This window comes from Lingula anatina, chromosome 9 (genome assembly GCF_051362555.1).
Source record: "Lingula anatina isolate TDL-2025a chromosome 9, LinAna3.0, whole genome shotgun sequence".
NCBI classification, from domain to species: Eukaryota; Metazoa; Brachiopoda; class Lingulata; order Lingulida; family Lingulidae; genus Lingula; species Lingula anatina.
In genome coordinates this window covers 16,889,404-17,010,168 of record NC_141775.1, presented here as the reverse complement: position 1 = coordinate 17,010,168, position 120,765 = coordinate 16,889,404, and the positions used below count along the sequence as shown (strand labels likewise).

General features: G+C 36.5%; 6 protein-coding genes and 1 long non-coding RNA gene across 14 annotated transcripts; 4 read left to right on the top strand and 3 right to left on the bottom strand.

The window, feature by feature from the left end:
• Positions 1-423: 423 nt before the first annotated feature.
• Positions 424-49,402, top strand: LOC106155814 (chloride channel protein 2). 8 transcript variants are annotated; one of them, XM_086995947.1, is made up of 26 exons: positions 424-562; positions 27,419-27,578; positions 28,443-28,574; positions 30,409-30,537; positions 30,824-30,957; positions 31,380-31,454; positions 32,315-32,393; positions 32,773-32,898; positions 33,237-33,321; positions 33,744-33,845; positions 34,225-34,309; positions 35,025-35,183; positions 35,717-35,786; positions 36,283-36,393; positions 36,837-36,934; positions 37,184-37,299; positions 38,109-38,242; positions 38,798-39,126; positions 39,490-39,691; positions 40,355-40,449; positions 41,847-41,924; positions 44,572-44,661; positions 46,218-46,253; positions 47,592-47,696; positions 48,060-48,146; positions 48,518-49,402. In XM_086995947.1, exons 1-26 carry the CDS (start codon positions 518-520, stop codon positions 48,635-48,637), a joined length of 2,982 nt encoding a protein of 993 aa, XP_086852073.1. In that variant the 5' UTR covers positions 424-517; the 3' UTR covers positions 48,638-49,402. The 8 variants fall into 8 exon arrangements, with proteins under 8 accessions (XP_086852073.1, XP_086852075.1, XP_086852076.1 ...); XM_086995949.1 differs by lacking the exon at positions 41,847-41,924; XM_086995950.1 differs by lacking the exon at positions 44,572-44,661.
• Positions 15,164-26,433, top strand: LOC147760011 (uncharacterized). The gene is made up of 2 exons (XM_086995955.1): positions 15,164-17,391; positions 24,574-26,433. Exon 2 carries the CDS (start codon positions 25,245-25,247, stop codon positions 26,409-26,411), a length of 1,167 nt encoding a protein of 388 aa, XP_086852081.1. The 5' UTR covers positions 15,164-17,391; positions 24,574-25,244; the 3' UTR covers positions 26,412-26,433.
• A 2,802-nt stretch (positions 49,403-52,204) lies between the features above and the next one.
• On the bottom strand, positions 52,205-54,757 carry LOC147760010 (uncharacterized). Its single transcript, XR_015331135.1, has 2 exons — positions 54,711-54,757; positions 52,205-52,985 (listed from the first exon to the last, which is right to left on the bottom strand). It is a non-coding gene; the product is annotated as an uncharacterized LOC147760010 (long non-coding RNA).
• A 616-nt stretch (positions 54,758-55,373) lies between these two features.
• LOC147760009 (hydroxysteroid 11-beta-dehydrogenase 1-like protein) lies at positions 55,374-56,912 on the bottom strand. The gene is made up of 3 exons (XM_086996302.1): positions 56,822-56,912; positions 56,297-56,620; positions 55,374-55,528 (listed from the first exon to the last, which is right to left on the bottom strand). Exons 1-3 carry the CDS (start codon positions 56,910-56,912, stop codon positions 55,374-55,376), a joined length of 570 nt encoding a protein of 189 aa, XP_086852428.1.
• Positions 56,913-63,149: 6,237 nt separating this feature from the next.
• LOC147760008 (uncharacterized) lies at positions 63,150-67,248 on the bottom strand. The gene is made up of 2 exons (XM_086995670.1): positions 64,347-67,248; positions 63,150-63,839 (listed from the first exon to the last, which is right to left on the bottom strand). Exons 1-2 carry the CDS (start codon positions 67,246-67,248, stop codon positions 63,322-63,324), a joined length of 3,420 nt encoding a protein of 1,139 aa, XP_086851796.1. The 3' UTR covers positions 63,150-63,321.
• A 4,018-nt stretch (positions 67,249-71,266) lies between these two features.
• Positions 71,267-72,208, top strand: LOC147760007 (E3 ubiquitin-protein ligase TRIM32-like). The gene has a single exon (XM_086995669.1). It carries the CDS (start codon positions 71,267-71,269, stop codon positions 72,206-72,208), a length of 942 nt encoding a protein of 313 aa, XP_086851795.1.
• Positions 72,209-75,446: 3,238 nt separating this feature from the next.
• LOC106164607 (uncharacterized) lies at positions 75,447-115,059 on the top strand. Its single transcript, XM_086995668.1, has 10 exons — positions 75,447-78,059; positions 80,542-80,697; positions 80,863-80,913; positions 81,505-81,555; positions 82,389-82,634; positions 83,029-83,153; positions 83,538-84,717; positions 111,497-111,529; positions 111,850-112,520; positions 113,937-115,059. The coding sequence occupies exons 2-10, from the start codon at positions 80,571-80,573 to the stop codon at positions 113,973-113,975; spliced, it is 2,523 nt and encodes an 840-aa protein (XP_086851794.1). The 5' UTR covers positions 75,447-78,059; positions 80,542-80,570; the 3' UTR covers positions 113,976-115,059.
• Positions 115,060-120,765: the final 5,706 nt, after the last annotated feature.

The window sequence follows — 120,765 nt, the reverse complement described above, 5'->3', positions numbered from 1 at the left end:
GCAGTAGTGCTACTAACACAATCATAGAAATGACAGGAAATATTTGTAGGTATTAAAAATCAAAGATGGAAACCTCTCAAAAGGTCTTATTGAAAACTGGTGATTTACATAAACTACTTGTAAAATCATAATGAAAGAAAAAGGCGTTTAAAAGCAACAAAAATTGAAGGTCTTGTTACCACACACACACACACACACACAAAAAAAAAAAAAAAAAATAATAAAAATAAAAAATAGGGCACAGGAATTGATTTTGTTGAACTGGTTATGATCTGTTGTGTTCGCTCGATCGTATACTTTTTCATTTTTTTTTTTTTTTTGGGGGGGGGGGGGTACCTCGGAGGGTTACTTCAGGGACTAAGTGATAGATGAGTTCCAGCTGCTCCCTGCCATGTTATTATGCATCACTTATGCAGTGTTAACATTGCGTAATTGCTATTCATTCCCCGCAGCAACATGGAGTTGGTTTCGTCTTGGCTGTAACCCGGGTGCGGTGGATAGTAATTACCCTTTCAAGATGGCGGAGGAACGGAAGCAGGAATTTGGCTACGAGCAGACTTTGGTATGTAATTATGTTTTCAATGTTTAGTTTATAATAATAATCGCCGCGAATTTAGCCCAAACGCTCATTCTATCCGAACGGTAGTTCACTTCCCCATCTACGTCGGTATGACTGAATATTGCACGCACGAAAAACGACTGCGCTGTGTTGTGATTGTGAACCAGTATGTTAAGGTTGTGGGCTGTCTTGAAGAAGCGCCATCCAGGTGTCGACACACGCTGAAGAAGCGCGTGATATGAATTGACTAACACTCGACTACGAGACACCGGACAGAACACACCTTGGGCGTCAAATCCACAATCTGCGAGTATTCCTTGACCAATACCATACCTACTTAATTATACCACTATAGCTGACATTCAGCAATAGTGCCATAGTGGATATTGATCATGGAGCGGTTGTGAGACCGTACCAGGATTCCTATAAGTGGAATATAAGGTAAGCGGTCTACGCCCCTGATCAGGGCGTGACAGCCGCCTTTATGTGTATCACTGCTAGTTAGACTGTAGTTATCACAAGAATAAGTGACTTTAGCCACTCGGGTTCACTTCATTTGGCGACAAGGAAAACCGATCCCGTTTCCTGTTCTTTGATCAATTTTTGGTGTAAGAAATTTTTAAATTCCTTTGTCTGCCGCCAATTTTGGATAGGTGGGGGGAGTGAAAGTTTATTTAACTCCACGATCCGTGTGCAGGGGTGGCAATACTTTTTATTGTCCAACGTACGTCCATTTGGTGGTATATGAAAGTAATGATTTTGGTTACTAAATTTAAAGATTAAAAGGAAATTCTTTCATCTAAATTTGATTATAAAGTAATCTCACTTATTCTTGGGGATAACATGAGGCCCCCCAGACTAATTGGTAGTGATCCCCTAATATATACTGCTAGCATCTGTTTTTTAAAGGTAAGGGTTTATTTTTATAAAATTTATCTTAGAATTTACCATATTTGGAGATTTATTCAGGGTAAAGTTTCTTATTTCTTTGGTTAGGGTGAAGTTTTTCGGGGAAATTTGAATAAATTTTTGAGGGAAGGTATTTTTGGGTTTACATTTATTTTCAATTTTTACCTAGTTTTAAGGTCAAAAGTGAACCTTTGACTTCATTTATTGTATTTCCGGCTACATTTAGCCCAAGAACAGACAGCAGTATATATTCACATTGCCCATTCCATTGTCTTTTACAAAATACCCCTCAGCCCTATTTTTGACTTTCCCCCTGACCTTCTCAGTGAATCTGAAAGTTCCGGATCACAAGAAGACAGGTCTTCTGATTAACTCGCACACTAATTGGGGACAGGAAGTGCCTCTTTTACAGAAATATGCTGGGTTAGTGTGACCTTTGACTTGTCAAGTTATAACAATGTCAATGGGATCTAAGGTAGATCTTACCTACCTATGATGAGCTAATTAGAGTGCCTGGTATAGGTCAAAAGCATGCAGAAGCTCTTTTAGATTTCAGGAGTAATAATAAGGTATCTTCTTGGATGAGCACAAAAATTTTGGTCAAAACTAAATCTAAAATGTTGCCCTATTTTTATTCTTCGAAATTTTATCAATATTTTAAAGAGGGCAAAACCCAAAATACATTATTTCTCCCCAACCTCTTCCATTTATGATGCCTAAACCTGTCCACAAAGAGCTAATGCAATTCCCCACATCTATTGATTTCTCATTATCTGATGTTATAAGTAATGAACAAACAGCTGAAATTTAACAATTATTAAAGTATAGTGAACAACTCAAAATAACAAAGTTATAAATTTTTTTTGTTTATAAAACAAAATTAAAATTCTAGTGTAAAGTTTAAGTAAAAGTTTAAAGTAAGCCACCCAAATACAAGTGTAATACTCAATCAAAAATATATATTTAAAAACAGCATATCATTACTGGACATTCAGGAGTTTGAGAAAGATATGGATGAAATTACATACTGTAGTCTTTGCCAATTAATTTCTGCACTTTCCCCCAGCCCAATGTTATTGGAATAGTGAACATTTTGGGAAGGGAAAAAACATCAGCTGTTACCTTCTTTTAAAATTCATAATTTATTTACCCTTTAGGATATTTAACATCAACAAATCCCTTAATTCAAGCAGGTTTTTGGTGACAGTTTCCCAACCCTGATCTTGATGATTTGCTACCAAACTTGAGAAATCCAACCCAAAATTTACCCCCACTTTACAACCCATCCCTTTCAAACATCAGGCACTAATCCCAACATGCTTATTCTGGTGCCTGGTAGCCCCCAATATTTGGACAAATTTCTAAAAATCTTTAAACCCAAACCAATTTAATACACAGGGTGCTGAACCTGGTGGGGGAATAAACCTGCTCCAGGTGATGTGCCCAGTGTCCCCCATCCAACTATTAGTGGATTCTCAAAACCATTGGGTACAGCAGCTCTGACTGAAGAAAATCCTGTTGAGAATTCTCATCCACTTTTCCTACTCTTAAACGTTATTGAGTCAGAAAGGGCAATAAAAATTAAACCATCTTATTTGCCTAAGGATGAAGAAAGTTCTCAAAATATACAGGGCTTTCCAAAGTCAGTGAAAAACCTCCACCTTTCTCCAAGCCGAGGTTACACATCCCCATGTATATATATATAAAAAAAGGGGAAGTTCTTTAGATCTTCTTAAAAATCCTTTAAAAATGAGGAGGACTGAGAAGACTTAAGATGAGTGTTCCAAAGCTACAGGGAGGTAAATGGGTGGATGGAAAAATTAGTGCAAAGATTACCAGTATATACATTGGAGCTCAAGATGTAACATCATTAACTTATACACCAAATCACTGTGCTCCAATTCTTTTTACTGCCTTGATCAGTGAGCTTAACACTGTTTCAAAGGGGAAATCTCCCAGAAATTTCACATACAAAGTTCTATCAAGCAGTAAAAATCCCCAAACTAATCTTTAAATGAGTGGACATGCTACATGTAGGTTTTCTTTCTGGCCACAGACGTGTTCCTAGATCTACCTGAATCATTCACCTTAAAGGAATGTATTACAAAATTCTTTTGGGGGTGTTTGGATCGGGAGATGGGAAAATATGCACGTTTGTCTCACTTTACATCAATAGAGGATGCTATGAACAATGTCAGTTTTTCCAACAAGCCCTAGAGGCAACGTTGGGAATAATTAAACTGACTGGGGCCAGGGTAAGCAACTGCATCCTTGTAAACCCTGTTCATAGTAGTTGGTCAGTAAGATAAAAACCAATTTGCATTGTCTTTGGGAAGTAATGATGGTTAACAATGATCTTTTAATCACAGATGTTCCTCGGTCCGGTGCTGGGCATATGAAGCTAGTCTCATGGTGGTCCAACGGAGGGTTCCTTACTGGCTATATCAGCTATCGGATGCTTCGTTGGGGGCTGTCCTATCAAATGTTCCGAACTCTGCTGGTTCTTGTGGGCAAAAGCTTAAAAATTAAAATCTCTCTAACAACTCTGCTGGTCAGAGAAGGAAGGGAGAAATAATAATATAATACAGCTTGTCCATTTGAATTTGGTGGAGGGAGGAAATGGGGACAACCTATCCTCTTGTGTAGCAGTGGCTGAGTGTGTCTAGGCTTGGCTGTAGGTGCTGTGAGTTTATAAAAAGGGAGAGTTAACATCACTGAACAAAGACCGTAGACAAGAGCAGTCATCTCTCAGAGCAAAACCTGAACAGAATCTCGTTAATCATGCCTTTATCTATTTTCCATGCCATGTTAAAAAATCATGTCATTATCATTAATATTCTTCTCCTTATCATCATCCTTTCTGAATTTCACCTTTTCTTTTCTTTTTCTTTTCTTCTTTCTTTTCCTTTCCTTTTCCTGCTGTTATTAGACCAAAATCTTTCATAATTTGTATTTAGTCTGTATCTTTTTCTTTGTCCTCTAACTCTTTATTTGTAATTTCCTGTTTTGTATCTCTTATAATTTTTTCAAGTAAGGAGGCTCTTAGTTAGCCTGTGATTTGTCAGGCATTGTTTTGCTTTGCTTTGGTTACTTTTACTTTACCCAAGTCAAGCAAGGAACAAATATATTAATTCTTTCTATAACCCTATCCGTATAATAGAATCAATAAATGGATTTCTAAACAATTAACCACACTACAGCTGGTTGGCCACAAGTGTGATGTTTTCATCTATTTTTACATTTGACAATTTTTGAGACAGGGAATAATTTATATGGGTAATTTAGATTTCAGTTTGGTTTAAAGGTGATATTTGATAAAATTTCTACCCAAATAATGTAAAAGTCAAAAGTAGTTTTTGTAATAAAAACCATTGGCTTTGTAGTTTCACCAGCTGGCATGTTAATTGTCTCCAAAATAAATAAGGAAAATGCACATATGTACAGTACTTCCAGTTTGGAAATAAATAATTTTTGGTCATAGTATTGTATAACCTAAAGGGGTAGAATTCAGTTTAAAATTATTTGAGATCTGTCTCAGAGGTTCTGTTTCTGTAAATTTTAGACTGGCCATTACAAAAGATGTGTGCTCTTTGGAAGGAATTATTTGGCCTAAGGGGTATATGTAAGCATAGCAGCATTACTCCTAAAATATGGGCTAAATTTCCTGATGTACCATCTCATCTAGACCTTAAGTGGAGAACAGTTAGTAGATTAAGGTAAATGTACCAGTGACATAACCTAAAGAGATCCTACTGTCTTTCCCACATATTTGGCCAGGCCATTCCCAAACAGTGACAACCATGTGATAGGATTCAGATATTTGATGAGACTTCTCTCGCATCTGATCAATGCGACTGACTCTGATTCAATTATTCTGATCCAACCCGATTTATACCAACTAGCATAACCAGTTGTTCCTGTTGGGGTATGTGTTAGTGTGTATACATGTACTCTATCTCAGGGGAATTGACGATGCTAATATTACCCGATTGTGAAGGTTACACGCCAAAAATATGGGTATAAGTCTCATGTATTTGGGAGTCTGTCCCATGGATTGTGTATACCAAATTACCCGATTCATTCCCATTCCCAATGGTCAATATGATTCAAATAATGTTGGCTCAATTGGATGTTGAAAACTCAAAACTTTTTATATATATATTTAGTGACACAATTAAAACAACTCGTGTCACATACCAGCCTATTTTATTAGACAATAATTTAAAAAATAATTGAAAAGTAGCCCATTTTATTCACACAATAATTTAAATAAAAATAATAACAACAACAAAATAGTGCAAGGGCTCAAAGGTTGGTGCAGTAAAAGTCAACATCTGATTGGGATTCGGCTTTATTTTTGATCAGAAAATGTGACAGTAGTGCGTGGTGGTGTTATTATCATCGTGTACTACCTAATTATGTGATGGTGAATGACATTTCCTCTTCCCCTTATGGAAGATTGCCTAAATACATTAGCAGGAAAACTTGAGTTTCTAAAATTGACGGCAATTCTGTTTTTAGACAGAAGATGTCAATAGGAAACCAGTTAATAACTGCTTTTGTGGCAAAATAAGGACTAGAAAAGGGGTTAAGGGCTCACTAATACCCCGCTATCTCTAGATTTGTAAGTCTGTTACAGAGGGGTTCCATATGGAAGACAGAATTTGCATACCTAGATGATATTCTGGTCAAAGGAAAGTCTTATTTCACTTATCATGTCACTGATCTGAAGGAGGTTTTAGAGAGATACACAAAATACACAATAATAATTATTTATAAAATTTATTTCTTCCAGTACAGTATCAAGGTTCAAGTTTTGCAGTAAATGTATAGGTCCTCATTTGTAAATTTATATTTATATTTGTGTGTTTGTGCATATTAAAGATATATTGCACATCAAATATTTAATAAATTCAGACTTCAAAACAGTTTGGAATTAAAACTGGAGTTTATCAATAACCAAATCATTGAAAAAGTAGCAAAATAACTTTCTATAAAAAATTTCTTTTTTTTTTTGTTTTTGGGGAGGAAATCCCTTATCTTATTTTTTTATAAAATCTCTCAACCTCTGTATACACATCATTTGACCGGGAAGTAACTTTTTATCTGAGACTTGGACTGTGAGGGTGCAATTGTCATATTGAAAAGGTTTTGGCTGAACCATCAGAGTTGGCCATACCTGCAATTGGTACAGTATTAACCCCCAAGAACTACTGAACATAGTGAGGTTTACTCACCAATCTAAATGCTACCTGTTTGGGGAGAATAGACTTACAATCAGAAAAGATTGCTAACATCTGAATTCTGGTAGTTCTGGTGAGGAATACTTCATTTGGTAGTTTTAACAGTTCAATGCCTCAGAGGGAGAATCACCAAAATAAGTTAGCATTTTCCAAATTTTGCTCAGTTTCATTTACAATTTGGATGAATACCTGCATAAAAAAATGTATATATGTATGTATGTATATATGTATATATTTGTGTATATGTAATATATATATTTTATTTATATGTTTATTGCACAATTGCACTTTTCCTTTGCATAAATCAAAATCTGGGTATTCTCCGAATTGGATGAATTAGGTATAAGTCCTGATACAGGGGATCTAGTCCAGTATGCCCATGGAGAGGTTCCCTTGACTGAGAATTGGTAAGAAATGCAAGATAACTGTGGTGAATAAATAAAAAATGCCATTTATTTTCATTTATTCAGCCAAAGGTGATGATCCGAAATCTGGTTGATACTCTGCTTGGAGATTGTAGTTAAATTGACTCTCTCCAAAAACATACAGAGTTAAACCAGAGACCATTTTATTATATATCCCCAAAGACTATAACATTTAAATTAATGGGCTGGTCCCATTTGTTTAAACATATAATAGGCTGGTCCTATTGTTTTTAAAAGGAATTCGGGGATATTGTTTTAAAAGGAATTTGGGGAATCTTTTTATAACAATCTTTTAAATTAAAATTTTTATAAGTTCAAGCATTTCAAGGCTGGTCCTTCAATTTTTAAACGTGTATATTCCCCATTTTAGAAAATATGCAAAATTGGGATGGTCCCTTTTTTAAAAAAAAAATTATTATAAAATGGGGGGGAATGTTGTGATTGTGAACCAGTATGTTAAGGTTGTGGGCTGTCTTGAAGAAGCGCCATCCAGGTGTCGACACACGCTGAAGAAGCGCGTGATATGAATTGACTAACACTCGACTACGAGACACCGGACAGAACACACCTTGGGCGTCAAATCCACAATCTGCGAGTATTCCTTGACCAATACCATACCTACTTAATTATACCACTATAGCTGACATTCAGCAATAGTGCCATAGTGGATATTGATCATGGAGCGGTTGTGAGACCGTACCAGGATTCCTATAAGTGGAATATAAGGTAAGCGGTCTACGCCCCTGATCAGGGCGTGACAGCCGCCTTTATGTGTATCACTGCTAGTTAGACTGTAGTTATCACAAGAATAAGTGACTTTAGCCACTCGGGTTCACTTCAGCTGTGTACAGTATGTGATTCTGACGATTTATTCCAGCAACGATAACGAAAGGATCGTTACTTTGTCATTATATGACGTTGTATTCAAGACAGGGTAACATTACATGTGTTTTATCATAAGACATTGAATTCCAGCAACGAAAACAATAACATTGATGTTTTGGTTCCTATACGACGTTGTATTTCAGGCATTGTCATTAATTACGTGTTCCTGTGCTGAGCCTGTCATATTGCTTATTTTGCTTTACTGATGATAATGCATTGGTTGATAATAATATCAACGTTGAAGTGTAATAATCCAGTGTCAGCTAAGTTCTTCTGCTTGGAAAGTATTAATGTATGTAGCTGATGAATGATATATTGAAAAAATAAAATGAAAAATGTTTTTTATGTCAATAACACCACCTGTCCTCTGATTTTATTTTTCTATTTTTTGATAAAGAGTATGGCTGAATCATTTATTTATTCATCCACCCATTTATTTATGCAGTGATTTATCCATTCATCATTTCATTCATTAATCCATTTGTTATTCATTCATTCATTTAATCATTCATCTGTTTTATTCATTCATTCATTCATTTTCACAAAATTGTGTTGATACTTTCTCTCATGGTAAACCAATGAATTCCAGGCATTTTAGGATGTGATGTATAGCAGGCTGTTTTTTTTTTTTTTTTTTTTTTTTTTTTTTCGTTTTGTTTAGACAAATCTTAATTGATTACCATGCAGTTTACAGCCTTTCTTGCTTAGAATAAGGCTTAAAAACAGAAATCATGCTGGGGTAGTGCTAGCAATTTTTTTGCTTAGCCACATCAACACGTTTTTGTCAATTTGTTATGAAAATGGTTATAATTTGGCTAAAACAAGTCAAATCAAGCCCTTTTTCTTTAGCCAATTTGTCAGTTTTAGCATTTGGCTAAATTGGGGAGTGTTAGCGCTACCCCAGTCATGTATTTTAAGATTTTTTATAATATTAAAATGATTATGTTATGCAGAAAAGATATGCATGGCTAGTTATAGAGCCTTCCCCCTAAATTGTTTCTGGTGTAAGTAGTATGGTAGAGTACGCTGAGAAAACTCTGAATTAATTGTTGTCGAGGTTTGCATTGACATGGTGAATTTCAGCTTAACGCTAGAGGTCATATATACCCTGAAATATACCAATAGGTTAGTTTGCTTTGAATTATTGAGTTATATGCAAAATATAAGATTTTTCCTCTTTTAGGAATGTTATGGGGTTCTTTACTTTACAGGCATATATTAAGCAACTATGCTGATCAAAATATTGTAAACATTTAGCGCTGGCAGCATCTTCAGGTGTCAGTTTTACCTGTTGAAGTCCCTGGAAGCACGTTATGTTACTTACAGATCTGTAGATAGTATTAGATAGCAATCAATGTGAGGGATTACTTTTAATCTCTTAAGATTAATCACCTAAGTTGATATTTATACTTATTGACACAGGACAAACAATCCAGTGCCATAAATTTGATAACATCAGATCTTTTAAATACATGTTAGGCAGTCTTGTTTATTTAAGTCTGTTGACAATTGCTGTAATATAATGTGATATAATCTAAATGGGAGATTTTAAGCAAGTACAGTAGGTTTCACTGAGCTGTAGTACTTATATATATGTGCAGCTGTTTTTTGCTGTTGAGGTTTTGAAATGAACCCAGGTAATACATGGCATCTAGAAATTTGCACTTTCATCTTTTAAAACACTACAGTACTGATATTACCCCATCATCAAAATGGCCATACTAGTACTTTACCTGGCGGCAAATAGCATCTATGGGCATTACTGTATAAAAATACTATTTGATAACATGATAATAACAACCAGTTTTATATAAAGACCATATGTTACCTCAAGACAGAGTCATTGAATATTATGTGATGTTATATAACAACTAGTATAATTATATACTTTAAGAGCTGTGACTTCACTGTTGGAGAACTAATGTACAAATACAACACAGCTGTAGACTGCTGGTGAACAGACACCATTCATTTATCATCTGGTGAAGATGGTACTTAGAAAACTAAAGTGGTCAGATAAATATTTATGAGAGTGATAATGGAGGTCCTGAGGATTGTTAGTCATTGCATAGAAAAAATTGCTGAAGGAATTCAGTTTTTTATAGTACAGTGAGATCATCAGTCAGTCAGTTATAAAACAGATCATCAGTCAGTCAGTTATAATACAGTTAGATCAGTAGTCAGATCGACATTCTGTCAGCTAGATGGATGTGAAGGCATCCAGTGTATGGTATTGAGCAGACAAACATGAGATCACTTGTTACATTGTGTAGTCTGACTGCATCATTTGAATACAAAGATGTTTACAAGCATGATATTTTTAGCTCAGAGTTGCAGCAACTGCCTGGGTTGGGGGGGGGGGGGGATTTTAATGACATTTTCTAGAAGAACAATTGCACCAGTGAACATTTGACAAGCCAACCCCAGTAGGTCATAGAGATCAGAGGTCTCTTTGTACAGTTAAAGGAACATGGATGTTCTACATTTTTTTCTCCTGCCTTTATGTCCATGTTAAAACAGTTCACTGCTGATGTTGCCCCATTAGTCAATATATTTTAAAACTTTAGGCTGTATGTGGCTGCACAGATATTCTACTACTACTACTACTACAAAAAAAAAAAAATAAAATAAAATAAAAAAAATAAATAAATAAATAAATAAATAGATAAATAAAATAAGACTGATTGATAAAAAAATCATTTGTCTCAGTTCAGACTGAACAATTAGTAGTTCAGCAAGTGTAGGAATAGATTTGAATATAAAGAATATGTTACTAGTATTTAGAGATGCCGTCCTTGATTAAGCACTGTAGTGGCCCAGTGCTAGGACATTAACAGGTGATCTATTCTGCAGGCAGTGCGGTGATGTCACCTTCAGGTGTTTATTACACCTGTCATTGTGCTCTGTTCCAGGTTAGCCAAACAAATAGATTGACATCTTCCCCTGTAGGGTGTTATATACCTCTGTGTCTGATTGTATCAGTTGGCATCTTATAGTACTTGAAAACTGTGTCACAGGTGTGTATGTGTGTGTGTGTATGTGTGTGTGTGTATGTGTGTGTGTGTGTGTGTGTCTATGTGTGTGTGTATGTGTGTGTGTGTATGTGTGTGTGTGTGTGTGTGTGTGTATGTGTGTGTGTGTGTGTGTGTGTGTTTATGTGTGTGTATGTGTGTGTATGTGTGTGTGTGTTTATGTATGTGCGTGTGTTTGTGTTTGTGTGTTGAGGATCTTTGTTATGGATCAAGGATCTCAGTTGTTTGCTTTAGGATAACACAACTATTTATCAACACAATAAGTCAGTGTTATTTGCCTATAAAGCAATATAATTTTACAAGTCAAAGACCATCATAAAATTGTTAACCTTAACATATGTGAGCTAAGCCCTAAGTTTTAATTAACTTGACATGAATTGCATCATTTCTGAAGTCATCCAACCATCCACCCTAGGAGAAATGTAGTGGGTTATCTTAGACCCCATTCCCACAGATTTTAGATCGATCTATCCCTGTGGGGAGTATCACTAGATTACTGTCAGCTTAGCCAGCATAAGCGTCTGTCCCGCCTACTAAAAGCTGTAAGGGGGTAATTAACTACTGTGCGCGGTCGGCTGACAGCAATCTAGCATGAACCCCCAGGGAGTTAGGTCGATCCAGATGGATCGATCTAAATCTATGGGCATGCAGTCTTACAGTGTAGTTACTGAACAAAGGCAGTAATCCAGCCATGGCAGTAGATGTTCTTTATTATATGTTTATATTTACCAACACTTCAACACCATGTTTAGTCTGCAGATTCAGTTTAACAGCCAGGTTTATTTTTACTGAGGATAAAAGGAGGAAATAGATGCCTGTAGCCTTGGAAAAAGGTTTCTCTCACAATTCTCCTGATGCTCTTCAATAATGAGGATAGTATTGACATTCAATGGACTCAATATTTTGTCACAGCAATTTACATAACTATGGATGTCTTACAACCGAGGAAGTGGAGGGGGGAGAGGGATGAAGGGGAGGGGGGGGGGGGGTGGATGACACTGCATTTCACTAGATTGTGGTTCACATGTAGCACAATGTGTCAGTAGAAGAAAGAACACCTAACACACTCAATATTTTACAGCAGGTTGTGGTTCACATGTAGCACAATGTGTCAGTAGAAGAAAGAACACCTAACACACTCAATATTTTACAGCAGGTTGTAGTTCACATGTAGCACAATGTGTCAGTAGAAGAAAGAACACCTAACACACTCAATATTTTACAGCAGGTTGTAGTTCACATGTAGCACAATGTGTCAGTAGAAGAAAGAACACCTAACACACTCAATATTTTACAGCAGGTTGTAGTTCACATGTAGCACAATGTGTAAGTAGAAGAAAGAACACCTAACACACTCAATATTTTACAGCAGGTTGTGGTTCACATGTAGCACAATGTGTCAGTAGAAGAAAGAACACCTAACACACTCAATATTTTACAGCAGGTTGTAGTTCACATGTAGCACAATGTGTCAGTAGAAGAAAGAACACCTAACACACTCAATATTTTACAGCAGGTTGTAGTTCACATGTAGCACAATGTGTAAGTAGAAGAAAGAACACCTAACACACTCAATATTTTACAGCAGGTTGTAGTTCACATGTAGCACAATGTGTAAGTAGAAGAAAGAACACCTAACACACTCAATATTTTACAGCAGGTTGTGGTTCACATGTAGCACAATGTGTCAGTAGAAGAAAGAACACCTAACACACTCAATATTTTACAGCAGGTTGTAGTTCACATGTAGCACAATGTGTCAGTAGAAGAAAGAACACCTAACACACTCAATATTTTACAGCAGGTTGTGGTTCACATGTAGCACAATGTGTCAGTAGAAGAAAGAACACCTAACACACTCAATATTTTACAGCAGGTTGTAGTTCACATGTAGCACAATGTGTCAGTAGAAGAAAGAACACCTAACACACTCAATATTTTACAGCAGGTTGTAGTTCACATGTAGCACAATGTGTCAGTAGAAGAAAGAACACCTAACACGCTCAATATTTTACAGCAGGTTGTGGTTCACATGTAGCACAATGTGTCAGTAGAAGAAAGAACACCTAACACGCTCAATATTTTACAGCAGGTTGTGGTTCACATGTAGCACAATGTGTCAGTAGAAGAAAGAACACCTAACACACTCAATATTTTACAGCAGGTTGTAGTTCACATGTAGCACAATGTGTCAGTAGAAGGAAGAACACCTAACACACTCAATATTTTACAGCAGGTTGTAGTTCACATGTAGCACAATGTGTCAGTAGAAGGAAGAACACCTAACACACTCAATATTTTACAGCAGGTTGTAGTTCACATGTAGCACAATGTGTCAGTAGAAGAAAGAACACCTAACACACTCAATATTTTACAGCAGGTTGTAGTTCACATGTAGCACAATGTGTCAGTAGAAGAAAGAACACCTAACACACTCAATATTTTACAGCAGGTTGTAGTTCACATGTAGCACAATGTGTCAGTAGAAGGAAGAACACCTAACACACTCAATATTTTACAGCAGGTTGTAGTTCACATGTAGCACAATGTGTCAGTAGAAGGAAGAACACCTAACACACTCAATATTTTACAGCAGGTTGTAGTTCACATGTAGCACAATGTGTCAGTAGAAGGAAGAACACCTAACACACTCAATATTTTACAGCAGGTTGTAGTTCACATGTAGCACAATGTGTCAGTAGAAGGAAGAACACCTAACACACTCAATATTTTACAGCAGGTTGTAGTTCACATGTAGCACAATGTGTCAGTAGAAGGAAGAACACCTAACACACTCAATATTTTACAGCAGGTTGTAGTTCACATGTAGCACAATGTGTCAGTAGAAGAAAGAACACCTAACACACTCAATATTTTACAGCAGGTTGTAGTTCACATGTAGCACAATGTGTCAGTAGAAGGAAGTACACCTAACACGCTCAATATTTTACAGCAGGTTGTAGTTCACATGTAGCACAATGTGTAAGTAGAAGAAAGAACACCTAACACGCTCAATATTTTACAGCAGGTTGTAGTTCACATGTAGCAGAATGTGTCAGTAGAAGAAAGAACACCTAACACGCTCAATATTTTACAGCAGGTTGTAGTTCACATGTAGCACAATGTGTCAGTAGAAGGAAGAACACCTTACACACTCAATATTTTACAGCAGGTTGTAGTTCACATGTAGCACAAAGTGTCAGTAGAAGGAAGAACACCTTACACACTCAATATTTCAGGTTTACATACTGAGCAACAACTGTTCATTCCAGTGCTGTTCATTTCAGCCAAAAATGAATTTTCCTGGGGTAAACAATTTTCCCATACTAACCAATGGTTAATGAATCCATTTCTACATTCAAAGTTATTCCCTGTTTTTTTTTCTATGTTTTCTCAAACGTTTAGTTTTGTGTAATAATCTCTCTAGAGATTCTTACAATATATAGCCATCTGTAGAGGTCACATGGTTCGATGAAAACCATACATTTCAGAATAATTATTACAACTGCCTTTTTTGTGGTAAAATGAAATACATTACTAGTATATTTCTATGAGTTGCTCACAATGTATTTATTGTGAAATATAGATCGCATACAAAGAGTTGTTATCCCTTTAACTGAAGTCTTTTTCTTTTTAATGTCTTAATGAAGGAGGACCTGATGTATAACCACTCCCCCCCCCTCCCAATCCCCCCCTCCCCTGTCACAGGGTTTGGTACCTTGTGGAGACCTTGCACACCAAGATATTCCATGTCAGCATATTACACTAAATAAAAGCACGGATAACCGATAATGTCTCTGGATAATTTTGAAATCTGGATGACCTCCCTGATTTTCAAGTCAAAACATTTTGTCAGGTGCCTGCTATATTTGTCTGTAATAATAAACTTGAGAGAGAGACGGTATGTGGTATTTTGGTGACCCTTATGCGCCCAGCCTAAGACTGGGTTCCCATACCTAGATCGATCTCCTAGATCGATCTAACAGGAATGGTCCATCTCCAAGGGTTTTTAATTGAGCTAAATTGTTTTTAGCTTAAGTGGCTTAGATGTCTGGCATGCCTGCTAAATCTGCTTTTAAAACAATAATTACCCCCTAGCAGCCTCAGTAGGCATGACAGACATCTAAGCTGCTGAAGTACATTTCAATTTAGTGAGAATCCCCTGGGAGATAGATCGATCCAAAGTTACTCGGTAGTACGATAGGGTCTGGAAATGGTCCCTAAGCCTTGGTTTATATGAGTTGCAGGTATAACAACAGGTAGAAACTTAAGGTTACATAAGAGCACAGCATGTGAAGGGAGAACACATGGCAGGGATGCACTGCCCAGGTTGTTTTAGGGGAACTTTACCAGCTCAAAGTTAACAGAGATAATTATATAAACACAGGTTATTTGAAATGGCAACTGCCATGATAGCCAGTGCTTAAGATCAGGAATATTTCTTTTTCAAAATTCTTTCAAATAAATAGTGATTGATTTAAAGTTTTGAATAAAGCTTGGCAAAGCTTATGATAAAATGGACTACATTTCTTGGTCTAGTGTCTAGTAAATGAATCAAGGGACCTTTCCCTTCATGGAGCTGTGTAATTGGTAGTATTTGCATTTATATTTGTTCAGTGGAGTTCAGTGAAATACTGTAAGTGTTTTTCATAGTCTCTTGCACAATGATGATAAAAGTCCATTTTTGAAGAAAGATCATGCATTTAAGAAACACATACTGTGATTGACTTTTTATTAAAACTAGAATTATTAAAACTGTTTATTCAATATTGTCAATTTTTTGTCAAGTTGGTGAAATAACAATACAAGTAAAAAAAGGAAAATTAAACAGCTTAATGCTCCACATATATTTTAGGAATCAACTTGCACTGGTTTATTAGTGGCTGATGTCAGTTTATTTTAGACTGACCTTGGTCAATAACCTCGGCGAGGTTGGCAAATCACAGCTGTACTTATAACATTAAATTAAACATGAAAGACTGGCTGGGATTGATATATGATTGATTTTGATTATTTTTTTTATTTCACAACAATGCACCATTGCCAAGTGTTTTTTCCTGTGTAGATTATTGATTTTTGTACCCAGTGGAGGAACAGTTCTAACTCCATGCCATGGGTCATTAGCTTCAGGTTAAGTAATATACTTGCCTTCTTAACTCTAGTGGTCCTGTCTCTAGATGCAGTAAGTGTCATTAAAAATCACAGTTTTGACAGAAAAGCCTTTCAAGTCTACTGGGAACTCCAGTTCTGTTTTCACATCTAGTTATTGATTCCCTTGGTCTTTTTGCAAGGCTCGGAGAGGTCTTGCACAGGTAATTACACTTCTTGTTGGATATTGAACTAAAAACATCACACAACACTCACCAGACGTTCACCCCCAACCAGGGTCAGGGCTAACGTAGATTAATTGATACAAGTAAAAGAAAATTGATTGGATTACTTCAAACAGAGAGCAAACCGGTCTGTTTCTGTAGTGGTGCAATCATATATTATGACGGATTGCAATCAGCTGAGTCTTGCCATGTTGTGGTGTATTCTAGAGCTCAGAGGAGGGGTATCCTAGGTTTATATCACCTGGACATCAGTTACTGATAATTTGGTCAACCAAAAGTCAAAAAGACACTGCAAATAATAGATATTGACTTAGTACCCACTCAGAATCGATTGGTTTATTAAGGGATCGCAGGATATTTGTTATCCCAGTCTTTTTTTCTTGCTTTATTTTTATCCAAAACTTCAGTCCGGATGCTCCTTGAAGAACACTTCACTGATCAAGATGATCACTTACAGTGAAGTGGCAGCAATTAAATGGAATTCTCTCGTACATATGTACCAGACAGGAAGAAGCTGGCAGTGGTAGAACACACTGAGAATCACGGCTGATAATACAGGTAGTAAATGACAGGACACCTTGTAACTTGCTAACAGAAACCTTCAAATCACAGAGAGAGAGAGAGAGAGAGAGAGAGAGAGAGAGAGAGAGAGAGAGAGAGATGGATCACTGTGAGGCAGAATCTCCAGATTACATCAAAGCAGAGCTCTCCAGTGCCACATCTGACTCCTGACTTGAAAGGAAGCAGCAGTTGCCCCCTCTCATCTCTCAGCTGAGAGTATATTATACTAGAGGGGGGGGAGTCATTGAACTGAAGAAACATGTTGGTAAAGAACATAACTTTGAAGTGAAACTGTCTATATAGGCACTGTACACTTTAGGTAACATTGGCAGGAAAAAAAACTGGATTTTATGTTGTGATGAAATGCATGGCTATCACTGGAGGATTGACTGCTATGGAGCGGCATTTCAGTTATAAGAAGTAAATGTAATGGAAAAGTGAAAGGTATTTAATTATTTGGGTATACTTATTTATTTTGGTATGGGAAGCAGCTTTATTTTATTATATAATTTATATTTTAAGTTCACATACATATATATAGAATCAGGTCTCTAACGTAGAAAAGATAAGTAAGAAATGCTTGGTGGGATTTAAAATAATTCAAAAAGATACATTTATGTTTTGCTGTTTTTAACTTTGGTCAACATATCGTAATGTTTTTTTTTTTTTTTTTTTTTTTTTTTTTTTTTTTTTTTTTTTCGAAAATTATTTATCAGTTAAAAGCACAAAACTTTTCCAGGTTGAATTCATAGATGTAAGCAAACTTTACTGATTGACTTATTCTTGGTAACTACACGGTAACTCAAAATTTTGTGTGAAGAAAATCAATGGGAGGGTTTCATGATTTTGTAAAGTATTCTTGAACTAATATATCTTAGATTGCCCTTAAGGGTAGTTTGCCAAAAGCTGTAGGCTAATATATTGTCACATATAATTTTATTAGAACTCCTGTAAATATTGGAAAGGATCATTTTACAAAATTCAGCCCTCGGTGCTGTTGGATTGAATTAAGAAACCAGGTAAAAAAAGCAAAGAAGAAATGGTATTTATTATTAGACGTAAGCGTGTTTCCATCTGGGTGTAGCCAAACATGTGGCGGGTGTTTTAGTTTACTAAGAGACTTGATGAAAACCTGCTTCACTCATTGCTGTGGTGGTAGTAGGGGCAGGTAACGGCTCAGGTAAGATGTGTGAGAAGATGGCTTTCAGTGTGAAGACTTTATAAGACTTTATGAAACAGCTTGCGATCTGAAGCTATGTAAAACTGCCCAAAACTCCATCACAAGACAGCAAAGCTTTGTATGTTGACTTGTACGTGTATATAGTCTTTCTGGTTGTATTTAGGGCATTCTCCAGTGGGTCACCAGTGGGTTACCTTTGGGTTACCCGTGGGTCTTCAGTGGGTCACCAGTGGGTTACCTGATTCTCCAGTGAGTTACCAGTGGGTTAATTAAATGGATTCTCCAGTGGGTTACCAGTGGGTCACTAGTGGGTTAACAGATTCTCCAGTGGGTTAATGGATTCTCCAGTGGGTTACTAGTGGGTTAACAGATTCTCCAGTGGGTTACCTGATTCTCCAGTGGGTTAACAGATTCTCCAGTGGCTTTGTAATATGACTTAAACTTATATATATATATATATATATATATATATATAAAGTCTTTCCGGCTGGCTTTCTTTACGGCTGTCTCCAATGGGTCTTCAGCGGGTTACCTGTGGGTCTATAGTGGGTCACCAGTGGGTTACTTGTGGGTCACTGTAGGTTATCTGTGTCTCTTGTAGTCGGTTTCCTGTGGGTCTGTAGTGGCTTACCTATAGGTTACCTATGGGGTCACCTGTGGGTTACCTGTAGGTTAACTATGGGTTACCTGTGGGTCTATAGTGAGTTACCTGTAGGTTACCTGTGGGTTACCTATAGGTTACCTATGGGTTACCTGTGGGTCTAAAGTGGGTTACCTGTAGGTTACCAGTGGGTCACCTGTGGATCACCTATGGGTTACCTGTAGTTTACCTGTGGGTCTAGGTGGGTCACCTGTGTGTTATCTATGGGATTCCAGTAGATTACATTGGGAATAAACCGATGATTTATAATTAACTATGAATTTATGTTCAGGTTTGTCCTATTCTAGAATGCAGCTTGTGATGATGCATTGTGAAGGTTGAAGTCAGTTTGTTGTAATGGCAGGCCAGGATGTCTTTACTTTTGTCACTAAAATGGTGGACACAGTTGTAACACAGCATTATAGAAATTTATGGGCGGCCAAAAGGGCAAATATTCATGTCGTCGATTCAGTTATGTTTCGTCGATTCACTGCCTTCCCATCGATTCAGTTTCAAGTTTCAACAATCCTGTCATAAATTCAACAACTACTTTCGTCAATTCAATTGTCAAACATTTCTCATCTACGATGTATTAAAACCAATGCTGTCACTATTTTCGTCGATCGTGTAACTATTCTCATCGATCGTCACACTAATTTCGTCGATCGTGTAACTATTCTCGTAGATCGTCAAACTATTCTCGTCAATCGTCTAACTGTTCTCGTCGATCCTGTAACGTCACCTCATCATTCATCGATCGATCACCAGAGGGCGCTGCGGTAGTACATTGGCCTATCACATGACTATCAAAATGGCAGACAACAAAATGATTGCTAGTGAAAAAGGAACATTTTCTCAACAATTTCAATTTTAATTGTTCATAATTAAAATCTATTCGGTTGTAGGGACATTATTTTCTAGTTGTTTTCAACTCTGACCATGGCTGGCCGAGTTAAAAATTACCGCGTGATTGACAGACAGAAGCACGTGTTGCTACTGCAGCGCCCTCTGGCGATCGATCGATGAGACGATCGACGAGAATAGTTACACGATTGACGAGATTAGTTACACGATCGACGAAAATAGTGACAGCATTGGTTTTAATACATCGTAGATGAGAAATGTTTGACAATTGAATTGACGAAAGTAGATGATGAATTTATGACAGGATCGTTGAAACTTGAAACTGAATCGATGGGAAGGCAGTGAATCGACGAAACATAACTGAATCGACGACATGAATTTTTGCCCTTTTGGCCACCCATAGAAATTGTCCCATAATGTGTGGCGCAGATAGAATATGTCTCCTCTTTTGTCACTTAATAAATTAAACGAGGAGTGTACACTTAATATCTTTAAATACTAGTAGCTGATAGTGGTATTTTAAATGAATGCACACCCCTGCAAACCCTAAGAAGAGGTGAAAAGTTGTCAGAATTGAAGACAATCCCGAGAGGCAGTCACAGTTAAAGACTGGATCATAGATTTATTACATTTGACTCTCAAAACAGCATCCTCTTGGGAAACTTCTCCTCCTAATATCTGGTTTATTGCAATCAAATGCAAATCACTAAACCCTGGCTGGGTGAATGGCTTAGAAGTGACAGCTGAGTTCTAATGATTTCTCTGTCCGTAAAGTGTTTTGTCTGGTCAGACCCAGTAGACATCTCCCATAATGAAAGGCTTCAGATATTGACAGAAATATGTTACAAAGAGTTAGACAAATTTGTGATATTGGATTCCAAACTTTCTTAAAGATGTGTGCAGTACAGCTGCTTCAAAACTTAGGACACATTCCCAATAAGGCTATCATTTTACATAGATCAATCCAATTCTGCAGGGACTCTTGCTGAGTGCAATCCAGTTAACAGATTTTAAATGCTGCCTCTTGTTTCCTACATAGGAAAGTAATCACCAGCTTTTCTGTGTTCTACTCAATGCTATGAAGAGGCGTGTTAATCTTGAAATCTGATCACATTCAGCAAGAGTCCCCATTGAGTTGAATTGATCTATGTAGAACAATAGTTCCATTGGGAGTGAGCCCTTGGTTGTAGTTAGTGCCCTGATGGTCAGTGTTATATAGGGAGTTCTGTTGTCTGCCAGTGAGCTATGTGTATGGCTGAAGTGCTGATAGACTGGGATTGATATCTCTACAAATTATGTTGCCCGGTTTCTTATAAACCTTACTTATGGATAATTGTACCACCAGCGTTAGCGCTGGCGGTACACATGGTTTCGGTCCCGTCCGGATCGTTCCGCCGGCTCCGCCGGCTCCGCCGGCTCCGTTGGCTCCGCCGGCTCCGCCGGATGGCTACCGTTACCGCTTCTCCTCCTAGACGGTAAGGGCCCCCGTACCCATCTCATGGATTTAGGTCACCTATAATCTCAACTCGTTCCACGTAAAATTTGGGCTTTGTCGGTATTGGGGTCTGGGTGTGGCACTCATTGCAATGCACCCTTGTCTAAAAATGGCAAAATTAAATGCTAATTATCTACCCTACGGAAGGAGTTATGGGAAAAATTTCTATAGACGGCTTTCCAAAAGTCATATGTGTAGATTTCAAATATACCCTTGGATTTGACCTTTGACCTTTACTTCAAGGTCAAATGGGCCAAAATTTTCAAAAAAATGAAATTTTTTACGAAAAAAATTTTTTTTGCCCTGTTATTCAGACACCACACAGACTTAACCAATAATATTATTGGAAGGTGTTACCCTTCAGGTCATCTTTCATCTCCATGAATTTGGGGTCAATCGGTGCATTTTCACGGGAGTAGCGGCCATAAGATACCGAAACTGAAAACTGTCTCTAATTCGGGAACCGTTAATGCTAGAGACCCATTCTTTTTTGCATTTTGTAGAGCATGTAAAGCCCAACACTGGAGGTGGTCTCGGTTTTTTTGTATTCCATACGGTTTTCGAGTTACGCTGTATCAAAAAGTACATATTGGTGGTAAAAGCAAAATGTGCAGTACGGTAATGGATAATAAATTTTGAACTCTGGAAAAATAAAACATAAGGCTTGGCAAAGCAGACAACTTGTGTTCAAAAATGACATTATTTCATCAAATTTGAACTTCTGAAACTTCAGAGCACCTCCTATTTCAAGAATTTTGACCAAAATGACATTTTCTTTATTTTAATTAATTTTTTCTGTACAAAATTTAAGGCACATTATGGTAACTCCAAAATTATAACATTTAGTCCCTTATATCTCCAAAACTGGCAGAGATAGGTCCATAGTTACTATTGAAGTTGAATAGGAAGTCATATACTGGCAATCTTACTATGACCTTGAAAGTGACCTTTGACCTACTTTTCACCATGAACTAAACTTTGCAAATTTTTCTTCCCTTTTATCTCCAAAACTGGCAGAGATAGGTCCATAGTTACTATTGAAGTTGAATAGGAAGTCATATACTGGCAATCTTACTATGACCTTGAAAGTGACCTTTGACCTACTTTTCACCATGAACTGAACTTTGCAAATTTTTCTTCCCTTTTATCTCCAAAACTGGCAGAGATAGGTCCATAGTTACTATTGAACTTGAATAGGAAGTCATATACTGGCAATCTAAATGTGACCTTAAAATTGACCTTTGACCTACTTTTCACCATAAACTGAACTTTGCAAAATTTGCTTCCCTTTTATCTCCAAAACTGGCAGAGATAGGTCCATAGTTACTATTGAACTTGAATAGGAAGTCATATACTGGCAATCTAAATGTGACCTTAAAATTGACCTTTGACCTACTTTTCACCATGAACTGAATTTTGCAAATTTTGCTTTCCTTTTATCTCCAAAACTGGCTGAGATAGGTCCGTAGTTACTATTGAACTTGAATAGGAAGTCATATACTGGCAATCTAAATGTGACCTCAAAATTGACCTTTGACCTACTTTTCACCATAAACTGAACTTTGCAAATTTTGCTTCCCTTTTATCTCCAAAACTGGCAGAGATAGGTCCATAGTTACTATTGAACTTGAATAGGAAGTCATATACTGGCAATCTAAATGTGACCTTGAAATTGACCTTTGACCTACTTTTCACCATGAACTGAATTTTGCAAATTTTGCTTCCCTTTTATCTCCAAAACTGGCTGAGATAGGTCCATAGTTACTATTGAACTTGAATAGGAAGTCATATACTGGCAATCTAAATGTGACCTTGAAATTGACCTTTGACCTACTTTTCACCATGAACTGAATTTTGCAAATTTTGCTTTCCTTTTATCTCCAAAACTGGCAGAGATAGGTCCGTAGTTACTATTGAACTTGAATAGGAAGTCATATACTGGCAATCTAAATGTGACCTCAAAATTGACCTTTGACCTACTTTTCACCATAAACTGAACTTTGCAAATTTTGCTTCCCTTTTATCTCCAAAACTGGCAGAGATAGGTCCATAGTTACTATTGAACTTGAATAGGAAGTCATATACTGGCAATCTAAATGTGACCTTGAAATTGACCTTTGACCTACTTTTCACCATGAACTGAATTTTGCAAATTTTGCTTCCCTTTTATCTCCAAAACTGGCTGAGATAGGTCCATAGTTACTATTGAACTTGAATAGGAAGTCATATACTGGCAATCTAAATGTGACCTTGAAATTGACCTTTGACCTACTTTTCACCATGAACTGAACTTTGCAAATTTTGCTTTCCTTTTATCTCCAAAACTGGCAGAGATAGGTCCATAGTTACTATTGAACTTGAAAAGGAAGTCATATACTGGCAATCTAAATGTGACCTTAAAATTGACCTTTGACCTACTTTACACCATAAACTGAATTTTGCAAATTTTGCTTTCCTTTTATCTCCAAAACTGGCTGAGATAGGTCCGTAGTTACTATTGAACTTGAATAGGAAGTCATATACTGGCATTATAAATGTGACATTAAAATTGACCTTTGTCCTACTTTTCACCATAAACTGAACTTTGCAAATTTTGCTTCCCTTTTATCTCCAAAACTGGCAGAGATAGGTCCATAGTTACTATTGAACTTGAATAGAAAGTCATATACTGGCAATCTAAATGTGACCTTGAAATTGACCTTTGACCTACTTTTTATCATGAACTGAACTCTGCTAATTTCTTTCTCTTTTAACTTCAAACTTGACAGAGATAGGTCCATAGTTACTCTTGAACTTGAATAGGAAGTCATATACTGGCAATTTACTGTGACCTTGAAATTTTCCCTTGACCTACCTTACGAAGAACTTAAATTTGATTGTACCATATATATTTTTTGCAATAGTTTAAAAATTCTTGTTGATTGCATTTTTACAGCTTGTCAAGCACAAAACTGGTGGCTATGTCCCTTATTTTGTGTATGTGGGGGTCTATACGAATGCGCTTGCTCCAGCTGGTGGTACAATATTCGGAGGCGGTATCGCCTCTCTGATCCTCTAGTGTTAAGATGTTTTTAACAGTTAAACTTGGTTTTCCTGTTGGAGTTAGTTTGTATCTGATGTGTATCTGCAGTGTTGGTAAACAACATATGGGCTGAAGTTGAAGTTGTCAGTCAGACAAATTATGCTGTAGAGGTGTTATTTAGGTGTAAAGGATTGCTTAAAAGATTGCTTTAAAACTGGTGATAAACACAGCACTGACTTTTTTGGAACAGTTTGTTTAGGGATCTGTAACAGTTGTTTTAACAGTCATTTTTGTTTGAAAAGATGATACAAAGACGATATATGAAGATTTTGAGCTTATCAGTAATTGAAATATTTAAATATGCACAGTGTTGATGGAGAAATCTTTAGAACTGTGACAGTTATTGTATTGTTATTGTGTTGTAGGATCTCGAAGTTGATGATATCATTAATCTACAGTTGAACATCTTATTTATACTGGTATACATACCAATGACAGCAAGACTAATGGTTCAGCAGGGATACCATGAAAATGTCAGTGTGCCATGGGGGGATCATCTACATATACTGACTTACAACTTAGTAGAATCTATATCTAGAACATCCAAGGCCAGAGTGGAACTGGCTGCTTGCATCAACTGATCACAGACAGGCCATGGATTGCAGTGCCTCTTTCTCTGGCTGTTCCTGGCAAGGCAATGGCAGTCTGCAGTTAGATCAGTAGAAAGTGGTGGTTGGTCTTTTTATTAAGATCTCCAAGGCTTTGCTTCAACAGCTGGAAAAGACAGGGAAAGAAAAACATTAGCACTATGAAGTGTAGTAGGTATAGGAGGAGAGAAAAAGAGGACAAACTTTGCTTATTTGTTTTCAGAAAACAGAACATAGATAAAAGATTTTACAAACACTCTGTCTTTCATATGATAAAACAATAGTTAGCGGCAGGCAGAGTATTGCTGGTGATAAAGTAGCAGGCTAAAATGTATTACAGTTCCTGAATCGAAAATCATGATAGAAGGAGTATACCACTGCAGTTAGCAGAAGAAAACAATGGAAACAAATTGCATAATGTTAGTATCAGACCAAGTGACAGCATTGTAATGGAGGAACATCCAGAAAACATGTCTTCTCCGCCGCCATGCAGTGAGGCTGTTCTGGAAGAGGCAGGCGAACCGTTGGCCCAACATGAAGCAGAAGTCTCACAACAAGGGATGATAGTGGACAGCGACAGTACTTGTGATAAGACACTAACTGATGGTAACAGCACTGTTTTGTCTAAGGTGACACCTCCCAAGGCTGTTGATGAGCCAGTGGACTGTGTGTCTACTAGTAATGATATGGTATCAGGTGGAGGGTTATCACCCAGGTGCTCAGAAACTGGGGCAGGTTGTCACCTCTACCCTCCGCCCAAGATTGCTCCCAAGAAAAAGAAACCATTTTTATCACTTGGTTCCTCTGGAGAGTCAAAAGACAGTAGAAGAGATACAAATTTGTCTCTGCAGATTCCCCAAGATACATTGTCTATGTTAGATAAAGACAAAAAAGAATCACCGAGATTGGTGAACTCCCCAGTATTGCTGTCCCCAACTTTAACTTTCCCTGCTGAATCTCCAGTCCAGACAGATCCAGTCATGACAGGAGAAATATCTGAGGGGAGTACAAGTAAACAGAGTTGTTCGGTCCCAGGGGGAGGGATACTACAGACTAAACTGCCATCTGGTGGAGAAAATTACCCCTTTTCACCAACCTGTATTCGTAGATCTCCTACCCGAGAAATAGTTCCTCTGACACGGAGAAGATCAGGGTCCCCGTTTCTCTGTATGGGTGATAACATCCCTGATATACCAGAGGATTCACCACTGGTGACGGTGCATGGTGGTGAAATGAACACGGCACTGTCAAGATCTCCATCGCCATCACCACTTGGACTTACACCATTTTCACCACTGAGGAGGGTGTCTTTACCGTGTGCACCGCCGCTGAGACGTACCATGTCTCCAACATCGCGGTCACCATCACCTGATATGTGGCTATCTGGACAACCTGTTTACCCAGACAGTAGAAGGTCTTCTTTTTCTACACTGCCGCCATCTTTGCCATCTGTGAAATCTCCCACAGGCTGCACCATGGGTATTAACAGACTAATGCCCCCTGGTGGACGGGACCTGAAGTCATCAGGAATACGGAGGAACTCTTCATCTATATTTGAATATGTTTCATCTTTGGTAAGACCTGTTTGTGGTTTTCTTTTTCTTTTAATTATTTGATTTCTTTTGTTTTCAGACTTTGGCTTTAGCCACTCACCCCAAGCTAAATACCAATGGTATTAAAACTGTCCTGGTAAAAATGTCTTTCTGTTACTGGCTAAGGTTTCTGCCTTGGTCAGTAAATTATTAGGGCTTGGGTGTCATGGAGCAACAGTTGGATTAAAGTGGGACTGTTTTTCATTATATTTATAATCAAATATGGGTCAACATTTGTTAAAGAAATATAAAAATATCAAATGAAAATTAATAGTAAGGCAGTGGTCTCTGGGCTGTTGCTTGGACATATTAAACTGGCCTATTGAAGAAAAACAAAAGAAAGACATGGCAGAAAGAAATGTAACATCAGCAGAACTTGTCCCTTGCACTTTGCAATATTCAGTCATATCTGATGGGTCCAGCCTGTTGCTGTAAGTATCAGTATTACCTATGTTAGTATGATGTAATAAAAAGACCCTGGGCTCTCTTATAGTTCCGTAGTTACTGCTCTTCCAGTCTAATATAGTAACTTATTTGATCTGATAATTTGGATGAAATATTAATTATTTTGTCAGTTTTAGAATTTTTGCTTGAATGAGCCCAGAGTTGATCTTTTTTAAATATTATTTTTTTTTATTTTTGTTCATTATGAAATGATGATCTAAGCTTGATTTACTGTAGAAATAGTTAACAATATGTCTAATCAGAGACTGGATGCCACAAGCCAAACATCTTTTTGACTCATGCTGAAAAGTTCTTCCCGAAAAAAAAAAGATCTACATTTCCACCTGTAAATATCTTCCCATAATTCACAGCAAGCTATTCTTGTTGGTGACATTTAATGGGCCCATTAGGAAAATGTGTAACTACATATATACAGTTTAAGGCATCCAGAAGGGCAACCAGTCTCTTGGACTTGGTAACCTGTAGGAACTTTTTATTGAATAAACTAGCTCATATCTCAACCTTGAGACACGCTGTACTGGCATGAAAACGTTGAATGAAATTTTAATGGCAACTGTTCCTTGTAGATGTATGGCCGCTACACCCAAGACCTGGGGGAGTACGCCAAACACGAGGCCGTCAGGATCAAAAGGCTACAAGAACACAGGCGGAAGGCAGAGGAGAGGCTACAGGCACCCAAAGGCTTCTATATTTATACTGATAATATATGCTTCCACAAGTGTAGAGGTAGGGCATTTTATTTAGCTTCTATGATATTTGAATGAAAGGGTTTGGGTTTTCGTGCATGGAGGATTGGGGGGGGGGGGGGGGGAGAGAGCAGTTCGTTCAAAGACAAGCAACCAAACACATCATATTCTCTAAGTAATGATTCTCTAAATAAAGTCCTGTATTTCAGCCACATTAAAACGCCCATGTGAGATTGTTCAATAGTTCTTTGTGTTCTGTGCCGTGATATACCTGATGTTGTAGGACAAAGCTTGTGGAAAATCTTCAGCAACTATCACAAAGATTGCTATTTATGGTGTGCCAGAGTAGACAGCTCAGCAAACAAATTGATCTTGTCATAATCCATAACTTTGTTGACTTTTTCAGCTGTTTTTGATTTTCTTCATCTGAAAAGTTGTAAAAGAAGTGCTCCCTTCAGGCTTTGTGCATCCTCTGGCAGTTGTAGCAGCCATGTCTATTTCTGTTTCAATAAAATGAAGATGATGGTGGGGTGCACACCCTGGGGAGGAGGATCCATTGGCCTCTTAACCCCCCCCCCCTGAGATTCAGAGTTTACTGGCAACTTACCTGTCAGTTTATTATCAGCATATCTCTGCCTCTGAAACTCAGGGTTTTATATCAGTAACATTACTCTCACTTCCAGAATTTAAAATGCTACAGTCTATAATTCTCAGGGTTAGAACTATAACAGTAATGTTGCCCCTACCACTACCAGATATATAAAGAAATCCAGTTTTTGCTTTAAAACTTTTCTTTACTTGCCTGTGTGTTTTGTGCCTTGTCTCTGACACACATTTTTACACATACTAGTCACAAGCACAGTGTTTTCAGAAATATATCACGTACATTGTGTATATCTTTCAGGTTTTTGTCTATGGTTCAGAAGCACTGTTATCCAGAGACTTGGAGAAGACTGGGTTTTCTTGGCATTACTGGGGGTTGTCATGGCGATACTGAGCTTTGCCATGGACTGGGTCATAGAAAGGTGCCAACATGGTAAGAAACTGATTGTAGTTGAACTGAGTTGCTTGCTTTTTACAGGGATATGATTTTTTTCACATCGCTGGTGGTTAAACTTTTTAAAAAACTTTTTTTTGGGATAATTACACTACATTAATTTTCAGTCCCCCACTCCCCCAAATCACATCACTGTTTTTTATGTTTGTACATGAGTTTTTTTGTGTGTGATTTACATGTGCTTGCACCTACAAAAGGCTGTAAATGTTTGCATGTTTAAGTGTGTGGGGTTTTGAATAGTTTATAAGGAATTGAAGTTGCTATGTAAAAAAAATACATCTATAAACAAAAAATGTCAATTCTTGTCTGCATTTGTCTTGAAGCGAATGGGTATATGAATAGTTTATCCAGTATTGTAGGTCTTAACAAACAAACAAAGCCATAAACAATAAAAATGCAAACAGGAATATGGATTTTTCTTTCTTTTTGTCAGAAGAAATTGAATGGTTGTGTAAGTGTATGAGATATTAGATGAATATATTGACTTGATTGCTCCTTTGGGATAGGCTAATCACACTTTAGAGGTTTCTTAGACTGGATTGAGTAAGAATTATTCTCTAAACTTTGCCAGTTAATGTCTGGGAGAGCAGTTGATGTAAGTTAATGGTAAAACCAGAGGCCTGGGTCTCAGTTTGAAATGTACACACATTTATTGATTCACCAAGGAACAAAACTCTTCAATTTCTATTTATCTTCATTAGTTCACTTCTAAACTTGGTTTAAAATGACTTTGAAAATTTAGAATAATGTGAGGGTTTATATTTTGCAGACTTTTAAGTTGCTTTTATGTTAAACTTTTGGTAACTTGATATATTTCTCAGTTTGAAATGTACACACATTTATTGATTCACCCAGCAACAAAACTCTTCAATTTCTCTTCATCTTCATTAGTTAACTAAATCGGTTTAAAATGACTTTGAAAATTAATGATAATGCAAGATCTTGACAGGAAAATGAAGGTTTATATTTTATTGCCCACTTTAAAGTTGCTTTTAATTAACTTGTTTTATCTTAACCCTCTGATAACGTGGCAGCTGGATACATACAATGGACAAAGCAATAGGAGAGAAAAACAGTTCATTTGCAAGCCTCCATACAAAGCTGCCCAGGGTACCAGTCAAAACTCTTCAAACCAAAAACTTTGTTACCTACTCCATACTAATAGTATACTGTAAGTTCACTTGCATTGACTTAGACCCCATTTCCATAGATTTAAGATCGATCTGTCCCTGTGGGGAGTCTCACTAGATAACTGTCAGCTTAGCCGGCTTAAGCGTCTGTCCCGCCTACTGAAAGCTGTAAGGGGGTAATTAACTATGGTGCGCGCTCGATTGACTGCAATTTAGCGTGAACCCCCAGGGAGTTAGATCGATCTAATTCTTAATCCCTGGATTGATCTAAATCTCTGGGAATACACCCTTAGACTGGGTTCCCATTCCTAGATCGATACAGCAGGATAGGTTTATCTCCAAGGGGATTCATGCTAAATTGCTGTCAACTTAAGCAGCTGTCATGCCTACGGAATCAGCTAGGGGGTAATTAACTTTCTAGCTCGCCCAGCGTCCCATAGTTTATTACCCCCTAACAGCTTTAATAGGCATGACGGACATGAAAGCAGTTTAAGTTGATTGCAATTTAGTGATAATCAGCTTGGAGATAGATCGATCCAAAATTAATACAATAGTCTCTGGGAGTGGTCTCCTAGATGTGATACTTAGTTTTCCTGTATTCATTTCTATCCCAGTCACACCCCTCCCGGAGGGGGTTAAATATATTATAATTATATAAATACATCTACTGTTTCTTATTTCAGCTCACATCTGGTTGTATAAAGAACTTGGGGAGTATCCGCCCTTGCAGTTCTTTGCCTGGGTTCTGTACCCCATAACATTTATCCTCTTCTCCACAGGGTTTGTACATATTGTGGCTCCCAATGCAATAGGTAGGTGCACTATCCGTGGATTACTGAGATAATAATCAGTTCCATATAGATTTAAAAGTAAATTTAGAGCATTATCTTTGAATTGATACTTCAAGTACTTTTAGGTACTATATTTTATATTGCCAGCTACTAATCCAAGTATTTCATAAAAAACTTTATTGAAAAGTGCAGTGAATCACCTCCCCATGATGATGAAGTAACCTTTTTTTTTTTTTTTTTTGAAATTTACCCATGCCAGCCTAAGCTCTGCATTCCATTTATAAATGACACATTTGTATATTTTTAGGTTCAGGAATTCCAGAAATGAAAACTATTCTTCGCGGGGTTGTGCTTAAAGAATACTTGACATTGAAGACTTTGGTGTCGAAAGTGGTCGGCTTGTGTTCCTCACTGGGCAGTAGACTTCCCATAGGGAAAGAGGTTTGTATTCTGTAAAGTTCCCTGGTTTGTATTCCTTAGTGGGCAGTCAGTCTCACCTGAAATTGTACATGGTCAGTCCAGAGGACCGACAAGAGATTTAAGAACAGCAATTTTGAATTTACAGTCATCATTCGACATACTTCACTAATAAAATTATATAAAACCCAAAGCGTTTTTCCCCTTCCATTTCTAACCAATCACATTCACAAACAAAGTAAGCTACCTTTGATCATAGTATCCATCTCAAATGCATAGGGTAATTTTCGGACTGGCAAAAATGCATATGGTCCAGCAAATTTTTCATTAGTTTCGGCCCAAATGTACTGCCATTCTGAATAGTTTTCAGCATGTCTGGTTAAAATTCCATATAATGCTGTACGTCACTGTTATGATATGTAAGTGGGTTGATTATCCCTTTTCAGGGCCCCTTTGTCCATGTAGCCAGTATTGTGGCCACTTTGTTATCCAAGTTAATGGCCTTCAGAGGGATTTATGATGTAAGTATAGTGTGTTAAAGCCATAGTAACTCTTCCTTTGAGATTCAAAATTCCGCATGAAATACATTGTAAACAACGCATGGAAATATATTCTATTGTATTTTACCACTAAAACGGCCGTTATTGTAGTAAAACTAAAATCTGTGCTTGTCAATAGGGCTTACGATGCTTTTCTTCCTGGTCATCAAGGCATTCGTTGCTAATGACGTAATGGTGTCACGCGGATTCTCGCGTTCATTCGAGACCAAAATAACATATGGCGGCAAACGCATTAATGCAGACGCAGACGTAAGTTGCGAGTTTTTGTACAGTGCGTCGGATAACGAAAAGCCCAGAATGGCACACATTGTGGATATTAATGTATTTTTAACAAAAAGACGAATATATCTCATGAATCTTATATAGTGTTGTTGTTGTCTGCTTTTCCCGCGGTTTTAAGTAGGTCAACAGTGACTATGCGATGTCAGAGAGAGCTCCGTCAGTTAAAATCTCTTAAGAGATTTTAACAAAAAATCGTACGTTTAGGAAAAAAACCCTGGATTAACTTTGAATGCAAGAATGGGGTCGCTGACCATTGGTAAGTACGGGAAAATTGCCGTTTACTCCAGGAAAATCCAATTTTTGGCCAAAATGAAGAGTTATTATGACTTTAACATTAATATTTATGTCCTATATATATATATATATATATATTTATTTATTTTTTGAGGGGGATGGCATTTGTAGTGTGCTGTCAGTTTGTTGAAATTGTTTAGATGCACAAGTAATAAAATGAAATATTATGTTACAACTTTACAGTATTATGACAATTTATTTTATATTATAAAGATATTATTATTACATTAGACATGTATTTCCAGAATGAATCCCGTAACTATGAGATGCTGGCTGCTGCCTGTGCTGTGGGGGTGGCATGTACTTTTGCTGCTCCTATCGGAGGTATGCTGCTATCTACTGCTGTAACAATAAGAAATTTGCTCAAGGAAGAGATTTTTTTCTGACTATGGGCAGATTTAGAACTTTTAGGGAGCCAAAAATATCATTGGTCTAGGCAGCCCCTTAGGTCCCACGCCATATTTTCTTACTTATTTCACTGAATGGCAGTCTCATCCCTGTTTAAAACTTAATGTTCAGAACAGATGTAGTGCAGGGCTCTAACACTAAAACATCTTTCTCATATTAGAAATCTGGACTCATCTTAAATTGAAATATGTCCTCTTAAAAAAAAAGTATTTCATTCAACTTTGACCTTGGTTAATGAGTTGCTGTATGCTTCAGTAACTTCATGAAATTGTTAATTTGTCTTTTTTCTCTTCAGGAGTGTTATTTAGTATAGAAGTCACATCAGTATATTTTGCTGTCAGGAACTACTGGAGAGGGTTCTTCTCTGCAGTGTGTGGGGCTGCAGTATTTCGCTTACTGGCAATATGGGTGCAGGAAGAAGGTAACTAAAGAACAGAATTTTCCATTTTTTTCATCAATCATCATAGTTAAGTGTTATTAAATATTGAAATGTCAGATTTCAGTTAATTTTGCTTGTTTTAACTGATTACAATGATAGGTTAAGAGCTTAATTTTGCCTGAGTTAATCACTGGTTTAGAGCTAAGTTAAAACTAGGGGCCAGCTTTGACCACCTGGAGCACCAGAGACACTCATTTGACCACTTCAGCTGGTTGTCATACAGGCCTGTCATAGGGATCTTGGAGGAAATAAAATTATTCTGATACCTTGTTGCTTTTTATTGAATTATGTTAACCATCCATCTTTCTTTGCCTCCATAGAAACCATCACTGCCCTGTTTAAGACTAGTCTAAGACAAGAGTTTCCATTTGATGCTGTGGAGCTGTTGGCATTTGGCACCATAGGGTGAGTGGCTGGGGAAGGTGGAGCCAATTTGAAGGCTAGTCACTGGGAGGGTGATTTAGTAAAAAGGGCAAGTCACTGGGAAAGGGTCAGTCACTTAAGAAAGCAATTCACAGGAAGGATGAGGTGATTGCACATTTAGTTTTCATCATGCATTTGTCTGTTTTATTATTGTGACATTCAATTTAGCCGATCCTACAGTTTCTGAGCTGTAGAACATGTCATTTGCTTGATATGTTAACACTGTGTCACTGTGATTGAATTATATGAGGAATCACAAGTTTTGAATAATTTCAAAGCAGTTCTTAACAAATAAGAACTATGCTTGCAGTGCAGTTTATATAATAGGGAGTGTGTTTTCTATTGGTAAATGATGCATCAGGTCAAAATTATTGTCCGATGGAACCTTTTCTTTCCTTTTACAGATTGGTGTGTGGGTTTGGCGGTGCTCTGTTCATTTATTTCCACAGGAAAATTATCCACTTTATACGAAAACAGAGGAAATTGTCCTCCTTTCTCCAGAAGAAGTAAGTACCAGTTTCAACAGGAGTCATCCACTGTATGTGATGTACAAGAGGGTAATTATATGGATGTGCAACTGATTTGCATATATGTATGTCACATAAAGTAGATCACAAGTGGTTATATAGCTGCTTCAAGCATTTATAGGACAATTACACTAGTTTTTCGCTCACAACACAGTGAAGCATTTTAATATAGATTATAATATAATTATCCCATTGTTGCTAACAATAAATGTTTTTATAATTGTTATCACATAGGGAAATGTTTGGGATAATTATGTAAAAAGGACATGGTGAAGATACCTTTTATTAGCATTCAGTTTATTCCCATTTTTTGTGTGATATAATGTGTAGTAAATATAACATGTTTTATTTATTTCAGTCGATTCATCTATCCTACTGTGATAACATTTTTGATATCCACTCTATCCTTTCCCTTGGGGCTGGGGCAGTATACAGCTGGAATGGTACGTTTCTGGAAACATTTTTCACAAGACAAGGGCTATCTCAATTGAAACAAACAAATGATTAGTTTGTCCGATTTTTCCAACACAACTTACCAAACCTTTTCTGCATTAGTAATAGATACCTCAAAATGTACTGAGATTATACTGGAGAAAACTGCAGTGGTATCAAAGCATAAATTACTTTCCACACACTTTCAGTTACATCATGGAGAAGTTCAGTGTACTTTCACTTCATACACCAAGAAGACCACTGTTCTTTTATTTGACTTACTTGAGAAGTCCACTGTACCTTCACTTAAATCACTGAGAAGTGCACTGCTTTTAATTTGGCTTACTGAGAGTCCAGTGTATTTTCAGCTAACTCACTAAAAAGCCCACTGTTCATTTTATTTGACTGACTTACTGAGAAGTTTAGTGTACTTTCAGTTTTCTCACTAAAAAGTCCACTGTACTTTCACAGGCCTACCCAGCTACCAGACTAGGCACCAAATGTACACATTTCACAGTATGATACCCGGAACAAATTTTGAGATGAGATGCACCATTTTCCAACCCCGATGCACACCTTGAAAACAGGTATTGTGGTCCAATCTACCGGTGAATTAGGGATCATTGGGTGCTGAGTCTGGTAGTTTGGTAGGCCTGTTTCAGTTAACTCACTGAAAAGTTCAATGTACTTTCAGTTAACTCACCAAGAGGTTCAATATTCTTTCAGTTAACTCACCGAGAAGCTGTGAATGAGTTGTTCAGTAACTTCACATGGTCCACGGGGAAAGCAGAGAACTTAGATCTGGACCAACTAGAGGTCCTCAGTCACTGGAATCACCCGGACACCAGCGTCTACGTCACACTGACTTTGTTTATTATTATACAGGTCAGATTTACTCTCTGTATGAAAAAAACAGATATCAACCCCAGTCTAATTGTATGAAGATTTTAAGAGTTCCCAATTTGAAAATATATCAGTTTTAACTTAACTTTAAAATATGCCGTGTGTCAATGTAAGGTTTAAATATAAATATGGATATTTTAGATATATATCATTTTAAATCTTTGTGCACTGATTTTTATGGTGTGGTATGATCTTTCAGGTTCAGTAAGGTACAGTGTAATAATGGAGTGTTGTACAGAGTGATCTCACACAAACAGTTTACTTATAATAATAATGGATTACATTTGTTTCTAGTTTATGTGATCTTTCAGGTTCAGTAAGGTACAGTGTAATAATGGAGTGTTGTATAGAGTGATCTCACACAAACAGTCTTATAATAATAATGGATTACATTTGTTTCTAGTTTATGTGATCTTTCAGGTTCAGTAAGGTGCAGTGTAATAATGGAACGTTGTATAGAGTGATCTCACACAAACAGTTTACTTGTGATAATAATGGATTACATTTGTTTCCAGTTTGTGACAGCTGCTTTGGCTGGTTCTCTCCCCATTCCTGCTGGAGTGTTCATTCCTGTCTTCACTATAGGTAAGTTGTGTCATCATTTCACCACTTACTGTTGCCTTGTCAACTATTCCCTATGCTGCAGACTGCGCAATTACATATTAAAGGAAAGCTTTTTTAATAACATTTCATTTTGTTTTGTTGTGTTTGTTAAAATTGATAACATGACTGTTCAGCAGTAGGTATGAGCAGTTTGAGTTCAGGTACATTGATAATTCTTTATTCATTTGAATAATTTTCATCATCCTTGAATAATAATCTACTAATTAATTATATATGGGTGGAAACTGAATTTAAAAATGATGCAAATGAAAGAGAATTTTAATAATTATGCTGTTCCATGAAAAGTTGAACTTGGAAAGCACTGACCTTGACCTACAGTGACCTGTCCACTCTGGTCTCACAGTGTCACACCTGAAGATCGTGACAGCTGTTGTTGTGGCTGAATGCCCATTTTCCTTCACTATGCTGCCATCTTCAGGTTAAAATTAGCTAAGAGAATGTTCTTTATTATTCCCAGGTGCTGCCTTTGGTCGTCTTGTAGGAGAGTGTTTGGCTACGTGGTTCCCCAGTGGAGTGAGGATGGGGGATCAGGTGTCTCCTATAGTCCCTGGAGGATATGCTGTAGTAGGTAAGTGTATGACTATATGGTATCCCAGTGAAGTCAGGATGGGAGAGCAGGTGTCTCCTATAGTACCTGGAGGATATGCTGTAGTAGGTAATATCATGTAACTCAGCAGTACTCTCTATCACTGTTAAGATTCATATTAGAGTCCTCTACAAACCCATGATAGTAACTACAGGTATGAAAGTTGATCACTTATCACTTCAATTATTCTTGGTCTAGTGTGTCAGTTATTTTAAATATTTGAAAAAAAAAATGAATATTATTATTCCAAACTGAGTTGTTCAGTACATTATTTATTAATAAGCCAGCTGTACATGTATCTTAATGCAGCAGCTATTGCTCTTAAAGCTGGCTGATATCGCATTGGAAAAAAATGTCAGTGGCATGTTCGTTTCAGTGTTTTTTTGTTTTCATAATCATAAAGTGTGTGTTTATCATTTGTGTAGGAGCTGCTGCTTTGGCAGGAAGCGTAACCCACACCATTTCCACCTCTGTGATAGTGTTTGAACTAACGGGACAGATATCCCACATTCTACCTGCTGTGGTAAGACAACTGATTGTTTGATAAATGTGATAGTGTTTGAGCTGACGGGACAAATATACCACATTCTACCTGCTGTGGTAAGACAACTGATTGTTTGATAAATGTGATAGTGTTTGAATTAATGGGACAGATGTCCATATTCTATTGGCTGACAGCATTGTTGGTCTTTGTAAAATTTAAATATATTAAATAAATTTTATAAAACCAACACTTATTTTTCATTATCTGTATATCATTTGTATACTCCAGATAGCAGTGTTGATAGCCAATGCAGTCGCCCACAGCCTTCAGCCGTCCATTTATGACAGCATCATCCAGATCAAGAGGCTACCTTACCTGCCTGATATCATCCCCACAAAGTCCAGGTAATATGTGACATCATCCCCACAAAGTCCAGGTAATATGTGATATCACCCCCACCAAGTCCAGGTAATATGTGATATCACCCCCAGCAAGTCCAGGTAATATGTGATATCACCCCCACCAAGTCCAGGTAATATGTGATATCATCCCCACCAAGTCCAGGTAATATGTGACATCATCCCCACCAAGTCTAGGTAATATGTGATATCATCCTCACCAAGTCTAGGTAATATGTGATATCATCCCCACCAAGGCTAGGTAATATGTGATATCATCCCCACCAAGTCTGGGTAATATGTGATATCATCCCCACCAAGTCCAGGTAATATGTGATATCATCCCCACCAAGTCCAGGTAATATGTGATATCACCCCCACCAAGTCCAGGTAATATGTGATATCACCCCCACCAAGTCCAGGTAATATGTGATATCATCCCCACCAAGTCCAGGTAATATGTGATATCATCCCCACCAAGTCCAGGTAATATGTGATATCATCCACACCAAGTGCAGGTAATATGTGATATCATCCCTACTAAGTCCAGGTAATATGTGATATCATCCCTACTAAGTCCAGGTAATATGTGATATCATCCTCTCCAAGTCTAGATAATATGTGATATCAACGCCACCAAGTCTAGATAATATGTGATATCATCCCCTCCAAGTCCAGGTAATACTTTCAGTACAAAACATTTTTCTGTACGTGAAATATTCCATGTCAAATGTGTTATCATATCCTTCTTGCAGCCCATATTATGTACTTGAGAAGGACTTCATGCCATATATATATGTCTGGTGTCTTTGCAGCACTTACAATGTGTTTGTGGAGGACTTCATGATCCGTGACATCAGGTTTATCAGCTATATCGCCACATACCAGGATGTGAAGAATCTGTTGGAGACATCCAAGTTAAGAACATTCCCATTGGTGGATGCCCCAGGTAGGGTAAACACACACATGTGTAATGGCACTGGAGAAAGTTTGATTTTCTTCCTTTAAATCAAACAGAAGCATGTCTAAATTTCTGATCAGGAATCTCTAATATGTTTTTAACCAGGAATGAAACCATGATTTATGGAAGCAGTGTTGAACCAGTCAGACTTTTTTAAAATCATTTTTTATGAAGCTCCATCTCCCCCCCCCCCCCCCCCCCCCCCCTTGTTATGTTGTGTTATACCTAGAACATAGCACTGGCATATCAGGAACTCTGTGAGATTCCAAGACATGGGATTTAATTACTGAACATTATCCACTGTTCTGTAGTCTTCTTACTTAGTGTTATATTCTAGTATGTCAGTTTTACATGATATTATCAGGTTTGAAAGCACCTTTCCTCTGATATTCCGATAAACTTTTTCATCAAACAGTTTATTACAGGTATACATAAGACATTTATTTTTAGTATTTAGACCACTAACATATTGTTATATGTATACAGTATAATGCTATGACATTCAGAAGACAATCATATCCATTATGTTGTGTATATTTCCAGAGTCCATGATTCTCCTTGGGTCTGTACAGAGACTGGAGCTGGAACTGTTACTGGAGGCTCAGCTTGGACGACAGCGCCGCCTGGCAGCAGTGGAAGAAGCATTACATAAACGGCAACAGGAAGAGGAGGAGAGGAAGAGAGCCAAGGAACAACTGGAGAAGAGGGCGTCCCAAGGCGATACCGAGGGGACGCGACCAATGGCGGCCTGCAGTGGAGATATGTTGAACGCTGTGAAGGTCCACCGCCAGCCGTCTGCCAGGTTTACAGTGACCCCTGCAGCCAGCAAAGTGGACAGTGGCGGACATGTCCAGTTGAAGCTGGACTCCACGGTAAACAGTGTGTGTGTTTGTGGATTTGAATGATAATCATAGGGACCATTCCACAGATGTTTGGAGCAATCTATCTCCCAGGGGAGCCTCACTAAATTACTATCAACTTAACCGGCTTTAGTGTCTTTCAGGCCTAGTAAAGCTGTTAGGGGGTAATTATCTTTACCCCCTAGCTTATTTGGTGGCTGTGACAGACATTTAAGCCAGTTATTTTAAAGCAATTTATTGAGACTTCCCAGGGAGTTAGACCAATCCAGATGGATCGATCTAGGCATGAGAACCCAGTCTTAATCTTTATTATCCAGAGAGGTGTGATAATATATGTGAGATGATATTACTACATTATCTCTGCCATCATTCCAGCCACCAGATCAAACAGCTAATGGAGACACGCTGAAACCACACAAGTACACCAAGGCACCACAGAGAGGGATATTAAAGAAGAGTCCCCGTCCCAGCCCCCGAGCTAGTCCCAGGGCCAGTCCTAAAGGAAGTCCTCAGTCTTCACCTCGCTCTAGTCCACCAGGGTCTGCCAAGACAAGCCCAACACCCAGTCCACAGTTAGGTTAGTCAGCTCTGTGATACTACATTGTTCTCAGAGTAAACTTTTGATGGAACGCAGTCTTGTATATGTGTGTGTTATAAGTGTAGTTATTTTACCTAGGTAATTATGTATCATCTACCTAGCTACACCCCAACCATTAATAATATATTATATAAGTAAAAAAAAATAAAAGTTGCAATAATATTGTTTTTGGTTTCAACACAGTACATACACCCTGATAGATAATATGGTTAATTTAAGGGCCAAAATTGTCTTGAAAATATTTAAATTCTCAATAAAATTACACTGCAGTTTCTCGAAAATAATAATGATAATAAATAAATAAATAAATAAAAATAAATTTAAAAAAAAATGAAGGGTATGGTGTATGCAATTTTGTATTGAGTAACGAAATTTGAATGATGTGAATAACTATTTAAAATGACTAAATTAGAGTATTGTGATTATTAAGTAATCCTTCCATTAGATTACTTGATGCAGAGTGCTGATGCTGCAACATGAGGTTAAAAATTGCTCACATTTAAGAAGATAATTTTATCTCTCTATAACAGGTACCTATATAGTATATTCACCTTTAGGTTTATTTACCATCACACTATTGTTTTCCATGTACCTTTCTCTGTTTATTTTGATAATGAAGTTTAATTGATTTTGATTTTACAGAAAAGAAATTCAGCATAGGATTAGCAAAGATTTTCAAATCTCGAAGTAAAGAAAGTATCGCGGACAGTACGGCTTCTGAAGATGATGAAGCTCAGGTAACTATGGCAACAAACTGATAAACAGCATGGGATGTTTTAGTTTAATAGTCAATATTTACAGGGTTCTGTATTCTACTTATGAAGGATTAGCAGTGTGAGGACTCAAGTATATCTACATTATATTATATTATATTATATTATATTATATTATATTATATTATATTATATTATATTATATTATATATAGCATCGTGAGTATCATAAGAGTCATATATATCTATATCATATTATATCTACATCATATTATATATATAGCATCGTGAGGGTAGTGGCTAAGTTTACATTTATCTATTTATCTGTGTTTAATGTTATATTTTATTTATTTATATCTTTTGCATGTGCTGTAAGTCTCTTCATACATGAAGTACCAGTTTGAAGTTAATAGTTAATACTTGAAGATATATAATATCTATATAGTAATAGAGTGACCATGATGTAAGGTTTAAGAGTGTGATACTGATACGTGAAGGTCAACATACCTGTATCTACCCAGGCTTGTCAACATTTTGCCCTCTGAGCCAGTACAACAGTTAGTGTGTGGTATTACACCATTAAACTACCTGAAGGTCAACATACCTGTATCTACCCAGGCTTGTCAACATTTTGCCCTCTGAGCCAGTACAACAGTTAGTGTGTGGTATTACACCATTAAACTACCTGAAGGTCAACATACCTGTATCTACCCAGGCTTGTCAACTGTTTGCCCTCTGAGTCAGTACAACAGTTAGTGTGTGGTATTACACCATTAAACTACCTGAAGGTCAACATACCTGTATCTACCCAGGCTTGTCAACTGTTTGCCCTCTGAGTCAGTACAACAGTTAGTGTGTGGTATTACACCATTAAACTGCCTGAAGGTCAACATACCTGTATCTACCCAGGCTTGTCAACTGTTTGCCCTCTGAGTCAGTACAACAGTTAGTGTGTGGTATTACACCATTAAACTACCTGAAGGTCAACATACCTGTATCTACCCAGGCTTGTCAACTGTTTGCCCTCTGAGTCAGTACAACAGTTAGTGTGTGGTATTACACCATTAAACTACCTGAAGGTCAACATACCTGTATCTACCCAGGCTTGTCAACTGTTTGCCCTCTGAGTCAGTACAACAGTTAGTGTGTGGTATTACACCATTAAACTACCTGAAGGTCAACATACCTGTATCTACCCAGGCTTGTCAACTGTTTGCCCTCTGAGCCAGTACCGCAGTTAGTGGTATTACACCCGTGCTAACAGCCAACTGCCGTATGCACTGTACACTTAGTGTTATATACAGCATATAGTTTCATTCTCATGGTCTGTCTGATTTGGTGAAATGTAGATATTAACTGTAAGTGAAATGGTCTGGGTATTATTTGAATGTCTGCTTTTATATTATATTTCACTATTGACAGGATTCCTCCCTATATGAGTTGGACCCCGAGTCTGACAGGTTCTTACACAGGCGTGGAAAACATGCCCATGTAAAGCTGGTAAGAAGATGGCTGCTGCTTTACAAACCACGTTTTATTTGATCATGTGACTTGTTATCTAGTCATGTGACCACAGCTTTTGACCACATGTTTTGCCATTGTTTCACAACTTTTGACTGCAGTGTGTAGGTGATTTAATTTTTGTAGCAGATTGCTGTGAGTGTGTTTTATCATAACCCATTTTTTGTTAGTAATTCCTAGCAAGACTGTTGGTTGCCGTTGTGTGGCTTGATTTTAGTTTTCTTATATGGTAAAATTTTCAGAGCTGTCCTTGTGTCTGTAAGTATAGCTTGATGATTGCAGTTGTCAAAGTGTGCAGGTTTTTACCAATTTTCTGTTTAGATTTTGCTAAAAATACTATCTGAATGCTGTAGTTTTGCTGTGGTCATTTTTGAGGATGAGACAGAAAGGCATGACTACAGGTAATGTTATAATAGATAGACTTAGGAAACTATAGAGAAATATACTTATATTGCTGATTGAAAAGAACAGAACCAAATTGTCAAAATGTAATGAAAAGTATATTCTGATCATTTTGTAGGGGTGTTCTAACTAAAACAGCATCTGCACCAAAAGCTGCTTCTGTTTTGATATTTTTTTCTGCTTGCAGTGAAAACCAATATGTTTTGTCTACAAAATCATTTTCATTTGGATTGAAGCATATATTCTTGAGACTCTGACTGCTTGGATTGATATAAAGTTTTATTTTATAAAAAATTGTATTATTATTTTCTTTCTTGTAATCAATTAATAGTCTTCACATCCAAAAGAACTTCAGAGCAACCCAAGATGAGACACTATAAAAACCTGGACTGGTTTTCTGACTGTTCATGTAGTTCGAATCCCATAAATATGTCTGGCATTTAATAAATGACACATGCAGATATCAAAGAATCATCACAAGTTAGAGCACATTTACTCTCCCTGTAGGTTGCCACCTTGGTGCAGAGGATCGATTTGTGAGATCATGTCCTCAGTTGTTGTTCAGTGATGGTGGTAATAGTATAGGGGTGGTGTTATCATGTAAACTGTTATGAGGGGAATTATCCAATGGCTGCTGCCCAATTGAATTCAATGGATGAACACTGATTTATAACATTCTTAACAGATGATATTGTGCAAACAATTCTGTTGGGAAGTATAAAATGGCATATGAACAAAAACCAGTTGAAAATGAAGATGAACATGCACTGACGTTGACAGGGGTCAGCTGCTATCTGCTTTCTCTGTGCACCAGCTTATAACTACTAGTTGTACATATTTGGGGAAGTTCCTTAACTGACTGCCACTCCCCCCCCCCCCCCCCCCACTCCTGCACAATGGTTATCTTCATCTGACATCTACTAATGTGACTATCATGTTTCTTCCTACTGTCTATACTTTCCTGTGTACAGCATAAATACCTTGCATGCTTAGGCCTGGTGGCCTAAAATCTTATGATTTATGGTGTTTCATCCATTGGCATGCTTTAAAAATATGTCTTTATGTATACTAACACCTTTATTATTTGATTTCAGTTGTCAAGAAATACCCTTCCTCCTTACTTTCTCTTTAAATTTTATAGTACAGGGATGGCAGCATCCTCCTTCAAATTTTGAATTACAGGGATGGACATTTCCCAAATTTTAAGCAGAAAAGACAACTACATTACGTTAGAAATACTAGAAGAGTAGGAGACGTCAGCGTTGATAGGTAGGGGCAGGTGCCTTCCTCTCCTAACATTGTTTGTTCCCATCCCTGTACATGATATGTAGCAGTTAAAACACCATTAAACCAGCACTTTGATGTGCAGCATATTTAAGACACCATTCCCAGAGCCTATCACACTAACTTTGGATCGGTCCAGGGGGATTCCCACTAAATTGCTATCAAATTAAGCAGTTAGATGTCTCGCACACCCACTGAAGCTGTCAGGGGGTAATTAACTCATTAAGCAGCTTTAGCAGGTGTGCCAGACATCTAAGCTGCTTAAACTGAAAGCAATTTAGGGAGAAACCCCTTGGAGGTAAATAGATCCTCTAAGATCAATCTAGGCATGGTAACCCAGTCAACCTTATTAGTCAACTCTGTTATGTGCATGTGCAGCATATTTAATACCTTATCAGTCAACAATTTACCTTTATAACGTGTGCATGATATCCATACCCTTATATTTGCATATCAAATTATTGTCAAATACACAATTTTCCAAATATTTATTTTAAAGCAAGGCTTCAAGTGATGGATTGTCATATGCACATATTTATTGTTGATGTTTAAGGATGCCCAGTATGTAGAACATTATTATTAACAGTGGATTTCTATTAATATTGGGTTGAAAGTTACATTGCACTTGCTGTTTCTTAGATAGTTTAATTTGCAGTCAATAAATTTAGGTATTACACTCTCATGGATGTAATCAACATTGATAAAACTTATTTATTCGTCAGAAAATTATTTATTATTTATTTATTTTATTATATATATATATATATATATATATATATATATATATATTTATTTATTTATTTATTTATTTTTTTGCTCAGAATGTTCGATTTCTTGGCTTGTACTGAAATGTGAGTGTAAACCTAGTATTTGTTGTCATGGTAATTCTTTCTGTTGCATGTTTTTCTTCATTTTCCTTTCCCTGCATTTTCTCCACTAGAGGTCTCTTCTAGACGGTTTCCCTGAGCAATATACTGACTCTGTGCGAAGTGGCAAAAGTGTTCAATTTAATGTCATGGACTTACAAGAGGTAAGTTTGATGTCATGGGTTTACTAGAGAAAATGTTAAAGTGATGAACATGCAGGTAAGTCCTGAACCATGCTTTCATAAACAAAATAAACAGAGGCTGGCAGATCTGCTGCACTGTATAAATTATACGTTGGAAATACTGCCACTACCCATGTCAGTAATTATCAGTGATGTTTTTAAAAGTAATAAATATTGTTATGTGTCAGTCACTGCATCCCAGAGCTAATAATATGATATCATGGAGGATACTGGGGTCTAGTCAGGGTCGGGGGAGGTCAGGGGTGAAGTAAAGATCAGGGAGGAGCAAGAGTGAAAATAGAGTTCAGGGGAGGTCAGAGGTGAAGTGAAGGTCAGGGCAAGGTCAGAGGTGAAGTGAAGGTCAGGGAGGGGTCAGAGGTGAAGTGATGGTCAGGGAGGGGTCAGAGGTGAAGTGAAGGTCAGGGAGGGGTCAGAGGTGAAGTGAAGGTCAGGGAGGGGTCAGATGTAAAGGTCAGGAAATTGTCATTTGTCCATCACAAGGTCAGTCTTGGATGAAGAGACCAAGAAATGTGCCAAAATAAGTTATATTGAGACAGTCATTTGACAATTGGGATGTAAAGCAGTTATTTCTTTATGTATAATAATATTTATTAATAATGATTTTATAGATATAAATATTATTTCTTTTTTTTTTTTAATTTCCTAGGCTTACCTAATATTTCATAGTTAAAGGCTAATTTTAAGGTTGCTTTTTAGAAGTGACTTAGTAAAAATGCTTTTCTTGCTAGCTTATAAATGTATAATTATATTTTAGATGTTTAGCTTTCCTGTGGAATATTGCATCACTTGTGATGATACTCTAGTAATATTATACCCCAGACACTGGTTAAGGGGTGTATAGACTACAGGTTGGCTGTCTGTTAAGTTTGGCCATTAAAATTGCTTGACTTGGTGAAAACATCACATAACAGGTCAGCAGATTGTATAACTGAAAATTTTCAGACTTTTTTAAGATGAAGAAAAGGTAAATGATGTTAGTGAATTTTATGGATATTAATGTGTTTTACGGTAAGTTGATTTCAGGAATGCCTCTATTAAGGTGTGATATGTGGTATGTTTGATCTGTTTGTCATATGTTTGTTGTGTTTGGAATTATTTTATGATTGTAGAACTTGCAGTGATGAGAGCCACAGTGTCTTCACTAGAGCAGCTTGCAGTGAACTGACACATGGTTACATACTATATTGACTTTAGAGAGTATCTAGAACCAGTTTCAGAAAATGGACTTGACTTAAATTTTGCTTCAACTTTAAGTCTAAATGACATACAACAGAAATTCTTAATTTAAGACAAGACTGACTTTTAACTTAACTGAAATTGACCTACTTGGTTAACAACAGAATGTTCTTTTAAAACCTTGTTTTATTTGCAAGGTATAGGTGTTGAGATCTATAGCCTTTATAAAGATTTTGTGCATTTTATTTATATATTAAAACAGCACATTTCTATATTTCAAACATTAACTGATTTCAAAAAGTTATCATTCTGTCATTGGATTATTTCTCTTCATTTGCAAGCCTCCACAGAGAGTGATAGATTTAAGTGAAGAAGAGGTAAAGTACCAGTAGCATGATGTGTGCTGTGTTCAGAGAAAAATTTCAGCAGTGTTATGTTAGAAAAATTAATTAATTTTTCTTCAATCAACAGATAACATTTGGCGGTTAATATTGTCCCATTCCCTCATGTATATATGCTTGAGACACAATGAAATATTGGAGGTTATAATTAGCTGCCAATATTTGCTGTTGATTGAAGAAAAATAACTTATTGTTAAAACTGATATCAGTTTTGAACCCATGGTTAATGTTTTTAGTTGAATCAAACCTAACCTAGAATTCCAAACCAAGTTTAGACTAGAAAAGCACTCCGAGAGTGCAGACCTCTGCCGAGTTTTGATTATTATTGAATATTGATTGATCATTGATCCAGATCACCACCAAAAACTAATTATCTCCTCCTTGGCCCACTTCTGACAGTTCCTGAAAATGTCATCAAAATCGGTCCATAACTTTTTGAGTTATATTGATGACAAACAAACAGACAAACAGGGGTGAAAACATAACATCCTTGGCAGAGGTAAAAAGGAAGAGGAAGTTGGTTATTTTCACAGAAGCTTTAAATCCTGAAAGAAAGTGACCAGATTATATTATGCTAATTTTTGTGCTACTTGTTAATTTTTTTCCCTTATTGATGTCAGGGACAAATAAAAAGGGTTGAAGTGTCAAAAAATAGACATTAAAGGCATGTGACTCAGAAAATTTAAGATTCGAAGTGGTGTTATTTTAGGGTCCTGTGCAATCCCATCCCTTGGCACTCATTGTATTTAAAGTTTGAGAGTGTTACCCTAGATAGTCAGTATGAGTATTTGAACCTAGCTGAAACTTTCATGTCGACAGCCTAGTGTCACTCCAAATACTGTAAATAGAATTGTACAAATATTTTTAACTTTCACTGTGAACGATAATCATAGTTTTTCTCCAACAACAAAAATTAGGTTAAAGATTAGCTTGTTGAAAGCGTCAAATATATAGGCTTAGAATTCAGGGGCAGCTTCAGTTTCTGACAGTCTTATGATAATGTTAGTATTGATCTGCTCACTGCCAAAATTAAACTGGATTGTTGAATTTTTTTTTACCTTGTTTTGACAGTGGTGTGACATTATTTTGATAGTGTTATGACATTATGTTGACAGTGACATTGTTTTGACAGTGCTGTAATATTGATTTGACAGTGGTGTGACATTGTTTTGTCAGTATCATTGTTTTGACAGTGGTTTGGCATTGTTTTGACAGTGACGTTGTTTTTTTAGTGGTGTGACATTGTTTTGATAGTGGGTTGACATTGTTTTGACATGGTGTGACATTGTTTTGACACTGATGTTTATTCTGTAGCAAAGACAGTGGGAGGAAGAGCAGTTGAAATGTCAGGTGAAGTTTGAAGAGGCTCAGATAGACCCCGCCCCCTTCCAGCTAGTGGAGAGGACTTCCTTACAGAAAGTAAGATGTAAAAAAAAAAAAAAAAAAAAAAAAAAAAAAAAAAACAGAACATTTAGAAAATGCATGGTTGGTTTTAAAGAATGTTCATTTTATCTGCATCTCTGTCTTTTACATAAATAAAACTGTTTCCAAAATTCAATAATGACTGGGGAATTGAAAAAAGAGAGGGTCATTCAATCAAAATAAATTTTAGCATCAATGCAGAGGAATCTGACAAAGTGTTTCAGCTTATTCTTGGATGAAATTGATCTGTCATAATGGCATGGAAGAACTGAATTGTACATGCATTCTTTACAGTACCTAAGTAGTTAAGACTTCACTGTTTCACTTCTTTCTCACTATGTGGTTGTGGCTGTGTTCCAGGTTCATTCTCTGTTCTCACTGCTAGGCCTGAACCATGCCTATGTCACCAATACAGGGAGGTTGGTAGGAGTGGTTGCACTTAAAGAGGTAAACACACATACATCAACATGTTACTATCATAACTATATAATACTGTAAACTTGAACCATGTCTATATCACCAATACAGGGAGGTTGGTAGGAGTGGTTACACTTAAAGAGGTAAACACACAACAAAATATTACTATCATAACTATATAACACTGTAAACATCAGAATTGCTGCTATTTGGCACTAGAAAAGTAAATGCTTAATGTGTTTAAAAGTTGTTACAGTATTACTCAGCCTTTGTTAAATCTTGTGTGACCCAAGTCTTGTGTAAGGTGTTACACTCTCAAAGTATAGGTCAGAGAATGATGGAACAAGTTTAACAAATCACAGCATGGGGTAATGCAATCAACCTGTGTTTTGTGCTTGCAGGTAAGGAGGGCCATTGAGGGCCAGGTAGAAGAAGACCATGAACTGATGCGGACACACAAGCATGGCAATACTGTGGAACTGGAGATGGAAGTGAGGGAACGGTCGGATAGTGAGGCGTGAACTACATCAACTCATCAGATAGTGAGGCGTTAATAATAATTGCACATGGTCAGTTTGGGGCAGAAAGGAAAGTGAAGCACATGGAAACTGAAATATTTTATCAGGACATGAAATATGCCAGAAGACAGTGAAGAGAACATTACTAGGAGCTGTGTACCAGTAGAGAGAGAGGAGAGCATGAACTCTTAACATTGGTGCTGTGGTCAGAATACTTGGTGTTTACCATGTACCCCCCTCTCACTGCTGACATTATGCATTTAGAGAGTTATCAAAATAAAGAACAAAGAGATATGGCATGTCATGATAGTCCATGACTTGACAGTCAGTGTCATGGTAACCATTGCCATGACAATATGCCATGACAGTGCATGACCTGACATTCAGTATATGGTAATTGTTGCCATGACAATATGCCATGGCAGTCCATGGCCTGACATTCAGTATATGGTAATTGTTGCCATGACAGTCCATGACCTGACATTCAGTACCATGGTAACCATTGCTGTGACAATATGGCATGACCGTCCATGGCCAGACATTCAGTATCATGGTAACCGTTGCCATGGCAACATGGCATGACAGTCCATGACCTGACATTCAGTACCATGGTAACTGTTGCCATGAAAACATGCCATGACAGACTATGTAGTCATATACAGTTACACAGTAACCATTGTTTCAGTTCATAATAATGCCAATATCATTTTATCCATGTTAAATTTATTTGGGTCCTTAAGTAAATAAATACATTGTAACTACTGGTGTATGGGGTGGGGGGGGGGGGGGGGGTTCATGCCAAGGCAGTCCTTTTGTACCCAGAGTTTAAGAGTCTACTGTAGACTGACCTGTGTAATCATCATGTCTTCCAGAAAGGGAGGGGAGACATGATGATAATACAGCTTACTGGTAGTTTACTGTAGACTGACCTGTGTAATCATCATGCCTTCCAGAAAGGGAGGGGAGACATGATGATGATAATAGAGCTTACTGGCAGTTTACTGTAGACTGACCTGTGTAATCACCATGCCTTCCAGAAAGGGAGGGGAGACAAGCTGATAATAGAGCTTACTGGCAGTCTACTGGAAACTCCAAAACTCTGGATGCCATTTTAGTCATATATTTGTATATATATATACATAAACATTACCATATTTTTTATATCTCTTTTTGTACAGACTGCATTATGATTTAAATTAGCTTTTTGAATGGTCAAATGACCCCTTGTTTTTCTTGTTCTGTTTATTTCAGTCATTGGCATATTATCATTATTCATAAATTTCAATTATCACGAAACAGATACAACTGTAACAGTGAATTTCCCTCTTAGTCTGGATGACTGGTGCTATATTTTGGCCAAATTGCTCAAAATGTGGAAAAAGCATGAAACTTGGCACAAATGTCCTTTGGTCTATACTGATCATTTTCAAGGGCAGTGCCCAAAATTTCAAAGCGTTGCTTAGCAACCGTTGCTATGGAAGTGAATTTCCTTAGTAACAAGCTAATTAGACCTTTCTTGTCCAGTTTAAATGGTTTAGAAATGCTAATAACTATGTTACAGGGCATCAGAACTATCACTAGACTATTGAAAAGTAATTAAAACCCAAATTAACCTAAGCCATGATTGCTAGGCAGTATATTACCCTAGCAACAAGCATTTAAAGTTGCGTTAGTCTATTAAGTAAGGCAAATCTATAATACTAGCTAAGAACTATACTTTTGAGCAAGATATTCATACTTTTAATATACTTACATGCACACTAAACTTTACATGTCTTAAAAGACTTCTTTATGAAGAAAATAAGAGTAAGTGGAGAACCTTTTTTCTCGGCGAAATGTCAGGAATTGGTAGTAACAAAAGGTGGATTAAAAATACTAAAAGCAGCTTCTTATCACTTTTGGCAAAGATTAATGGTTCTTTGAGTGAAGTTCAGGAAAATTGCATTTTAACCCCAGACGAAATCCTATCACAACCATTATGTCAAAACTCAAAAATTGAAAGAAATTGAAAAACTGTTTTCCATAAAAGATGGTGTAAAAATGTTTTCTTTTTTTACACCAATGATATCATAAATGACATTTGAAATCCCCTTTGTCTAGAGGAACTCGACAAAAAATTAACCTTAACACCAACTTTCTGGGCTAATTCAGCATCCAAAAGAGCTTACCATCTGAATGGCTATCTCTTCCCATGGAAGGAAATTGAGCATAGCAATCCAAGAAATAATTGACTCAATTAAACAAGTTACCAAACCATCCAGATATTTTTTCGCAAAAATCCTCCAAAGCCATATAATATCACTAGATAAAGGTGTAGGTGAATGGCAGACATATTTTTTAAAAAAACCTTAAGTACTGATAATTGGGAACTAACATTTAGGAAACAGATCACAAGAAAATGAAGTTTCTCCAATTCAGAATAAATCATAGAATATTCAATACTTATGCTTATCTTATGAATTTGAGAATTTTGCAATACTGCTAGGGAAAATATTCAGTTTCTGTTCGTTTTTTTGGGATTGTCCACATGTAAAAAATGTTTGGATGTGCATCATTTGCCCAGCTAAAGATAATTTAGGTGTGGTCATTGATAGATCTCCAGAGATATTTGTATTTGGGTTTGTGCAAGCATACACTTTTTATGTACCTATCTTAATAACTAAGAAACATGTGAGTATATGAAGAATGAGAACAGAAGGATGGGAAGGAACTGGAGGGTATGTAAAATGCTACAGAGATACCTGTATATATATTATTAAATATATATTATTAAATAAATAATGTTTAATACTTGTTGCTAGGGTAATATGCTGCATAGCAACTGTTGCAATGGTTTACTTGGGTTTTTAATGTCTTAAAATAGTATAGTGATAGTTCTGATGGCTTGAAACATTATTAAAAGCCTTTTTAAATAATTTAAACTGAACAAGAAAGGTCCAATTAGCTTGTTACTAAGGTAAATCACTTCCTTAGCACCGGTTGCTAAGCAACGCTTTGAAATTTTTGGCACTACCCTTGAAAATGATCAGCATAGTCCAAAGAACATTTATGCCAAGTTTCATGCTTTTTCCACCTTTTGAGCAATTTTTGCACCAGTCATCTAGACTATCTGGGTTTTAACTGTTGTTTATATTTAACAAAAAGAAACAGCACTATGCTGTCAAGTGCAAGGAGCCAAGTTGTTTTAAAATAGGTTGTTCTGTTAAAATAGACCGAACTGTTTTTATACGCTGTGGTATACAGTGTTTGTCCACATAAATAGAATTCCTCTCTCTTCTCTAGAATGTCAATTTAATACTTTTGATTTACTGAACAGCTGTGGCCAACAAACATATGTTATCTCTATCTTATAAAGTATAAGGGTGTGTGTATGTGTGTGATCATTTGTGGATATGTAACAGTATAAGAAACGTTGTGCAGCATAAAATTTGTTAAAACTACATAGTCATAGATAGCCTTGTGTATAAAGTTGGAGCCATGATATGTAAAAAATGAAGTCCTCCTTTTCAGATATTCTAGTCTTACATACAGTATGTACATGTAGTATTGGGCCAGAATATCACTTGGTTGTTGTGGGATTTTGTACTTTTTATTATTCAGTCAGAAAAATTTCATCAGCATGGTGGGCCTCATATAATATGCTTACAAACTTCAGCATTGGTCGATCAAACATTTACATTGTTTATGCATCAATTATGTGCATATGTTATTGTTTATACAGAATGAAGTTAATCCAAGCCTGATATGCATATATATTAGTGTTATGCAAGGTGTATTTAATAATAACTAACAGCAGTATTAACTACAGACTTCAGTGCAGTGATTTAGATGGAATCATACCAGGAAGTTTATCAACACTTCTGTCTTCTCTGTACTGCTGAGATTTGAGACACAACTGTTGACCTTTGCAATTATTGAAAAATAAATATATTTTTCTTGAAATACAAGCTATTGTCTGTCTTGATTGACAGTAGACAAAGTTGTACATATATGCTTTAAAGAAGTTGGATGAAAATGACTACTACTGGTAAGATCCTAAAAACATTACTTTTCATTTGCAATTGAAAAACGATTCCGTATAAACTTTTGTAGTTCTAAGGTATAAGCTAGGGTGATATTTACAAGACTGAAAAGCTTTTAAGCATAATTTTATCAGCAAATTTTGGAAACAGTAACCTTAAAGATATGAAAATTTTGGATGGTATATCGGTGCTAGTGTATACTTCATATTGCCTAGTAACAGTTGCCTTGGTGATCTCCAGGGCAACAAGTTCTGGTTCTACTGGCTGTATGGTGTTGTGCCAGTCACTGCCAAACATGCCTACGAATGATTTCACCGCTCTCTCCGTCCCTGAAAAGATAACTTTAGGTCGGATTAACTGAACGCAGGTAGAAAGACCAAGGAAATATTTAGTTGTAATTAATTACTTATTGTTTTGAAATTGAAAAATGATGGATTAAAGTTGGAAATGAGGATTACCCATAGACATAATTATGTCCATGGATTACGTACTGAAAGATGTCACTGAATAGGTGAAATACAACCTCTTTCATCTCAAATTCACATGATAGATATAATTATAAAGGTACATATGAACCAAGCATCGGTGGAGTGTGGATTCCCAGTAACACATAAACCACTTCTACTAGTTTCTTATACGACTCAAATAAAATCAACATGTTACGGGATAAACTGAATAAATCACTCGTTCTGCCAAAAAAAGAGCTTTAGACTGCTCCTTTCTTTAAATTTTTGGTCAAAAACTTTATCTACTTCCCTGACCTAGTTTTCTGCCACATTGATATACATCAGCAAATCCATTCAGATATGATTTTTCGGGTAAAATTAAAAAGTGTCTTTTGGTTATCATCTTAGTTATACTACTAAAAACTATATGCTGGCATTTTGGTTAGCTTTTATGGCAAAATGTGCCAGAATTTAAGACTGAATTATTTATTTACTCCTTTATTCCATATGCACCTTTAAATCGTGGAACGCAACTTATTTTGTTCTATGTTCAGTAGTTTCAAAGCTCCAACAGCAAACATGAAGTATTTTATTATTACGTGTATAATATTGTAATGCTATCTGCATGTTTTGTACGACTTCAAAACGAACTGGAAATTTAGCAATAAAATAAAATTAGTGTCATTATTATAATTTTTATCAACATTCTTTGGTACCACCAGCATTCCGGTCACACGCAAGCACTGGTAAATAGGCACTTTGTACGTGTGAAATGAAAGTTACAATAATAAATACGATAACATTAACACATACAAATCACGCTGGACTACCAAAAATTACATAAATTTACTTGTACTTACGTGTAGCTCATACCATACACAAGGTAACAGACACCCCAGAGTTACAGAGAGCCAGTTCCTGTACTTACGTGTAGCTCCTACCATACACAAGGTAACAGACACCCCAGAGTTATAGAGAGCCAGTTCCTGTACTTACGTGTAGCGCATACCATACACAAGGTAACAGACACCCCAGAGTTACAGAGAGCCAGTTCCTGTACTTACGTGTAGCGCATACCATACACAAGGTAACAGACACCCCAGAGTTACAGAGAGCCAGTTCCTGTACTTACGTGTAGCGCATACCATACACAAGGTAACAGACACCCCAGAGTTATAGAGAGCCAGTTCCTGTACTTACGTGTAGCTCCTACCATACACAAGGTGACAGACACCCCAGAGTTATAGAGAGCCAGTTCCTGTACTTACGTGTAGCTCCTACCATACACAAGATGACAGACACCCCAGAGTTACAGAGAGCCAGTTCCTGTACTTACGTGTAGCGCATACCATACACAAGGTAACAGACACCCCAGAGTTATAGAGAGCCAGTTCCTGTACTTACGTGTAGCTCCTACCATACACAAGGTAACAGACACCCCAGAGTTATAGAGAGCCAGTTCCTGTACTTACGTGTAGCTCCTACCATACACAAGATGACAGACACCCCAGAGTTACAGAGAGCCAGTTCCTGTACTTACGTGTAGCGCATACCATACACAAGGTAACAGACACCCCAGAGTTATAGAGAGCCAGTTCCTGTACTTACGTGTAGCGCCTACCATACACAAGGTGACAGACACCCCAGAGTTATAGAGAGTCAGTTCCTGTACTTACGTGTAGCTCCTACCATACACAAGGTAACAGACACACCAGAGTTATAGAGAGTCAGTTCCTGTACTTACGTGTAGCGCATACCATACACAAGGTAACAGACATCCCAGAGTTATAGAGAGCCAGTTCCTGTACTTACGTGTAGCTCCTACCATACACAAGGTAACAGACACACCAGAGTTATAGAGAGCCAGTTCCTGTACTTACGTGTAGCTCCTACCATACACAAGGTGACAGACACCCCAGAGTTATAGAGAGTCAGTTCCTGTACTTACGTGTAGCTCCTACCATACACAAGGTAACAGACACTCCAGAGTTATAGAGAGTCAGTTCCTGTACTTACGTGTAGCGCATACCATACACAAGGTAACAGACATCCCAGAGTTATAGAGAGTCAGTTCCTGTACTTACGTGTAGCGCCTACCATACACAAGGTAACAGACACACCAGAGTTATAGAGAGCCAGTTCCTGTACTTACGTGTAGCGCATACCATACACAAGGTAACAGACATCCCAGAGTTATAGAGAGTCAGTTCCTGTACTTACGTGTAGCGCATACCATACACAAGGTAACAGACATCCCAGAGTTATAGAGAGTCAGTTCCTGTACTTACGTGTAGCGCATACCATACACAAGGTAACAGACATCCCAGAGTTATAGAGAGCCAGTTCCTGCCTGAGGACGCCAAAGAACCCCTGGAGAGCGTACTTAGTGGCGGTGTACACGGCTGTATATGGAGTGGCGGTAACTCCTGAAATAACAGCGTGGTGTGAATATATTAGTACATACGCTGTAGTGACATCTTCAGTCATTAGTACTTGGTGACGGTGTACACGGCTGTATATGGAGTGGCGGTAACTCCTGAAATAACAGCGTGGTGTGAATTAGTACATACGCTGTAGTGACTTATTACTTATTATTATTATATATACAGTCATCCAGAGGAAACAGTTCAAGTCTTATGATGTTTACTGCTATGAAATACGCACACTGGTCTGGAAGAAATACAACAGTGGTAAAAAAGGTTGTCCCACCCCCGGTTTCATGTGCTTTTATTTATAAATGATCACATCACAGGAGTTAATTGCTATAAATTGTGTTTTTCATTCCAGATACCATAGCTAACTTAATTAGTGGTAAAGAAAATACAAACTAGCGGTGAAGATACCAACATTTAATACCATTTATTCACATTTATTACGTGTACCCCCTCAAATCCGACGTTTCACTGTGATTTTCACAGAGGTAAAGAAAAGCATGTCCATTAAATTGAAATGACACCACGCGCTAGCGCTAGCACATGAAACCTTTTGACCAATGTTGTAAATACCATAAAACTAAGAAGAGCTAGGTCGTGATTATTTCAAATGAATTCAAATTAAATCAAAACACTCAACCTGTCTGAAAAGGTCTTCTGCAAGAATGTTGTTCGAGACTGAACAAACGGTAATTTTTTTTCATCTTCTTGTTATTTGAGACGTTTTATTTCAAGTGATTGACAGGCAGACGACATACCCACCCGCAGTAGAGGAGACCACAGAAAGGTGACCACGACTATTAGTCAACAGAGGTAGTGCATGGGACGCCAGATGAACAAATGACCGGAAGTTAACGTCCATACTGGTGGTCAGTCTCGTGAAGTTATCCTCTGTCCCCAGCCACGGCTGGACGTTAGGCGATATAGCATGGTTCAAAATCAGTATGTCCAGCCCGCCGAGTTTGTTTTCCGTAAACTCGGTGTATGAAAAAAACAACAATGTTTTTATAATATTTAACCAATCGTTTGTTGCAATTCTAGAGACATTTTGCAGTTGTGCACACTTTAATTGCTGTACTGTTTTCACTGAGAGTGGTACACAAAAATATGATCGACTGGCGTATTTTCAGCCTCACCAAACTAAGTTGGTCTGCCTTAAGTCTTTAATTGTCTACTCACATACTGATCACAAGTATCAGTCCCGTGTCCACATGGTAGATTACAGTAGACTATATGAACATGTACATCAGACGTAGATAAGGACCGACAAACACCCTTCATGCTCACCGGGATCGAAATCATCCACGTAGAGGCTGGCGATGTAGACGGCAGTCACAGTGAGGAGCACAGCAACCAGGGTTTTTGTCTTGGAACCCATATTGAATTTTTTTTTTATTCCTGCGACGCGACGACCTCTGCAAACCCCACTGACCTTTTAATGCCCCCACTGCACACACTGCTGACAGCATTAAGTGTAATACCAGTACATAAGGTCTGCATTAGCATCCCTGCTTTGGCCAGGTCAGTACATATAAGACTGGGTTCCCATACCTAGACTGATCTTACAGGATCGATCCATTTCCACGGGGTTTCTCGCTAAATTGCTGCTAAACGATAGTTAATTACCCCCTATCAGCTTCAGTAGGCGTGACAGACATTTAAGCCACTTAATTATATAAGTTAATTGCAATTGAGTGAGAATCCCCATGTCCCATAGCAGCCTACGCGTGCGTCTTTTAGACGCCCCTTTACATGCGAAAACGACAAGGCCTATGCCGAGTTCATCTTTTACTACAGAGCTTTGAGAGCCGAAAAAGACATGGCTGTGTCTCTTTCGCCACTTACTGAACTCTGTTCGCCGGTTTTTATGCAGTATTTTTTATAGATTTTTTTTCTGAAAATTGCATTTAGAAGTAAAACGTATATTAGGTGGGCGGGTGGGTCAGGCACAGTGCTGTCGTTGGCGTGCACGGGTGCAGGAAAAAACAGTCCGTTACAGCAACGACCTGGCCCTGCAATCGAGAAGTCACGAGAAAAAAGCCGATGGTTTAGAATAAGTGATCGATTTGACAACAAAATTATTACTGGTCATTATCTTAAAGTATTCCTTTCTTTTCAAATTTTGCTTTAGAATATTAAAGTTTACTATTTAGATTGATTTAGATTCTTTGGAATGGTGCCTGATGACATCGGTATTATACATGTAGTTTCACAAGTTTATTCCTTTCTCTTCACTTTTAAAGTCTTTAAAATGATGTTCAGGCGGGGATGGTCATAGTTCTCTATCCTTTACCAGCTACGCCACAGATCAAACTTGAATGGAGTCAATAGCTAATCCGGCATGGAGGCATGCATATGTCATAGGCCTACTGCACACATAAAGATTACAAAAGCAAGAAGAGTTTTTTTTTTCAAAAGTCACTTCGCCACTATTGTTTAACCCAAATATGTTCTTGCTTTTTTCATGCCCACCCCCTTTCGTAAGGAATAGTTCTTTCGCGTTCTTTAAAAAATACAAGTTTTCGTTTTAATTTAAAAATTCGTCACCCTACCAAACTGCAATGTTGCCATTGCGCGATCGACGAAACGCGATCTAAACGAATTATTCTCATCTAAATCGTTAACTTTAGGCAACTAACATGAAATATCCGAAAGGCTTACCCTTCTCGCTGATAACAATACATCCATGGTTTAATCATTTTACTTGCTGTCAAAAATATCCAACAATTAACACGAGCATAAAAATCCCGCAGACTACATTCTCACCCCGAATACGCATGCATGCATACATCTTTTCGTAGCGACTTACAACAAGTCGGAGGCAGTTGTAAATTTACGTGCATATTTACAAGAGTTTGTAACTTACAAAACTTCGAGAATACCAACTGACAAGAACGATCGGACTTACGTGAAAAGTTACAAGAATTTGTAAGTTACAACCTTTCGAGAATACGGCCCCAGTTGTTAATAGATGGCGCAGAGAGTAGTTTTTAGAGGACATTGTGGTTTTCGGTGCAAAGATGAAAAAAACACCTTCGTCAGGGTTTACAATTGTATTTTTTATGGATTATGCGATATATTTCTATTTTTTCTTTTAACCTGCACAGTTTCAATGAATCCTGGATCCGCGGGGAAGGGGGGCATGAATCCCTGTCAACTCCTGCCTTCGCTTTCTATATAGGCCTAATGATAATAATAATAATGATAATAATTTATTGATCACTAAATTGTTTCAGTACATTTTGTAGGCCCTCTAAACTACTTGTGTTATACATGCATGTAATATAAATCTAGACCTATTATCACACTTATGTGATATCAGGCTTACAAGCATAAATGTAATTATATGTTTCTTAATTACGTTATATACGTAATCTACAGTAACAAGTGGAAATAATGATCTCTTCACCCATCTGGAATCAGCTACATTTAGGAGAAAGCGGCACAGCAGGCCAAGACATCTTTTGCGTTAATATTTTGATACTGTCTTTTTTCATTCTTACAAAGATTTGTAAAAATACTGTCTCCTAGACCTATCTGTTAAATATATCCCGACTTTTCTTTTCTTTTTTAAATCATATAGACCTCGACCCCGGATTATGGAACGATATTTGACGTTTTTCGGCTTTGCACAGTCTGTGTATAAAAATGAACGTAAACTAACCTCTAATACTTTGCATGTAGCTACGATAGAGCTTTATTTACTATCTTGTAAAGCTTAATCCATATGATTGGGGTTACTATTGGAGAAAAACGCTAATATAATGGTTAACTTCATGTTGTTCTCAAACCCCGGATTATGGAACAAAACCGGAAGTGCGCAGATAACGTTGCGTCAGAGTTTGTTAGATAAGATGCAAGGCAATATGTAGCGCAGGGGGTCTATAAAAGACAATAAAACGGCAAATGCGCTTTATATTGCGAATATCAATGAACATAACAGCAGTTGTTATTCATATTTAGTTGGTCTTTTACTTTTAAACACAAATATTGCTAAAAAATGGAATAGTCCACTCATTTACCACTGCCTTGATCGGATTATGGAACAAAACGAGAAGTTGCTGCTACGTCGGAGTATCGAAGCGACATTAAGTAGTCTGGTCATTTAAAATGCCAAATTGAAAATACTGTATTCATTATTATGAAAGAATAATATTGATATTTCTCATTTTAAAAACCATCGATCATTCATTTGGGCAGCCTTCAGGTAGGCTACATGTAACAATACCAGTAATGATTCAAAATAAAATCTTTAATTCATGATAACAAAACTAGCAATTAACAGCTCACACACCACCAACAAAGAATTTATCGAAAGTGTGACAAATACAATAAAAATAAATAGATAAAAAAAAGACGGAGAACTCATGTAACAGACTAGTGCTGTGACCTAACAAAGAGATGAATGTATTCAGTTTTTTAACATCGCTGACCTTTATAAAATGCATTAAACATTTAACTCCATAAAACGAAATCACTGCAATTTATTCTATTAGGCTACTATACTGTCTCGCAACTCTGTTCACCATATGGAATAATAATGTGCGTTTGTGTTATGTACGTATGTACATGTATGTTTATTTTTACGTTGCGTTGTTTGTAACGCACAAGAACATATCACTTGTAGGATCATGTACTTTTGCGGTATAAATAAGAAAAAAAAAACAATATAAATATTTAAAAAATATATAAAACAAAATAACTCAACCAATGTTTCTCCTTTACTGAGATAAATTCCAGCAGATATAACACAGGAAAACGTCCAAAATTGTAGTGGTTTAAGCGCAAGTGAAATGTTCTTGCGCGTTAAGCCTAGGTCCCAAATACGTTTTGGACGCACGGTTTTTTAGTTCCTTGCGTCCGGCTAGGACGTAGCTAGATCGCACGTAGCGGCTGTTGATCATGTCGAAAAGTTACTACGTGCTGTTTGCGTCTTCCAAAAGTCGCACGATGGATGTGCTCCTCACGCACGAACTCCCAAGTTTTTCCCATTTTTTTGGCCGTAGACCACACGTAGCAGCCTGTACGTTCGGTTCGGACCTAGCTAGGCTTTACAAACAACGCAACGTAAAAATTCTTTTTTCTCTCTTCTTCCTTCTTCTCTTTTCTACGTACGTTTCACCTCCAATGCCCTCTGTGCCTTTCGCTCTCGTACCTCAGCCTTCTTCCTCTTCCTTTCCACGCCCGCTCTTCTCTTCTCCTCTTTCTATATTCTTCGCTTAGCGCCATCTTCGGCTTTTCTCATTTTTTCTACAGCTCTTCTTTTCTTTCTTTCTTTCTTTCTTTCTTTCTTTCTTTCAAGTCTTTAAATAATGCTTTCTTATTATCCGATATCCGAACAAATCTTTATTTGAAGACAAAATTCATTTTCTCATTATTTTTCATTTATTTAGCATGTTTTTTATTTCACTATATTGCACCTATTTATCCTTCCCGGTTTTCTAAGGGACAACTCGGGATGTCGATTCATGAACCGACCCCACCAGCCGTTCGACGCTGAAAAGCCCATAGGCCTATCCCTTTGTTTTCCCACCGCCAGAGCAAACTTGCAGACTCCAAGTCTTTGGTGAGGGGAAACCCCCAGTCACTCATAATAAGGCAGTAGTGGACTAGAGCTGCCTCATCAGAGTGACTGAGGGCCAACTTCCCATGACCACCTCCCTTGAGAGCACTTGTGGTAGGCCTATATTTAAGAAAAATAGAAGAAGAAGATACTGGATAGAGATAGTTGAAATAAGAAGTTTTAAAGATAAAACTCCCAGAAAAGGCGCAAACCTAGTAGGCCCTAAATGATTCATAAGTCTAATATATTTTTTTTCATCACAACAAAGATCAATCATGTGTTATTTGTGTAGGCCTACCTGAAATATGATTTAAAATGATCCTCTTTGGCACCTCAAATAGGCCCTATAGGCCTACGTGCCGCCTCTGATATTGAATAAGAGTGGGCCTATAATTTCCTCTTTGACATGCTGAAATTTATCGAGCATGAAAAAGGTCAGTAACGATTTTTTCTCTCATAATGTCAATACAAAAGTCAACATTAAGTGTTATTTTGTGAGAACAAATTTATTTATTTCACAAGTCGCTTGAGTCTAATAGCGCTCGTAGCGTTCTCTAGCGGCAGTTTACAGTGAGCAGAAAGCACCCACAGCTATGCCCAACATCAAAGGCATTTTTATGAGATCTTGGAATAACCTACTTCAACCTCTTGAAAGTGGATGTTTTGAAATAATTTCATTAAGCCGAGAACAAGAAATACAAACAATAGGCTAAGGGATGAGACAAGTTAGGCTACAATACTTATAGCAGTAAAAGACGGCCGTGTTTACGTCCACAGCGATCGATGTAGGCCTACCCGTAACCAGTATGAAAAAGTTAGAAATCGAGATCGGAAACTGACAGTAACACGTGCAGACGAAAGCGGACGATAAACGGCTTTAAAACTTGCTTGAATAAACGTAAGTTCATTATTAATTTTATCAAATTTGAGAACAACGAACTTTCAAACGCTAACACTTCTATTGTATCAGGTCGTAACATGCGTCTGCATAGCGCGTTTGATACATTGTAGCAGACGCTTGAAACTTTCGTGGCAACGGGGATTTTTTACGCTCCGCATGCTGGGTAAAAAGGGCAAACTTCCGGTTTTGTTCCATAATCCGGGGTCGTTCCATAATGCGGGGTCGAGGTCTAATCTCATATAGAAATGAAAAAAATGAGTTAAGGAACTAAAGCCCAAAAGCTATTGAATGATCAGAGAGAGAGAGAGAGAAAGAGAAAACGTGTGTGTATTTTGCCTTATAACTCCTACCTCCGCTTTCAAAAATAAACTCTCCAGCCGTGTGGTATACATTACATTTGGGAGAAAAGGACACTACAGGTCAGGACATCTGTCACATTGATATTTTTGATACTTTTCTTTTTTGCTTTTACAAAAATTTGTAAAAAGTGTGTCTCCTCGACGTACATGTATCTGTTAAATAGCCCACTACAATATCCCCATATTTCCACCTATAAGATAAGAGAGAAAGAGGCGGGCCGAAATTTTGCTGGAATTTTTGGTGAACTTGACCTGGCTGTGGTGAAAAAAAAATGGACATCGGACTCAGGTCGGACTTGAAGAACAAAACAAACAAGCACAAAACAAGCACGAACGTAATCTCCTCTCAACTCATCTAACACCCTCACGTGGTCAAATGCACCCCAGGTCAGCCTCCAGCGGTCATGTAGATACCCCCCGCACCGATAATCCCCCTTAGTAATTTTTTGTATAGGCCTAATGCGCATCGATGCAACCCCACACCGATAGATCCCCGCAGCGGTACACCCCCGAACCGATACTCCCCCGCACCGATACTTCCCTGCAGTAGGCCTATATCTGTAATTGTGGGGATGTACCGGTGCGGGGGAGTATCGGTGCGGGGACGTATCGACAAGTAACCCGCCTGCCAGATAACATGCCACCAGTGGGTCACCTGCGGCTATAAACAGCAAACAGCCACTGGTGGACCACTGGTGTAGGGCCTACTGCTGGTGGTTAGCTGGTGGTTGGTTGCCGTTTAGAGCCGCCGGTGGACCACTGGTGTAGGGCTGTAACAACGTGACTCCAAGATGGCGTGGTGTCGTCAAGCGTCTTTATTACATAAAATAAACAGGTCATACAATTAACGACATTATGATACATCTTCCTTTTTTTTTACAATAAAAAATGTTTCTAAATAAAGTATCTTATGCTTTAATCTACATTGTTTGTTCTCCTTATCTCAATAACTAAACAATGTCTTTTAACACTCTTCAATAAGTCTCTTTGGTTTAACAATGTTTCTACCACTACGAGTCTTGACATCAGGTAGAGTTACAACTTGTGGCATAACATTAACTTGTCCCTGAGAAGGACTCTGTTCCATATCAATATCTACTTCAGGCTTCAACTCAAATGGTTCTTTTGTTGAAAGTAAATCACGTCTATTCCTTCTTAATACAGTTCCATTTTCAAGTTCAACATTAAAAGAATTTGGAGAATTTTCCTCTAAAATTCTACCTTTATCACTCCAAACACCTGTATTTCTTTCTCTGTGAACTCTTACAACATCACCTTGGTGCAGAGGTTTTAACAGTTTTGCACCAACATCATAATATTTTTTATTTTTACTATTTTCCTTATTCCTCATCAAATCCTTGTTTTTATGTTCAACTACATCTGGTAATCTATTTCTAACTTTCCTTCCCATCATTATTTCTGAAGGACTATTTTCACCAGACAAAGGTGTAGTTCTATAATTCAACAGTGCTAAATATGGATCTTCACCAGATTCATTGGTCTTCTTTAACATTCTTTTGACAATCTGAACACCTTTCTCAGCTTTGCCATTACTTTGACTATGCTTTGGACTACTCTGGATATGTTTAAATCCATATACATTAGCAAAATCTGTAAACATATAGGAATCAAACTGTTTTCCTGGATCTGTAACAACAATTCTAGGAATTCCATACCTAGCTATGATAGCTTTGAAATGGTTGATCACACACCGACTACTCAAATTTTCTAATTTAGCAATTTCTGGATAATTTGACGTGTAATCTACTACAATCAAGTAATTTGTGCCTCGAAAACAAAATAAGTCAGCTCCTACTTTTGTCCAAGGTTCTACTGGAACCTCATGCTCGGTGAGAGGCTCTTTAGGCTGCCTATACCTAAACTTTTGACAAATACTACATCTACTAACAGTGTCAGTGACATCACGAGATATGTTGGGCCAATATAATACTCTTGCCCTACTAAGGCATTTCTCAATACCCAAATGACCTTCATGTATTCTGTGTAACATATCTTTTCTCATTGAACTTGGTATTACAACTTTTGTACCATGTACAATAACACCATCAATCACTGCTAAATTCTCTCTAAAATGAAAATATGGTTTCAAAAACCTATAAGAGTTCCATCCATTGTGAATTGCCTTCATTACCAAATTCAGAGTTTCATCTGACTCAGTTTCCATAGCCAATTTTTTCCACATAGGATCACTAAAACACTTGGATTCTCTAATCATGTCCAAATGCAATTCAATTTCTTTTTCAGTGTCACTTTTCTGACTTGGTTCATATGCACGAGATAATGTATCTGCAATTACAAGATACTTGCCAGGCTTATATTCAAATTTCAAGTCATACCTTCTAAGCCTTAACATTAAACGTTGTAATCGTGGAGTTAAGTCACTCAATATCTTACTAGAAAGTGATATCAAAGGTTTGTGATCAGTCTCAGCTATCACATCTGCTCTACCATAGATATATTCATGAAATTTCTCTGCAGCAAATACCATTCCTAGCAATTCTTTTTCTATCTGTGCATATCTACACTCTGTCTTTGTCATTGCCCTAGAAGCAAATGCAACAGGTTTCCACTCATGTTCATGTAACTGTAGTAAAACTGCTCCAAGTCCACTTTTGGAAGCATCTGACGATACTTTCGTCTTCCTGTTGTGATCGAAGTACTGTAATATTTTGTCACTCCTGATCATATTTTTCAAACAGTCCCATTCTTTCTTATGTTCATCAGACCAATTCCAGTCTACAGTATTCAATAACAAATGTCTCAGTTTCGTAGTCTTCTCTGACAAATTGGGCATGAATTTTGATAAGTAATTAATCATACCTAGCCCTCTTTGTAATTCTTCCTTACATGTTGGATCAGGCATATTGTTTATAGCACTGACTTTACATGGATCTGGCTTTATACCATGTTCTGTAAGACAATCACCTAGAAATGTTAAAGCAGTACAACTTATTTCACATTTGTCTCCATTGAGCTTCACGCCTGCTTTCTGTACAATATTCATCACACGTTGTAAAATTCTATTATGCTCTGACCATGTTTCAGCATAAATCACAATATCATCAATAAAAACTTTCACATTTTTCTCATTTTCAAATAACTGAGCTATCTTAGCATGAAAAATCTCTGGTGCACTTTTCACCCCATATGGCATCCTAAGAAATGAATATCTACCAAACGGTGTAGCCACTGTACACAACCTGGAGCTTTGCTCATCTAACTTAAGGTTATAGAAACCATGACGAAGGTCCAGTTTTGAAAAACACTTGGCACCTGCCATGTCACTCTCTATTTCAGATTTCTCTGGTAAATGATAATGTTCTCGGCAGACATATTCATTCAATCTTAGAGGATCCATGCATATTCTAAGGTTACCATTAGCTTTTTCAACTAATACTAAGGGAAGTACCCAGTCTGTGGGACCATCTGTTTTCTTTATTATGTTCTGACTTGCCAATCTTTCCAACTCTTTCTGGAGTTTATCTCTCAAAGCAAAAGGTACTTTACGAGCTGCACATATTATTGGCTTTGCATTGTCTTTGAGTTTAATACAAACTTCACCTTCCAGGCAACCAATGCCTGTAAATACATCACCGTACTTTTCTTTGATGTATTCCTTTGTTAAACCACCCTCTGTAATGCCATATACTTTTCTGACATCTCTAGTTCTTATTACTAAACCACATTTTTCACTATCTCCTGCTCCTAGTATTGATACACAGTCTTGGTTTGCTACATAAAATTTTACATTATTTATTTTCTTTCCTGACTTTAGAGTCAGATTTACATAACATATACCCTTTGTAGCAATGCTAGTATTGTTATAAGCACTCAGTTTAGTGTTAGTACTGTACAGTCTTGGTTTCTGTCTTAACAAATTGTACTCATCGATACTCAGAATGTTCACTTGAGAGCCACTGTCTATTTTCAAGGGTATAACTGTGCCATTCACACTCACTGGAGCTATCCACTCACACTTTGATCGGTCAGTTCTGACTGTGGAAACAAATAGTTCTTCTTCATCTTCTTCATCAGATACAGCATTCAGAGTATGTACTTTACTGTCTGTTCTACATTTATTTGCAAAATGGTTCCATCCTTTGCATTTTCTACACATCTTGCCCCATGCCGGGCACTTGTATTTATTGTGGTCCCCACCACATCTGCAACACTCTCTAGTAGAAGATTTACTGTTACGAGGCTTGTCACTGCTACATGGGATTTCACGGCTTTGACGACTTTTACCAGTGGCTTCTAATGGTTTACTTCTTTTATAACCATGACTGACCTTCTTACTACGCACCGCATTGACCACCGCCTCTGTAGAGGACCCGAAGGTTTTCATTTGCTCCTGGCAGGTTTCCGCGGCCATGCACGTCTGTACGGCTTTCTGGAGGGTTAGATCTTCCGTTCGGAGAAGTTTTTCTTTCAGTCTGAGGTCTCTGATGCCGACAACGATCTGGTCTCTGATCATTTCTTCTTTTAAAATGCCAAAGTTACACGTATCTGCTTTGTTTTTGGAATCCGTTACGTAGTGCTCAAAAGTTTCACCGACTTGCTGATCACGTGTTCTGAAACAGTATCGTTCATATATTTCATTCTTCTTCGGTTCGCAAAACCTCTTAAAATTTTCCACTACCTTCTCAAAGATCTTTTCGTCTCCCTCTTCGTCATAAGTGAAAGTGCGGTAAAGGTCTTGGGCCTCACCCCCAGCCACTGTTAATAGCAATCCGATTTTTCGCGCGTCTGTAGCTTCGCTGGCGTCAATGGCCTCTAAATACCAGTTGAATTGTTCTATGAACTTCCGCCAAGCCACAGAAATATTCCCGCTCTGCAACTGCAGGGGCGAAGGAGGTTTGATACGCTCCATTTTCAAAAGATAAATTGTCCCGATTACTATCGATTGCTCGGATTCACTTCTGGTAGCATGTAACAACGTGACTCCAAGATGGCGTGGTGTCGTCAAGCGTCTTTATTACATAAAATAAACAGGTCATACAATTAACGACATTATGATACAAGGGCCTACTGCTCGTGGTTAGCTGGTGGAAGATTGCCGTTGGTAATGTAGCTGGTGACCGGTCCACCGGTGACCCATTCGCGATTTTCTCATCGTAATTGTAAAGTGTAGCTTTTTTTTTTTTTTTCAAATACGCGTATGCGTATTGTAATAACGTTACCTCATTTCGGCGGAAGTGTTTTTTTACCTTTGTTCACTCGTTTGGGAGTGCGCAATTTCCAAGCATTTCATTGGCCTATAAAATTTACGTGACGTAGACCTACTGCACGCGACGGCTGCACGTGACGTCTGCGTCGATCACTCTACTCCGCCTGACTGCTGCCACTGGGCTTCGATTTCACTATATTTCATGTAAAATAGGTAAGCCTAATAATATTTAAATACACTGATTGCCAGATCTTTTCAATGTAGGCCTACATGTAGGAAAAATGTTGATTTATAAAACAGCTTTTTAAAAAATAAATTCTGGAAATTAGTACATTGTTATTGAGTGGAAGAAACAAATCGCGAAAGCTCCACCTAGGCCTACTATAGCCCTATGAGATATAGGTATGAAAAAAATTGATTATAAGATTCGTCTTTTGTATTTGAAAGTTTGGTATTTTTGCCACTTGAAAAGATCGAGTCAATTAAAAGGTATACATTTTCAAAGTGTATATATTTAAAAAAAATAAAAATGTAGTTAATCAATGTGTTATGAAGGGTTTTCTGTGGCTTTTATTTACGTAAATTTCATTTTGATAACAATTAAAATGGAAAAGACCCATAATAGATTTATGAATTATATTGATAACAATTGGAAAAAGCAAAGTTTGCATGCATGCATCTTAAAATAAACCTTGGAATATTACCAGTGAACATTGGCCCTTTTTCTTATGTGGTCTACCCTGAGTGTCAGAGCAACGTAAAAACTAGCTTGCTAAATATACCTTGTGGTGGAGTCGCTTTTACTAGTAGGCCTACCTGGTATTGCTACTATGGGTTATATATGAAATCAAGATCGAGCTGGCAATACCGGAATCTAGAACCTAGGGTAATGTGGTCCTGCCTAGCTGAATATTATTATTGAAATATCGGCAAAACGTCTGACATATGTAATGACTTGAAAACTGCGCTGCACTCCAACGAGACAGATGCGACTAATTGCTCACTCAATTTGGTAGTTGTGATCGCCACCTTTATTTCGTATTTCAATTTATTAAACCCTTGACCCCAACGGCTCATCAGAATGGAATACAGTAACAATATAAAGTCATATCAATGAACTACCACTACAACAAAAACTACTACTGATACAAATAAAAATAATAATAACAATAATTCATTATAGGCTACTGACGCTAATCTTAGCTCCGATGCACACTGTAGGTATTTCCCGAAGTTGTTTAATTGTGAGGCATTGTTAAGTGATAATAATTTAATTAGTTTGAAGACTGCGAGCTTTTTGGCCTTTTAACATATATATATATATGAAGCCAGGGATCTTTTCTTGAAATAGTATTTATTTCAAAACATTTGCACATCACGGTCTCCTCTGTATTCACAGCAGCGAGGCGGCTCGTTTAAATTCTCAAGAGACTCGCTTAAATTTGTTAAAATAAATAAATAAATAAATAAAACCCTCGCTGAGATAAATTACTACTAACAGTATTTTTTTTATTCAGGTTAACTGAAAATTATAAAGATGGTGAAGTAGCCATTAATTTCCTACGGATCATGTAGAAAGGTGATGAATAAGAAAATATATGGAAAAATTGGTCGTTTATAACTGACCAAATATGTCTAGAGATAATACAGTTTACATTCAAGTTGACCACCAATATCTGGCATATATATGCATATTTGTAATGTTAAGATTTTTCATGTTTTTAAAAAGGCAGATAATTAAATTAAGTCTAGACATAAGGAAGTGCACATGGTGCATTTTGGTAGTCATTTTAACGAATTTTCATTAATTCCAATCTGATTTCTTTACTGATGAATTATTCGTATTATGGTTTTCAGAGATCGTTTCATCTTCACCACCCTCCTGCAGATTAAAGCTATGCTGAAGAATAACATTATTGTTCTTACAAGGTTAGAGCAAAAATTGAAACAGAACAGAAGTCCTGATGACAATATTGTCTCAACTGACGAGTTTGCATTTCCTATGGAGACTAGAGAAGATGTGGCAAGGGTTGAAAACATACTTAAAGATAAGCATAATGAAATTACTGGTAAGTTAAAAAAAATAGTATGATTAAAATTAATGTAGTGATTGTTGTGCTGAATCTACATATGGAATAAATAATACGTTGATTTTTAAAATAGTGGTTATTTGATCAATGATTAATATAACACTTTAATCTGAACACTTATCATTTGTTGTAGCCTATGTATATATATAAATGTGCTTTACTAATTAAGAATAGGCTATTTTATATTTATTTCAAAGGTCAAACCACCTTGCCACACTGGGAGGGTTTTCCTCCAAGGAAATGGTACAGTGTAGATAGGATCATGTCTACTATTTTTAAAACTAACATATTGCATGCCAGTGTAACTGGATTGGGAAGGGCAGAAAGGTTGCACTAAAAAACCCGGCCCTTTAAAAGCAATGGAATGTTTGCATTTCGTAATGATCAAATAATGTTTGCTCAGATATATTTTTACATATTAATTGTATTATAATGATCCTGAAGTAAAGTTACAGTTCAATATAAAGGTTGTTTCTTCTGAACAACTGTCTTTTTATGGTTTTTACATACATTCTCTTAAGGATAAACGCATATCAACCTATTTCTGTCCTTTGATAAGACCATTCCGTTTTGTAGCTCCTGTTTTAACCATTTTTGTTTACTGTCCAATTTAGCACTGTTAAGATAGGAGGATTAAGTTAAGTTTTTTTATATTTTCACAGATGCAGGTAGATAAAAGAGCTACCGAGACTGAATAAGACACATGCATCAAATTGTGGCTCAAAAATGCGCATGATAGGGATGGCGGCAGAAAATTGAGGGAAATAAAAAAGGAGGTAAATAAACATATTGTAAATACACAGAGTTGCAAAAATTAGGTAAATAAACACACTGGACAAAAGAAGTGTCACCCCCTGCAGAGTAATGAAAGTTATAATGCCTGGGTCTACTCTTAATACACTAACCTCTTCACTATAGCCTAACTTGACACGATGAAGATAGGCCATAGTGAAGAGGTTAGTGTCAAGTTATCTCTGAAGCTCAGGGTGCTCTTAATATGACTAATGAGTATAAAACCGCTGTACTATGTTTTTTTTTTTTTTTTTTTTTTTTTTGTGAAATTTGATGTTTATAAAATGATACCAGGAGCATATCATTCCAGAGTCATTTATCTCCCCCAAAGTATTGGTTCACTTCTATTGTCCAGTGTGTGTAACAAAAAAAAAAAAATAATAAAAATAAAATAAATAATGATAATAAATGAAATAAAATAAAAAAAAAAAATAAAAAAAAAAAACACTGTTAAAGGTGATAACTGTGAAGAGACATATTAGTTTTACGCATGTCTTTTTTTTTTATCTGAAATCAAATAATCATTTTCCAGTTACCTTTGTACGGCATTTCTTTTGTGCGTCTATAGTTTTGCTATAAAAAAATACCGGAAGTCGTGTTGCGCAAAGGATTATGGTCTATATGAATGAGGCGCCATTTTCTTCAACAACCAGGAAGTAACAGGACGGAGATTGTGGGATAATGTTGAACATATTTGACAAAGAAAGAGATATGATCTGACCGACTTGTAGGTATATGGAGCAAGTGTTTATGTTACTGTGATCTCCAAGCTGCAGCACCAGAAGTAAACATAAAGTTTAGCAATCGCTGACAGAAATATTACAGGATCTACTGTCGGAATGGAAGCCATGTTAGGGCAGTCTAGACGAGGTGTAAATCCAAGATCAGGACAGGTGACAGTACAGACACAACCTCCATTAGCTAAACAGGAAACAAATACAACATTAGCTACACATCCTAATGTTTTCTTAGAGAAGGCAGAATGTGTGCGTTCCTTCAGTGCTAAACTGGAAGATGATAGAGAAATAACCAACATAACTGGGTTAGCCATAGATAAGGAACACATGTTTGTTGTGGATAAGTGGAACAACAGAACAAAAATATTCACACATGAAGGACAATTTAAGTTTGACATTAAAGTAAACAAACCATGTGATGTGGCTGTGTCACAGACTGGTCACCTGTATATAACATCACTGGGTGACAGTTGTGTCCAAGTGTACTCCACCAGAGGTCAGCAGGTGACAACCATGGGTCAGGGTCTACTGGAGGTTCCATGGGGTATTACACTGAACAGACAAGGTCATGTGATGGTTTGTGACGGAGAAAAGATGTCCATCTTCACATTCCATGCAGACAGTGGACAGCTCCTGAACACTATTCCACTCAGTATGTGTAGATACCCAGTGTACATCACAGTGAACAGTGTGAATGATAACATTGTGATATCAGACTGTGACATGGGGGGACACTGTGTACATGTGCTGTCACCTACTGGTGATCATCTGTACCAGTGTGACGGCAGCAGAGAAGGCAGTGAACTGAGGTATCCATGTGGAGTGTGCACAGACAGCTATGGTCACATCTTCATTGCTGACAGTAACAACAGTATAGTGGCACTGAGTCCACAGGGACAGTTTATCAGATACATTGTCACTAAGGATGATGGGTTGTATCCCAGTGCAGTAGTCATCAACCCTGCTACTGGTCAACTGGTGGTGGGAGAGTGGAGCGGCAATGTTCATACATTCACGTATATTGAACTGAAACAAGGTCAGTAACATGTATTAACTGTGGGTAGATATGATTATTATGTAAAATATTTGAAAGTTTATTAGTCTTACAATGTTTTTATCCATAAATATGTTTGCCTTTATTTCAATAAAAAAACTTTTTAAGCATATATTTAAATTCAGTGAGCACACAGCTGTGCTTTAGTAAAAATGTATGTAGAGTGGAGACATTTTCTATAGTTAATACTTTACTGTTACTGACCAATTTCTATGAACCCATTAGTGATTAGGATTTTGAATAATGATGAAGAACTCTTTTTAATGGAATTTACAGTATGCTTTATTTGTATTTTTATTAAGTCAAAAGAAAAAATCTTATATTGTTTAATCCCTGAACTTCTTGTCCATTTGCCAGTAAAGAACAACTCAAGTCTCACAACAGAACAGTCCAATTCTTCATCTTGTAGCTGTTCATGAAAGCTTAGATATACCTAAATTCTCAAATTTTATGTACTTTGTCAAGTTTCTCGATGTCTTACCACTTCTAGATTCAAAGACATTTCATCACCAGTTTGTTGTTAACACACACAAATAAATTAAATGTTGAAGTACTTTGGATGATACCTTATTTTCCTGATTTTGTGGATTGTTATTTGCAAATAAAACTAGCAGACGACCATTTTTCATGAAATGGAACTACTTTTCACAGGAAGTAGTGTATTCATACACAACAGTGACCTTGGGTTTGGAATACAAAGAAATAGTACATGCATTCATACTGTCACAGCATGCAAATTATAATGAAATATACAAAACTAAACACATTTTTATGTAACACAAAAAGTTAAATGCATTTTTATTTATTTATTATTATTATTATTATTATTATTATTATTATTATTATTATTATACTGGATAAAAACATTGATGAAATGGTTTTGACCACCTTTTTGGACTTTTTAAACTTCATGCTGATGGACCCACATATTTATGTCAAAGGCCCCGACCAAATCTAGTCCCATGCATAAAAAGCCCAGACCCCATGTTTATTACGCCCTGGCTAGGCCCATTCTTTATGGTGTTTGTTTTGTTAACAGCATAATGGGCAAGTTAATTGACCAAGTTAATTGGCCAAGCTGCCAGTTTGTTTGTATGGCATGTGCAGGGGATGTCTTATAGAATAATAAAATCAGACAGAATATGCTGTGATTACTAAATAAAATAGATGGGGGGGGGGGGGGGGAGACATCAAGGGGTTCATGATTATAAATACCATAGCATTAATAATAATTGTTACATATGCACAACTCCTTTCTTATGTGTAAGTCATAACATGGTAAATTTATCTTATTATCACGCAGGTGTAATATTTGGCCTTATCAACTATGTTTTTCATTGCATTAACAAAAATAAGTAAAATGTGTACAAAAGCCTGTTTCAGCAAAATGGTTTAAAATAATTTTTACTCAGAACATATCTTTGGAAGAACCTGCTAGGGGAGAAGACATATATGTTGTGGGAATTATACACCAATATCATATTCACCATAAATCATTGACATGAAGAGCTAGTGCATCATATTTATGACCTAAGCTGAAAATGACCCATCGTAACAGCTAGAAATAGGTACTTTTTGGACACATAATTGGCCATATTTTTATGTACAGACACAGATGTGTCTGTACATATAGCCATCATCTGCGTCTGTCGTCGTCACCGTCGGTGCCGTCGTCGCCGTCGCCGTCGCCGTGCACTTTTACCGATAACACGATAATTGGAAAACCATTTTACCTTTTGACTTGAAACTTGCAGAACTGATGAATATTCATAATACGCAGGTCAAGTTCGAAAATCAGCATGATCGGGTCACTTTTAGGGAATTTATGCTGTTTTTTCACTTTTTTCTGCATATATGCAGCACCGATAACACGATAAGTGGAAAACCATTTTACCTTTTGACTTGAAACTTATAGAACTGATGAATATTCATAATACGCAGGTCAAGTTCGAAAATCAGCATGATCGAGTCACTTTTAGGGAATTTATGCTGTTTTTTCACTTTTTTCTGCATATATGCAGCACCGATAACACGATAAGTGGAAAACCATTTTACCTTTTGACTTGAAACTTACAGAACTGATGAATATTCATAATACGCAGGTCAAGTTCGAAAATCAGCATGATCGAGTCACTTTTAGGGAATTTATGCTGTTTTTTCACTTTTTTCAGCATATATGCAGCACCGATAACACGATAAGTGGAAAACCATTTTACTTTTTGACTTGAAACTTACAGAACTGATGAATATTCATAATACGCAAAATTGGCCATATTTTTGTAAATTGTAGTCCGATTATTATAATTCTTTTTTTTATTTTGCTCCTATGAACAGTGTCTTTGATATCAGTCTGTCAGCAATCTCTAATCATAAATTGTTAATTTATCAGACACTTGTAACATTAACCACATTTAATTGTTCACCCTGATTGTGAAACAGCCGGGTACGTACGGATAAAATTTAGTCCCAAAATATTACACGTCCCTATACTCCCGTTACCGATAGATACATAAAAGAAAAACGGAAAAAACGTCTTTTTAGATTTAAATACCGATAGATCCGATTTTTTTCTGCTGTCCTATATATTTGCATTCCTATAGATATGACGTCCTCATAAACCCACGTCCTTTAAATCCGCATACCTATAGATCCACGTATTTTTAGATCCAAATACCGATAGATCCATTACAGGTACACTATTGCTCGAAATGGTTGGTATACTACTCAGTACATAAAATGCACTTCTTTAAAACGACAGTACGCAGTCAGCAATATATTATTCTACTAGATCGTTTTCACACAATACTCAGTGAAAGAACATAAAAAGAACAAAAGTGTGTTCTATATTTCACAACGCTTAATTACTGTTCTAGCGTCAGAACACTGTTTAAAGCGTTCTCAAAATGTAACATTCAAACACGTAAAAAGTGTTCTGAATTTACATGTAAATGTGTTCTAAACAAAACAAAACAAAAAAGAACATAAAAATGTGTTCTAAATTTCACAACGCAAGTTGATATGGGCCTTTTAGCCGATTACAATGTCAGATAGATGGATCTAGCGGTACCTGGATCTAAAGATACGTGGGTTTATAGGAATCTGTTGGTGGATCTATCGGAACGTAAATTTAACGAGACGTAAATCTATTGAGACGTGTATGTATAGAGACGTATCTATCGGGACGAACATTTTATTGGGACGTTTATCTATATGGCGGACCCCAAACAGCCGCCTGCTCCAAATGTACTTGGTCTTCTCCAAATTTAAAAAAAATATGGATGTTGATAAAATTTATTCTGAACAGTCTATAAGCCAGGCAGATTCAGTACAATGGCATATGTATTTGTAGGTTGATAAGTTATTAACTAAAGAAAAAAACTTCATGTAATAATCATAATAGTGATACATAATACATGTATGATGATACATTTCACCACATTATGATGCAAACACCATCAAATGGAAACAAAAATAAACTTGTTATTAAACCAACTCAACAAATGTTTGGGCCAAGCAGATATTTAGCATTGTACAATATACATGTATGCTGATTGCCATTTCAAGTCTAAATTAAACAAACATCAGTGTCGCCTACAAAACTGATACAACTGCACCAAATATCTCTTGCTATATGAAATACTTGTTGAAATGATGTTTTCAATAGAACTTATTTTTTATTTTATATTTTTATTTAATCATGAGAAAAACTTTCTAAAATGTTGATTCCCATTTCTTAGTATTATCATTATGCTTCACATATATATCAAGGCTGTTGCAGTGTTTTTTTTAACTAGTAAACAAAATCTCTTACACTGCTACAGCACATCATCTGCTAGCAACAATTTTTACATCTGATGGTTTTTAGAAGCTATACTGTCCCTATGATTCATCGGCTAATATTGTTTTTATCTCAAGGTCAAACAGGCCAAAATCTCCTAAAAATGGGGGTTTAAAAAACATATATATGTTTGTGCCAATTTTTAGAAACTACACTGACCTAAGTGTGGGGATTACATTTTGGGACTTTATCTTCGGGATTTTGGGGTCAATCGGTGCATTTTCACAGGAGAGGCAGCCGTTAGATGCCAAAACTGAAAACTCTCTATTAAACCGGAACCCTAAATACAAGAGACCTCTTGTTTTTTGCATTACGTAGAGCTTGTCAAGCTCAATTAATACTGGGGTTGGAATCCATTTTTGTTTGTTTTTGATATGTACCGGTGTAGGTTAAGAGTTGTGCTATATAAAAAAGTACATTTCGATATTCAGTAGTGAAGCAAAATGTGAAATACTCAAAAACTGGCAGAGATACACCCATGGTTACTATTGACCTTGAATAAGAAGTCACATACTGGCAGCCAAACTGTGACCTTGAAATTGACCTTTGACCTACTTTTCATCATGTACTAAGTCTTGCAAATTTTTTGCCTCTTTTATCTGCAAAAATGGCAGAAATACACTTATAGTTACTAGTGACCTTGAATAGGAAGTCATATACTGGCAATCTTACTCTACGCCGCATTGTAATCTGGAACATAGTCAATCTTACACGTCAGACTTTGTGTGCAAATCGACTTTGTGATTTCTGATAAATGTCTGTATACTTCTCTTTGTTCTTCAGCAGTGATTCAGTATCCAGATTACACACCCTTTTTATCAATCTATTTTACTCAAAGTTTGCTTTACCCTGATATAAATAACACAGCATAGTATTTTTGGGAATTTCTCAATTCAGTTGAATTCAAAATTTTTAATTTAGCTGCGATTTATCGACTTTTGTCATCGTGAAAATATGAGATTTTACATAACACACGCATACCCAATGCATTTTCCATTTGAAAAAAAAAAAAACATTTCCACCAATTTAGAGTAGGTATGAGGGAGTTTTTGTGCAGGGGCGGAGCGATAAGGGGGAGTATCGGTGCAGGAAAATATAAGTACAGGAAGTATTGGTGCGGGAAATTTAAACTGTGACGTACCTTATACACATGTAGGTACTGGGAATTGTCGGCGCTGGGGTTGTATAGGTATAATAGTATGGAGGAGTATTTGTGCAGGGACTTAAAGCACAGGGGAGTATCTATCAAGGGACATACACAGATAGGTACAGAGAGAATTGGTGCCGGGGTGTATAAGGTATGCTGCAGTTTAGTAGCAGTAGCGAAAGTGTACCAGTATTATGTTAAAAATTTGACATTGTGACAGGAAAGGTAGTTTTAATGGGTGGATTCAAACATGGTCGTAGGCACGATCTGTACATATTTCTGTAACATACATTGAGCACTCCAATAACCTTTTCCCAGCCTATTTTGTCTTGATATTATCCTCCTCTGTGCTGCTCCTTCATTTACTGTTTAAATTCACTTCCTTTCTTGATTGACACTCCTTCCATCATCTCATCATCATCATTTAGACATAGCTGTTCAGTCTTGCTACTACTCACCTCCATCCTGTTACTCTCAAGCACATATGCAGGCATCCACCTCTCTAGATTTTCTCTCGCTTCCTCTCTGCTATCGCTTCACAATAAATATAACGTCTGCAAACATCATCGTTCACCTTATCCATGAGTCCTTTTGTCAATCTGAAGCATAACATTTGTATTACCAGGTGAGTTTAATGAACGGCTTCGCCGATTGTGTGAAAGTGGTAAGATTCCAGTATACCGACAGCGAGTAGCTATTGTTGGACCTTACGGTGTGGGAAAGACTCATCTCGCCAAGCGCCTCATCCATGAGGAATATATCAAAGAAGAAGATGCAAATACAACTGGCGTGAATATATACCGCCATAGGTGTGTTGTCCATAAAGCTGGCCGATCCTGTTGGATCAGAGGAAAAGGTAAGCAGAATATAGGAAAACGTTTGACACATATGGAATATGTTTATAAAGAATACAAAGATCAGAAGATAAGACATTTTCAATTTTACCGCATAATCCACAATAAGGAATTATACATACGTGTACGTGTGGGTGTCGAAATGTGTCCTTCCCTATCTTAGTATGGTAGACGAGGGGCTGAGTGAAAAAGTACCTAAATAAGTGGTGCCTTTGTATTGTTATCAATCAATTGACATACATGACACTTTACAATCTACTCCTACAGTCCACTACAGTACAAACACTATAAATAGTACCACCAGCATATACGCTGGTGGTACTCATTGTTTTAGTCCCGCCCCGTCTTGTACAGCTCGGCCGGCTCCGCTGGCTCCTGCGGCTCCGCCGGCTCCGCAGTCGGGCGCCGGAAACAAGTCACTGTTACCGCTTCTCCTCCTAGACCACAAGGACCTGTGTCCCCATCTCTTGGATTTAGGTCACATATAATTTCAACTTGAACACCCTGGTTTTTTTGTCTCTGTTGGTGCATTAATTGGCCTGGGCATGACACTTGTTGAAACGCACCCTTGTCAAAATTTTTGAAAATTCAAGGCTAAATATCTCCCAAACCAAAGGAATTATGGGAAAAATTACTACAGAAGTCTGACCGAAAGTCATATGTGGAGATTCCAAATATGCCCTTGGATTTGACTTTTGACCTCTTTTTCAAGGTCAAAAAAGCCAAAATTTTCTAAAAATGGGAATTTTCTGCCAAAAAATATTTGTTTGTGCTATTTTTTGGAAACTATACAGATCTAAGCTCTCCTGTTATAGTGAGAGGTTACAATTAGGGACTCCTTTCATCTTTGGGCATTTGGGGTCAATCGGTGCATTTTCACGGGAGAAGCAGCCATTAGATACCGAAACTGAAAACTTACTTTTATTCTGGAATGGTAAATGCCAGAGACCTTTTGTTCATTGCATTTTGTAGAACTTGTCAAGTGCAATACTGGAGGTTTTGTCCATTTTTTTGTTTTCGATATATGGTTTAGGCATTGTTCTATATCAAAAATAACAACATTGAAATATTCAGTGGGGAAAATGGTAAATATTCCAAAATTAGCAGAGATCAGCCCATATTTACTATTGAACTTGAATAGGAAGTCATATACTGGTAATCTAACTGTGACCTTGAAATTGACCTTTGACCTACTTTTCATGATGAACTGCACTTTGAAGTTTTCTGATCTTTATATCTCCAAAACTGGCAGAGATACACCCATAGTTACTATTGAACTTTAATAGGAAGTTATATACTGGTAAGCTAACTGTGACCTTTAAATTGACCTTTGACCTACTTTTCACCATTAACTGAACTTTGCAAATTTTCCAGCCCTTATATCTCCAAAACTGACAGAGATACACCCATAGTTACCGTTAAACTTGAATAGGAAGTCATATACTGGCATTCTTATTGTGACCTTGAAATTGACCTTTGACCTACTATTTATGATGAACTGCACTTTGCATGTTTCCTGGCCTTCATATCTCCAACATTGGCAAAGAAATGCCCATAGCTACTATTGAACTTATATAGGAAGTCATATACTGTGACCTTGAAATTGACCTTTGACCTACTTTTTTACCACAAACTGAACTCTGCCTATTTTCTATCCCTTATATCTCGAAAACTGGCAGAGTAGGTCCAAAGTTACTATTGAACTTGAATAGGAAGTCATATACTGGCAATCTTACTGTGACCTTGAAATTGACCTTTGACCTACTATTTATGATGAACTGCACTTTGCATGTTTCCTGGCCTTCATATCTCCAACATTGGCAAAGAAATGCCCATAGCTACTATTGAACTTATATAGGAAGTCATATACTGTGACCTTGAAATTGACCTTTGACCTACTTTTTTACCACAAACTGAACTCTGCCTATTTTCTTGCCCTTCATATCTTCAAAACTAGCAGAGATCTGCCCAGTGTTGTCCCTAGGTTTTCTCTTTTGTCAGCATACCAGTATTTGCAATACTGATAATGCATTTTAAGGAAAACCAATAGGCCTATTGTCTAGAAAATCACAGGAGTGATCAGTGCTGGGAAAATACAGGTCAATTTGAACATCTCCTTAAATGGACCATTTTAACTGTTATGTTTTTTCGATTTTTTTTTTCATATTTTGAGAACTCTTGTTTATTGCATTTTATAGAGCTTGTCAAGCACAAGACTGGTGGTGGTGTCCAATTTTTTTTTTTTTTTTTTTTTTTTTTGGGGGGGGGGGGGGGTCCATATGAATGCGCTTACTCCAGCTGGTGGTACAATATCCAGAGGCGGTATCGCCTCTCTGATCCTCTAGTTTCATAAAAACACCATGCTTTATTTTACTCAATATTGAATTGAATTTTTCAATGGTGTAGCCTGATACGTACACTCAGAAAGGGTACATTTAGATACAACGCTTGATCTACCTGTATGATCCTTCCAACTATTCTCAGATGATCCAAAAGACCAGTTTGCACAAAATATGGCAATTGGACTACAGAATTCAGATACGTTTTGTGAGCCGGACTTAACAGTATTGGACCAAACGCCACTAGAGGAATCCCTACCAGATTCAGAAGAGAATATTAATAACATGCTGACAAATAGAGGTATTGTACATGATTGTCTCGAATATCTTGGTGCAATTTAAGCAGATATTTGTAGTTATTCTTCTTTTTTGCCAAGAGATTCCACCTTCTATGTGTTTTTCGTTGACCATTCCACATATATATGTTAGAATGGTGTTTGATATTCTTCTAATCTTTATTCTACAGCCGCTCCCCCTGATGACAGTGAATCACCTGGCTCTCCTGACAAAGCAGCAGGTAAGTAGTTCACATGTAGTAAAACAAAATTCTCGTGTATTGCTCAGAATATGCGAGAGTTGTGGATTGAAATTTACAGAACTTATTCTTCACATGATATCACACATATGTGCTTAATTTGAGAGCTTTAGCTGTTATATATTTTCTACCGTGCCCATTCAAAATTGAAAAAGAGCTATTTTCCGTCGATTTCTTGAAGGGCAAGTCTACATTTGACAGATTTGCCCTCTTGTTTTATCTGGGTACAAACACGACAATTTAATTTTCTGTAAAATAAGTCTTCTTTATATGACTGAGGATTATTTTTCTTTTTGCCAAGGGATTCCACCTTCTATGTGTTTTTTGTTGGCCATTATACCTTATGTGCCTTGAAGACTGGGCACTTGATACCAATTATACTTGATCTTATTAGACGTATTTTCGATGTAATTTATTTATTTTTATACAATATTTATAGACCAATATCCCAAAGTTATATGTTAAAATTTTGTAAAGAAATTCCTTTATCTTAGCCACGTTTTTGTTTACTTTAAGATTGAGTCATTTTCTGCTAGAATGGTGTTTGATATTCTTCTTCTCTTTATTCTACAGCCGCTCCCCCTGATGACAGGGAATCACCTGCCTCTCCTGACAGAGCAGCAGGTAAGTAGTGCACATGTAGTAAAACAAGATTCCGTCTTTTGCTCATAATCTGCGAGAGTTGTTCTTAGCTTGTCGATTAAGTATGTGAGTTCCTGCATTCTTATTTTCATCAAACTGTATTAATAATGTTACATTAAAATTGACTATACCTTACAATTTTAATTGATTTTAATGAATGTTAAAACATTCAGTGTTTATCACCCCGTTATGTTTTGAGCTTACTTGTATTCAACAGAGAGGATACATTTTTAAGAAAAAAATGTTTTTTTTTTGCAAATTGCTGATAAACCTTCAGAAACAGATGAAAGCTTCTAATTTATTTGATAACTGTTTCACAAAGTTAATTGACACTAAATACATTCAAATTTTGTCAATAATTGCGATACTTTTTTATGCTAAAAAGTTTTATTTTAACCATACTGTTTATTGTACAGTCCTTTTCAAAGGTGAAACTGGATCTCATACCTCTGGGGAAGAAAACATGAGTAGTATAAGAATGTTGACGATATGTCGATGTATGAACAGTGCCTGACAAATGAAATAAATTAGATTGAAAGCATGTCTGTAAAGATTAAGGTCTAGTCTCTCTCAACCCCCCCCCCCCCCCCCCTTGAAGAAGGCACATCAGCTGAAAACTCAATCGGGTGCTTGATACCAATTATACTTATTACATGCATTTTCAATCTAATTTATTTATTTTTATACAATATTTATACAATATACTGCGGGATTAATATGATGATTTGGATAAATATGCACACATTGCAATACATAACAATATGCATTATGCTAAAATCAGTTAGTTTGGACATAGCTTATTGTATTCCTCGCAGTGGCAGAAAGGGACCATCTAGATGATATTGACAAGGAGCTATTGGAAAAAATTGAGAAAATTGCCCAAGGAGAAGATGTGGAGCCAGAGAAACAGGTCACAATTTGGGATTTTGCAGGACAGGATGTCTACTACACCACGCACCAAACGTTCCTCTCAGAGCGGATCATCTACTTGTTGGTATTCCGACTTGACCAGGACCTCGATGATAAAATCCGTGTATACAGGGGAGAGAAGACGCTGAAAGGTATTGTTGAGCTTTATGTATAAATCTTAACATGTATAAACTACTCAGGGCCCTCATGTAAATAATTGCCTGTCAGCTGTGTGTAATTTCTTTATTAAAAGACCCACATTTTTAAATCTCTCTATTGCTCTTAATATATATATATATATATATATATGTATATAAAACATTGAGTTTTTAGTAGTGTTAATTTTAAATGGTTCCAATGAGTGTTTTAGATTTTAATATTGTAGTAATTTTAAGGATTTTAGTTATATTATCCGTTGTAAGGCACCCAATAAGAAACATTATTATTATTATATTAATGGGTGTTATTTTTTAGCAATGCTGAGGAGAAAACACTGATTAATATTCATCTTTGCAATTACCTCAAGGCTTTATATACATTTTTCAGAGTTTATTATGTTTTGGTTAAACTCAATCCATATGCACACTATTGGAAAATTGAGGGAAGAAGACAAAAATGCCATGCCATACGTCTTGATTATTGGAACTCATAAGGACAAGTTATGCCCACAGGTGAAAACGCTTTTCTTATCACAATTATTCAGTTACTACCATACTTATTCTATGTATAATTTGTATCTCTTCAACCATATCACATTGCGATTCCTGATGAGTGACTTAATTATTTAGAAACTTTTCACTATGTGACTATTTGTGAATGGCATGATTTAATGTTGAGGGAAAAGGGTGTCCCTTGCCCACTGTACCCTATCCTAATTTTATAGGTTCATTGCAACATACCCCATTTTTCAACTTGAACGAAGTGGACTATATCATATACACATATATACATGTACATACACACACCCTGGTAGATGTTTTCTTTCGCTGACACTTAAGCATTATTATATAGTAGTGAAAAACTACAAAAGAATCTTAACATCTTTTCATTCATAGGGCAAGGTTGAAAAGATTTTTGATAAACTCAAGAAGTGTCTGGACGACAAGCAGGTACTCAAGGACCACGTCTACCAATATTTTGCCGTAAGCAACTTGGCCGAAGATGATGGGGAGTTCGCTGAAATAAAAAGAGCGATCGAAGATTTGTGCGGTTATAGCAGCAACAGTATTGCTACCGTTCAACATCTTTCAGTGAGTTGGATAAAATTGGAAATGAATTTGGCAGAGAAGAGTGAAGAAAACCCCATCATAACTATTGAAAAACTGAGGGAAATGGCGCAAAGGGTAGGACTCCCAGATGAAGAATTACAAGAAAAATTCATTCCTTACCATCACCGTCAAGGCGACATCCTACACTTCAAAGTTGATGGACTGGAAAATGTCGTCATAATAGATCCACTTTGGTTAGCAGTTGTGTTTTCTGCCATCATGACCACGGCCAGCAGTCAACCCGGAGGCAGTCACTTCGATCTCCTAAAAGACGATCTGAAAAGAGGGGTTCTTAAGGAGGAGGTGTTTGATGAATATCTAAAACAAATCAAAATGGCCGAGAAAAAGACCGAAATCATTCAACTTATGCTGCATTTCGACTTGATGTTAGAAATATCCCAATCAGTTGAAAACCCTCTGCCCGGGTCTGGAAAAAGAAGATTCGTCGTGCCCAGTATGCTGGTATCAAATAACAGTGCAAATAACGCCTTGTCTGAGACGGATCCACAGAAATATTTGCTTATTGCATTCCCTCACATTCTGTTTCCTACCGGGTTGTTTCATCGTCTGATCGTCCGTCTTCTTAGGAAGTATAGAGCTCAGGACTATGAACATAACATTCCAGTTGTTGGGTTTGACCACGCCTCCTTCCGTATGGTTGACAAACAGTCGGTGCTCCATCTTGCCATTGAAGAAAAGGCCATGAGAATGATGATAACAAACGCTACTGGACACAAAACAAAACCTCACATATACTTAAACGCACGGAAAACCGTCGACGAAGAGCTGTCAACTCTTAGGGAGACGTACTGTCCCAGGATGCAGTTTGAATTCCGCATTAGGGTAAATAACAAGGGAAAAGATATTGCAATAAAAGCAGAGGACGTCCAGGAAAACAAGATCTGTAGATCTGTAGAGGGCTCTGAAAATGCAATTGATATGACACCGTATCGCATTTGGTTTTCAGGTAAGCATTAAAATTTTACGTAGTTTTGCTGTGAACAGACATTAAGTCGCTATATAATTAGGGGTGATATAGTCATTGATATCGGCGATTCCTCAAACTGATATAAATGCAACTAATAATCTTGGAAGATGTACTAAGATGTAGGTGTAGGGAATTTATATTTCAAATGTTTGCCAATAAACTAATCTATATGGAACGCCATTCACGCAAAAAATGCAGAAGTCAATTCAACAATCTATCGGCACTATTTAACAGCCAAAACCTACTTTAACTATCTAAACTTAAAGCAATAATAACTCTTCGTTTCGGCCAAAAAATGAATTTTCCTGGAGTAAACAACAATTTTCCCATACTTACCAATGGTTAATGAATCCATTTTTATATTCAAAGTTAGTCCCTGGTTTTTTTCTAAAAAGTTTGGTTTTCTCTTAAGAGATTTTAACAGAGTATAGACATCAATGGAGGTCACGTGGTCTAAAGACAAGTTCAAATATCAGAATAAAAGCTATAACTGCTGTTTTTGTGGTAAAACAGAATAAATTATATTTCTATGAGTTCTTCACAAGGTTTTTATTGTGAAATGTAGGTCTCATACGAAGAGTTATTATCCCTTTAATTCTACTAAATTAGTTTTTGTCATTTTAATCATTCGTCAAAATCTAACAATCAATAAACGATTCAAAAGTCAGTTACTACAACTCAACAATTAGTCACCGCAACTCAACAATGTATTTTTGCGTGAATGGCATGAATGCATGGAACGCCATTCACGCAAAAAATGCAGAAGTCAATTCAACAATCTACCGGCACTATTTAACAGCCAAAACCTACTTAAACTATCTAAACTTAATTCTACTAAATTAGTTGTGGTCATTTTAATCATTCGTCAAAATCTAACATTCAATAAATGATTCAAAAGTCAGTTACCGCAACTCAACAATGCATTTTTTGCGTGAATAGCGCGATGCATGGGGCGCCATTCATGAAAAAAATGCAGACGTCAACTCAACAATCAGTTACACCAACTCAACAATCAGTTGTCGCAAACGGTCATTCGCGGACTTAACACCAGATGGCGCGCGCGCGCACCGTCAGCGATCTGAAACGTCCTTGACCTTTTCCATGTTTTCAGTTCCGCATATTATGCGAGTACATGTGGTTCATCGTGTTCGTATTGTCATGATATAGTTAAGTATATAATAGTAGGATTGCGTTCAATCACATCATACTGAAATTAGATATGGCAATGAACCACATGTACAGCCCGGGAGCCACTGGCTCATATGACGGTTATTTCGGAGAATATTAGATCTGGCCTCGTTTTCAAAACTTGATGCGGCGGCTTTACCCAATTTGGCGGGAGGAGCAGGCATAGAGACAGCTAAGATGAACAGACGTTTATACGCTGATATGTTGATAATTTTACTAATGCACTTGACAGAACGATAAAGTATATTCTCAAGCTATATTTTTATAACAAAGTAGTGTTCAAGTATCGGCGGCACACAAAACCGAAATGTAAACACGTTCTTTTGAATTGTGCCAAATGCAGATGAAGGTGATTTTCCTTTGTCAGTTAACTTTTTTTTTTATAGTGTGACATTTGTTTTTGAATATGTTAAAATTTTAGGAAGGAACCTAACCTGCAATTTATCAATTTTCTACATGTACGACAGGCAGTATATTTTGCATATTCCAAGTAACTACAGCAGCAGTCTCGTGTTACATCTTGAATGAATGTCGAAGTTTAATAATGAATTCTTGCCTTTTTATGTACAGACACAGATGTGTCTGTACATATAGCCATCATCTGCGTCTGTCGTCGCCGTCGTCGCCGTCGCCGTCGCCGTGCACTTTTACCGATAACACGATAAGTGGAAAACCATTTTGCCTTTTGATTTGAAACTTGCAGAACTGATGAATATTCATAATACGCAGGTCAAGTTTGAAAATCAGCATGATCGGGTCACTCTTAGGGAATTTATGCTGTTTTTTCACTTTTTCAGCATATATGCAGCACCGATAACACGATTAGTGGAAAACCATTTTACCTTTTGACTTGAAACTTACAGAACTGATGAAAATTCTTAATACGCAGGTCAAGTTCGAAAATCAGCATGATTGGGCCATTTTTAGGGAATTTATGCTGTTTTTTCACTTTTCAATATAAATGCAACACTGATAACACAATATAAGAAAAACGGATTGGCCAATTGGCATTATATTCACAGGAGTGGTCAATCTTACTAAAATGCAGGTTGAGTTCGAAAATCAGCATAATCGGGCCATTATTTTAGAAGTTATACTGTTTTTTCAGATTTCCTCAGATTCAATTATTAGGCATGTTAACAGTCTCATTATTGAACTAATTAGATGCGTAAAAGTGTTTGTTTGATATTTCCTGCATCTTTACAACATTGTTAGTTGATTATGTAAAAAAACATGGTAAACTTGTTATCATGTATTGTGTAATAAAGTGTCAAAAATGGAAATAAACTCATATCATTGCAGTTTGTCAGATTCAATCATCCACTATGTTCAGAATCTCAGAATGGAGGAAATTGGACATTTAACACTGTTCTATTGATATTTTTCCCATCTCATCAATTTTCTTAGTTGGTCATATAAAAATGGCAGTAAAATGTTTATTTTGTTTTATGTTAAAAAAGTGTTAAAAATGGAAATAAACCCATTTCAGGACAGTGCTGTCTTGTTTACATTTTGGCATTTTCAAGATGTGACTTTGAAGTTCCATGGGCCTGAAGACCTTTGCTTGTCATGTTTTCTGAATGTCCATGTTACTAATATTTTATTAATAACATTTGATGGTTATTATGCTGTTAAACATTATGTAACGTTGCATCAAAATTTGAAGAAACCCCTATTTAGGGCACTGCTCCTATGATGACCATTTAAGGGAAAACATGTCACTTGCTGTTCTCAAACTTACAAGAAAGAAACATGGGTCTAACATACAGCCTCAGTAGGCAATGCAGTCTGTTTGGTAAATTTTTCTGGCAATTTAACAGTTTTTTGTGAAAATTTAATTTTTCACTTATTGACATTTTCAAGGTGCGACTTAGAACCTCCACGGGCTTGAAGACCCTTGCTAGTCACATTTTCTGAAAATCCATGACACGTATATTTTATCATTTAAAATTGATGGTCATTATGCTGTTAAGCATTATGTAATGTTGCATCAAAATAGAAGAAAACACAATATTTGGTGCTGTTGCCATGATGACCATTATGGGAAAACGGTGTTACTTATTACTGTCAAACTTTCAAAAAAGAAACACAGGACTAAAATGCAGCCCGAGTTGGAAAAGCAGCTTCTTTTTCTGGAAGTTATACACTTAGTGAAATATTCATTATCTTTTTGGCATATTCATTGTGGGACTCAGAGCTCCCATGGACATGAAGCCTAATGGTAATCAAATTTTCTACATGTCCATGCTATTTATAGTCAATAATCAAAAATTGGTGATAATTATTCTATAATTTATTATGTAATGTTACATCAAAATTGACAATAATCTTTTTGCACTGCTACTGCAAACATTATGAAAAGAAAACTGTGTTACTTATTATTATATTTAACTTATAAGTACGATTTTTAGGATTGGCATGCAGTTCAAATTAGAAAGCCAGGTCAATTGGGTCATCATTTTTATTAAATTTATGCATTTTTTGTGAAATTTTCATTTTTCTCATTCTGGCACTTTCTAATTGAAAACTTGAACTCTGATGGGCCTGGAGCCTTATGCTTTTACTTTCATCAGCGTTACCTGTTGTGCATAATTAAAATTTTATGTTGACTGTGCAGTTAAACATAATGTATTATTGCATCAGAATTGGGCAGTCTCCTGTTTTTGTGCATTATTGTTTTCTGCTTTTCTTAAGGTGTGACTTATGGGCCTGAAGACCTTTGATAGACAAATTTGTGTGGTCAGTCTGTTAATTCCCCTTGGGTATTCACAAGGCTAATTTCAGTGCTATAAACTCATTTACCTAATTAAGTTGAAATTTCATAAAGCACACTTGTTGATATTTCCCTGTTAAGCTCTCTGCTAGATAACATAGTGTCCATAATAAGGAAGCAGTGAATAACAGCTTCATTAGAATTATATTTTTGTTGTTTCTATTTAATTTTTTCTCCAACACTGGCATTTTTAAGATGTGATTTTTAACTCCCATCCACCTGAGGCTGTGCACATTTTCAGTATTTCCACATAAGCAGCTGTATTGGTATTTATGTCTTTAAACACGATGTAATATTATTTTATGCACTGTCATCATTTTTCATATATAGGGACTTTCATCATGTGAATTTTAACTCTCATGGTCCTGACATTGTAATCTTATTGAAAGGGTGGATTAAGACCATCTTCTGGGTCTCCTGGAAGACAGTCAGATTTTACAGTTTATATTAACGGGTTTCTGTTGGAAGACTATCAAAATGGAGGATGGATCAACAAAGATACTTTGGAATACTGTCAGAAAATATCTCTGAATCTGCTCCTGTTATTGACCATGTTACCTGTTGTGCATGATTAAAAATCAGTGTTGACTGACTGTGCTATTATAAGCATTTATTATTGCATCAAAATTGACATAATGACCTATTTTGCATTTTTTTTTCTGTTTTTTGTCTGTACATTTGACAGCTTTGCTGCCTTGTTATGCATTTCTTGTTGTTTTGAAGTTAACTAGATTATATTTACTTCATGAAATGACAGTGTGTGTGGTTGTGGTGCTCACAGTAAAGTGACTATGGGGAATGTATTGTCTCATGTCTTGTATGAATGTCACAGTAAGATATTGAGAATTTGCCTTCTTCTGATATTTTTTTGTGTTTTGGTGTTTATTAGATGAAATGGCTTGTGAAATAACATGCAGTATGCTTGATTCTGCATAGAAAGATATATTTTGAGAGGGAGATAGATCACTTTTGAGGATATGAAAGTCATTGTTTAGATATTTTGCAAATCCCTTTTCATGCTATTTCTTTGCATTTTGATTTAAGTAAGATGAAAAAAGTACAGAAAATATAATATTATCCATGAAAAGGAGTTAAACTTGTACAGGAATGTCCAATAAATAATATGTTTATCTACCTTTTTATACTTTCCTTGACCTTGATCATTGACAGTACAAAGGCTTATATATTAAGCTATCATAATAAGGTATCGGTATTACACAGCTGAAGAGATATATAAATATATACTGCCAATAGTGTAGCTTTTCATAACAGTCTGTTGGAATATATCTTGAACATATTTTTTATTTTATCATAAATTGAATAATACATGATGCCCAACAAAAAACTTAGAGAGGATATTCACTATGGAAAAGTCGATTTAAGGTACTGGGATGTCAGTGAAGAGCATTGTTATCAGCCCAGCATGTGTGTGCATGGGATGAGTTTAGGGGTACACATGCTTGTAAATTATCCAATGAAACTATTTTCACAATTGTAACTTTTATAGTTGTGAAAGATACCAAATTGAAAACCAATCACAAGCATCTTTTCAAACATATGAATAACAAATTTTAACTTTTCACATTTTTACTCCTTTGTCAGGAGACAAATGTATGATATCAATATGAGTGAAATTTTTTTTCTCAAAAACAAGTTTTATATCTTACATTACATATGACAACCTTCATTTGTTGACCATTTTCAATAGATAAACACTTTGCATAATACAATGCCAGTATTACATTGGAAGTGTGTTTTCAAATTGCACATTTTTGTTATAAGGAAAAGTTTATTTTTGTTAAAAATCTCCCCTGCACAAACCTGCAAAAACATGGGTTATAAGTTTGTAAAGGAAAATTGTTTCATGAAAAAAGAACATTTGTAAAATTCTTTTGTTTTAATTGTACCACCAGCGTTAGCGCTGGCGGTACACATGGTTTCGGTCCCGTCCGGATCGTTCCGCCGGCTCCGTTGGCTCCGCCGGCTCCGCCGGACGACTACCGTTACTGCTTCTCCTCCTAGACGGTAAGGGCCCCCGTACCCATCTCATGGATTTAGGTCACCTATAATCTCAACTCGTTCCACGTAAAATTTGGGCTTTGTCGGTATTGGGGTCTGGGTGTGGCACTCATTGCAATGCACCCTTGTCTAAAAATGGCAAAATTAAGTGCTAATTATCTACCCTACGGAAGGAGTTATGGGAAAAATTTCTATAGACGGCTTTCCAAAAGTCATATGTGTAGATTTCAAATATACCCTTGGATTTGACCTTTGACCTCTACTTCAAGGTCAAATGGGCCAAAATTTTCAAAAAAATGAAATTTTTTACGAAAAAATTTTTTTTTACCCTGTTATTCAGACACCACACAGACTTAACCAATAATATTATTGGAAAGTGTTACCCTTCAGGTCATCTTTCATCTCCAAGAATTTGGGGTCAATCGGTGCATTTTCACGGGAGTAGCGGCCATAAGATACCGAAACTGAAAACTGTCTCTAATTCGGGAACTGTTAATGCTAGAGACCCATTCTTTTTTGCATTTTGTAGAGCATGTAAAGCCCAACACTGGAAGTGGTCTCGGTTTTTTTGTATTCCATACGGTTTTCGAGTTACGCTGTATCAAAAAGTACATATTGGTGGTAAAAGCAAAATGTGCAGTACGGTAATGGATAATAAATTTTGAACTGTGGAAAAATAAAACATAAGGCTTGGCAAAGCAGACAACTTGTGTTCAAAAATGACATTATTTCATCAAATTTGAACTTCTGAAACTTCAGAGCACCTCCTATTTCAAGAATTTTGACCAAAATGACATTTTCTTTATTTTAATTAATTTTTTCTGTACGAAATTTAAGGCACATTATGGTAACTCCAAAATTATAACATCTAGTCCCTTATATCTCCAAAACTGGCAGAGATAGGTCCATAGTTACTATTGAAGTTGAATAGGAAGTCATATACTGGCAATCTTACTATGACCTTGAAATTGACCTTTGACCTACTTTTCACCATGAACTGAACTTTGCAAATTTTGCTTCCCTTTTATCTCCAAAACTGGCAGAGATAGGTCCATAGTTACTATTGAACTTGAATAGGAAGTCATATACTGGCAATCTAAATGTGACCTTAAAATTGACCTTTGACCTACTTTACACCATGAACTGAATTTTGCAAATTTTGCTTTCCTTTTATCTCCAAAACTGGCAGAGATAGGTCCGTAGTTACTATTGAACTTGAATAGGAAGTCATATACTGGCAATCTATATGTGACATTAAAATTGACCTTTGACCTACTTTTCACCATGAACTGAATTTTGCAAATTTTGCTTTCCTTTTATCTCCAAAACTGGCAGAGATAGGTACGTAGTTACTATTGAACTTGAATTAACCTTTTTCATCTTTTGCGGAAATACGAAGTGCGCATGACAGGAACCGCGCGCCACAGGGGTCACAGTGGTCCTCTGCTGTTTCCAGCATGGCAATGCTAGGTGTAGATGATGTACAAGGTGCGCATATAAAAAGGTCGTATGAAGCGTGTATTGCTTTCTGTCAAACTAAAAAGGTGGCTGAAGCACAGAAATGCGTAAACTGTAGGCAAGAAACAGCTATTTGGACGGAGAATCAAGCAATTAAATATTTTCTTTCTCAGTTTAAATACGATGCGCTTTACAACTAGACTTCACCTAAGCGTCCGAGCCTTGGCTGTACTTTCAATAGTGATGACGAACTAAAGCTTCGGAGTTCTTTTAAATGCTTCCGATAATAAAGATATGCGAAAGAGACTCGTTATTTTTTTATATATAAAATCAAAATAGCCAGTAGACTCGTACACAGCTTTCAAGAGTGTGGACAGGTGCGCAGGCCTACGTCTTCACAATTTAGTACATGTATATATGCAAGCTGTGGCGATATCACCTCATGTACCGGCAGTGTCAATTCATTACGATTTTTATGTCTTGTTTGAAGGATATCTTAATAGATTTTTAAAGTGATAAAATGAAAAGATTTCCTGCATTGTTTGACTCGTAGCTACTGTGTATACAGGTAAAACTGACACGCAGATCGTTCGTCGGTGAACTGATTAAATCGTTTGGTACCTGATGAGGCATCAGGTGTTACTTGTTCAATTGTTCGGTAAGGCGGACGACCTTTCCTCTGTAATTAAAACCTTTTAAGTGTTAAATAGGTGAGACAGGAATTCTCGACTCTTTCCCAGACGATAATTAAAGTTTACCGTGTCTTACTCTAGTATATGTACAAAATTTACGACAGGTAAAAAACGTCAGCCTTTCGGTCTGACAAGTATGTAAATTTTGTCAAACTGAAACAAAAACAAAATTATAGCAAGAGGCCAAATTATTGTATTTTTAAATGTTTTCATGCGTATTTTCATCGTTTTCAATCACAGACAATTAAATCATTCAAATAAAGTGTTTCCCACACATTTCATACTTATCAACTATCTAAGACAGTTAAATATATGCCTACGTAGGCCTACTTTAATACTAAGCATATTTGTATTACTTTACAAATACGTTGTTGGATTATGTTTATTATCCATTTTGTCTTTACCATACATGTATCATGTACGTGTAGCTTACAGAAAGGCTGCATTTTTTGTATTTTCCAATTCTCTTGTCATTGAGTTCAGAAATAAATAACTTTTTATTTCGCCGATAACGCGTTCAACAAGAGCCGATGTACTTTCTTCTTCGTATGTCTCTGTTGATCTTGATAATATGAGCTCCGTTTGTACAAATCAGTAATACGTTTACGGGACTGAATACATAATAATAAAATTTTTATTAACGTCTCACGTTAAAAAAAAAAAATAGAACCCACCCTGCTAAGGGTTATAAGAGACTAAAACCTGTGATGGGCCTACAACATTTAAAATGATCACTTATCAATAAAACACACACAAAAAGGATATTACATACAAAACTTTTCAAACCTTCTCTTTGTTGTTACACAAAAAGTCGTGAAAGTTCTTGAATTTTTTGTAAGTACCGTAGAATCCCCGTGTAAAACACAGCTTTTACTTTCTTTTTCCATAATCTCATGCTTGAAGTCTTTTCTTAATTTTTAGGCCCCGGCCTATTCTTCAATTTTTTCTTCAAATCTTTATAATGTTTTTTTTCTCGCATTTTTTACCCCCGAGTTCTATTTGCCGATAGTTCGTTATATCCGTTGTTTAACTAAGCATTTCTGTTTTTTATAAAGCACCGTTGATCTCCTAATATTATAGTTTTTCTTCCCGCCTTCGAAATGTTCAGCGCAAACGCGGTGCCCTGCTTTTGATCCAAACCTGCTATATTTTCCCTTCTCTCTACCATATTTTTCATTCTAACGGGTTTGTTGGGAACTCATTAAACCTCATGTGTCGATCTCGCTTACTGTTATTGTAGTAGCGGGACAAAAAGCACGTAAACCCAGCCATGGTTTTTAGCACCGCTGTAAGTGTTTCGACGTAGCAGGGCTCCCCTACCCACAATGCAATTTCCATTTCCGGAAAAGATGAAAAAGGCTAATAGGAAGTCATATACTGGCAATCTAAATGTGACCTTGAAATTGACCTTTGACCTACTTTTCACCATGAACTGAACTTTGCAAATTTTGCTTCCCTTTTATCTCCAAAACTGGCAGAGATAGGTCCATAGTTACTATTGTAGTTTAATAGGAAGTCATATACTGGCAATCTAAATGTGACCTTAAAATTGACCTTTGACCTACTTTTCACCAAGAACTGAACTTTGCAAATTTTGCTTCCCTTTTATCTCCAAAACTGGCAGAGATAGGTCCATAGTTACTATTGAAGTTGAATAGGAAGTCATATACTGGCAATCTAAATGTGACCTTAAAATTGACCTTTTACCTACTTTACACCATGAACTGAATTATGCAAATTTTGCTTTCCTTTTATCTCCAAAACTGGCTGAGATAGGTCCGTAGTTACTATTGAACTTGAATAGGAAGTCATATACTGGCAATCTAAATGTGACCTTAAAATTGACCTTTGACCTACTTTTCACCATAAACTGAACTTTGCATATTTTGCTTCCCTTTTATCTCCAAAACTGGCAGAGATAGGTCCATAGTTACTATTGAACTTGAATAGGAAGTCATATACTGGCAATCTAAATGTGACCTTGAAATTGACCTTTGACCTACTTTTCACCATGAACTGAACTTTGCAAATTTTGCTTCCCTTTTAATTCCAAAACTGGCAGAGATAGGTCCATAGTTACTATTGAACTTGAATAGGAAGTCATATACTGGCAATCTAAATGTGACCTTGAAATTGACCTTTGACCTACTTTTCACCATGAACTGAACTTTGCAAATTTTGCTTCCCTTTTATCTCCAAAACTGGCAGAGATAGGTCCATAGTTACTATTGAACTTGAATAGGAAGTCATATACTGGCAATCTAAATGTGACCTTGAAATTGACCTTTGACCTACTTTTCACCATAAACTGAACTTTGCAAACTTTTCTGCCCTTTTATCTCCAAAACTGGCAGAGATAGGTCCATAGTTACTATTGAACTTGAATAGGAAGTCACATACTGGCAATCTAAATGTGACCTTAAAATTGACCTTTGACCTACTTTACACCATGAACTGAATTTTGCAAATTTTGCTTTCCTTTTATCTCCAAAACTGGCTGAGATAGGTCCATAGTTACTATTGAACTTGAAAAGGAAGTCATATACTGGCAATCTAAATGTGACCTTAAAATTGACCTTTGACCTACTTTACACCATGAACTGAATTTTGCAAATTTTGCTTTCCTTTTATCTCCAAAACTGGCTGAGATAGGTCCATAGTTACTATTGAACTTGAATAGAAAGTCATATACTGGCAATCTAAATGTGACCTTGAAATTGACCTTTGACCTTCTTTTTATCATGAACTGAACTCTGCTAATTTCTTTCTCTTTTAACTTCAAACTTGACAGAGATAGGTCCATAGTTACTCTTGATCTTGAATAGAAAGTCATATACTGGCAATCTAAATGTGACCTTGAAATTGACCTTTGACCTACTTTTCACCATGAACTGAATTTTGCAAATTTTGCTTCCCTTTTATCTCCAAAACTGGCAGAGATAGGTCCATAGTTACTATTGAACTTGAATAGGAAGTCCTATACTGGCAATCTAAGTGTGACCTTGAAATTGACCTTTGACCTTCTTTTTATCATGAACTGAACTCTGCTAATTTCTTTCTCTTTTAACTTCAAACTTGACAGAGATAGGTCCATAGTTACTCTTGAACTTGAATAGGAAGTCATATACTGGCAATTTACTGTGACCTTGAAATTGACCCTTGACCTACCTTACGAAGAACTTAAATTTGATTGTACCATATATATTTTTTGCAATAGTTAAAAAATTCTTGTTGATTGCATTTTTATGTACAGACACAGATGTGTCTGTACATATTGCCATCACCTGCGTCTGTCGTCGCCGATGCCGATGCCGATGCCGATGCCGATGCCGATGCCGTCGCCGTGCACTTTCCTTGTAAACACGATAAGTGGAAGGCAGTTTTATTTTTCGGCTTTATATTTACAGAGCTGATGAATATTCATAAAACGCAGGTCAAGTTCAAAAATCAGCATGATCGGGCCATTACTGTAGAAGTTATGCTGTTTTTTTCACTTTTCAGCATATATGCAACCTTGTAAACACATTTTAAGGAAAACCGTTAGGCCTATTGTCATGAAACTCACAGGAATGGTCAGTCTTACTAAAACGCAGGTTGAGTTCGAAAATCAGCCTAATCGGGGCATTATTTTAGAAGTTATGCTGTTTACGTAAAAGTGTTTGTTTGACATTTCCTGCATCTTTACAACATTGTTAGTTGATTATGTAAAAATGATGGTAAACTTGTTATCGTGTATTGTGTAATAAAGTGTCAAAAATGGAAATAAACTCATATCATTGCAGTTTGTCAGATTCAATCATTCACTATGTTCAGAATCTCAGAATGGAAGAAATTGGACATTTAACTCTGTTCTATTGATATTTTTCACATCTCATCAATTTTCTTAGTTGATCTTATAAAAATGGCAGTAACCTATTAATTTTGTTTTATGTTAAAAAAGTGTTAAAAATGGAAATAAACCCATTTCAGAACAGTGCAGTCTTGTTTACATTTTGGCATCTTTAAGTCGTGACTTTGAAGTTCCATCGGCCTAAAAACCTTTGTTAGTCACGTTTACTATTTGTCCATGATACTAATATTTTATTATAAAAAATTGATGATCATTATGCTGTTAAACATTATGTAATATTGCATCAAAATTTGAAAAAAACCTATTTTAGGCACTGCTCCCATGATGACCATTTCAGAAAAACCATGTCACTTACTGTTCTCAAACAGTACAGTTGATATGTACAGATGTGTCTGTACATATTGCCATCACCTGCTTCTGTCGTTGCTGTCGCTGTCGCCGGCACCATGCACTTTCATTGTAAACACGATAAGTGGAAGGCAGTTTTACTTTTTGGCTGTATATTTACAGAGCTGATGAATATTCATAAAATGCAGGTCAAGTTCAAAATCAGCATGATCGGGCCATTAATGTAGAAGTTATGCTTTTTTTTTTCACTTTTCAGCATATATGCAACACTGTAAACACAATATAAGAAAAACAGATAGGCCAATTGTCATTAAACTCACAGGAGTGGTCATTTCTGCTAAAACGCAGGTTGAGTTAAAAAATCAGCATAATCGGGCCATTATTTTAAAGAAATGCAGTTTTTTCACATTTCCTCAGATTCAATTCTTAGGCATGTAAACAGTTTCATTATTGAACTAATAAGATACGTAAAAGTGTTTGTTTGGCATTTCCTGCAATTTTACAACATTATTAGTTGATTATGTAAAAATGATGGTAAACTTGTTATCGTGTATTGTGTAATAAAGTTTCAAAAATGGAAATAAACTCATATCATTGCAGTTTGTCAGATTCAATCATTCACTATGTTCAGAATCTCAGAATGGAAGAGATTGGACATTTAACACTGCTCTGTTGATATTTTTCCCATCTCATCAATTTTCTTAGTTGATCATATAAAAACGGCAGAAAACTGTTAATTTTGTTTTATGTTAAAAATTGTTAAAAATGGAAAAAAAAACATTTCAGAACAGTGCTGTCTTGTTTACATTTTGGCATTTTCAAGTTGTGACTTTGAAGTTCCATGGGCCTGAAGACCTTTGCTAGTCACATTTTCTGAATATCCATAATACTAATATTTTATTATTAAAGTTGATGGTCATTATGCTGTTAAACATTATGTAATATTGCATCAAAATTTGAAAAAAAAAACTATTTTGGGCACTGCTCCAATGATGACCATTTAAGAAAAACCATGTCATTTACTGTTCTCAAACTTACAGGAAAGAAACATGGGACTAAAATACAGCTTCAGTAGGAAATACAGTCTGTTTGGTAATTCTTACTGCCAGTTAAACAGTTATTTTGTGAAAATTTAATTTTTCACATATTGGCATTTTTAAGGTGTGACTTTGAAGTTCCACGGGCTTGAAGACCCATGCTATTCACATTTTCTGAAAATCCATGATACATATATTTTATTATTAAAAATTGACAGTCATTATGCTGTTAACCATTATGTAATATTGCATCAGAATAGAAGAAAACACAATTTTGGGTGCTGCTGCCATGATGACCATTATGGGAAAACCATGTTACTTATGATTGCCAAACTTTCAAAAAAGAAATACAGGACGAAAATGCAGTCTGAGTTGGAAAAGCAGTTTAAGTGACTTCTTTTTCTGGAAGTTATACATTTTCAAAGTGTAAACTTGTCACATATTTTAATTACATTGGTATTACCTGTTGAGGATAATTAAAATTTGATGTTGAATTTGCAGTTTAACATAATGTATTTTTGCATCAGAATTGACAGTAGCCTATTTTGTGCATAGTAATTTCCTGTTTTTTGTCTGTACATTTGACAGCTTTGCTGCCTTGTTACAGCTTGTCAAGCACAAAACTGGTGGCTGTGTCCCTTATTTTGTGTATGTGGGGGTCTATACGAATGCGTTTGCTCCAGCTGGTGGTACAATATTTGGAGGCGGTATCGCCTCTCTGATCCTCTAGTTTATAAATATTGTGGATTTTATGAAACAAAATGTACCAGTAGTTGTGTACACTCTAGTTTGTAGACTAAGATGCATTTCCTAAACTCTTCAGGGCTTCATCTAAATGGGATCTTAATTGATTTAAAGAAACGCATGTTTGCCACAGTTCAGCTTCTGATGATGAGCTTCATTTATCTATACTGATACACTTTAAGAGTAAAAAGATAATTCAATTGTTACCAGATTCCCTAATAAATTACCAAGATTGTGATTTATTATTTATATTGATTTTAGTGTGTATTGTTGTTTTGGTTGTTTGTGTGTGTGTGTGTGTGTGTGTATGTGTGTGTAAAAAATATATGCAGTTACAAAAGTTTTCCTGTAAATTACTTTTTAAACCATTTTAATATTTAATCTAATATTTTTCTAGGCTTGAAGAACATGAATGGGACCAGGACAAATGCTTTTTCCAATTCCTTGGCCTGCAGTTTTTATGACAGAATCACCTATCATTTCCAAATACTGTGTGGCAGTGAGCACCATCACAACCTCTGACATTCTTTTAAGGACTGATAAATATTTTGTGCTGTGCTAGCTGTTGCTTATAATAATATTTTTTGATCATCAGTATTACTACATTTGTCATATATTTTACAGTATATTTGAACCATGCACCATAGGTAACGTATGCGAAGTTTAGCTTTTGCATACATGACATGCCTTGTAGACAGAAACTTCTACTTATAAAAATAAATTCAAAGTATGGATTGGTACAGGACTAACTGGGCATCAGTGAAAACAACTGCTGACCCAAGGTAAATTTATAAAATAATATTATTATTAATATTGATCCTGTTTTTAAAAGGAGTGGTGTGTTCATTGGTTAACTGTATGTACTGATTAAGTAGTGTAAAATAATCGCCATATTGAAGTGTTGCTAAAATAAAAAATAATTTTTTTGCCACAAATATACAATGTGTATTACATGTATGAAAATAAAATAAAGAAAATTGAATTGATGTTTCATTTTTTTTATGTACAGACACAGATGTGTCTGTACATATAGCTATCATCTGCGTCTGTCGTCGCCGTCGTCGCCGTCGCCGTCGTCGCCGTCGCCGTGCACTTTTACCGATAACACGATAAATGGAAAACTGTTTTTTCTTTTGGTATGAAACTTACAGAACTGATGAATATTCATAATACGCAGGTCAAGTTCGAAAATCAGCATGATCGGGTCAATTTAAGGGAATTTATGCTGTTTTTTCACTTTTTTCAGCATATATGCAGCACTGATAACACGATAAGTGGAAAACCATTTTACCTTTTGACTTGAAACTTACAAAACTGATAAATATTCATAATACGCAGGTCAAGTTCGAAAATCAGCATGATCGGGTCACTTTTAGGGAATTTATGCTGTTTTTTCACTTTTTTCAGCATATATGCAGCACCGATAACACGATAAGTGAAAAACCATTTTACCTTTTGGCTTGAAAGTTACAGAACTGATGAATATTCATAATACGCAGGTCAAGTTCGAAAATCAGCATGATCGGGTCATTTTTAGGGAATTTATGCTGTTTTTTCACTTTTTTCAGCATATATGCAACCCCGATAACACGATAAGTGGAAAACCATCCTACCTTTTGGCTTGAAACTTACAAAACTGATTAATATTCATAATACACAGGTCAAGTTCGAAAATCAGCATGATTGGGTCATTTTTAGGGAATTTATGCTGTTTTTTCACTATTTTTCAGCATATATGCAGCACCGATAACACCATAAGTGGAAAACCAATTTACCTTTTGGCTTGAAACTTGTAGAACTGATAAATATTCATAATACGCAAGTCAAGTTTGAAAATCAGCATGATTCGATTATTGTTAGGGAATTTATGCTGTTTTTTCACTTTTTTCAGCATATATGCAGCACTGATAACACAATAAGTGGAAAACTGTTTTTTCATTTGGCTTGAAACTTACAGAACTAATGAATATTCATAATACACAGGGCAAGTTTGAAAATCAGCAAGATCGGGCAATTTTTATGGAAGTTATCCTGTTTTTTTTTTTTTTTTTTTTTTTTCAATTTTTTCAGCACTTTTATAACACCGATAACATGATAAGTGTAAAAATGTTTTTCCTTTCCTTGGATTGAAATTTACAGAACTGGTGAATATTTATTATACGCAGGTCAAGTTTGAAAATTGGCATGATTGGACTATTTTTACAAAAGTAATGCTGTTTTTTTCCCTTTATTCAGCATACATGCAACACTGATAACGCATTTTAAGGAAAACCAATCAGCCTTTTGTCTTGCAACTCACAGGAGTGATCAATCTGACCAGTATACAGATCAAGTTTGAAAATAAGCTTGATCAGTTAAGTTTTGATGAAGTTATTAGCCTTTTTGTATATAAGTGGTTTTTCTTCAGATTTAATTCTTAAGCATGTTAACAGTCTCATAACGGTACTAATTGGATATGTTAAAGTGTTGTTTTAACATTTTCTGCTTCTTAACAATATTGTTAGTTGATTATATAAAAATGACGGTAAACCTATTATCCTGCATTGTGTAATAAAGTATCAAAAATGGAAAGGAACTCATCATTGCAGTTCGTCAGATTCAATCATTCAGTTTGTTCAGAATCTCCAAATGGAGCTAATTGGACATTATAAATTGTTCTATTGATATTTTTCCTATGTCAACAATTTTCCTAGTTGATCATTTAAAAATGACAGTTATGATGGTTTTATGTAAAAAAAGGTGTTGAAAATGGAAAGAAAATCATTTCAGTACAGTTATCTCTTGTTAACATTTTGGCATTTTGAAAGTGTGACCCTAACTTCCATGTCCTTGGAGACCTTTCCATATCACATTTTCTGAATATCCATGATACTTTTATTTTTTTATAAAAAATTTGATGGTCATTATGCTGTTAAGTATTATGTTATATTGCATGAAAGTTAAAGAAAACCCTATTTTGGACACTGCTGCCAGGATAGCGATTAAGGGAAAACCATGTTACTTATGATAATCAACCTTACTGAAAAGAGTGAAGTGCAGCTTGTGTTGGAAAACCATCGTAATTGTTTTCTGTTTTGAAAGCAATGCAGTACAGTGCTATTTGGTGCAATAAATGTATATGGATAGTAGGCAGTTAATTCAGGGTTATAAAATAATTTGCTTAATTGATTTTCAAGTTATTTCAGGGTTATAAAATAATTTGCTTAATTAATTTTCAAGTGGGTATTAAATGAGATTACATAAACACACATTGAGATTTCATTGTAAAGTCCCATCGGTTTAGCTTTCTTAACTGTGTCACATAATTAGGAATCGATGATTATTATGCAGGTAAATGTTATTTAATATGGAAAATAAGTTTACAAAAAAAAATTTGTGTAACGCTTACATTAATGCTAAAGATGAATAACAGTGCCTTATTATTCTCAAACTCAATAGGGTTATTCATATCATGTTAGTAATTGTACAGCTAGATTAAAAGTTTGAATAGCAGCTTTATTGGTATTTTTTGTTATGTTTTATTTTACATTTTCTTTTAATTTTTTTATGCTGTTTTTTCACTTTTTTCAACATATATGCAACATTAATAACACAATATAAGAAAAACAGCTTAGCCAATTGTCATTATACTCACAGGAGTGGTCAATCTTACAAAAATGCAGGTTGAGTTCGAAAATCAGTGTTATCGGGCCATTATTTTAGAAGTTGTACTGTTTTTTCAAATTTCCTCAGATTCAATTCTTAGGCATGTTAACAGTCTCATTATTGAACTAATAAGATACGTAAAAGTGTGTGTTTGATATTTCCTGCATCTTTACAACATTGTTAGTTGATTATGTAAAAATGATGGTAAACTTGTTATCATGTATAGTGTAATCAAGTGTCCAAAACGGAAATAAACTCATATCATTGCAGTTTGTCAGATTCAATCATCCACATCTGCCATGATGACCATGATGGGAAAACCGTGTTCATTATGATTGTCAAACTTTCAAAAAAGAAACACAGGACTAAAATGCAGCCCAAGTTGGAAAAGCAGTCTAATGGGCTTCTTTTTCTGGAAGTTATTCATTTTAGTGAAATATTCATTATCTTTTTGGCATATTCATTGTGGGACTCGGAGCTCCCATGGACATGAAGCCGGATGGTAATCAAATTTTCTACATGTTCATGCTATTTATAGTCAATAATCAAAAATTGGTGATAATTATTCTATAATTTATTATGTAATGTTACATCAAAATTGACAATAATCTTTTTGCACTGCTACTGCAAACATTATGAAAAGAAAACTGTGTTATTTATTATTATATTTAACTTAAGAGTATGATTTTTAGGATTGGCATGCAGTTCAAATTAGAAAGCCAGGTCAATTGGGTTATCATTTATTATTGAATTTAATGCAATTTTGTGTGAAATTTCATTTTTCTCATTCTGGCACTTTCTAAGTATAAACTTGAACTCTGATGGGCCTGAAGCCTTATGCTTTTACTCTCATCGGTGTTACCTGTTGTGCAAAATTAAAATTTGATGTTGACTGTGCAGTTAAACATAATGTATTATTGCATCAGAAGTTGTAGTCTCCTATTTTGTGCATTATTGTTTTGTGCTCTTCTTAAGTTGTGACTTATGGGCCTGAAAGACCTTTGAGAGGGTCAGTCTATAAATTTCCCTTGGGTATCACTTCGCTAATTTCAGTTATAAAGTAATTTGCCTAATTGATAGGCTACATAAAGCACACTTGTGATTTGAGATTACATAAAGCACACTTGTTGATATTTCCCTGTAAACTCCCATAGGTTAAGCTCTCTGCTAGATTAATAATAAGGAAGCAGTGATAATTATGCAGGTAAATTTTGTTTAATATTGCAAATAAGTTTTATATATATATATATATATATATATATATATATATATATATATATATATATATATATATATCAAACTGAAAGATTAAAAGTTTGAATAGCAGCTTCATTGGAATTATATTTACCTCTGCCAAGGAGGTTATATTTTCACCCCTGTTTGTCATCAACATAACTCAAAAAGTTATGGACCGATTTTGCTGAAATTTTCAGGAACTGTCAGAAGTGGGCCAAAGAGGACAAAAATCAATAATAATCAACAATTGCTACCTTGGCAGAGGACTGCACTCTCGGAGTGCTTTTCTAGTTTTGTTGTTTTCCTTTATAATTTTTTCTCAAACACTTGCATTTGTGACTTTAAACTCTCATCCGCCTGAGACTCTGACATTTCTGTTTTTCCACATAAGCAGTTGTATTGTTTTTTATGTCTTTAAACATTATGTTACTTATGTAATATTATTTTATGCACTGTCATCATTTTTCAAATATTGAGACTTACATCATGTGAATTTGAACTCTCATGGTCCTGAAACTGTAATCTTATTGAAAGGGTAGATTGAGACCATCTTCTGGGACTTCCGGAAGACAGTCAGGTTATTAAGTTTATATTGCCTGGTATCTATTTTTTCTTCTGTTGGAAGACCATCAAAATGGAGGATGGATCAAAATAGATACTTTGGAATACTGTCAGAAAATATCTCTGGGTCCGCTCATGTTATTGACCATTTTACCTGTTGTGCATGATTAAAATTCAGTGTTGACTGACAGTGCTATTATAAGCATTATTTATTATTGCATCAAAATTGACAAAATGACCTATTTTGCATCTTTATTTTCTGTTTTTTGTCTGTACATTTGACAGCTTTGCTGCCTTGTTTTTTTTTTTTTTCATAAAAAGGGACTCTTATCGGTTGGACTCGTATAATAAATAAATGCTTATTTACAAAGAAAAAATATGAAATGTTTATTTTCCTCTATTCATCCTGTGCAAGCTTCATTTCACTATATAGACAATAATGAGCGGTGGAAAAACCCAAACGAGGTCAGAATACCTACAGGATGTAATGAGTCAAAACGAGGCTGGTATACGGTTGTTGCAAGGAAGACATTTTTTGCATACATGGGTGTGAATTGATTTGTGCCATTCCTGGATGAAGGTAAAGTTCCGTACATGCTTACATTTACAGAAAGCTGAATAAATTTGCCACAACTTACTGGTAATTTAAAATTGGAACCTGTTCTCTAAGAATGCAAGCATTTGAGTCAAAGTTGAACTTCCGCTGTAGCTTTAGTAAAATATTTGGTTTCAAACTCGCTTTTCTACATTTAACAGGGTTTAAATCAACTCGAGGAGCATCTGACATGATTTGCAATTTACTTTTTATGTACAGACACAGATGTGTCTGTACATATTGCCATCACCTGCGTCTGTCGTCGCCGTCCCCGTCCCTGTCGCCGTCCCTGTCACCGTCGATGTCGCCGTCGCCGTGCACTTTCATCGTTAACACGATAAGTGGAAGACAGTTTTACTTTTTGGCTTTATATTTACAGAGCTGATGAATATTCATAAAACGCAGGTCAAGTTTGAAAATCAGCATGTTTGGGCAATTATTGTAGTATTTATGCTGTGTTTTCACTTTTTAGCATATATGCAACACTGTTAACACATTTCAAGGAAAACCGATAGGCCTGTTGTCATGAAACTCACAGGAGTAATTAATCTTACTAAAACGCAGATCAAGTTCGAAAATCGGCATGATCGGGCCACTATTTTAGTAGTTATGCTGTTTTTTTCACTTTTCAGCATATGTGCAACACTGTTAACACATTTCAAGGAAAACCGATAGGCCTGTTGTCATGAAACTCACAGGAGTAATTAATCTTACTAAAACGCAGATCAAGTTCGAAAATCGGCATGATCGGGCCACTATTTTAGTAGTTATGCTGTTTTTTTCACTTTTCAGCATATGTGCAACACTGTTAACACATTTCAAGGAAAACCGATAGACCTGTTGTCATGAAACTCACAGGAGTAATTAATCTTACTAAAATGCAGGTCAAGTTCGAAAATCAGCATAATCGGGCCATTATTTTACAAGTTATGCTGTTTTTAAACGTTTCCTCAGATTCAATTCTTAGGCATGTTAACAGTCTCATTATTTAACTAATAAGATTCGTAAAAGTGTTTGTTTGACATTTCCTGCATCTTTACAACATTGTTAGTTGATTATGTAAAAATGATGGTAAACTTGTTATCATGTATTGTATAATAGAGTTTCAAAAATGGAAATAAACTCATATCATTGCAGTTTGTCAGATTCATTCATTCACTATGTTCAGAAACTCAGAATGGAGGAAATTGGACATTAAACACTGTTCTATTGATATTTTTCCCATCTCATCAATTTTCTTAGTTGATCATATAAAAACGGCAGAAAACTGTTAATTTTGTTTTATGTTAAAAATTGTTAAAAATGGAAAAAAAACATTTCAAGACAGTGCTGTCTTGTTTACATTTTGGCATTTTCAAGTTGTGACTTTGAAGTTCCATGGGCCTGAAGACCTTTGCTAGGAACATTTTCTGAATATCCATGATACTAATATTTTATTATTAAAAATTGATGGTAATTATCCTGTAAACATTATGTAATAGTGCATCAAAATTTGAAGACACCCCTATTTTGGACACTGCTCCCATGATGACCATTTAAGGAAAACCATGTCACTTACTGTTCTCAAACTTACAGGAAGAAACATGGGACTTAAATAAAGCTTCAGTGGGCAATGCAGACTATTTGGTAAATTTTTTTGGCAGTTAATCAGTTTTTTGTGAAAATTTAATTTTTCACATATTGGCATTTTCAAGGTGTGACTTAGAACCTCCACGGGCTTGAAGACCCATGCTAATCACATTTTCTGAAAATCCACGATACGGATATTTTATTATTAAAAACTGATGGTCATTATGCTGTTAAGCATTATGTAATATTGCATTAAAATAGAAGAAAACACAATTTTGGGTGCTGCTGCCATGATGACCATTATGGGAAAACCATGTTACTTATGATTGTCAAACTTTCAAAAAAGAAACAAAGGACTAAAATGCAGCCTGAGTTGGAAAAGCAGTCTAATTGGCTTCTTTTTCTGGAAGTTATACATTTTAGTGAAATATTCATTTTTATCATGTTGGCATATTCATTGTGGGACTCGAAGCTCCCATGGACATGAAGCCAAATGGTAATCAAATTTTCTACATGTCCATGCTAATTATAGTCAATAATCAAAATTTGGTGATAATTATTCTTTAATTTATTTTGTAATGTTACATCAAAATTGACAAAAATCTTTTTTGCACTGCTACTACAAACATTATGAAAAGAAAACTATGTTACTTATTATTATTTTCAACTTACAAGTATGATTTGTAGGATTGGCATGCAGTTCAAATTAGAAAGCCAGCTCAAATGGGTTATCATTTATTATTGATTTTAAGCAGTTTTATGTGAAATTTTCATTTTTCTCATTCTGGCATTTTCAAAATGTGAACTTAAACTCCCATGGGCCTGAAGCCTTACGCTTGTTACACATTTTACTTACATTGGTATTACCTGTTGAGCATAATTAAAATTTGATGTTGAATTTGCAGTTAAGCATAATGTACTTTTGCATCAGAATTGACAGTAGCCTGTTTTGTGCATTGTTATTGTCTGCTTTTTGTCTGTACATTTGACAGCTTTGCTGCCTTGTTAAAATGACAGTATACATAACAAAACTTTTATACCCTTAATAGCCGAGATATTCCACCGTTTCTGACACCCTATAAATCTCAAAAAATTTCACCCAATTCAAATTCTTCAACTTCCGGTTTGGTTAAAAGCCTCCTAGCGGCAGACCGGTGGCTCCCAGGCTGTGTAGTTCCTACTCGAATAATATACGGAATAGCACAGGTCTCAAACTACTGCGCATGCGCGAAAAGTACGCTGTTTGAAATAAACAAATGCATTTATTTTCTCTTCACAAATAGGGTAATTTCTTTCGCATTTATAGTGTTATATGTGGCACCAAAGGGATTTTCCCTCCCCCACTCTTGATTAATAAAATTATCCATCGAGAGGAATGAAAATTATATTGCAAAATACATTAAAAAGCGTAGGAAGGTTAATTGCAGATAATGCTGTGAGGATATTCTAGGGGTCATGCCGATACTCCCCCGCACCGTAACTCCCCCGTACTAATATTCCCCCGCACCGATACTTCCCCTTAGTAAATTTTTGCATTATGCACATCGATACGACCTCACACCGATTGATCCCCGCATCGATAAATCCCCTCTAAAATTGCCGTTATACGCACACCGTTACTCCCCCGCAACGATACTCCCCGCATTATTACTCCCCCTATGCAATTTCCACGAAACTGAGGGTCTGGGTAACGGAGAGTCATCCCTTCATTTAATTATAGGCCTACAGGTTAGGGTCAATTGACGTAAGTGGGTCAAAATCTAGGGCGGGGCTGAATTACCTATGCAAATTGATGGGAACTGGACTGTCTATCATGGGAGAGTCTGTCACCTTGCATCAATTTTTTTCACATATAGATTTGAAAAATTGGTCAACGACTTGGAAGCACGGCCTACATTGTATAAGAAATACTTTTTTCAAATGGAAAAACGCTTTGGATATTGGTGAGATAAGTAAAAAAAAAATGGCCACAGGGAGATCCTTGGTGATGTTGTTTTTATGCTATTGCGCAGTGCATACAACTCTTAATTGCTTACAATTGAACATCGGTATTGTACAAAAGAAGCCGCAAAGTTCCTAAAAAATCTTGGGCGACAACACATTAGTCTCATTCACAACCGGCCGCACGGGCTCTTACGACCCGTTCGAGTCCAAATTTTGCGGAGAATCTCACGTGCCACGCAAGTCCTGTATGCGAAATTACAAGTTCGCATGCACGTATGTAAGCACGTACGGAGGATACTAAACATTTCCAATAGATGCTACAAATAATCTTTGTTACGCTTTATTCTACAAATAATCTCAAGTTACGCTTGCGGCCTCGCTGTTTAAATAATCTTTAAACAGCGGGGCCGCAAGCGTAACTTGCTCCCTTCACAAGGAGTTTGCGAGGAGTTTGCAAGTGAGACTTGCGTGGTCCAAGACGCACGTCGCAAGCAATGAAAGAGAAAGTGCCCTTTGCGTGTTGAGTACGGCGCACGCCCTCACATCTATGACGAAGTAAGTCAAAAACACGGCGGGACTGCGAGAATAATAGGTGTGCTCACGACGCATGCTCGAAGTCCAACAATTTTCAAAAATTTTGAATTTTGCTCAATTCAGATTCTAATGTGCCTCCAAAAGACAAGGGAAAGAAGTTTAAGAGCAGAAAAGAAGGTTGGAGGAAGATAACAGAAAACGAAGCGCTTTAACACTGCTTTTTTATTATTTAATAATTTAACAAAATCATCGTTGCCTGAAGAAAAGACATAGCTGCGTCATCTTAGATTAAAACTAACTTTGCCTTAAGTAAATAAATAAAAGGGCGTATAATATAAATACGGTAACTACAGTAGGAGAACAATATTTATTTTGCACAAACATTTCTCAAATTTACAAGGCATAGCTATAGGCCTACGTACTGTTAAGCTGCACGCAAAGTCTGAGATCGACTTCGAGTAACGCCCTTTATTTTCCCCAATATATTTCGAATAAATTGTGTCAATCCCCTATGTGTCCCAAGAGGGTGGTGCATCTTGAAAAAAAAAATAGCATAATAGAAAGGGTTTTGAATCACGATATGTGTTTACAAAGCCCAGGGAATCTTTGCTTTGGGGGAGTAGTGTTTTTGCGGAGTATTGGTAGGCGGGAGCATCAGTGGGGGGAAGTATCGATGCGAGGATGTAAAGAAGCGGGGGAGTATTGGTGCGGGGGAGTATTGGTGCGGTGATGTAAAGAAGCGCGGGAGTATCGGTGCGGGGACGTATAGGCATTCTAGTCAGGGGCGAACTCGGCCAATATAAAAATTTTAACTTCGTCTTACGATTTTGTTCTAATTTTTAAAAGCGAGGCAATGGAACCAAACAATACGAATCTAAAAAAAAATTGATATTTTTTAAAAGAGGTTATAGCCGGGCGTACATCAAAAGGCGGCTCGTTTATTATTGTGATATGTAATAATAATTTATATAAAAGATACGATATAATAGGTTCTTGTCGATTAGCTTTATTGATTTTTTAAGTATTTGGAGACTAAAAACACAATTTAAGCTGAATGGTTTCAAATCGAGGCACCACGTATTTTAATACTGTTAAAACCATGGAAAAGGTCAAGGACGTTTCAGATCGCTGACGGTGCGCGCGCGCCATCTGGTGTTAAGTCCGCGAATGACCGTTTGCAACAACTGATTGTTGAGTTGCTGTAACTGATTGTTGAGTTGCGATAACTGATTGTTGAGTTGCAGTAACTGACTTGAATCATTTGTGATTGTTAGATTTTGACGAATGATTAAAATGACCAAAACTAATTTAGTAGAATTAAGTTTAGATAGTTAAAGTAGGTTTTGGTTGTTAAATAGTGCCGATAGATTGTTGAATTGACGTTTGCATTTTTTGCGTGAATGGCGTTCCATAAATCTAAATGCAACCATATATATATTAAAATAATATAGGCTTAACTTAGTAAATACTTAGTCAAATGTATTTTCATAATCCCCGAAAAATGATATTTTACACATCTTATCAGTATTTTTCTGTACTTTATAACCATTGGTAATTTTCGCCCATCGACTTCGTTAAAACAATATAAATATTCTCCACAACACCATGCAGTTTATATTTTAATCATGCTAACAATACGAGTTTTACATGGGCATCAAAGTCTGGGTGAGGGTAAGACTATTGCCATTCTGTGTTGCGAAAATTTTTCATATAAATTGTTGCATATTAGATTTATTACCCAGCCGTGTACAGCGCTAGAATTGTTTTAACTTTTGATTTAAAAACAAATGCCCAAGCATATTTGGAAAGCATTTAATGACAAAAATTAATATCAGGCCTACCCAACTACCAGACTCGGCACATAAGGATCCTTGAATTAACCGTTATATTGGACCACACTACCTGTTTTCAAGGTGTGTGTTAGGTCGCATTTCGGAGTATCATACCCCAGAACAAATTTTGTAGCACGACTGCGGGCTCATCCACGCTCGGCTGAACAACCTTAAACTGTACTCTTGCTTTAGAGTACTCTATTTTATTGTCTCTATGGGGGTATATGGGGACTTTACGACATTCGGTTTGAATGTTTTAACCACTTTTGATAGGGATTTTTGCATTGTATTAGATTAATGTTGCGGTCTAAGATTCATCTAGGTGGCTTTCAAATTTATGCACCCGGTTTTAAAATCAAATAGCGATTTTACGACAATCGTTTACTATCCAATCAAGGTGACAGTCGAGCGTGGGCTCATCCTGTCGGTGTTCCAACTGATACTCCGAAATGCGATCTGATACACACCTTGAAAACGGGTCTTGCAGTCCGATATACCGGTTAATTCAGGATCCTTAGGTGTCGAGTCTGGTAGTTGGGTAGGCCTGAATATGCCCTGGTCGTATTTTGACATTTTACCTGCGGTGCGGCAGGTATACATGTGCAGCGGGTTACCTTTTGCTCACAACACATATCCATTAATAAGTTTCTTCATACTTAAATTACACGTATATTATTATAATTGCTAATTGTGGTTCATCATGCGCACATTCTTAAAATCCTTATTTTTACAGATAGTGCACAGGCAGTACAAACAAGTGAACCAGGTAATTTTGTATTTGGTAGTGCTTGGGTTAGGCCTAGAGGTGTGTTCATTATTCTTATTTTTACTTTTATTTATTTATTTTTTTTTTACAAATCTTCAATATAAAAAAATAGCATAATGTTATTAGCATGTACCCCCCTGTTCATATGACAGCACATTTCACTGACTACATATTTCTGCCATAATGCAGTATATTTTACACACAAAAACACATACGCACGCACGCACGCACACGCACACACTAGTATACTACTCACTCTCTTTCCCTATAAAATTATTGTACAAAAAGCATTGATCATTATCAGAATTTTCTATTTGTAGGTGCGAGTGGCCCGAATGTGTCATTTATCCATACACAGAGGTTTACAAGGCTGCATTATCTCGTTATTGAACTTGGAACGAAAGCCATTAAAACCTTCTTCTTCAAGGATGTTGTTAGGCCTGGCATCACTGACGGTGGGGACATCAGTGATAACAATGCAGTGGTTCAGTTTTTAGGCAAGAAAGGCGTGAGAAAGGAACTTGAGAAACTCAAGAAAACAAAGGCCATATACGACTCTCAGTGGAATCTGTTGTACCCTGCCTCTGGTCATACAGATGTGGAAACGTTTGACATTACATTGCTGGTGTTATTGATAAGAAATCTTCACCCAGACAAAGCCAACCTAAAATGGCCCAAAGCAAATGCCACGACAAGTACCCCTCCACAAACGACACAGGGTTTCATCGAACACATCCAACGGCTTAAAAATGTCAGGAATTTTTTACAGCATTCCGCCAAATATGGGATCCAAGACATGGAGACATTCCGCACAAATTGGGAAATCGCCGGTGCTTCTGTTCTAGCACTTGGTGCAGATCCAAAGGAAGTGGAAAAGATACAGGAATTCAACTTTAGCTTACAGGAGATAGATACAATAGTGTGTGAAATACGCAGCTGGGCAGAAGATAACAAACGGCATTTCGACAGCAGATTTGACAGGCTTGAATTAGTAATTAAAAATATTTATTTCCCTCTGTATGTGCCGTTCTCTGTGCCGTCCTCATTGCGCTTGCCATAAATTGAAAGAGGCGGATTTTTTTTTTTGGGGGGGGGGGGGGCAGGGGGGTCCTGATTTCTGAAAAAAATTGCGCTTACATTTCCTCTTGAAATTAGAATGTTGACTTGCTGAATTACAGTTCTGAATAGAACCGAATGACACCGTGCACCCTCTAAGTATCAGAATTGTTTGGGGCCTAAAGCGAACCCCACGGCAGGGTGGGGTGGCTTGGCATCTGTGCCCCTCCTCTTCAAATAATCCTGGATCCGTCCCTGAATTACCGTAAGTGAAAGGGTTAGTTGATGTTCGTCTTCAGTTGTACGTGGCATATGTGGATGGTCCAATGCCAGATTGAACCTTCGCATTTTTACCTAGTGATATTTTTAAAACACAATTAAAGCCTACATATAGTTTACATTTACACCGGCCCGTGCGCTGAAATTGTCCATACTTTCTTTTTTTTTTTTTTGAAATCGTCCGGAGCTAGGATCTACGCCGAGTATGTCTACATTTAAATGGCCTAAAATCAGTACGATTTCGCACGGTCATCATCTACCTCCTCTCAGACGCCGTGTGATAAGGGTATTACGGGCAGTATACGTGCACCGTAGGGGAAGGGGGTTAGTCCGCCCTCGGGGCAAATTTGCACACACACCCCCATATCTCAAAAGTGAAACGTTGAATTCCGCCCTCCGCTATATTACACGTGGAAGTGCGCTATCAAAACAAAAATCGTGGCCTGTAAGACCACGTAGTGTTCTATTCCTCGTCAGTCAAAACTCAGTTTTATTACCTGGTAAAAAAAATCAGACTCTATTTACTGTCTTTTTTTTTGTCGACAGAGTATTGATTTACATTATGTTTGCATTAAGTTCTATTGGGGCAAGTCCGCTACTTTTGCACGGGACTTAGCTAGTTCACTCCTGGGCGGACTTGCCTCATTACATAAAACCTGTTGTTAAACATATTTTCTAATGAAAGTTTATGTTTTTTTAATGTTTTATTTTTGAACAGGTATTCTAAGAGCTTTGTCGTATTGACATGGTGACATTACAGTGGCGGATTTAGACGTGGGGTCAGGGGTTCCTCCCCCCCACCTCTTCGATTTCTGGTCCCCGCTTGAATTAGTATTCTGACTAGCTGAATCATATTTCTAAACCGCACCAAATTGCTCCGTTTGCCCTCTAAAGTACCAACAATTTTCGGACCCCGAACCCCATGCCTGGTGGGGTGGAGGGGGGGGGGGGGATCGGGGCTTCAGCTTTGCATCAGCACCCCCCCTTCAAATAATCCTGGATCCGCCCCTGTATTATATGTGTTATTACCAAACTAAATTGTTGATTCATAGACATTGTATTTTATTTTCAGATGGTGGAGGAACGTATAAGAAAAAAACCTAAAGTATGATGAAGAGACAATAAAGCATGCCATACAACATTACAGACCCACCACTGATGGATATAGAAAAAACTTGACATTCCATGTTCAACCTTACGAGATTATATTAAGAAAGTGCCTGAGTGGGAGTGCCTCAAACTAATATCATTTGATAATCAAAATCCAAAGAAAAAACTTTTACTATTTAGAAAATGCTGACAGTGAAGATAAATGTGTTTGCATGGAGTCATGGTCAAACAGTAAAGCACATGAAAAGTGGATGGTATGTTGTGCATGAAATATGTGGGCCCACGAGGAGTGTGCGGACTCCCTTGGCCTGCCTGACTTTACGTACGTTTGTCACAACTTTGATTCTGATTAATAACTGCCAAACCATAATTTTTACTTACAATTTACTCAGTGGCTTTGTTTGGTAAATAGGCAGGTTGCTTTTGAAAATCAGCATGATCGGTTTACATTAACTGTGATAATTGTTTTTTTTTTTTTTTCTTTTGTGAAATCTTCATTATTCACATATTGGCATTTTCAGTGGCTTTTATATCTCATGGAACTGACTCAGTAGCTAGTTTTTCATGTTACCTGTAGCGCATTATGTAAGAAGTTAAGAGTGATTATGCTATTATGTAACAGTGCATCAAAATTGGCCAAAACATCATTTTGTGCACTTTTTCTGCAGAATGTCTGAACATTTGACAGCTTTGCTGCCTTGTTTCTTGGTAACTGTATATTTGCAAGCTTTATTGTCTAGTTTTTAATTAAAATGTTGGAATAGAAGTAAAAGTAAAATGTCTGGATATTAGGTAAGATTTTCAAAATACTTACCAGATTACACATAATATTGATTATTGTAAAAAACTTCTAAGATTTAGTTTTACAATAATATAATGGAAAATGCCTTCTTAATAATTAGAATGGTTGCCTAAGCTGGAAAAATGTATCTGCTGTCTCAGTCCTGTAACTATTTCATACCTTGACTAAAATGTTCTCAAATTTGGTAAATTTTTTCAAAATATCCCTCAATTGCAAAGGGAATCGCCATTTTTCACATCTCTCTTGTAAGTGAAATAAAAGAATATGTCATCTCATTGAAAGCTGTGGATCTTCTAAATGGTCTATGGACTGTGGCCTGGAAAGAGAACACCAAAATCATTAGCATGGTTACAGAGTGTTCGGCTACTTAATTTGCTTATATTGGTAACATTGAATCTATTTTATCTTTATAATTGTAACAATGCAAACTTTAAACATAATCACAGTTGTATTTTGCATAAATGGTAATCAGTTGCAATAATTAACCTATTATATCAATTTGACAAGTATCTCAAACGGTGCAGTGCATGTTGTACTATACCTGAGGAATTACTAACCAAACTCCCTGGGCACAACTCCCTGCACAAGGATTTGGAGTTACATTATATCCAAAGTCTAAAATCTGAGTGAGCTGACACCCACCATACAGAATTAAAGATACGGTATATTATAGATATTGATTCTTCCTACCCACTTTCTGACTTACCCCCCCCCCCCCCCCCCCCCCAGGGCCACGCATCCATCCACGGTTTCAGAAAATAACTGATACTTCCTATGCACTTTTTATTTGAAATCTACCCCCTCCCCCTTAAGAACTACTTTATTTTCATGATCATCATTCCAGATGACCTCCTCCCCCCTCCCTCCCCACAGGCCTGTTAACAATTACTTACATTCCACTTCAGAGGCTGGTCATCAGCCTTAAGAATACACTGGACATGAGTGAAGATGGTCACTTTCTGGGTAAAGTGGCGGATTAAGGGGGTCAGTGGGGTCCTGCACCTCCCCTTTCAATTTTTGAAAAACCAATGGTCCCATCCTGAAATTAGAATGTGACTAGCACTCTAAGACTCCATTCCCAGAGATTATATCGATCCAACTGCATCCACCTTACTCCCTGGGGGTTCACGCTAAATAGCTGTCAGCCAAGCGGGCACGAAAGTTAATTACCCCCTTTTAGCTTGTAGTAGGTGGGACGGACATTCAAGTCGGATTATCTGACAGTAATCTAGTGAGACTCCCCACGGGGATACATCGATCTAAAATCTATGGGAATGCGTCCTAAAATACCATAATTTTGGGAGATAAGGGGGGGGATGATGGAGCTTCGCATCTGAGCCCCCCTGAAATAACCCTGGATCCTCCCCTTTTTATGTACAGACACAGATGTGTCTGAACATATAGCCATCATCTGCGTCTGTCGTTGCCGTCGTCGCCGTCGCCGTGCACTTTTACCGATAACACGATAAGTGGAAAACCATTTTACCTTTTGACTTGAAACTTGCAGAACTGATGAATATTCATAATACGCAGGTCAAGTTCGAAAATCAGCATGATCGGGTCACTATTAGGGAATTTATGCTGTTTTTATGTACAGACACAGATGCGTCTGTACATATAGCCATCATCTGCGTCTGTCGTCGCCGTCGCCGTTGTCGCCGTGCACTTTTACCGATAACACGATAAGTGGAAAACTGTTTTTTCTTTTGCTTTGAAACTTAGAGAACTGATGAATATTCATAATACGCAGGTCAAGTTCGAAAATCAGCATGATCGGGTCACTTATAGGGAATTTATGCTGTTTTTTCACTTTTTTCAGCATAAATGAAGCACCGATAACACGATAAATGGAAAACTGTTTTACTTTTTGGCTTGAAACTTACAGAACTGATAAATATTCATAATACGCAGGTCAAGTTCGAAAATCGGCATGATTGGGTCATTTTTTAGTGAATTTAGGCTATTTTTTCTCTTTTTTCAGCATATATACAGCACCGATAACACGATAAATGGAAAACCGTTTTGGCTTTTGCCTTGAAACTTACAGAACTGATAAATATTTATAATACGCAGGTCAAGTTTGAAAATCAGCATGATTGGGTGACTTGTAGGGAAGTTATGCTGTTTTTTTTTACTTTTTTCAGCATATATGCAGCACCGATAACACGATAAGTGGAAAACCACTTTACTTTTTGGATTCAAACTTACAAAACTGATGAAGATTCATAATCCGCAGACCAAGTTCGAAAATCAGCATGATCAAGCCATTTTTAGGGGAGTTATGCTATTTTTTCACTTTTTTCAACATATATGCAACACTGATAACACTATATAAGAAAAACAGATAGGCCAATTGTCATTATACTTACAGGAGTGGTCAATCTTACTAAAATGCAGGTTGAGTTGGAAAATCAGCATAATCTGGCCATTATTTTAGAAGTTATGCTGTTTTTTCACATTTCCTCAGATTCAATTCTTAAGCATGTTAACAGTCTCATTATTTAACTAATAAGATACGTAAAAGTGTTTGTTTGATATTTCCTGCATCTTTACAACATTGTTAGTTGATTATGTAAAAATGATGGTAAACTTGATATCGTGTATTGTGTAATAAAGTGTCAAAAATGGAAATAAACTCATATCATATCATACTGCAGTTTGTTAGATTCAATCATCAACTATGTTCAGAATCTCAGAATGGAGGAAATTGGACATTTAACACTTTTCTATTGATAGTTTTCCCATCTCATCAATTTTCTTAGTTGGTCATATAAAAATGGAAGTATACTGTTTATTTTGTTTTGTTTAAAAAGTGTTAAAATGGAAATAAACCCATTTCAGAACAGTGCTGTCTTTTTTACAGTTTGGCATTTTTAAGATGTGACTTTGAAGTTCCATGAGCCTGCAGATCTTTGCTAGTCACATTTTCTGAATATCCATGATACTAATATTTTATGATTAAAAATTGATGGTCATTATGCTGTTAAACATTATGTAATATTGCATCAAGATTCGAAGAAACCCATATTTTGGGCACTGCTCCCATGATGACCATTTAAAGAAAATCATGTCACTTACTGTTATCAAACTTACAGGAAAGAAATGTGGGTCTAAAATACAGCTTCAGTAGGCAATGCAGTCTGTTTGGTAATTTTTTCTGGCAGTTAAACAGTTTTTTGTGAAAATTTAATTTTTCACTTATTGGCATTTTCAAGGTGTGACTTTGAAGTTCCATGATTCTGAAGACCTTTGCTTGTCATGTTTTCTGAAAGTCCATGTTACTAATATTCTATTAAATAAAAATTGATGGTCATATATGCTGTTAAGCATTATGTAATGTTGCTTCAGAATAGAAGAAAATTTTTGGTGCTGCTGCCATGATGACCATGATGGGAAAACCGTGTTACTTATGACTGTCAAACCTTAAAAAAAGAAACACTGTACTAAAATGCAGCCTGAGTTGGAAAAGCAGTCTAATTGGCTTCTTTTTCTGGAAGTTATACATTTGAGTGAAATATTCATTAACTTTTTGGCATATTCATTGTGGGACTCGGAGCTCCCATGGACATGAAGCCGAATGGTAATCAAATTTTCTACATGTCCATGCTATTTGTAATCAATAATCAAAAATTGGTGATAATTATTCTATAATTTATTATGCAATGTTACATCAAAATTTACAATAATCTTTTTGTACTGCTACTGCAAACATTATGAAAAGAAAACTGTGTTACTTATTATTATTTTTAACTTATGAGAATGATTTTTAGGATTGGCATGCAGTTAAAATTAGAAAGCTAGGTCAATTGGGTTATCGTTTATTATTGAATTTATGCAATTTTGTGTGAAATTTTCATTTTTTTATTCTGGCACTTTCTAAGTATAAACTTGAACTCTGATGGGCCTGAAGCCTTATGCTTTTACTTTGGTTGGTGTTACCTGCTGTGCATAATTAAAATATGATGTTGACTTTGCAGTTAAACATAATGTATCATTTCATCAGAATTGGTAGTCTCCTATTTTGTGCATTATTGTTTTGTGCTTTTCTTAAGATGTGACTTATGGGCCTGAAGGGTCTTTGACAGGGTCAGTCTGTAAATTTCCCTTGGGTATCACTTAGCTAGGCTCTGAGTTATAAAGTAATTTGCCTAATTGATTATTAATAGGCCATTTAATGAGATTACATAAAGCACACTTGTTGATATCTCCCTGTAAACTCCCAAAGGTTAAGCTCTCTGCTAGATTAATAATAAGGAAGCAGTGATAATTATGGAGGTAAACTAGAGGATCAGAGAGGCGATACCGCCTCCGAATATTGTACCACCAGCTGGAGCAAGCGCATGCGTATAGACCCCCACATACACAAAATAAGGGACACAGCCACCAGTTTTGTGCTTGACAAGCTGTAAAAATGCAATCAACAAGAATTTTTAAACTATTGCAAAAAATATATATGGTACAATCAAATTTAAGTTCTTCGTAAGGTAGGTCAAAGGTCAATTTCAAGGTCACAGTAAATTGCCAGTATATGACTTCCTATTCAAGTTCAAGAGTAACTATGGACCTATCTCTGTCAAGTTTGAAGTTAAAAGAGAAAGAAATTAGCAGAGTTCAGTTCATGATAAAAAGTAGGTCAAAGGTTAATTTCAAGGTCACATTTAGATTGCCAGTATATGACTTGCTATTCAAGTTCAATAGTAACTACGGACCTATCTCAGCCAGTTTTGGAGATAAAAGGAAAGCAAAATTTGCAAAATTCAGTTTATGGTGTAAAGTAGGTCAAAGGTCAATTTTAAGGTCACATTTAGATTGCCAGTATATGACTTCCTTTTCAAGTTCAATAGTAACTATGGACCTATCTCAGCCAGTTTTGGAGATAAAAGGAAAGCAAAATTTGCAAAATTCAGTTTATGGTGTAAAGTAGGTCAAAGGTCAATTTTAAGGTCACATTTAGATTGCCAGTATATGACTTCCTTTTCAAGTTCAATAGTAACTATGGACCTATCTCTGCCAGTTTTGGAGATAAAAGGAAAGCAAAATTTGCAAAGTTCAGTTCATGGTGAAAAGTAGGTCAAAGGTCAATTTCAAGGTCACATTTAGATTGCCAGTATATGACTTCCTATTCAAGTTCAATAGTAACTATGGACCTATCTCTGCCAGTTTTGGAGATAAAAGGGAAGCAAAATTTGCAAAGTTCAGTTTATGGTGAAAAGTAGGTCAAAGGTCAATTTTGAGGTCACATTTAGATTGCCAGTATATGACTTCCTATTCAAGTTCAATAGTAACTATGGACCTATCTCAGCCAGTTTTGGAGATAAAAGGAAAGCAAAATTTGCAAAATTCAGTTCATGGTGTAAAGTAGGTCAAAGGTCAATTTTGAGGTCACATTTAGATTGCCAGTATATGACTTCCTATTCAAGTTCAATAGTAACTACGGACCTATCTCAGCCAGTTTTGGAGATAAAAGGAAAGCAAAATTTGCAAAATTCAGTTCATGGTGTAAAGTAGGTCAAAGGTCAATTTTAAGGTCACATTTAGATTGCCAGTATATGACTTCCTATTCAAGTTCAATAGTAACTATGGACCTATCTCTGCCAGTTTTGGAGATAAAAGGAAAGCAAGTTTTGCAAAGTTCAGTTTATGGTGAAAAGTAGGTCAAAGGTCAATTTTAAGGTCACATTTAGATTGCCAGTATATGACTTCCTATTCAAGTTCAATAGTAACTATGGACCTATCTCTGCCAGTTTTGGAGATAAAAGGGAAGAAAAATTTGCAAAGTTCAGTTCATGGTGAAAAGTAGGTCAAAGGTCACTTTCAAGGTCATAGTAAGATTGCCGGTATATGACTTCCTATTCAAGTTCAATAGTAACTATGGACCTATCTCTGCCAGTTTTGGAGATAAAAGGGAAGAAAAATTTGCAAAGTTCAGTTCATGGTGAAAAGTAGGTCAAAGGTCACTTTCAAGGTCATAGTAAGATTGCCAGTATAT

Excerpts from the sequence above, each read along its gene's own strand:
- LOC106155814 (XM_086995947.1), top strand. The coding sequence starts at position 518 with ATGGCGGAGGAACGGAAGCAGGAATTTGGCTACGAGCAGACTTTG. Across the intron at positions 35,787-36,282 it reads CATTCCTGTCTTCACTATAG|GTGCTGCCTTTGGTCGTCTT; the intron begins GTAAGTTGTGTC and ends TATTATTCCCAG. Across the intron at positions 36,394-36,836 it reads TGGAGGATATGCTGTAGTAG|GAGCTGCTGCTTTGGCAGGA; the intron begins GTAAGTGTATGA and ends TCATTTGTGTAG.
- LOC147760011 (XM_086995955.1), top strand. The coding sequence starts at position 25,245 with ATGGAGGAACATCCAGAAAACATGTCTTCTCCGCCGCCATGCAGTGAG.
- LOC147760009 (XM_086996302.1), bottom strand. The coding sequence starts at position 56,912 with ATGGGTTCCAAGACAAAAACCCTGGTTGCTGTGCTCCTCACTGTGACT. Across the intron at positions 56,621-56,821 it reads CGTGGATGATTTCGATCCCG|TGAAAACAGTACAGCAATTA; the intron begins GTGAGCATGAAG and ends TACCACTCTCAG. Across the intron at positions 55,529-56,296 it reads TGTGGTCTCCTCTACTGCGG|GAGTTACCGCCACTCCATAT; the intron begins GTGGGTATGTCG and ends CTGTTATTTCAG.
- LOC147760008 (XM_086995670.1), bottom strand. The coding sequence starts at position 67,248 with ATGGAGCGTATCAAACCTCCTTCGCCCCTGCAGTTGCAGAGCGGGAAT. Across the intron at positions 63,840-64,346 it reads GTTACACAGAATACATGAAG|ATCCATATTTAGCACTGTTG; the intron begins GTCATTTGGGTA and ends AATCTGGTGAAG.
- LOC147760007 (XM_086995669.1), top strand. The coding sequence starts at position 71,267 with ATGGAAGCCATGTTAGGGCAGTCTAGACGAGGTGTAAATCCAAGATCA.
- LOC106164607 (XM_086995668.1), top strand. The coding sequence starts at position 80,571 with ATGGCAATTGGACTACAGAATTCAGATACGTTTTGTGAGCCGGACTTA. Across the intron at positions 82,635-83,028 it reads GGGAGAGAAGACGCTGAAAG|AGTTTATTATGTTTTGGTTA; the intron begins GTATTGTTGAGC and ends TACATTTTTCAG. Across the intron at positions 83,154-83,537 it reads AGGACAAGTTATGCCCACAG|GGCAAGGTTGAAAAGATTTT; the intron begins GTGAAAACGCTT and ends TTTCATTCATAG.